We start from the raw sequence: 111,773 nt of genomic DNA, 5'->3' as shown, positions 1-111,773 counted from the left end.
GGTAGTCCGTTATCATGGAATCGGTGTATTCTCTCCTGTCCTACATTATTATGATATCCATCTGTTTCTCTCGCCGTAGCATAGCATGTAGTCCACAACATAAACATACGACAATTAAGGTCGTTGGCCGTTATAAAAACAGATTCAGATTTTTATCACAATGTGTTTTTATTGTATGCTGTTATTTACAAAACGAACATGAAAAGATATGGTCACGGAACAATCTTTCGCGTAAAAAAATGCTAAAAAAACATAAAAAGGCGATATTTAAGCCATTTAACATTTCTATGGGGCAACAAATCTGAGATTATCGTTCGGTTTAGTGAAAACCTGGTATGCTGTATAAGATATGGGTAATTCAGATTGTCACGAAATATTAAATATTAGAAGTTTCTGGAGAATGTCATTTATTTTCCATGAAATAATGCGTTTACATTTTGTCACGATTTTCGCAAAACCGTGATTTCGTTGTACCGGGTAAAAACACTCAATCATGTATTAAAATCTATAATTAAAAAAAGCACTTTATAAAACAAAGTATTGTGATAAAATTTTCGCTATTTTTTATACCAAAATATTCATGAAAAACTCAACATACATGCCTGACTAAACTGCATGTTATGACAGGATTTATTGAATAAATCAGATTTTTCATCAGACGTAATTCCGTCATTGTTTTCTCCAAAAGAATTCACGTAATAGGAACTGACAGTAAATGCAACATTGAATGCAATAAGTTCACTCGTGTAGCAGCTTGTACTTGAGTATAAGCAGACTTATATTGACTGTCAGGTACTATTTGAACTGCAGTGTAAGTATCGATAAGGTCTGGTTCGATGATATGGTACGTTCTTTTGTATACTGTACAAGTATCATGAATGCTACACCGCCGTGCAATTGATACTGCTCATGTTTCCCACATGTAAAAGTTTGTTTGCGGTGAATGTTATCGCCTTTGCCAACATAGCATTTTACTTGCCGAGCTCCAGTTTTGTAACACATAATAAATATTTAATGTAGGTATTATTGTAACTAATTGATATGGATTAGGGGGACATGTCCAGATAATAGAAAACATTCCTTCATCACAAAAAGACGCATTGAAACGTGCAGCCTGATAACAGCTCAGTCACCATGTGCGATGAGTGACGTACATACAGACAATAGAAGTGAAAATGAATTAAAAAATCATGTAAATGAGATTTCTGTGTTCAATTGCATGTTAGGTTGGATTAAGTTGTCAATCAATATTCGCAGAGTGGTGTGCTAAATACCGAGATTTTTTGACATTTGACTGATGTTCTGTTTCTCTTACGAATGACAGATCGTTCATGTTGTGGACCGACAAAAAACTATTTTATTTTCTAGAAATTTATTGTAAAACAATAACTCCAATCATGAATTATATATGATATGCCAACTGTCTTTCTCAAGTGTGCGTGTTTTATTTCAATAAATATTATTTCTCTTTTTGTTTCGAGATCAACGATCTTTTAAAATTTTAAACAGTCAACTCCACACGGGATAAATATTGCCGACTGACCAGCAAACGCTTTAATTATTCGTAGTTTGTAATTGATAGTCGTTAATTTCACGGATTCGTTCTATTGGTTGGCAAAAACGTAATGATTTTTTATGATATAGTAGACAATATTTTGAAGTCGTTGTTCTGAGGAACTATTCAAAATTTCTGGACGTATCGAGCAATGGCTCTTCATCAATAGCATAGAAGGAAACGTGTAATTGGTAAGAATCAAAACACACAAAAGGGCAAATGATGCGTTATACGATACGTATAGAAATTATTCTCGATTCGTTTAAAATGGCGCGATTGGGTATGGAGTCTGGTTACCCTATGATTTCGATAATATTTCGATGAACATTATGATTTTCATATTCACACTAAAACACGATTGTTTCCACACAGTACATTTTAAAAATCAAAATTCGTTTCGTGGCCCGTGTAATTTTAGATTGACTGGACCACATAAATGATTGCAGCTGTCACAGATGGACTAATTGATTTTCTACACACGTTACTGACTACTTGAAATGAATACCATCACGATGCGTTGACATCCTTGATTGACATAATTAAAGCTGATACTGCTTTGCTGATATTTCTAATAGGTGATTTTCCGTACAATTGCGAGATCTCGCGAGATGCATGAAAGACGCGCGTCGAACGTCTGCCGCAAAAATCGAACGATTTGATTTTGAACTCGAATTTCTTTATTTCGTAGCTCACATCGACCGGCCGATCTTCGACAGAGGAATATTGCTTCCGAATACCCTTACTTAATCGAAATTGCCTATCATCAAATGTGGACAGCACATTATAAGCATGGAAATGTCTCCCAAAATACTTTCGCGTTTGTCGAATCCCACGCGATGTTTGACGCCACTACGACGCTATGACCTTTGTTTGTCCTGTTTTTACGTTCGATTTCACGCATAACGCGTGATTCTCGCAGTGAACGGAAAATGGTCTATTCGGCATTTTCAGTTGGGTCGACCAATAGATAATGGTGTGTTAAATTTACAATTAAAATATTCATCACAATTATTATCGAACTCCCAAAATATTTGTTTTCCCTTTCACAGGCATTGACAGTAATATTTGAAATCAGTATGAAATGAAACTTGAAAAATAATATCCCCGTAGGAAGGTATCGATTCTTCCACAAATTAATCTGTTGTTGTTTGACTGTCATGCTGTTGCTCACTAACGTGAACAAAGGAGAGATTTATCTTTATATTGATGTCACTATGTACGCCATATTGTGGTTGGTCGTATCATTATTTATGTATGTCATTGTGGTGGGTTGTATCATTATTTATGTATGTCACTGTGGTGGGTTGCATCATTACTTATGTATGTCATTGTGGTGGGTTGTATCATTATTTATGTATGTCATTGTGGTGGGTTGTATCATTATTTATGTATGTCATTGTGGTGGGTTGTATCAGTATTTATGTATGTCATTGTGGTGGGTTGCATCATTATTTATGTATGTCATTGTGGTGGGTCGGATCATTATTTATGTATGCCATATCATTATTAGTCCCCGTTCGTACGTAGTCCGAAAACGGGGACTTATGTTTTGCCCTGTGTGCTACCGTGCGTCCGTGATCACCTGTATTTTGAACATGCATGGACCGATTAAGTTCAAACTTCACTCATACATCACACATTATATGGGACATATGCACATGCATTTTTTTCATGAGCGGATTAACGATAGCCGAATAGCGGCCATTTTAAGGCCGAAAATGCATCAAAATCGCACATTTTCACCATTCCGTTCCCGGATCTCAGTTATGCATGGACGGATTTTGTTCAAATTTGGTACATACATTAAACAAATATGTATGTGCATTTGTTTCATGATCTCATTAATGATAGCCAAATGGCGGCCGCTCTAAGGCCGAAAATGCATTGAAATCGCACATTTTCACCATTCCGGACCCGGATCTCAGTTATGCATGGACGGATTTTGTTCAAATTTGGTACATACATTAAACATAATAGGACCTTGATGCACGTCATTTTTTTTTCGGATCAAGTTTGAAATGGGTGACTGGCGGCCATTTTGTTTTAAAGAATTCAGTTCTGGATCCGTGTCCGAGACATGTCTGGATTGATCAAGTTCAAACTTAACACACACATGGTACATTATGTCACAAATAGATATGTGCATTTGTTTCATGATCCGCTTAACAATAGCTGAATGATGGCCATTTTAAGGCCGAAAATGCATCAAAATCACATATTTTCACAATTCCGGAACCGCATCTCAGTCATGCATGGATGGATTTTGTTCAGATTTAGTACAATGTGTTGTATATATGCAGGTGCATTTCGAATCAGGCCACTAAAAGTGGTCTGAGATTTCCGTCATGATCTGCTTTGAATGTATATGTCACTCAAATATGAACGGAACGTGGACGAGTAATTGACAATAACTTGTTTATATGTCATTGTGGTGGGTCGGATCATTACTTATGTATGTCACTGTGTTGGGTCGCATCATTACTTATGTATGTCACTGTGGTGGGTTGCATCATTATTTATGCATGTCACTGTGGTGGGTTGTATCATTACTTATGTATGTCATTGTGGTGGGTCGTATCATTATTTATGTATGTCATTGTGGTGGGTTGCATCATTATTTATGTATGTCATTGTGGTGGGTTGCATCATTATTTATGTATTTCATTGTGGTGGGTTGCATCATTATTTATGTATGTCATTGTGGTGGGTCGGATCATTATTTATGTATATCATTGTGGTGGGTCGTATCATTATTTATGTATGTCATTGTGGTGGGTCGGATCATTATTTATGTATGTCATTGTGGTGGGTTGCATCATTATTTATGTATGTCATTGTGGTGGGTCGGATCATTATTTATGTATGTCATTGTGGTGGGTTGCATCATTATTTATGTATGTCACTGTGGTGGGTCGGATCATTATTTATGTATGTCATTGTGGTGGGTTGCATCATTATTTATGTATGTTATTGTGGTGGGTTGCATCATTATTTATGTATGTCATTGTGGTGGGTCGTATCATTATTTATGTATGTCATTGTGATGGGTCGTATCATTATGTATGTCATTGTGGTGGGTTGCATCATTACTTATGTATGTCATTGTGGTGGGTTGCATCATTACTTATGTATGTCACTGTTGGGTTGCATCATTATTTATGTATGTCATTGTGGTGGGTCGTATCATTACTTATGTATGTCATTGTGGTGGGTCGTATCATTATTTATGTATGTCATTGTGGTGGGTTGCATCATTATTTATGTATGTCCTTGTGGTGGGTTGCATCATTATTTATGTATGTCATTGTGGTGGGTCGGATCATTATTTATGTATATCATTGTGGTGGGTCGTATCATTATTTATGTATGTCATTGTGGTGGGACGGATCATTATTTATGTATGTCATTGTGGTGGGTTGCATCATTATTTATGTATGTCATTGTGGTGGGTCGGATCATTATTTATGTATGTCATTGTGGTGGGTTGCATCATTATTTATGTATGTCACTGTGGTGGGTCGGATCATTATTTATGTATGTCATTGTGGTGGGTTGCATCATTATTTATGTATGTCATTGTGGTGGGTCGGATCATTATTTATGTATGTCATTGTGGTGGGTTGCATCATTATTTATGTATGTCACTGTGGTGGGTTGCATCATTATTTATGTATGTCATTGTGGTGAGTTGCATCATTACTTATGTATGTCACTGTGGCGGGTTGCATCATTATTTATGTATGTCACTGGCGGGTTGCATCATTATTTATGTATGTCATTGTGGTGGGTTGCATCATTATTTATGTATGTCATTGTGGTGGGTTGCATCATTATTTATGTATGTCATTGTGGTGGGTTGCATCATTATTTATGTATGTCATTGTGGTGGGTTGCATCATTATTTATGTATGTCATTGTGGTGGGTTGCATCATTATTTATGTATGTCATTGTGGTGGGTTGCATCATTATTTATGTATATCATTGTGGTGGGTCGTATCATTATTTATGTATGTCATTGTGGTGGGTCGGATCATTATTTATGTATGTCATTGTGGTGGGTTGCATCATTATTTATGTATGTCATTGTGGTGGGTCGGATCATTATTTATGTATGTCATTGTGGTGGGTCGTATCATTATTTTGTGTATGTCATTGTGGTGGGTTGTATCAGTATTTATGTATGTCATTGTGGTGGGTTGTATCAGTATTTATGTATGTCATTGTGGTGGGTCGTATCATTATTTATGTATGTCATTGTGGTGGGTCGTATCATTATTTATGTATGTCATTGTGGTGGGTCGTATCATTATTTATGTATGCCATTGTGGTGTGTTGTATCATTACTTATGTATTTCACTGGTGGGTTGCATAATTACTTATGTATGTCACTGGTGGGTTGCATCATTACTTATGTATGTCACTGTGGTGGGTCGTATCATTACTTATGTATGTCATTGTGGTGGGTCGTATCATTATTTATGTATGTCACTGTGGTGGGTTGCATCATTACTTATGTATGTCACTGGTGGGTTGCATCAATACTTATGTATGTCACTGTGGTGGGTCGTATCATTACTTATGTATGTCATTGTGGTGGGTCGTATCATTATTTATGTATGTCATTGTGGTGGGTCGTATCATTATTTATGTATGTCATTGTGGTGGGTCGTATCATTATTTATGTAAGTCATTGTGGTGGGTTGCATCATTATTTATGTATGTCATTGTGGTGGGTCGGATCATTATTTATGTATGTCATTGTGGTGGGTTGCATCATTATTTATGTATGTCACTGTGGTGGGTCGGATCATTATTTATGTATGTCATTGTGGTGGGTTGCATCATTATTTATGTATGTCATTGTGGTGGGTCGGATCATTATTTATGTATGTCATTGTGGTGGGTTGCATCATTATTTATGTATGTCACTGTGGTGGGTTGCATCATTATTTATGTATGTCACTGTGGTGAGTTGCATCATTACTTATGTATGTCACTGTGGCGGGTTGCATCATTATTTATGTATGTCACTGGCGGGTTGCGTCATTATTTATGTATGTCACTGGCGGGTTGCGTCATTATTTATGTATGTCATTGTGGTGGGTTGCATCATTATTTATGTATGTCATTGTGGTGGGTTGCATCATTATTTATGTATGTCATTGTGGTGGGTTGCATCATTATTTATGTATGTCATTGTGGTGGGTTGCATCATTATTTATGTATGTCATTGTGGTGGGTTGCATCATTATTTATGTATGTCATTGTGGTGGGTTGCATCATTATTTATGTATATCATTGTGGTGGGTCGTATCATTATTTATGTATGTCATTGTGGTGGGTCAGATCATTATTTATGTATGTCATTGTGGTGGGTTGCATCATTATTTATGTATGTCATTGTGGTGGGTCGGATCATTATTTATGTATGTCATTGTGGTGGGTCGTATCATTATTTTGTGTATGTCATTGTGGTGGGTCGTATCATTATTTATGTATGTCACTGTGGTGGGTCGTATCATTATTTATGTATGTCATTGTGGTGGGTCGTATCATTACTTATATAAGTCACTGGTGGGTTGCATCATTACTTACGTATGTCACTGTGGCGGGTTGCATCATTATTTATGTATGTCATTGTGGTGGGTTGTATCAGTATTTATGTATGTCATTGTGGTGGGTTGTATCAGTATTTATGTATGTCATTGTGGTGGGTCGTATCATTATTTATGTATGTCATTGTGGTGGGTCGTATCATTATTTATGTATGTCATTGTGGTGGGTCGTATCATTATTTATGTATGCCATTGTGGTGTGTTGTATCATTACTTATGTATGTCACTGTGGTGGGTTGCATCAGTATTTATGTATGTCATTGTGGTGTGTTGTATCATTACTTATGTATTTCACTGGTGGGTTGCATAATTACTTATGTATGTCACTGGTGGGTTGCATCATTACTTATGTATGTCACTGTGGTGGGTCGTATCATTACTTATGTATGTCATTGTGGTGGGTCGTATCATTATTTATGTATGTCACTGTGGTGGGTTGCATCATTACTTATGTATGTCACTGGTGGGTTGCATCAATACTTATGTATGTCACTGTGGTGGGTCGTATCATTACTTATGTATGTCATTGTGGTGGGTCGTATCATTATTTATGTAAGTCATTGTGGTGGGTTGCATCATTATTTATGTAAGTCATTGTGGTGGGTTGCATCATTATTTATGTATGTCATTGTGGTGGGTTGCATCATTATTTATGTATGTCATTGTGGTGGGTCGGATCATTATTTATGTATGTCATTGTGGTGGGTTGCATCATTATTTATGTATGTCATTGTGGTGGGTCGGATCATTATTTATGTATGTCACTGTGGTGGGTTGCATCATTATTTATGTATGTCATTGTGGTGGGTTGCATCATTATTTATGTATGTCATTGTGGTGGGTTGCATCATTATTTATGTATGTCATTGTGGTGGGTTGCATCATTATTTATGTATGTCATTGTGGTGGGTTGCATCATTATTTATGTATGTCATTGTGGTGGGTTGCATCATTACTTATGTATGTCACTGTGGTGGGTTGCATCATTACTTATGTATGTCACTGTGGTCGGTTGCATCATTAATAGTTCCCCCAAGAATGTCTGTTAGTTCATAACGTTTCCGTAATGTTGCTGACTGCTTTTGAAATGTATGTATGTGTTTTGTACAAAGCACAAAAGTAGTATGACTAGTATGTAATATTGGCACATAAGGACAACTCATGACCTGGTTATATTTTCTCGTCAAATGTCAATATTTACGTATTTCATCGTGTTACATCGTGTCATACATGTATATCATTACGGTCGATCAAATCTTTTTATAATGGAATGTTGTACACGTAAAGTGAAATGTAATCACACTCATGTGAAAGTAGAAAATACTGTTAAATGACAGTGGTCGTCTATTTCGATCTCGCACAACACAACACAAAGCATCGTATAAATGGATTGTGTATTTTTGCACAAAACGCGAACGCATTCGAATGCAAGCGCCAAAAGCGGCCTTTAATTTAAGATAAAGGATATTTTTTTTAAATCTTCCGATTATATGTTTGTACTGCCATACACACTTTATACCTACATGCACACACGCCAAATTGAACTGCGTTGGGAATATCTTCCATGCTTCGTACACGGGTTTCATATGTTAATAAGAAAACGGTAAAATATAAAATTATATCTTTACTCCAAATCTCTCGTTATCGTGTGAGATGAACAACATATCAGAAAATAGTTCAACTTTAATCACTGTCGGCTTTACTCAAATTTTAGCCAGCTTTGTCCCGGGCGTGATGTACTTCGGTTTCAAGAAGCTTCCCTCAACGGTATGTTTTTCGAACGTTCACGGGATCGGCTCACCGTGCTATAATGAACTTCTTGTTTTACCTAGACTTTTTCTTTGCGATATTATTTCTCTCGTAAAATGCGTTGCGGACGAATACATGGAAATAGTGTCTAGCTAAAATTGGCTTGACCTGCGAAGCCCTGTTGTTGCTAACATATCCCAATCATATACTGTGAGTAATCCGACATCAGTGCCGATGGCTTGTTACGATCAGTCAGCTTGCGTAACAGTTGCCATATAATAATATGAGAAACAATAAATGTGACAAATTTAACGACAGTTTATTTAAGAGGCAGCCGTATTGAAAATTAAAACGCAAAATATGAAGCACAATTTCCCGATACTGGTCGAACAGTGGCAAAATTCAAAACTGTCTCTGCATGCAAAGTAGGTCGCCGCTATGGAAATGTTCTCCTCCGGTTGGGTTCACACAATCCCACATAAAGTTCTGGGTTTTGTCACAAGACAAATTTAGCGGAAGAATATATTTAACAAAGCTGATCATTTGTGAATCAATTAATTTGCTATTTGAAAGAATCGGAAAATGTATTTCACAGCGTGTTTTATGCGGTGATACTATATGTTACCATATGGAAACTTCATTTGTTGCATTTGTCATAAATTGGTTGTATTTGTTATATTACCACTTATACACCAGCTGGTTATGATCACTTCCACTTCTGGGGTTCTCATAATGCTTGCAAACAGAATCATCCGTATTTCCCACTTCTGCGTTCAACCATACAAATACAAGTTTAAGACTCCGCATACGCCGTATGCCCAATTTGGCTATAATACTGGTGTCCACAATTGTCGGCGGATATGAAGACAGACGTACGCGATGATACAAGAACGGATCACCTTTGCTCTATGGGCGAGAAATGCAAAATGTTTTACCTCTCTCGTTTGATTATTTCAAGGGTACTATCGCCGGTATTTTTTGATGGGGTGTCCACTTATCACAGATGATGATACACAAACATATCCGAAGCAGACTGTCAGTCTTATTTGAGGTCATGTTACTGCAATATATGCCACTGTTGCATTTAACAACAATTGTAAGTACCACAGTCCGCTGGCGTACATGTGACAATAAAACGAATGAGAGTTATTTACACGAAAGCAAATCAGTTGATAATTTTGGTTTTAAATACCCGGGAAAGTTCGGCACCCTATATCCACATTTCCACACAGAAACGTCAAAAGGTTGAATCTCTTTAGTGAATGGCTTGAAGTTACCCCTAACAGATAGTTTAGCTGTGAATGTTTGATATTGAAAAATTATTACAATGTTTTTTGTACCGAAAAAAAAACATAAGCGATATGAAAACAAAGAGGTACCGGCTCGTAAAGTTATGCCAATACAGAAAATCAGTAACCTTCATAATATATCGATCGACAACGTTTTACTCCTTCGCGTGACACACTTGTACAAAATAAATAGAGGCATATTACAAGCTATTTAAAAAATCCACGCGGGGTTAATAAACAGTTGATACCCCTCTCACACGAATATTGAAAATGCCTAGTCGTGATTGGCTTATACGAGATTTGAACGAGATTTATATGGGCATTGGGCCAAATACATGTTAGCTTTAGCGATCATTAAAACTGCTAGCAAATTTATAATAAATCGATGTGAGAAAATGTACAATAAAAATAAATATTTGTGCACATAATAAATAAATAAATAAAGCCCCAATTAAGATTTTATTTTAGTTTGATTGTTACTGATGTTCGGGTTTATTTTGAACTATAATGAGGAGGACGAATTCTGGCAACCGTGCGTTATATGGATGCTAGCACTCTTTTATATTGCAGACTATTTCAACAAAAACAGCTTTCCACCGTAAAAACTGTAAAATGTAAAATAATAGATTACTGAGTGAAAAGCGAAAACATAACAGAATGCATGTTTGTGTCACACGCAACGTAATATTACCGTAATTGGTATAGTACAGGTGTGATGGTTCAAATACCAAAATGGCAACAGTAACAGAAAGACTTCCCTGGCGGCGATGATAAAATACGAACACGGAGCCAACAGATGAGGTTTCAACTGGTACTGGTATTATTATACTCTGCAAACATCAAGTACAATAACGCGGTAAAACTCCACTACTCCAATAACTAGATACTTAAACTCATATACAATTCAACGAGATCCCCGATCTGAACTCAGTGCTGAACAAGTCCCCTATATATACCCACACTGTCTATAAATACACCATTACATCAGCATACATAATGAGTCTTGAACTTACTACAAATTTCTAGAATGTTCCATTACCTTCCATTGCCTCCTACAGTGTTCTATTACCTATTCAACCAGTTTCTAAAAATATATAGAATATTTCACCCAGACACAGTACGGTTCTAGAACATTCTCAGTGACACGGAAGTGGTAAATAAGTCGTATGCGACAGTTTGTCATTCACGGAAATGGCAGCCAATAGCCGTCACTACAATAATAATTATGAACACAAAACGTGTCCCAGATTTTTCAATCCAATGTTATGAAACTGAGTGAAACCGATAGATTAAAATACATATTTAACACGCTGGGATCCTTAAAACCCGATTAAAAATACGAGCGTCTCCTACTTACAGCGACCAATTGTTTGTTTCTGAGCCTCACGATGCCGCCTCGTTATCGAAGCAGAATGGTACAACCAAACAGCCGTACTAATTCAATGCGCCATAATGCACGAACGCGAAATGGTCAATACGACAATCTCAAGTGAAAATGCAAAAAACGAAGAATCGCCGCGTCCTGTTCGATGTGGGACTCATATCGACGTATACAACGCGTGTAAAATACATTGTTTATTTACATGAAATTCCAACACGCGCTGCACGACGACCACCGCGCTTTAAACACAGAATGGGGACTTGCATACCTCTCCGTATTCTACATAATTGTTGCCAATCTGCTATAATGGCGACTACATGTATGGTACTCAACCCATCCAACAGAACAGCATAAACAAAATATGTCGCACATATCTTTAATTACTGGCAATGTAATTATCTTGTCAATTTTAGTCAATATCATCAGGTCGTAGTAAATCGTGAATAAAAACATTGTTCTTCTGTGCTATAAATAACAAACCATTGTTCGAAACGTCTAGCTATTTTGAATAGTCTGGGGCGTCGATCCATTCTGAAAAGTGAATGGGACACTTTTGTGTCCGCGTAAGCGGCCAATGTCCGCGCTTGCGCGAACAAGGGGTGTCTGAGAAGGGGGGACTGCCCTATGTTCCGACATCTCTATGTTTCGACACCCCTATGTTCTGACACACAGTATACTTGTGTCAAACTTAATCTGACTAGCCGTGCGTGACCTTTTACTCCCTTGATATATAACCAGGATGTCCTCTGGGTTAATACTGGAAATTCAACTGTAGTGTAGTCCGGCCATGAGGCTCGAACGTCCGCGAAGGCGGGAGATTGCATAATGTTATCAGATAATTATCAAAGAAAGATGTTACCCATTGTATCATTCTAATACTTCGACAATTATTTGACAATATCCGTGTCTGTTGGATGTGGTTCCAACCTTAAATCCTCCGATTGCCTAACTATCGAAGTTTTAGATCGATAATTATCGGAGAATTATTTTACCTTTTTTAAGAAAGATGTACTTCGATATTCATCAGTCGCGGAATTGCAAGGTTGCCGTTTACATCCGGTAGCACCTTTCCAAGTTTATCTACATATTGATTAAAATCATTTATTTATTTATTTATTTATTTATTTATTTATTATGCGAGAGATGAATAGGCACTGCATTTAGCATACCGTAGTGTTTGCATAAGTTTTTGAGATTGCCAAAAAATACAAAGGTTTCACACTATCTCTTTCCATTCTTATATTGTATGTTTTCGGCCAACATTCCTTGTTTACCTCGACACGTTATACGTGTTCCTATCAATCTAAGACATTAGATAGGTCTCAGAAAATTCCATGTTTAAAAAAATTAAACCACCACCCAGCTGTAGACCCTGTCTAATATCAATCTAAAACATCGAGAATTATCAGATATTTATCCGATTAATTCAAATGTACAATAGGCCGGCTTCCACTAATGCGAGGATATTGCACAAGTTTATACTATCATATTAGATAGATTTCCTTAAGGAAGTCAGAAAGCACTATTCTATTCTATTCGTCGTTGTTCCATTGCATTGTTCTGATATTCCTCTTTATTCTGAAAATATTCCCATATGTTACACTCATAAATTACAGTTGGTATAATACACAATTTAAATACTTATCCTTGTATCTGCCAAAACATGTATATACCGTATTTATACTTTACATTATTTCTTTGTCAATATCCTTCGTGTTCTGCAGATGTATTTGAAACTGCCTATTCGCTCCGAGAATGTGTATCCAATTTTGGCTTCCGACCACTAGCGTACATATTTTCAATAAAATATGGCACATTCTGGCCGGCTCAGAATTTATTGGATGATCGTCGAACATAAAAGTACTAAACAATGTAATTTAGGTCTCCCCGAGTACAAGTTGTCAGGGGCCCACATGAAGACTGTCAGGTACATAGTTTATTGTTGATCTGAACGTTTGGCAATAATAAAAAAAAAATATTTTGCGTCTGAAGTTTGATAGGATACATCGCGTCTGAGAATATTGCCGACGATGATCACAAAAACACCTCCACGAAAGCCCATGGCCAGAAGAGTGGCAAGTATTATAATCCGGCAGTTATTTTTTAATGTAAAGAAATATAACATTGTGTTACAAAAGGTGAGCGTAGAATAATATTTGAAGAAGAATAATGATAATGATAAAAACGCAGTGAAATGTCAAAAACGTTTCTAAAATTTCGTAGGTGTCAGAACCTATTAGCATCTCAACGTAGGGTTGTCGGAATATAGGAATGTCGGAACATAGGTGTGCAACCCCGAGGAGGGATGTGCCCCCCTCAGAAGGTAGACATTTTTGAAAAATGCAACCAAAATGAAGTCATTTGGTGCATACTTGGGGATTTTCATTCTTGATCATTAAGAATACAGTACATGTACACAGAACCAAAAGTCTTACACAAACGCAGGCTTTGATATAAGCCTATTATTGATATTTGGGTAAGTCTAGAAAGTGGAGGGGACAGTCGATATTGTGTCCCCCACCCTTCAGAAAGTGGGGGGCGTGTCCCCCTGTCCCCCCATGATCGACGCTTCTGTGAATAGTTACCTAGTACAACGATTACCAAATATTAGTATACTTGTCACAGTGTAAGGCTTGCTTATTGCTATTGGGAACAGAACTCACATTGGACAGGGGGGGGGGTTCTTTCACTACCGGAATTTGGTAGGCAAGACAATCGTACTAGAAATAATATACACATACACCAAACTATCAAATTAAAGCTCCTGGCTTTAATACCTCTCAAAATAATTACAAGAAACAAAGCACAGAACCGTACAAAAATACAATACAATGAATGAACTCACTAAAATAGGGAATCGCCAAGGGAAGTGTGCATTGGTGATAACACACAGTTCAAGGATGTATAATGGCTGACATTCAATGGCTGACATCCAATGGCTTCTGCAACACAACGACGAAGAAATACAAGAGTCTTGCTTGCAGAGGAACGCTGGTATTCTGGAGGGTACCGCTGAAAGCAGGAGATCGATTGCAGAGCAGTTTATACAAGTCTCACAGAACAATGATTGAAGCCTCTGTCAGTTGTCTCATCACAATATCGCAGCAGCACAGAGTGCACAGTAGAAATGATGGGCCCGAACCATCCTCAGTCTAGCCTATTTATAGGCAAATTTCAGGTACACCACCTGGGTTTCCACGTCAACCAATCAGAATGTGGTCTTGCTAGCAGCTGTCTCGCGTATGCAAGTCAGTAGATCATAAACATCTTCTGTTATGTAAATCACAAGCACATCTGGTAGATTCCAATTGTCCTTCCAAAGTTGTAAACATCCTTTGTTATGGAAATCACAAGCACACCTGGTAGATTCCAATTGTCCTTATAAAGTTGTAAACATCCTTTGTTATGGAAATCACAAGCACACCTGGTAGATTCCAATTGTCCTTCCAAAGTTGTAAACATCCTTTGTTATGGAAATCACAAGCACACCTTGTACATTAAAAATTGTCCTTTCAGAGTGGTAAACAAGTATGACCTGCCAATCACTTTTATGACAGCTATCACACGGCAATGCACACTGTTCTTCCCATGATTCCATGCACACTTCTATTTACAAGGCTTGAGGTTACATGACAAAAACATAGGGTGAAAGATGGTGACATGACTATATATTGTAGTAATCCTGATCGCGATCTGCATAGTTCCAGAACTCGGCGAGCGTTCGCCCCTTTTGGTCGCGCGTGTTTTCAACATTCTATAAGGAGACTAGGTATGACACAACGTATTATATTTTTGTTATATTTCGCGTACTTCATGGGTTATACGCAAATTATATTTATGACAGACAGAGAATGTTCTGTTATTGATGCAGCATGAAGGTTTGAACTCATTTAATTCAAGTAAAACAACTCTGATTTACAACGAGTGAAACTGACAGTAATGGCTGCCGCCAACAACTACCTGGGTCATTGGTCATAACAGATATAGTAATCTCTGTCAAGAAAGGGCGCACTGCTACAGTTACTATACATGTGTGATACCATATCAGAGAAGGGTCAAAGACCAAATAAATTGGCCTCGCCCAGTCGAAAACTAGTGCTTCGCTATGTTAGTCATTTTCAAATACTGTTTGTCACGTCAATCGACATGTTGGAAACATTGCTTGATCGAGCGTAAGTCCGCCATAGTTGTTGAGTGTAGAATTAACATTAGATATACATAATAATGTATGTGTATGCCGCCTCTAGCGGTGTGCTATCGATATTCTTTTGTCTGTAAAGTCATGTTAATAAGGTCGCCATTTTGGATAAACCACATGTTGAATCTAATCTGTCTAGCTCTTTTATTACTGAATAAAATTGCAGTACATGAACCACAAGCAACTGGAGCATTTAACTCAGTAACTTGTGACCTGCATGGTGTAAACAGGACAGTACACTGCATGCCATGGGAGAATGATGATGATGTGAAAAAGGGTCTCAATGATTACTATGAATTTTGTCGCAACATAATTGTGGAGCAAGATTGATTCAACAAACGCAACCAAATGACAGGGGAACCATTGGATGTCTTCATACAAAACTGAAAGATGGTCGACAGGCAGAAGCAAGAAAAAAAAGCCAATAAATAGTTCCTGGAGATTCTGAGCTTAGTACTGTTGATTTTTGGAAAACGCACATACCCAAAGAATAACCAAAAATACAAATCAAAATAAAAGAAAATTCAGAAGCAAGGTTACAACCATACCAGTACCCAAAGACACGGTAGCTGTAACTGGTGTAGTGGACAGCGTCACAAGCGTCAAATATATCTTGCCAGAGAAGCAACATGTCACAAATCACTTTCAAAAGAGTTATCACAGTACTAGTCAAGGCAGCAAATGGAATCGTTTACATTATTAAGAACCAATTGTATTTACTGCTCAGTGGAAAATATGTTACAAGTTACCACCTCCAGAGCAGAATTTCTAGCTTTGTTCAAATGACTAGGCAAATTAAAAACTGAATATTACATTCATTTGGTTCAGCACCTGATATTTCAACACACTCTTTCTGGTGTTCTAGGTATGGTTAACCAATGCGGTGAATTTATACCAGGGCTTGCTGATCAAAGCAAGGCGTTACATGCACTACTCTTTACGGACAATGATTGGATATGGGAAGAAGCCCAATTAAAAAGTTGTTACTCTCAAAAACGATTCTTGCCTATTCACACAGATACCTAAAATCTAATCGTGAAGCCGAACGAGCAGTTTACACTGTCAAAGATCTGCTTAGAAAAAATGAAGATCCTTATCCTCACATACCGACCGAAACCTGTACAAAATAATGTAACCCTTAGTGAGCTGTTGATGAGAAAACTAGCACACAATGACAAGTACTTTCACGTTCTCTTCAAAGATTATCTACAGATCAAATCAGAAATGCAATTTAGACCAGCGACACAGAACGAATGAACTTTTTTCTGTACTTCAACGCGGTGCTAAAGTGTGGATCCGAGATCAAGAACGCTATGGGGAAATTGACAAAACTCACCCCTGATTTTACTTACGTTGTTAAAACCGAAAAACTGAAACAGTAAAGCACTGGTTTATAAAGCAATTGAAACAGAATCTCAGTAATTTAAACCACAATTATATGCAGATAAATGCACACCAGAGTCTACTAATCAGTCTCCGCCAAATACATCCGCTCCAACAAACACTCAATTAAACCAATCTTTCATCTGATATCGTGCATACCCGATCTTGAAGAATTATTATAGTGGCAGAACGTTTAGATTAATAGTCATTTACATAAATTACACATAACTAGTTTAGTTGTTAGTTCAGTTCTTAGAAACTATCGTGTTAGATAAGGTGTTAGCTGATTCTTCATATTCATATCTTGTAATCAGGGAAAACAGCCGTGGACTCGTGAACAATAGTAAGATGCGCACTGATACAGAACTTAGACTTTGTACTACTTTCAACTTACTTTAAGAGAGGTGTACGATTAGCATTAGATATACATAATAATATGAGGTTATTACGAGGATACATCAAAGTATGCACAAAGACAGTACAGTGGAAGTATCGACCGACGCACAGCGGAGGTCGATGCGACGGCGTACTGTCTGAGTGCATACTTTGAGGTATCCTCGTAATAACCTTATTATTATACATCTTTTCCTTCCAAGGATAGATACATCATGGGAATGACGAAATCCAATAAGTTCAGAGCAAAATCAGCGAACTTGTGTGGAATCCGGTAAAACCCTGGTGGCATCCATGTTTTTGTTCATATTAGAGGACGCTTACGCACGTAATGATCCCATATTTGATATTCTTTTGTAAGGTCGCAATCTTGGATTACATGTTAAGAATTATAGCCGTAGTTTAGCTCTTTTATCACCAAATCCTACATTAAATTTAACACCTCGCTGATGAAAATGACACTTTTAGTGATTACACAGCAGACAGTTAAGATGACCAAATAAACAAGAAAGTTAATTATTGCTGATGTTTTTATTTTATTTCGTATTTTGCTGTTTATAACACATTTGTATTCCAAATATATCGTTATTAAACAGGAAATTGTACTTGTTTAAATCACGTATAAATGAATGTAACATTTGTGGCGTTCAGAGGAACTGTGTTGGTGCTGTCAAAACGTTTGTATTATTCCGTTAGAGAGATAATGAAAAAATGTCTTAAATTGGGTTGTCAGATGGCTGGCTAAATACCACAATTGTGAAGGAATTCTTGTTGTGTTTGCTGGATTTTGTGTTAGACTGTTAGAATAACACTTTGGGCGAATCGAATTTTGTTGAAAATAAATACACGGTGGCTGTTTATATTCGAAGTTTCGTACCTTGCCCAAACTTGTTTTTTCTATACGCCAAGTGTGGCGTGCTATGTGTGTACTATGCTATGAAGGGTAAGGTAGGCGTCAAAAATCGTATGCACATTTAACGAAAAAATGTGCTACATGGCGAATACCTATTGGTCAGTATACCGTTGTGTCCCCAGGATATACTGTCTCAGCACAGGCAGAGGAAGATAGGATTTGACCATTGTACGCTGTAGGTTAATTTCATTCTCCCTCCCAGAGTTCTTTGCGATTAGAACATCAAAAGCATTAGCCTCTGGTCTTCAGTCGAACGGATCACGGTGAAACGCCACACAAATTTTACTACGCTTATTCTTGTCGTGTTGTTAGAGGGTACTCGTGTTGATTTTTACTGATAAACAAATTTTGAAATATGTCATCGATAGCTGATAACGATTTTTTGTAGACGCAAAGGAAATAAGGAGAATCATTTCATCGTGGAATAATGCGGTTAAGCTAAGGTGTAACTCGTTCTGCTACCACCCAGTTTGTGCTATGGAAAGTCAAAATGAGCTTCTCAATTTGAAAACAGTCAGAATATACGCCTCGCGTATGTCGAAGTGCTTTTGTTTTTATATGTTTATTTCAGGATTTCGGAATCACGCAACCAATGGCAGTAATGAGTCGAGACTTTGAGGATGGTCGGCGTCCTGACCTCTCCACAGACTCAACGGCACTCGACGTATTCTAAAATTACTGGTCTAGCAATTCGCAAAAAACAATCAAAATCTGAACATTTCAAACAGCACTGTGCATGGTACTTATTTTTTTATTTCCGGCTGCAAAGTTACTAATACCATATTTAGCCAAGAACTTATTTTTCATCGCTAGTATTGTGCTGACTCAATACTTTTTGTCTGCCACCCTCTATAGAACGCTTTAGAATCAACGCCACATTGGTACCAAATTCGCGGTGGCCCTTAAAGAGCGATAGTCGCTGTGTGGAGAAATATTGTGTTCTGCAGGTCGCCTTCTAATTTAGTAAAAACTAATTTTGTACTAGTACTATTACTGAAAATTTTAAATTCGATGTTTAGATTACCTATGTAGACTGTTGTACATCGCAGAAATCTGGCCAGGGTCCAGTAGGCCCAATAAATACTTTATATATTTTCGTTCTTCCCATGCTTATGTGTAAGTTATACACTGAATTAGCAAAGTCACCAAATCTCACGATACTTACGATTGGCATCCACCTAGCATATTTACATAAGTTCGCACAAGACGCTGATTGGGCGAGGGCGTTTGTCACGTGGCGACCATAATTTGCATTTTTGAACTTGGCGTCTGAGGCAATAAGTAAATAACAACTAATTACAGTATTCTAGTATATTGTGAACGACGTTTTTATTTCCAGTCGGGGAAATGAAAGATACAAATGATTATATTTTTCATAATAAAAAAAACTAAATTGTAGAGCGACTGCATTTACTCTGAGACTTGAGCCTTAACATCATTCTACTTCAAGCTGACCTTCCCACTTATACATTTACTTCTACGATATATTCGATCTATAAATACTGTAATATATGTACTTTAATTGTATTGCATTATAGGTAGTATTTTAACCAACTTCAACTCAGCATATACCTCTTAAACTGATTCTGATATAAAATTAATAGTGAAACTGAACACGCAGAGATGTTATATATATGACGAGTAACGATACATATAGATTTATTTCTCATGACAGCAAAATATAACATATTACCCACAATGCAATAAAGTACCTATAGCGAAACATATTACCCACAGTGCAACACATTGTCTCCAAGGCAACGTACTATATATGTTTAGCAATTCTCTTATTATTCCCATCTCATCGCTATACTAGTACTTGATAAACGACATATGACTTAAAGCGGGGGAGTCGTCACCGGCGCATGCGTCAGATGGCCATAGCGTGTAATTGTTTACAAACAAGCGTCTACCCATGCGTCTTTGCGTTTTTAGTGTGTGTTGTTATCGTCGCTTGGGACTCAATTCCCACGCGTGCGCAGGTGACGACCCTCCCGCTTTAATGTTTATTGTGCGTATTATTGTATTCGCTCTCTCTCTCCATCTCGCGCGTCACGAGATGTGTGATTCATCACAGAAATCATTATGCATGAATAAAATAGCGTTCAAAGTAAATCTTATATTCTCTATCTCATTGTTACGTGGCAATCGGTTATTGGAATATTTCTCCAGCATCAGCTATCGATTAATTGTACATGTGAAATGAGGATCGATTCTTTGAACAATTCTCTCACAGTTGATCTCCAAGGCAACGGACTTAGTTGTATTCTGCATGATGGCTCTAAAGTAAATCGACTCATGTTACACGTATTCGATCATTTGCATACAGTTTTGAGAACGAGGCCATCACAATCACTTCATAAGTTAGTGATATCCAGTATCTCAGACGTCACTCTTTATCACGAATTATTGGAGTTCAGTCTTGTCTTCGAGCTTCTGAACGAAAGGAATTCTTTAACCGCTCTCCTCATCTGTGCGGAGGTCGAACTGCCTTTTCTGGCAGTTTCAAGTTTTTTATTACGCAATTCCCGCACCAAGTTTCTAAAAAGTTCCGCAACTAGCGGGATTTGTTGGCCGTCTAAAGCAGAGACTTCGTAAAACTGACATCCCATGAATTCGGCCAACTTGTCGCCGTCATTTGTGGGCACCTGGCGATAATGTTTCAAATCGTTCTTGTTGCCAACTAACAAGGCGGCCACGATCTGTGGAGACTTTTGTGACTTTAAATCCGTCCATATTTGTTTGACCTGCTCAAAACTGCTTCTGTCTGTGATGGAGTAAACAAACATGAAGGCTTCTCCCCAAGATGTGTGACCGTCACGGAATATGTTGTTTTCAAGCTGATTGAAGAAGAAGAAAAATTGTGGTTAGTTATGCTCGTAACACGAAATAAAAATGATTTTAAATTAATTATATAGTTTGGAATGGCACAATCCAATATCTGACGTAGTCACGCCACAAATGACGTCAGCAATGACGTAGTACACAATTATACTTACAGCACCTGCTGTATCCAAAATCTCCATGCTGAACTCTTCGTCATCGATTGTAGTTTTGGATCTGTATGTATTCTCTGAAACAGTAGATTTAAAATTGGTTATCGTCACTGAATATGTGGTAAAAGTATGGCATAGTTTGTTTCCGCTTAAGACTCAGACTATTATATAAATCAAAATAATGAAATATACTACTATAAATTTGCTTATTATGTATTCATAATTTCTGGTTAGATCTAAAAGTATGCGCATGTGCGTTTGGCACGAGAATGACATAACGAAAACACACGATGCAGGTAAATGCGAGTGCGTTCGGAAATCTTCGGGTTAACCTTAAACTCTGCGAACGAACGTGTGACAATAAACATCAAGTAAAGTCTGCTGTCTAGGTTGTTACAGTAGAATGCTTAGTAACTTTAGAAAATTGTTGCATCGTGGATCATTTTTACCACGTTTTACCCCAGGCTTAATCAACAGTGAAGCATGACTATATAAATGTCGAATATGTGTGATTCAACGTCAAAACGGACGCACCTGATCCAATGGAAGACAAATATGAACTTATGAGCATGGCTGCTACTAGTAACCGTGATATAAGTTAGTAGCGTAAATAGTGATCGCATGATTAACATTTTCTCGACATAAGTAAATATTTCTAATGAGTGGTGCCCTCTAGCGGCGACCCAGCATTTCTTTCAATATTCTACCCCTGCACTTTCTACAACTTTCAACTTTATTAGAAAATACGAAGAAGTCCTCATTGTATTTCTCAGGAATGCTCCCTTAAATTTCTTCAAATTTATTTGTAGCATTCGTTTCTCGGTGATTTTCATTCTAATATGAAGCCTAAAAATATATAATTTTTCCGAGAATATAGCATGTGACCTAATCGGATAGAAGGGAGGCCTTTCAAAACCACGTTTCTATTTGCTGACGTCTATCATGTCTTGAGTGATTAACAACGCCCGCACGTACAAATAGGAGCGTGTCATCGTAAGAAGGTGCGAGTCTCTAGACAGGTGTTAAAAGTTCATATTTATAGAAAACCAACATAGTTGGGAATTGATGTTAAGAGTAGATAAGATTTTACTTTACCTAAAGTAGGATGATATTCGCCAATAAATCGTCTGGTTAAATATCGAACAGTTAAGGCTGTGGAAATCAAAAAAATACACACTGTAAACCATGGTAACGTTGTGTCGTTATGACACATCGGATTTAATTTTGTCGCGAACCATTTGTTTATTCGGTTTATTGTTTTAAATGTTTGATAGTTACATAATAATTATTTTTACGATATAACTTGGATTACCCAAACTAAACAAAATAGACACGTGGAGTCGAACTAGAGAGGGCGATGTTTCATACCTGACTTGCCGACACCAGAGGCGCCGAGTACGACCATCTTCACAGCGTTCATGGTTCCTGATGTACTGCCGCGTCTCTCAAGGCGATACCTTTGTGGTAAACTGACCAATGTTGAATCAGATCTGGCATGACGTAACGACCCAGACATACCCAAACAGACGTCTTAAGATGGAACAAACACCGTATTCTTTGAATAACGACTACGATAGAAAAAAAACAATGCATATGATATAGTTGTATTTATCATCAATTCGTATACGCTTAAGCTTCTAGTAATGTTCCAACATATTCATGACAATTTCAAAGTTGCGATTATAAATATAGTTGTTAGAGTTGAACGTGTCAATCATGTCTTCAACACGGATGTGCGATTCCGTACAAAACAGCTATGTAACAATGCAGCTTCCAGGCTGCTACGTTATTTGGTGCGCTCCCACAACAGGATGGGACGAGAGTGTTACGGCCGGTCAGAAAGCCCGCTTGCCTCGTTAGACGTTCTTGTATGTTGACCTCGGAAATATCTTACAAAGTTACGTGCAGATACCAAGATGTTATAAATTATATTCTGTCTAATTTCATTGTGTGTCTATGAATGTAAAACACGTATTTTACGAATATTTCGTGATATGTAATGAACAAAACTGTTCGAGCTGAATCTGGTTCATTGAAATGCCTGCTTAGTAATACGTCGTATGTTTGCTGACCGGAAGTTAAACTACGTCAAGGTAGCTACGCAACCAGGAGCCAGAAACTCGTTACATTCTGTACTCTTTCTAATCTTGTAAATAAGATAATTCTCGTGACCAGACCTGAGAACAGTAATCCAAGAAACTACCAACACATGTAGTATATAAAGGTTTAAAAATACTTTTATTTTAAATAACCCGGCATTTTCAAAGCACGCCGATCAATTGCGATTAATTGCACAGCGGAGTAAGTTTATACCCAGATCTTTGACAGAGATTACTTTTTTCCGCTCACTAACTGTCTACCAATTGTATATACACGCGTGATTAGTGATTTATTATATGTAAATGTATTATAATTTTATCAAGATTGGATTAATTTTCCAACTTATCTAACACCATTTAATGGTATTGGTCAAGTCTATTTAAAATTGTCTGCAGTTGTCTAATGAATTGGTAGTATGGAATAATATCCGCATACATTAACATGTCTGAATATTTAGAGTTAACAATATCAATAATGTACATTATAAATACCCCGGATGTCGCTATGCACCACCTGGAGGTCGACCAGTTGATAATCACCCTTTGTTTTATGTTACTAATATAAGATTTACACCAGTGATACAATGACACAGTACTGTAAAAGGGTTAATTATTCACTGGATTTTAATTTTGCTTATTTCGCAGACTGGAAAATGCGCTAAATTAAAACTCAGTGAATATGTAAAATTGAGCATGGAACACATTATCTAAATGATAAAACCGTGAATTTAAAACTCACTGAATATGCCTGAAATGCTAAATCAGTGAAATTTAAACCCAGTGAAAATTTAGTCATTTTACAGTAAAAATAAGGTTTGTGTGATAAAAGTGCACGACTCACAGAATTCTTTTCGAAAATCTAAGTAAATAAAGTCAACTTGATTGCCAGCATTTATTTCAAAATTGCTTATAATAATTTTTTTATAATGGACCGACCAGCAAGGGCCCAGGTAATCAGTGATGATGTCTTTAATGTATAAGTATTATTACCTCCATGAGTCTAGCATATCCATGGAGGTAATATTAAATGATGGTATACCCCTCTAAAATACCTTACGACTAAATAACTTCAGAAGCGATATTAGTCGGTAAGTTTTAGCATGCGACCGATCACCGGGTTTATGTACAAGAGTTATATTTGCAGAGTGAAGAGCCACGGCGGCTGACGCCGTCCCATGGCAACCGGAATGCGTCCCGTCACAATGGTGAATTATTATAACATTTATAGTTGATTCAGGGGGCTTTAGTAGAGTGTCTCGGAATGTGCTAATTGTTTGAAATAATTGGGTCGAGGGCTGTAGAATGTTACGACTTAAGGTCAACTTGAAGGCAGCGGAAACGGGATGAATCGACAATAGTTCAAACCAGTGACGTACGCAGAGTGAACCAAATATCGCTGCTCTAGTATGATTAGAAGTACATTTATCCAAATAAAGCGATAGCCCAACTCCACTGCCCCTTACGTCATATCTATGTATCACATGACTATGGTGCATATCTTTAAGAGTTGTGACTTTTAGTGGGAAATATTATTAGGGGGGCAAGGGTTATTTTCGTTCAACGTAATTACAATATAATTTTGTTCGTACAACGTAAATTGAAAAAATAAATTCCGTAATTCTGTAATCACAGGCTAGACGTACAACGTAATCGATCAAATATTTTTTTCGTACACTGTAAAAATGTGTCATTTTTCTCGGTACGTACAAGAATTTTCTAGGTTTTCTTTTTTTAATATTCCGTAAAATGTAAAATAACCTTTATTTTCTCTGTAAACTGTAAACATTCAATTTTCACTGTAAACTGTAAAAACGTCTTTTTTTCTTGTAAATAGTAAAAAGCCCTATTCATTTCCCGTAAAACTGTACCAGCTACCCCCCCTTGCCGCCCCTCTATTAGCGGTATGGAACTGTACACGTCACAACAATTACGAAAAACGTCATTACGCTGTGCGTATTCGAACATTATGCGGAGAATGACAAAGTGTTTTAAATGCAGCGATACTAGCATATTACACTGAATAATAACAATGACACGAATGATGCAATGATACTAGCTTATTTGAAAAGGCTGCCGAAAAAAACATTGATTTTCACCAATTATCGAGAACCGACGGCGGCCGTAGCGTGCTAGATCTCACGTCTTATTAGCATAAATTAGCATATTATTCGTGAGCGCACTTATGTAAAATTACTACTTCTTTTTGGCAACCGGGGTTGGTCATGTGAATATCACCTGCTCCCGCTTATTCATAGGGCTAGTTGATATTTTATTCGGTTCTTGGGTAATAATAGACGATTGCGTCACTCGTATCAAATAGCTCTACGTGTCATCACGTCATAACCGCATGCTATCCTCTGTGGTACAAGGCAGCAAGCCCCCCCCCCCCCCCACGGCCCTACAATACCCGCACAGCACACATGGTAGTTTGCCGTATCACGTTCTTATACTCATTGAGCACTGAGTATAGAATTAATTGTATATTGGGATAGTGATTTACAAGTGGTTTATAGGGTCGTTGACTTGGGGTGACTGGTACCGTCGACTTTTATAGGTCTCATTAAGATGTTCCAGAATTTGACAGTTCCTCTATTAGAATACCTCTACTGCTTGTTGCCGCTACTATGCCCTTAGCGCACTACTTATTACGACGGATTCTACTTCAGTGCGATTTCCCTGTGGTCTAACTATGAACTATTGAACTTAACGCAAAGCAAAAACCACCGCTCAGTCTAGTTGACTGTCTAGTTGACTGCTTTTCGAAAACAGTGGGTACTTATTCTCACTAACTAGGCCAGCGATCGACGTTGGCCTGACTGTCCGTTGGCATCGCCTAAACTGCCACAAAAATTACCGGTGTGACCCAATAAGGTGACATGGCCGATCTGTACACATCTTTCTTTGTACCCCAACCTACACTGCCCGGTAATTGCTACACGCACGTTGGGCATGTTTAAGAATATAACTGATAGCCTCGATTAATGCAATCGTTGTCGTCGGAAAATATAAATATATTTATCGCGAGAAAGGATTATATATTTGACATTATTTGAATATATTTTTCGACAGACAAGATCCCATAGATCTAGCAAAGAATTGTCAACGAATAAGTATAACATACATTTCTGATAGTAGGCAGACACCGTTTGACATAGTCTGACATTTTGTAGGACTTACCGTCTCCAATACGAACCTATGTCAGTGCTGGAGGTAGATTTAAGTATTCCAAATTTGAGAATTACAAAGCCACCGTCGGAACGAGACTTAAAGCATGTCCCAATAAGGTCTTTGTAATGTTCCACTTAAAATAACTTTCGTCAGATTGTTGTCGTATATCCTGTTCCCCACTTTTAAATAGTTTGTTACGTACTGGCCCTGGAAGAGTTTTGTTCAAATTTCGATCAGCCGAATTCCATTTTGGTGTTTGTAGACAGTCTTTTAGTGTAGTTAGCTATCTAGCGTAGTTTACTAAGTAAGGATATTGTAATAATACAAGACATGTATGTCAACGCGACAGTATATTGCTCGTGCAATTTAGTATATCAATAGACTTAGCATAAACAAGGCTACACTCTTCAACTTGTCAGCATAATCTTACTTGGTTTGTGTTTTGTTATTATACATCAATCTTGCGATGATGCGACTCGCACTGCTATTGATATAGTGGTCAGTTGCTTAGCATCCGTCAGGTGAATTCATTGTCAACATCACTAGAGTTCTACTGAAGTGCGGAATTCCACGCCACTCTTCACACAGAATGCAGACTTAATCGCCAATGAATACGAGACGACTAACGCCATGCCACTCGACAACTCGAACCAAGCGGAACCAATCTATTCATGACTTCTGTTCCAATCCCGATAACTCTTTTCATTTTCCAACTACTTCGCAACATTGGGTATATTTTAAGTGTGTGCTTAATCGTTGACATTCACGAGACTTTACACGATTCCTAATTTTAGCTAATATCAACCATATGATTACTACATGAAGTGGATAACTAGATAATCACATTAGCTAGTTTATATATCTGCATTATCACTGTCTTATAAAGACTGGATACCAGATGTGAAGCATGTTGGAAGAAGTCACACATGTTCTATCAGTGATATTTGAAAAGATGGAACTCAAAACGCCTCTACAATTTCGTCAACACTTGACTCTGTTCACTACCAATACACCGACACAATTCATAAAGTAAGGCAGTACAATCATTGATGCCATAAATAGTTCACGGTATCGTGAAGTCACTACTACTCAAACAATGATGTCAACACTGTTGAAAGATCACGTGACACATTTACTCAGCTAGGCACACACGAGTATATATCTGCCACATTAAATCACAAAGACGACTCGAGGATTAATCGCTCACGTCATACTAACACTTTTTATAAGTCGGATTGTCTCGAGTGGTTCAAATGAATGGATGGTTTAAAAATAGCAGCATTCCTACGTTATGTCCTATCTGTATAAACCGTCTATGCCTATTGAATCCTGAGTGTATTCTGTACCACCTCAACGAAATATGGAATATGTCTGTACAGTGGAAAAAGAACTAATTGAAACAGCCATATGTGATACATATTTCAGTTGCACCAAAGAAATAACTTCACATAAACTCGTGAAGTATCCACTACAGAAACATGAGATTTTGCTCTGTGTTAGAACAGTAAATGAGACAAATAATATATCTATCGCACAATAGTTAAAGCAATGGTGCCTGATCATGAAAATGTAACACCCGGGAAGGGGGACCAATTAATTGGTACAATTAAACCACCTCATTTGGAGAGCGTAGTTTGTATATGATCACAGTAAATTGAATCACTTGCGCCATTTGCTTACAACTGGTCACAGGAATGAATGTTTAATAAGTTATGACTGAACAGTAAGAGATGAAATGGAATAATGAACGATAGGGGAATGCATGAGCCGGTCTTGAGTACAGTATTGGTTCAAAACTTGTATACGTTCATTGCGGGAGTCGTGTAATACGATATACAGTATACGATGTATACTGCCTAAATACAAAGTTAAAACATTTTATTCCAAGACTATACTTCCTCGTGACAAACAAGACAAAGGACATTTACTGAGGACATTGTTCAATTGCATTAATACGTTGTAGATCCACACTGTACCCTCTGACGGTATTGTTGTGCGATGACGTTAATATTATTGTCCGACACTTATTATTTGGGTTTGAGATAATTACAGAGAACTACGATGACCAACAACACTTTTCAATAAATTCCAGCAACTATTACTTATTTTTTATGACATAAAGGATCAAACACATGGGCCAGACATACTAGACGATTGTTTGACGAATGAACGTGTAATTACATGGTTACGGACAGACATCCTTTGTTGAACACACACATGTCAAAGGTACCAGACACAGCTGCAGTAATACACGCCTTATATAATACCCAAATACTACAGTAGTAACTGGACATATATATATTGTGAAAATACGAGTTTGTTGTACATAAACACCAAACCACTTGACAAGACCAAGCTGTTAATGTTAATGTGCTCTCGTGGAGGTACAATACAAATGTCATATAATATTAAACACTTTAGGTATTGTGGCGATTATGAAACTTGAGAAAAACAATTGTTGGGTACGCGGACACGCCCAATAAGTAATCTTGCATATACGCTGGCCGTGTTTACGCATTCTTTGATATATCAACATATCGTAGAATACAGCTGGGATCTTTACTGAAGATGTTAACCTTTTCAACACCTGACATTCTCGTCCATTTTTTCCGCACCTTTTTTTTCTATTCCTCAATTTCTGGAAATAAACCCTAATTTGGAAGCCAGCAGACACAATTTGAGTCAATTTTCAGTTTTTAACTAAATATATTCGGCTATTTTTGCCCCAATCTCCTGAAGAAAAGTGCAGACTATGATCGGGACTATTTTTTGAATTTGCGATGAAAAAGGGGAACTGGTGGTGAGAAGGTTAAATTCGTCAGGGGGAAATCACGTATGTTTGCCAGCTTGGCAACAATAAACTGCCTCTCACACTTGTTAATATGTGTACCCAGATGTTGTCTGTACATTCCTTGGAGGTATTTTAAAACGAATGTGCTTGCCATCTGTCACATATATAAATGTATGTGTCAATGTGTTGTTACAGTATAAACTAACTATACGCACATTGGTTACGTTTTCACTCTCCAGATTTTTCAACAGTGTACAATGTATCTATTATTTGTGTTTCATAAAAGACGCCTTTATGGTAGTAAAATTGTGAATTGTTCTAAAGATACATCTCTTTAGGATTGCTTATATCAATTATTGCTCAAATTCTTTTATGACATTAATTTAATAAATGATGTCACTCAGAAACATTATCTCTTTCGTACAGGCGATATACAAGAGATTCAAGCACAGGCACACACATTAGGATTCATTTTCTTCGACTTGTGTCATAGTCACTGTAGCAAGTAGCAGGCGGCTTCCTTGTGAAATTAACGTATTGGTATACTGCTTGGAAAGTTCAACCCTTTGTAAAACATAATCATTGTTCTCTATGATCATTGAATCTAATATCAGCTAAAGTTAGCTAATTATGACACCCAGTGAATTCGCTGTGATAGTGTGCACCCAATTACTGCTAATGACCACGTGGATATGACGTGGACCTTTCGGGTATTGATTTGGCTCATCGAGTACTGAGATTCAAACAAAGCTTATCTCTGATGTATGTGTGAACGCAAAGTAGTTGAATTTGAATGTTATTTTTAAACGAAAATGATGATTAAATGTAAGAAATCACGTTACTCATCCCCGTCAATGTAAAAAAGACAAAACCTGCATTATCGGCTTACTCTATCTGCAAACATGTTGTTGTTAATTTTCACATTCTTTGCCCACTTGTAGCACTCGCTTGTTCAAATAACATAAATCACTGCCAAGATCGGAAAATACTTCATCCGTTAATTCACATGGACTGCCTTCTACTCACCACAGACATATTATAATGTAATGTGACGAACTACTGGCACGTAAACTCTCCAAATTACCAGGTATTGACATGTTATCACCGACTAATCACCTACTAATGGAGTGTACAATCAATGATATCAGAAAACGAGGTGTTGTAAACCAATTATTGAGATCATTATTAAGAGGTAAATGAATGGTAATTTCAGAGTTCTATAAATAGCAGGATATTATACTTGAAAACAACTCCAATCATCACGCACTGTTATGTGATCCTAATGACTAATGTATCACCCGAGTACTGTAATTCAACAGCAATGCATCTACCAATGACATCGGCATCTAATCGTAATTTCTTTGTGGCACACCTACAAAACTACAAATCCTTGAGTCTAACTAATCCTACAATATTTCATGGTTTAAGCCAAGCTCACATAATCCGAGCTAACCTTATAGTTAAAGCAACCATATAAAAGTGACATATTCAAACGTTAGTTCGGTTTTTGTTTACTCACATGAGAACGTTCATCTGCCCTGTGGTGACATATCTGATGTTGTGATGAAATTTAAAACTAGAATAACTGAAGCATTATTGAATGACACTTCAGTCATTCTAATGCTGGTATAACCATAATAATAATAATAGTAATAATAATAATGTACAATAAATACCTATTTAATTAAGGTTCTTTTTGTGAATAGTTCTGATCACTAAGATATAATTTGTTTACTCCTGTACCAGGTTGGACAGCGTTAGAAAATTATATTTTATTTATAATTGTAATGTGCTTGCGCAGGCTGGTCCCAATGCAATAACATTGCCGTCGTTCTCGTATACTTGGAGCAAGTATGTATTTTCGACATGTGCGACGTTGGCCGTCATTGTAACAAAGATCATGAACTAACTTGAGGATAATAGTGCATTTTGACATTGATTACAAATGTACTAATTTCACTAGTGACGTATTTATTTGTATTCGCACTGTGCGATCAAAGAGACTGAGTGAATACAGAACGCTCTAGGTATGATAACAATGTGTTATTTTGATATTAATAAAAATGCGTTACGTTGTTATTGTATCAATGGCTCTTGTGAGAGATACGCCTACTTATTGATTATTGTCGGCTGACTTATTTTTAAATAAACCAATTTAAAGCCACGTCATTTTAACATGATCAAAACAGTCTAGTGACAGTCTAGTCAAAAATAAATCCCAAATTTCAGTTTACATCCGCAACTGTTATTACTGAAAACAAAACTTGTTATCAAAACAAGCGGGTAGAGGATTCAGAGAAAAATAACGAGAAATAGCTTATTTTCAAAAAATAACTTATACAGCTGATATTGAGATAACATTACAACATTTTTATATTGATTTCCTATTATTGAGTATTGGTGAATATCTTTGTTTTTGTGTGTCTGCAGATTCAAATTGCGATAACTCCGGGGAAGGCAACTCAGAGGAATACCTGGTACCCATGTTTGAGAATGAGATTTTGAAAAAAGTCCCTAAACACGTTTTACGGTCCAAAATAGTAAACCCTATTTCATTATTTGTTTAAAAAATACCCTAAGTGCTGTGAACGCACATACAAACAAAACGAACGATATGTGATGGTCAATCCCTTGTAACAAGGTGAATTTCATATGTGATGATTTTGATCGTTTTGAGCACCGTGACTGTTTTAAAAAGATTGAAAAGATTACCCCTCCCCGGGGAGAAATAGTATTTGAACAACTCGTCCAGTGTGATACAAATGTGCTGTGTGTAGTCGCAAAACAACGCGCGATGTATGATGGGTAACACGTAGAATACATGGCTCCCATTGCGTAACTTACATGTCTTCGGCCTAACGGAGTAATTTTATTTGCTGAACAACAAAAGTGATATATTAGTCTACGTAAACACGACGTTTACTAAGCATAAATTAAAAGTTCGCAGATACTTGGAGAGACATTAGTATAGACAATGACAATAGACACGATGCCGTTGGGAGATCTACCCATAAACGGTAAAGGCGGGACTACGGGACAGACTGCCACCTTTAACGTGTGAATTGCTTAGTAACATTGTATTCAAAAAAAATGACAGATCACGATGCTGAATGTTACCACACTACGAGTGGGCAACTCTTCTTTACACGTATTTTTACGAGGGACACAAATGTTACAGGGTTGAACATTATTTCGAAGGGAGGGGGCTTTGCACTTGCTTTTGTTCGGTTTATGTTTTCAGACAGGTTTGCGTTCTAGATTATATATATATTTTCCTTCAAGTATAATATTGTTTTAATATTGATGCTTGTTTTGATTCCCACGCTAGCCGTCCCATCATAAATAAAGTTCCACCCTTTGACTTGTGAAACAATTGCAACTAACTACACGATTAGCGGACATGTATTCACGTAACTACAACATATCCGTGACATTGCCAATATAAACTGGCCTTGGTCGTGCACGCTGTTATCACAGAAACACGCGGAATATAGGTTACTGCGTATATATTAATCTATTATTGAGTGTCTCTTTCAAGGGCGCCCACGACATTGGGACGGAAACAGACTTTCGAGTAAAATTACACCTCCCTGCCATACAAATTGCGTGTTGTGTCACGGTCCTTTGAATCCCAAACTACGGTCCGATTGAATCGCTGTATAAAACGGAAACATTTTCTAAAACGTTGCGATTGTTTTTTTGTTTGTTGTTTTGTTTAGAATATCCCGCTACTGTGACCGCTGCCTAAATGTGTACGCAGCTGGGAACAGTAAACGCGAAGCCTGGGAACTGTCCTCCCGTATAAATATATACACGGACCAGCGAGTATGCCATAGTGACAAACTGTAAATCAACCCCTTACGTTACCGAACCATACTAACTGTGAACAGGTTTACGTGGTATGGATATATTTCACCCCACTTAAGTCGAGGTAGCTTAAGGGATCAAGACGCATAAAAGAATGTCTTGTCTTTTGTAAAGTGGAACGGAAACAACAGGTAAAGTAACAGAGTGACCGCCAGACCAACCCGTGACCTCGACGTCTTTTCGCAGCTGGGGATTTGAGAAGATAAAGCCGTTCTGGTCGCTAATCGCCAACTACCTGTTGACGCAAATAGTATTGATATCTGTCAATGTTTCGAAGATTAAATAGATGGACAATTGATTTTAACCTAGACAGAGATTTTAATGTTTTTGTTTTTTTATTGTCGGATGGTTGATCATTTTTAAAACAGAGAATGTGTTTAGTAACTTATCGTCTGTGCGACAAACAAGCGGAGTTAGCCATGGGAGGGGGGGGGGGTCTTCAAACGCGGCGGCTGAAATATAGTGTTGCCCCACAATTAATAAGTTAGTTACAGAATAGAAGTTACTCACACACATACGCCGACTGGTTCTTCAACCGGTACCTGTCACTTCCAACCGTCTTTGTATTCCTTGAAAACTTCGGGTGAATTCCAACGCGTTAGATGCAGGGTCTCAATTGCAATGCACGTCTGAGTCAGTGTCGATTTAAAGCGCTACCGCCGACTACCGTCAATTAGCAAACATACGCGTTATCGTTGACCCCGTCAGCCTTGGGGGTCAATCGACCTATATGCACCATCTAGCTGTCGACATTACTCGGTTGTTAATAGAGGCGGGCCATCGTCCCATGCAGTGAGCGGCTCTCGTCGCGATACTTGAATGGGCCATTTGTCACGTGCCACCTCGCCAGAAATCATTTACATGTACATGGATAGTAGACAGTTATACGAGTACATGTTTTATTATACTTCCGCGGCAACGGTAAAAACGAAAGTATTCGGTATATCCGATGGAAAGTTTAAAAAAACATTAAAATTAAGCTAATAAACACAGGGGTGCGTTGGAAACGATCACGATCAATAAGTCGTCTGCCGAAGATGACAAATATTGGGCAGTAGTTTTCAACCGATGTACTTTGTCGTTGCATTGATAACCGCCGTAACAACGGGCTGTCTACTTGTATACAGTTCGAGTGTGTGGGAAAAGCTGTCCAGGAAAGAAAATGTTCGTACTAATTGTCACGGATCTTTTAACAGTTCCTTGAGAAAACATCGGTCCGAAGTCTTGCGTGTTGATAAAATTGTCACAGAATGTGGTGTGGCTGCTGCAAACATGTTAAACTGGTTGGTTTTGTCCCCGGGTGTACTAAAAAATTGACGGACACGTCATTCATCTCAAAATACCGTCATTTACTTTTTTTCGAAATTTGACCTGTGTCCAGTGTACAACTATACTGTAAAATGACTAATTTTCACTGGGTTTAAATGTCACTGATTAAGCATTTCAGGCATATGGTTTTTAATTCACGGTATTATCATTTAGATAATGTGTTCTATGCTTAATTTTACATATTCAATGGGTTTTAGTTTAGGATCTTTTTCAGTCGGCGAAATAAGCAAATTTAAAACCCAGTGAATAATTAATCTTTTTACGGTATCCAGGGAATGTTTGGAGTGATCGGGATTTGCCTGCAACGGCTTTGTTATTTTTGTCCACCGTGACGAAGAAATCTTGGTTTACATTTTATGCCTAGTATGATGTTGCGGAGTAAAGTAATACAAAGTCACGATAGATATTTTTTAGTAATGTTCTTATTAGCAAATACTTAGCCTATGTTATTATATATAGCGATAACATTTAGGATTTTTATATTACAAGAGTTTTAATGTTTGTTTTTATTAGGTTCTGGACACACGAGACCCCAATACGGCATGGAAAACACGTCATACTCTACCAACGCGTTATCGAACAATGTCCAGTTACGATATGGCGGGAAATGACGGAGATAACGTATCGTACACGGCTAGGAAACATGGCACCGATGCTGTCGGTATTGACCCAATAAACGTGCTGTGGTGAAGTTTTGTTGACTTCATTTGGGGAACTAAGTATATTTTGTAGGCGGAAAGCACCGAATCAAAGTGTTAGGTGGACGGGACTCTTGAGTTGTTTCGACTGAAAAGAACCCTTGTCTGGGAGACATAGTTTGTCAACAACTGTGGTTAACGGTCACATGCTAACGAGGAATGCATTTCAGCGTACGGCGAGGTTGCCTATGTTCAGTTTAGATTGGAAGTTCGCATTCACCCCATAGCGTTAAATCTCGAGAAAAGGTCATTTCAAATTTACGCACCAGAGTCATTTTCGTTATGTGTCCCATGCTTCCTTGCGGAATTTCATATGAATATGGAAGTTTTTGTTGTTGTAGTCGGTTTATTTGTAATTACAAAATTATAGTGAGTATGTTCTTCTGAGTACCGTGACGAATTTGCTTGAACACTGTGAACTAATTAAAATGTAAAGCAGCCTGGCCCGACAATGAACACCACGGAAATGATACATGATCACGTACGATTGAAAAAAAAACAAGTCTAAACAAAATACTAGAAGCTTGAATTCAGTAAAGTCGTGTGGTAAAGCTCACACCAGTTTATAGAACTGCGAATAGGTAAATATTTATGATTTCCGCAATGAAAAATACCACATCCCCGCTAACGTATGACTTCAAAGTCCCGACTAGCCCCAGTCAGCAGTGGAACCTTGAGGAAAACGACAGTTCCTTTCATGTCATAATCAAAGTATTGGCAGTGACCATGATTGAGACGATTGGGGCAATTAAGTTTATGTTCTAACCACAACAATGCATGGGTTGGTTTAAATCACGTCCCATGATGCATTGCGTTACACCTCTCATTTCTGACCCAAGTATTCTCAATCTCACATTGATTTTATTAGTACGCGAGTGTTGTTTTCTTTAATATGCATCAACGTGCAAATATATGAAGGCATTTAGTGATGAGGGCTCTACGTGATGTGGGTGGGTATGTGTGTGTGTGGGGGGGGGGTGTGAAAGTCGATTCGGCTTCCTATAGTTGACTGTTTTGAGATTTACAGTTACACACTGAACTCTTGTTAGGGGGCAAGGGGGTAGCTGGTACAGTTTTACGGGAAATAAAAAGGGCTTTTTACAATTTAAAAGGAAAAAAGACGTTTTGACAATTTACAGTGAAAATTGAGTGTTTACAGTTTACAGAGAAAATAAAGGTTATTTTACATTTTACGGAAAATTAAAAAAAGAAAACCTAGAAAATTTTTGTACGTACCTGAAAAAATCATATATTTTCACAGTGTAAGAACAAAATATTTGATTGATTACGTTGTACGTCTAGCCTGTGATTACAGAATTACGGAATTTATTTTTTCAATTTACGTTGTACGAACAACAAAATATTGCAATTACGTTGAACGAAAATAACCCTTGCCCCCTCTCTTGTCAGTTACTGGTACTCAAAAGACACTTCATACTAGTATTGTTTACGTTCGAACTTGAGGGATAGGGACAAAATCCCAGGGGACACAATTCCAGTAGAACAAAGGTATTCATTATATCTGGTTAGGAGATTCTACAACCAAATCAGTGACGTATATAGTGTACATGTTGTACATGCGTTAATTTTGAAACTTTGAATATATCAAGTCAATTAATTCTCACCTGAATACTACATCGTTGATTGCGAGTTATTTGTGTGTGGAAAGACCGTACATGTAGTTTTATTGTCATAATGGATAATAAATTAGTATTGATTTAAAAATCCTCGACAGCAATTTATTACGATTTATATCCCCCGAATTCTGTCCACAAATATTTTGTTCCCTGGTGTTTTGTACTTTGGGTTTGTCCCCGCGAATTTGTCATCAGGATTTTGCCCCTCGGAAATCTGTCTTACATTCGCGAACTTGATATTCGCCCAAGAGAAGATGTATCTTGGCAACATCATGAACTTGTGGGTGCCTGTAAGAACATCTTGACTGGAGTGTAGGACAATGTGGTCGTATTTTATCGCCTGTCGACCCTGAAATACGACATTCATCAATGACACGTTTCAAAATTTAATGTGACCATGGAAAATCAATGGCAACGATGGGACAAACACACAGCGTGGGCATGTCACTGTCAATATAGCTCAGATCAGATAACAGAGTTGAACTTGTTCGTCCTTTATTATCGTTAAGTAAATTTACATGTTTTTTATCTTCAGATGTAAAGATGTAAAAAAATCGATGAATTACTTCGATTGGATGTTTTCATGATTATTGAAAATGTTGATATAATGATTTGACCACCATTCATGCTTACAACAACAAACAGAGCGTTCGTCTGTTACGAGTATTTTTCTAAATAGCGCTGAAACAACATTGATTGCTAATTACAGCTGTGAAGTTTGACTAGTTGTGTTTCCATTTGAATTAAAAATGTGAATTGAGAGGTTATCAAATTTCTGGGTCAACATTGACCAGGAAATCGTTGAAGGGCTTGATGATTTTCTTGAGATTTCCAAAATATCCGGATATATAACTTAACGTAATCCCCGGTTGTAATATTGTTTTTACGAGATACACGTGTGTAACTCAGTGTTGCCAAGCAGTGCGTATGCAACAGGTAGTCGTGTACTATATGACGGGCCGGTGATTACAAGCCAGCATTCCATGTATCCACCACGCAAACTATGTCAGCGCGTGCGAGCAATGTAAGCCATGGGGACGGGGTATTCAATACATAATGACACTCAGAACTGCGGTTTTAATTTCCTCTCGACAAACCCTGTTTTTCAAATAATTGGAGATACCATATCGGAATGGTCACGATTTAGAGCGTTTTACTCAGAGAGCTGGATTGGTACTACGTTGATACGATATCTCGCTTAGAACGTATATACAACACAATGTAAAAGCCGACAAAAAACACACAATTACACTAAAGTCAACTAAGGCATTATTTTTAACCCAAACAGCAGTTACGCATTGTAGAAGCCCGAACAGTGACGTAGCTTTATATTGGGAAGCGTCTGCCTGGCTAATCAAATCGTTTTAATTTCTCACCTAATTTGGTGAGCAAAATATTGCATAAGCGCGCAGTTTAGTATTTGGAAATAGTAAGTCCTCATTGCCTCATTTCCCCGACATGCTGCAATGTGGATATTACCCATTTCTAACCAAAGAAGGAACAATTTCACCATAAAAGTTACCACTCGTAGTAATCGACTATAAATTGGCTCACGACATATGCAGTTTGGCATTCAAGCAATTACTAGTATATTCCGCTGTTACTGAGACATGTTATCGATTTTTGTTAGTTTGACCTATGACCTATCACTACAGATATTCTCGTGGTACAGGTGTGTATTAACATCACTCACTCACACATGTGAACGAGGATGTATCTAAAGTACACAGAAGCTATTGTTCCTGTACACACCCAATAAATCAACTGTCTTAACATGGACCCACACTAAGAAAAAAAAATATGTTACGACGTAACACCTGCATTAGTAGCTACGAACAATAATAAATTAGGATAAAGTTGAACATTTAATGGGGATTTTATATTCCTCAAAATGTGCCAGGTCGTAAAGTCCTAGTGCTTGTACAAATAATATGTCAGCATCTCTGATTCACTCGGTTCCGTTCAATAATAGGTCATGATTCCTACATGCTTTCGTAGCGGGACAGCCGTTAAAGCGGGGGAGTCGTCACCTACGCATGTATTAGGTGGCCATAGCGTGTCATTGAGTTCTTAGCGTGTGTTGTTATCATCGCTTGGGACTCAATTCCCGCGCGTGCGCAGGTGACGACCCCCCCCTGCTTTAACGCAACACAGCATAGCAGAACACTACACATGTAATGGTCCTGGCTCACGTTGGTTAGAATTATAGTTTGAATATATTTAAATCCTAAAGTACAAATAAGCTGTAATCACATTCACGTAACTGCATATTCAAATAAGGAACAAACTTTTACGCGTGTTGATCTTGCGCAGTACATTTAAAGTGATGCGAAAACTTGGTATGAGCATTGCACCAGAATACTGATATATAATAATAGAAAACAATCAAGAAAGTTGATAAGTAAATTCAAATTTGCCAAATTTATTGTTTCAAAATTATTTCATTTAAATATTTATTTTCTCACTTACTCTTATTTGACAGTTAATTATTATCCCTTCATTTCATCTTTATTACTACTAGTATATAATTTGTTTATTATATATCAGACTGTAGTATAAATATATTACACGACTGTTAGACTGGATTTAACAAATGAACATTGCGGAATTTGTGGCCATAACCTGGTTACGTCATCGTGGTTATGAGACAAAATAACGACAACTATGTCACAAACTGGCTACACACCAACAGTGATTGGCGGGAACCAATTTGAGACAACCGAGATTACAATTTGATGAATCGTGGTCACGTGACGATTAAGGTAATTATCCACATGAACTTATGCCACGAAGGATGAAGTGCGACACGTGATCGGAGAGGCAAATTACGCACAGATTTATGCAGTGTCGAAATGCAAAGTTATCAACAAATGCAATGAAAAGTGGAAGATAATAATATCGATGTTATTCCAAGGCATATAAGTAAATAATCGGCAGCTGTATATGAATGATTTATAACATTGACTGCAATGACCAACTCATTGAAGGGCGCCATCATGTGACAATAGCGCTTCAAAAGAGGTGTCATCTATTACAAAACGGTGATTCACAATGCGAACTAACGATCATGAGGTTGAATTTATGATTTTCAAGTCATAGTGGTAAACATAAATGTTCTGTTTTTTTTTTTTTTTTTTATTTAAGATCTCAACATCAGCCAGGTAAGTTCGCCACTTATCGTATGACACAGGCAACACCATGACAACGAGGGGACATGCGAGTAAATATTGAGTCCATCATGTAATACAGTGCGCTCAAGGAGGCTGTCATGTATGACTGATTGAGTCGGTGTTAGATAACCTGAGCTCACAGGATCACTGGAGACAGTCGATATACATTCGCAGTTTACATAATTGCAAACAATAAATCAAAGTTAAAACCTGGGAGGCTAAGACCTGGGATAACACATGGTACCGCGAGGCTAATACCTGGGACAACGCGTGGTAGCGCGAGACTAATACCTGAGATAACGCGTGGTACCGCGGCGCTAAGACCGGGGATAACGCATGGTTCCGCAAGGCTAAGACCTGGAATAACGCTTGGTGCCGCGAGGCTAAGGCCCGGGACAACGCGTGGTAGCGCGAGGCTAATATATAATACCTGCGATAATGCGTGGTACCGCGGCGCTAAGACCTGGGATAACGCTTGGTACCGCGAGGCTAATTCCTGAGATAACCCGTGGTACCGCGGCGCTAAGACCTGGGATAACGCATGGTTCCGCGAGGCTAAGACCTGGGATAACGCGTGGTACTGGGAAGCTAAGACCTGGGATAACGCATGGTTCCGCGAGGCTAAGACCTGGGATAACGCGTGGTACTGGGAAGCTAAGACCTGGGACAACGCGTGGTACCGCGAGGCTAATACCTGGGACAACGCGTGGTAGCGCGAGGCTAATACCTGAGATAACGCGTGGTTCCGCAAGGCTGAGATCTCGGACAACGCGTGGTACCGCGAGGCTAAGACCTGGAACAACGTTTGGTACTGCGAGGCTAAGACCTGGGATAACGCATGGTTCCAAAAGGCTAAGACCTGGGATAACGCATGGTTCCGCAAAGCTGAGACCTGGGATAACGCGTGGTAATGGGAAGCTAAGACCTGGGACAACGCGTCGTACCGCGAGGCTAAGACCTATGACAATGCGTGGTACTGCGGCGCTAACCCCTGGGAAAACGCGTGGTATTGTGAGGCTAAGACCTGGGACAACGTTTGGTACTGCGAGGCTAAGACCTGGGATAACGCATGGTTCCAAAAGGCTAAGACCTGGGATAACGCATGGTTCCGCAAGGCTGAGACCTGGGATAACGCGTGGTAATGGGAAGCTAAGACCTGGGACAACGCGTCGTACCGCGAGGCTAAGGCCTAGGAAAACGCGTGGTACTGCGGCGCTAACCCCTGGGAAAACGCGTGGTATTGTGAGGCTAAGACCTGGGACAACGCGTGGTATCGCGAGGCTAAGACCTTAGACAACGCGTGGTAATGCAAGGCTAAGATCTGGGACAACGCGTGGTACCGTGAGGCTAAGACCTTGGACAACGCTTGGTACTGCGAGGCTAAAACCTGGAATAACGCGTGTTACCGTGGGGCTAAGACCAGGGACAACGCTTGGTACCGACTACGATCATATCATGGAGGTAACTCCATGGTCATATTATTGGCGTTTCAGTTTGGTGAGCCCCGGCGGGCATCGGCTGTTGATCAAAAGCGTCCTGAGCCTCTAAATATATGCGAACGCATGGGGCTATATACACTACACTAGCCATGGAAAATCAGAAGGCTGCCAGCTACAATATACATTGCTAAATATCCCATGATCGTATATATACATTTGAAAAAAAAAATCTAAAGTACCAGCTTCTATTCGCTTCAGTCATTCATTGAAACTATTTAAATTGTTAGTAATAGCAGTGTTTTACAACTATGAGCTGGCCGGTTTTGATAAACAAGGTATGCAAGACAATGTGGCCATTGTTCCTGAAGTTGTAAATATAATGGGCTTAACTCAACTGCAAACTGCCTAAATATAAGTCACGTATTAGTTTTGTAAACTACAGATACTATTTCTCTATAAGATTCCCTGTCTAGAGAGTACACGACTATCAGTTGTTCGAGTACATCTATCCCCTAACAGTACAGACTACTTGGTAAAACTCGTCAATGGAGATTCTGTATGTGAATTCTCGCATGATGAGTGAGTACCTTCCCAGGGGTTCCCCACTGATACACTGTATCGAATTCGAATTGAATCAAATTAGCTCCATCTCAGCGCCATTTATTCAAACACACTCCATTCTCGCATACATGTATGTGATCTGTAAATCGAATTTGCTATGCTGTAAAAGGTACCCGGGGTCGAATGGTGAACTCATCTTTCTGACCACTGGAAAATGGTACCATCGGCACACTTATGCTGTCTGACAGTTCCGTATGGTATTCAAAATTAGACACTCCATCTAGAAACCCTACGTACGTGTCCGCTTATTACTTTCAATATCTAGACTTCAACAAATATCTGCTGTCTGCATGTAAAACCAAAAAACTGAAGTTTCAAGAACGCGTTCTTGCGATATACAAACGTTCAATGGCAGCCGTGAATAAAGACGGGTATATGGTTCAATTTAAACGCAAGTACGCATGCGCCTCTGAATTAGATGTACGTACAGATAATTTGAATTGCATGCAAATTCAAAAAATAAAATTTTAAAAAATGTATAGAACAAGACACCGCGAACAAAATGCACTGGTCACACTCGGGATCTTTCAGCCTCCCCTATGAAATGGCTGACTCTTTAATCAGCAGAGATTAGTATCTTATAACCGGCTGATTGTGTTGCTGAAAGTCTGTGTGTCAATTCTATCGATTTTTTTTTAAATAGATGACCTGACTGGAGACTGCATCCACTCGATCCTCGACCAAAAAGGAACACAATGAGCTCGAGACCACTCTACGTAACACGTCTCAAGAGTGGACATCAAGTTGTTGACATGTAGTTGTATCTACTCTTGCTCGGGGCGAAGCAATCTACTTATTGCATGTTTGTTTTATACATTTTAACCAGAGTCGCACGTTTTATTCGTTGCTTTGACAATTACTTTTTTTCGAAATAGCGAGAGTTTCGTTTGTATCTGTTTGAAAACGACTACTCTGCACAAATGAGACTGGAATCCGTTGTCCAGGCAAGCTAGTAGATTTAAAAAATACAAATTCCGAGTTTATTGACCTTGGTACAACCACGAAAACTCACAGCCTATATACATGCAATATGTTTGGTTTGTTCTTCCATTCCTGCCATCAATACTCGATGTATGTAACAGGTAGAAATGGTGTGACAACTATACAAAGAAATCATTAAAACACGTTAAAAGTAAAATAAATGCCTACCTCCATGAAGACCTGTGTTCCCTTGCGAAATCCAACACCACCTTCAACACCCAGACCCTTTATGAAGGGAAGGCTTACTCAGGCCTGCCAAAGGTCTTTGCTTTCACCGATAATTTGTTTATTTTCAATAGGTTGCCAAGACACTCAATAATTCCCCGGTAAGCCAACACTACTATTTACGACACACGGCAAGGCAAATGAAGGTAGGCATATCGGTGGTAATACAAGTGTTGCATTGTGTTCTAACACAGTCGACAATGTTTGGTGTATTAAGCTGTTAGTGAGCGTGTTATGTTAATGGAATTGACCCATGTCAATCGACAGAATAGAAATTAGTTTTAATCGCAAAGGTCTTGACAGAACACATCGTATTCGATTTCGACCAATGTGAGCACATTGACTCAAAGAGAAGGGAACTTCTAATCGCATCCGTCAGTACACTAGTGTAGGCGATCACGACGACGCGGTACCTAAACGTCATTAATTCATTCTGAATATATTATGACGTGGACATACAAGCGCGTATATATGCAAGACATTTGGCGTTAACGTGGAACAGTTTTGTAGCGCGCGTTCTAATTCCGTGTAAACATTGTCGTTACACGCGTAGTACACGTCGCCTGGGACCCCTGTCACTTGCGTACATCAACGGATTTTCATAACAAAAATAACGCGTTATTATTACATCAAGTTATCGGAAGTCGTGTGAAGTAAATCAATAAAAAAATCAATATATTATTTATGTCAACCACGTGATGTTGATCCATGATTTATGGAAGAGCGTAAAAATCACCGTATCGATTAGAAGTGGGTCAGATGAAGGTCGGAGCCTGAGATCTGGGTCTGGTAGGAATATGCAGGTGATCCACTTCACTAGTAATAAAGTGAGATATATTCCATTCTTTGCCGCCCGCGTCTATTGTTCTAAGCATGGTGTTAACTCGTGGTGGTGAACAGTTTTCGTCAAGCATTTTTTGCCAGCATTTACTCGGAAAGTACTCTTTTTCTAAACAGTGCGCGTTTACCAGTTTCTTTCTCATAACAAATCCAGTTTACTATGACTGCTTCTTTGACCGTTTTGAAATAGTTTGTTCTCGTGGAGAGTACAACTTGCCTCTCACTATTTAAAAATAGAAAATATTTGATCAGCAACATCATGGATGTCTGTAGGTGATTTGCGATGAAATGCAACATATAGTTCACTATGGTCAGTCAGGTGCGATTGCTGCGGGTGGTTCACCTTTGACCTCATATGCAAGGGTTACGTAACACACGTACGCCGTGACAACACACAACCCGTGACATACCAAAAACACACCAAATTCGAACTCAGTTAATGTTTGTTGAAGTATTCATGTATGTTGAACGGAATCTATGCAAAGTTACTCGAAGTTTCTATTTGGCTGATGGAATAATATTGAAACGTTCTCATGTGAAGTCATTGCGCACTGCGCTAGTTCAAGATGATTGTTTGGTCGAATTCAACTGTCATTCAAATTTATTTATATTTATACAAAGCAGAGGAATTGGATTGTGGTCACGGTGGTATATACACAGAGCTACACAACGAAAACAGTGCTATGATATGTCATTAGAAACAACCTTGTGGGATAAACACTTTGCATTCGAATACACGATGGGGTATTACGCAGTACTCGCAACGGCCGTACGGTGTTCGAGTTGTTCTAACCTCAATACTACATACTATATAAACGAGCAAATATGTAATTAACAAATACTTAAATGCATCCCACCTGTTTTTTCAAGAGATGTTTGTTCGATTTAATGAGGGGTTTCACACCAACGACATTCGTGACTTTTTCTCTTAATCACACGGTAACCAAATCAACGCAACTATTGTGCGTGTTCTTGTCAGATACGTTACTCCATTAACGATTCGGACTTGACGCCCGCCTCATTAGTGTCAGGCCGGGTGTCAGAAAAAGATAACTTGAGAGTGTCTCTGTAATCCGGGGATTATCTTGTAAATTACCTTGGATCAGAGTTATTTAATTTGCAGAGTGTTCTGTTGGTTTTGCAGGTAATTACGCATGGGGTGCACTTCTTTGATGTGCCTGTCTATGGCCGAGAGAGGGCGTTGATACTGACAAGGAAACAATGAATCGGTTGTTTTTCGCCGCGTCTCGCTCAGTGTCAAAACAACACTTATCATTTAATGAGATGTTTATTAACTAGAATATTCGGCAATCATTCAAAGGTTTGAAAAATGCCCAGATAAAAAAACCTCAATAAGGAAAGACATTTTTCGCAAGGTTAATCATTGATGTCTAGTGAACACACTTGATTCAGGTGCGCGTCTTACACGCGCGTATGCGTGGCAACATTTTAAAATAAACATCGCCTTAAAGGTAGGAGACAATTTTTGAAAGATTTGCGTCCGAGCACATCACACAGTTTCTAGTACGTCCATGTTCAAAGCGAATCGTGTAATAAGCTAAATCGCCCTACAATTATAAAACTACCACATCACTGCATGGCGGGTAAATGTTTGTTTTGAAACACAGCAATATCCGTTCTATACTTTACCTCGTCAGATGAACAGTTGGAACATGGACGTCCAGGTACTTAAGGCCGGGTTGGGGTATTGCTGTTACGGGATTCGTTTTATTTCAAAACGGATATATTTTTTCTTCAGTTTTCAACCTCAAAGGGGTTCTGCATTCAGTCCTATTTCCGAGCACCAAGTAAGTGCGCCTAGACAGTTCCTGTCACAGGTGAATTTGAATGGCTTTGCATTCTTATCGTACACGTACAGTGAATGCTTGGACATTTCTAGTGATACTAAAAACACTAGATAATATTATGTGGATCGATTGCGATAGATTTCGACAGCATTCCCAGGGAATACTTAGGTTAAGTAACCCAATTGGGCGGCACATCACGCGTACTTTTCCGATGTCCATATTATGGTAATATGAGTATTTGGATGTAAAATCTCGCCTGTCATACTGGTTCTGAACTCTTTAAGCCCGCCACTAGCGGCAGTAATCAGTCGAAGTTTGAAGAATACATTTAGAACTCGAACTGAATAATCCTTGAAAATCTTATAGGACGTGACCCCGGGCAAAGCGCACAATGATATGCTATTCACCCAAGCTACACAAATTGAGTGGTAGAACATACCATTCCCTGTGCTAGGCTTGTCAAAAGGGGCCCCGGGGTCCGACTTGTGGAAATACCTGGAACCCATGCCTGTGAAAGGGGTTTTCAAAGTGACCCCAAACACGTTTTAAAAGGTCAAAATGTCGTTCCCTTTTCACTGTTAGAAAGCTAAAAGACCACGCATCTTGAACTCGCGCCTGATCTCGCGATCTCGCACGGGTTGGTCATATGCCGTGATCGCCCGTGATCGAGTGTCGTTAACCAGGGGGGCCGGACGTTTTCCTCGTTTTTGCGATTATTGAATTCCTTAAAGTAATAAAAAAAACAATAATCTAATTTAAAAAAATACCACCTTTATCACGTTGGCAGTACCGGAAAAGACACCCTTTTTATTTATTTTGACTGAAATGGTAACCTTAAACGCGTAACGCGCGTTAACATTTAAAGCGTTTTCTTTCACAGTCATGCGTACCAGATTATTCTGTAAGTCGGACCCTCGGGAGAGGGGGCATGCGTGGTGAGGGTCTGTGAAGATCCTCGTCGCGCCACTATTGCTGCACAATGAGAAATGTTAATACTCAACCGATTAGAACTCTCAGGGTAGATTTATTTTTCAAATTCACACAGAGAAAATCGTTAAAACAGTCAGCCCTAGGTCGTCCAAACACTGTAAAGTAGTCGCCGTGATTATTGTTTTTTATCATGATAGATCACAAGGCCGCGGTGAACGACTTGAGACTGTCACCTTGTTATATATAGTGATCACGTGATGGCTGACTGAGGATTTACAACTTGTAGTCTATTAATAAAGTCATCATCGTTGATAAAAAGCACCTTGTTTGCGTAAGGTGAAGGTTGGTACATTGACCAATGTGATATCTTCCCCATTACAAATATAAAGTTTACCCGGTTCTATATATTGGACCATGAAGGTATATGTAACCGAGGTTTATTTCTACGTGCATGGTTATATCAGGCAACATAGCATGAGAACAAGTTTTATTGACAGTCGGTCATGTATGGGACAGACTTCCTCATCAATGGGTATTTTACATTTTCTGTTTTCATCACCCCTGGCTAGTTGACAATTTCTGATTCCCCCACCGACGGGTAATTGACAATTTTTTTTTATTTCTCCAACCCTCGGGTATTTGACAGTTTCTGAGTACCCCACCCTCGGGTATTTGACTTTCTCTGATTTCCTCGCCCCTGGGTATATGACTTCCTGTGATTCATCCCACCGTCAAAAAGCTGACATTTTCTGATTATCCCACACTGGGGTATCTGGCATTTTATGTGGGTATTTGAATTACCTCTGATTTGCTCATCCTCGGGTATTTGACATTTTCTGATTTACCCATGGGATGGAATTTGATACTAGTATCTCTGGAAACAAAAATAATGGCTGAATCTTCGAATTATTCACGTGACGTATAGACTGACACAGTGAGTGACCCCCCTCCGCCAACGCAGATCGGTTGGGTCTGTCGACCGAGGGCGCCACTCACGCCACCGTACTACGTGACGTATTACAAACACCGAACATTTGTATGTTGTTGCATATTTCGGAAAATATACGCGTGGTCCTCAATGCATGCACGTTTTTATCTGGCAAGCTACCATCTCAAATAATTTCGCAATACATGATTTCTCCGCGAACAGCGCCCCCGTCGAACATTTAGATGGACACTGTATATTCAGAACTTCGCATGTGCACAGTTTCTTGTTGGCCCACTCCCCACGCAAGATGGCGCTTCTTCAAAGTCTGCGCTAAGAGCCCTGGGAAGGAAAATGTGGTTGGTATTTAACTACATCGCACTACGCAATACGTTCATAGTAAATACAGCTGAAATTGATCAATCGTTCAAATTTTAATACGTACATTCACAGTTACCATGACAGCGACAGTTGTACAGTTCTATCTACTATTATAATACATCACTCGTTAATACTGTACTGTAATTGGTCAAAACAGGATCACGTGTTATCGGCTAAATTACCATAGTAGCGTCACTCGTCATCTGATCGAGTTTTTTCCAATATGTCGTCTGCTAGTTCGGTCGCTGATATCAATGGTCCGCCTCGATTTAGCTTCAGTTCAGAAAAAAGAACTTGACACACTAGTAGAAAATAAAGATGCACCGAAGACGAAGGACGCAATCAGGTTTTCTAGAAGCGTCTTTACATCGTTTTGTGAAGAAATCGGGACACCGCTAGCAGACGTCGAGAAGAACTTCTTGGACGGCAGACGATCTATGCACGTTCCTAGTATGAACGTGTAATGTCTTATAAAACACATATTGCATGGCCTAATATGTGCTTACAAGTATATGCTCCTTACACGTAGCATAACATACTGCATTCTTTTGTTTCATTTTCGCCTATAGTTAAATTTATAGCCAGTGAATAATCTAACAACAATAGAATTTATTGTGTCCAGTGAATTTGAAACGTAGTAAATATCCTGTCAATATCTAATCGTAAACTAATGTCCCATTTCGAGTCCAAAAAACGCCCCTTTTAGCCAAAACCACCCTAAAAGTCGGTATGTTTGGGTAAATTTTCAACGAACTGGCTGCGAGCACTCCTACATGTACCTGAAACGAAGGCGTGTTCCACTGGGACTATTAATAACAGGTTCTTGGGTGCCAATCGCCGAAGCCTTATTAATTTCCTGGTGTGAGAAAGCATGAAACTGTACTGAGCAACCTTGGCCGCGGGCTTGCCCAAAGAATGTTGAATATCAGGATCATTCACAGGTGCGTTAAAGCATGGTTAAAGTTGCGAAGCACGGTTCAAAACAAAAGGTGTCTTCTCATTGGTTGACAGCTTACAATTCACGCTGCTCATTGGCATCACAGTCTCTCTATCACTATGTTGGCATATTTACCACTTCCCAAACGCCGTGACAATTATAGAGGGCGCGTCAGAACAGTTTAAGCGTGGACATTTCGCGTCAACCCCAGACATTTACAAATTCGTTCCTCGAAGCAATTATCATGTACAAGACAATACAAAAATCCATGACTGGGCCAATCTAGGGTTCTGGCTGCCATATCGCGACATTTGGGTTCCATCTACCATGTCGCAACGCTGGGGCTCGAGCTGACAAGTCGCCACATTTGGGTACAACCTGCTATGTTGGGTTTCTAGCTGCCAAGTCGCTACATTGGGTTTCTAACTGCCATGTCGCTACATTGGGGTTCTAACTGCCATGTCGCTACATTGGGTTTCTAACTGCCATGTCGTTACATTGGGTTTCTAACTGCCATGTCGATACATTGGGTTTCTAACTGCCATGTCGGTACATTGAGGTTCTAACTGCCATGTCGCTACATTGAGGTTCTAACTGCCATGTTGCTACATTGGGTTTCCAACTGCCATGTCGATACATTGGGTTTCTAACTGCCATGTCGATACATTGGGTTTCTAACTGCCATGTCGATACATCGGGTTTCTAACTGCCATGTCGATACACTGGGTTTCTAACTGCCATGTCGCTGCATTGGGTTTCTAACTGCCATGTCGCTGCATTGGGTTTCTAACTGCCATGTCGCTACATTGGGTTTCTAACTGCCATGTCGCTACATTGGGTTTCCAAATGCCATGTTGATACATTGGGTTTCCAGCTGCCATGTCGATACATTGAGGTTCTAACTGCCATGTCGCTACATTGAGGTTCTAACTGCCATGTCGCTACATTGGGTATCTAACTGCCATGTCGATACATTGGGTTTCTAACTGCCATGTCGATACATTGGGTTTCTAACTGCCATGTCGATACATTGGGTTTCTAACTGCCATGTCGCTACATTGGGTTTCTAACTGCCATGTCGCTACATTGGGTTTCTAACTGCCATGTCGATACATTGGGTTTCTAACTGCCATGTCGATACATTGGGTTTCTAACTGCCATGCCGATACATTGGGTTTCTAGCTGCCATGTCGATACATTGGGTTTCTAACTGCCATGTCGATACATTGGGGTTCTAACTGCCATGTCGATACATTGGGTTTCTAACTGCCATGTCGATACATTGGGTTTCTAACTGCCATGTCGATACATTGGGTTTCTAACTGCCATGTCGATACATTGGGTTTCTAACTGCCATGTCGATACATTGGGTTTCTAACTGCCATGTCGATACATCGGGTTTCTAACTGCCATGTCGATACACTGGGTTTCTAACTGCCATGTCGATACATTGGGTTTCTAACTGCCATATCGCTACATCGGGTTTCTAACTGCCATGTCGATACACTGGGTTTCTAACTGTCATGTCGATACATTGGGTTTCTAACTGCCATGTCGATACATTGGGTTTCTAACTGCCATGTCGATACATTGGGTTTCTAACTGCCATGTCGATACATTGGGTTTCTAACTGCCATGTCGCTACATTGGGTTTCCAAATGCCATGTCGATACATTGGGTTTCTAGCTGCCATGTCGATACATTGAGGTTCTAACTGCCATGTCGCTACATTGAAGTTCTAACTGCCATGTCGCTACATTGGGTTTCTAACTGCCATGTCGATACATTGGGTTTCTCACTGCCATGTCACTACATTGGGTTTCTAGCTGCCATGTCGATACATTGAGGTTCTAACTGCCATGTCGCTACATTGAGGTTCTAACTGCCATGTCGTTACATTGGGTTTCTAACTGCCATGTCGCTACGTTGGGTTTCTAGCTGCCATGTCGATACATTGAGGTTCTAACTGCCATGTCGCTACATTGGGTTTCTAGCTGCCATGTCGATACATTGAGGTTCTAACTGCCATGTCGATACATTGGGTTTCTAACTGCCATGTCGATACATTGGGGTTCTAACTGCCATGTCGATACATTGGGTTTCTAACTGCCATGTCGCTACATTGGGTTTCTAACTGCCATGTCGCTACATTGGGTTTCTAACTGCCATGTCGATCATACATTGGGTTTCTCACTGCCATGTCGCTACATTGGGTTTCTAGCTGCCATGTCGATACATTGAGGTTCTAACTGCCATGTCGCTGCATTGGGTTTCTAACTGCCATGTCGCTACATTGGGTTTCTAACTGCCATGTCGCTACATTGGGTTTCTAACTGCCATGTCGCTACATTGGGTTTCCAAATGCCATGTCGATACATTGGGTTTCCAGCTGCCATGTCGATACATTGAGGTTCTAACTGCCATGTCGCTACATTGAGGTTCTAACTGCCATGTCGCTACATTGAGGTTCTAACTGCCATGTCGTTACATTGGGTTTCCAAATGCCATGTCGATACATTGGGTTTCTAACTGCCATGTCGATACATTGGGTTTCTAACTGCCATGTCGATACATTGGGTTTCTAACTGCCATGTCGATACATTGGGTTTCTAACTGCCATGTCGATACATTGGGTTTCTAACTGCCATGTCGCTACATTGGGTTTCTAACTGCCATGTCGCTACATTGGGTTTCTAACTGCCATGTCGATACATTGGGTTTCTAACTGCTATGTCGATACATTGGGTTTCTAACTGCTATGTCGATACATTGGGTTTCTAACTGCCATGCCGATACATTGGGTTTCTAACTGCCATGTCGATACATTGGGTTTCTAACTGCCATGTCGATACATTGGGTTTCTAACTGCCATGTCGATACATTGGGTTTCTAACTGCCATGTCGATACATTGGGTTTCTAACTGCCATGTCGATACATTGGGTTTCTAACTGCCATGTCGATACATTGGGTTTCTAACTGCCATGTCGATACATCGGGTTTCTAACTGCCATGTCGATACACTGGGTTTCTAACTGCCATGTCGATACATTGGGTTTCTAACTGCCATGTCGCTACATCGGGTTTCTAACTGCCATATCGATACATTGGGTTTCTAACTGCCATGTCGATACATTGGGTTTCTAACTGCCATGTCGATACATTGGGTTTCTAACTGCCATGTCGATACATTGGGTTTCTAACTGCCATGTCGATACATTGGGTTTCTAACTGCCATGTCGCTACATTGGGTTTCTAGCTGCCATGTCGATACATTGAGGTTCTAACTGCCATGTCGATACATTGAGGTTCTAACTGCCATGTCGCTACATTGAGGTTCTAACTGCCATGTCGCTACATTGGGTTTCTAACTGCCATGTCGATACATTGGGTTTCTCACTGCCATGTCGCTACATTGGGTTTCTAGCTGCCATGTCGATACATTGAGGTTCTAACTGCCATGTCGCTACATTGAGGTTCTAACTGCCATGTCGTTACATTGGGTTTCTAACTGCCATGTCGCTACGTTGGGTTTCTAGCTGCCATGTCGATACATTGAGGTTCTAACTGCCATGTCGCTACATTGGGGTTCTAACTGCCATGTCGATACATTGGGTTTCTAACTGCCATGTCGCTACATTGGGTTTCTAACTGCCATGTCGCTACATTGGGTTTCTAACTGCCATGTCGATACATTGGGTTTCTCACTGCCATGTCGCTACATTGGGTTTCTAGCTGCCATGTCGATACATTGAGGTTCTAACTGCCATGTCGATACATTGAGGTTCTAACTGCCATGTCGCTACATTGAGGTTCTAACTGCCATGTCGTTACATTGGGTTTCCAAATGCCATGTCGATACATTGGGTTTCTAGCTGCCATGTCGATACATTGAGGTTCTAACTGCCATGTCGCTACATTGAGGTTCTAACTGCCATGTCGTTACATTGGGTTTCCAAATGCCATGTCGATACATTGGGTTTCTAGCTGCCATGTCGATACATTGAGGTTCTAACTGCCATGTCGCTACATCGAGGTTCTAACTGCCATGTCGCTACATTAGGTTTCTAACTGCCATGTCGATACATTGGGTTTCTCACTGCCATGTCGCTACATTGGGTTTCTAGCTGCTATGTCGATACATTGAGGTTCTAACTGCCATGTCGCTACATTGAGGTTCTAACTGCCATGTCGTTACATTGGGTTTCTAACTGCCATGTCGCTACATTGGGTTTCTAGCTGCCATGTCGATACATTGAGGTTCTAGCTGCCATGTCGATACATTGAGGTTCTAACTGCCATGTAGCTACATTGAGGTTCTAACTGCCATGTCGTTACATTGGGTTTCTAACTGCCATGTCGCTACATTGGGTTTCTAACTGCCATGTCGATACACTGAGGTTCTAACTGCCATGTCGATACATTGGGGTTCTAACTGCCATGTCGCTACATTGGGTTTCTAGCTGCCATGTCGATACATTGAGGTTCTAGCTGCCATGTCGATACATTGAGGTTCTAACTGCCATGTAGCTACATTGAGGTTCTAACTGCCATGTCGTTACATTGGGTTTCTAACTGCCATGTCGCTACATTGGGTTTCTAGCTGCCATGTCGATACATTGAGGTTCTAACTGCCATGTCGCTACATTGGGTTTCTAGCTGCCATGTCGATACATTGAGGTTCTAACTGCCATGTCGATACATTGGGTTTCTAACTGCCATGTCGATACATTGGGGTTCTAACTGCCATGTCGATACATTGGGTTTCTAACTGCCATGTCGCTACATTGGGTTTCTAACTGCCATGTCGATACATTGGGTTTCTAACTGCCATGTCGATACATCGGGTTTCTAACTGCCATGTCGATACATTGGGTTTCTAACTGCCATGTCGATACATTGGGTTTCTAACTGCCATGTCGATACATTGGGTTTCTAACTGCCATGTCGCTACATTGGGTTTCTAACTGCCATGTCGCCACATTGGGTTTCTCACTGCCATGTCGCTACATTGGGTTTCTAACTGCCATGTCGCTACATTGGGTTTCTAACTGCCATGTCGCTACATTGGGTTTCTCACTGCCATGTCGCTACTTTGGGGTTCTAGCCAATAATTTAACTTTAAAATGGCACACCCAATCCCTAATCGCACCCAATGTAAACGAGCATTAATCATAGTGAGTTGATGTCTCTCACCTGTTTCTTTTACATGTTTATTTGTCTGCTCGATTTAATGAGAATCTGTGAAGCAATCCGTGACATCATGCGCTGATGATACAGTAACCACGCCAACAGAACAATGACATTTGTCTTGTCTGAGTTTAAGCTTTATTAAACGGTTTATGGCCTCCTCCGTGTAGAGATAATAAGGATAAATTAACTTAAATGGATTGCGGTAATCCGTGCGATTATCGAACGAGTGGCATTGGATTAGAATTATTTATGTTTTCTATCCTGTGATACTCGGTGGATATTCCAAGATTTAGAGATAAATAACATTTAAGCACAAAGAGTTCCTTTATATCAGATTGTGCCTCACAGTCAGGAAGGCGCGACATTGTACAAATATTTAATATCTGGTAAATATCTTCTGATGCTAATTTTTGATTTGTCAGGAAAAAAACACATCGTTTTAAGTAGATGCTAACATCGAATTTTTGTTTAGAAATATAGACACCTTTACGCTGTTGCTGAAATTATACTGAGATTGCCGGCGGTGTAAAAAGGGAAACTCTTCGCACGGTTGTATACGAATGTGAGCGTTTTGTAAACCCGGAATAACATAGCTGTATACATGTGTGCTGCAGCAAGCGGAGGTTTCCTCTTTTGAGCCAAAGTATTTAAAATAGGTCAATAAACCCAGGAATCGCTTAAATGTGGATTTTATACTAGAAAAATAGTTAAATTGGGAAGAAAGGAATTCATCGTACATGTATATGTTTTTAGATAAATCTGAATATGGGAAGGTTTGCATTTTTTCAAATTTGGGCAGCCATGAACGGGGGGGGGGGGGGTAGGTGTCTGAAGGTACTGCTCGTACATTGCTGACAGCCGAGCGACTGCACATCAGCCATGTGTGGATGCACGTCTGCCTCGAATCATTCCAGGCTCCCGATGTCATCGCTATCTCTCACGAGTATGCAAGAGCATCGAGACGAATGCTAGTCTGGGGGTAATGCACGTCTGACAAGATATCACAAACTTATTATGTGTACACGAGTCTCGTAAACTAAAGATTTTGCGGTAATAACATAATAAAACTATGTCAAAGATCAGACATAATCTATCAATACCAGAGTTTTAAATTGGTGCGCTAGTTATATAGACCATAAACGAGACAAATAAAATCGATATGCTATCATTTGAATCGTTATTGTGGCACTGGACCCCGACTCAGAGACTCCGCGTACAACCCATCACCGTCCCTCATTTGAGGGACGGTGAACCCATGTACCTCCTCCTTCCCGAAATGATCATTCAATTGCACATTTAATGTTTGATCTCAAATGACCCAGTTCAGACTTCTCGTAGAAATTATCGAACCTGGACTACCTGTAGTGTACTATTGGAATGCATTTCGTGTTTCCTTTCTGTATAAAATTGTGATCACCATGTGTTTATTTACCACTGATCTCACCGGACCATTAGTAACAATGGCCACAGTGTTATAGTTCCATACACAATAATCCCAACAGTTTCCAGAGCCCCACAGTACATCAGATGTGCATATCTGACGTCTCTATTGGCGGCTCTGAATTTCGCATGGCTCTATCTATTTTTTGCCGCGCGTTAAAGTAACGTCAACTTCAAATGCGGCCTGTTTGTCAACGACTAGAAGTTGCACGGCAGAGCGTCAGTTGACAGAGGACACCTACTTACAACGCCTGTGTTGCGTAATGACATACGGGTGCCGCTCCATTGCGCGCGATGTTGAGTTGAAAACGAAAAACCAACAAAGTTAGTTAATCCCTACTAACCACCAGGGGATTTGTCAAAAAATTAAGTATCGTTTTCATGAGGATATTTATTGCGTATATCACGACCGGACGTAATACTTTGATCAGAAAGCGTAACATTCAGCAGTACAGAGAATAAAAACAATATCATAAACTGCATGGCAACTTTGCGGCATCATGCTTAGTAGTACATACATCATGGAGAGTCCCCCTGAATACGTAATACTAGTATTTCTCCCATGGGTCACACGTATAATTGTGCAGAACACGTCCCGGCCCCCGATCTGATTAAGAACATCAACGCTTAAATGTTCGTACTCACCGTTTAGTTGTACTCCATCAGTAAGAGGTGATTTGTAAGCGTAGCTACGTACGGCGAGATAGGGACTTGTGTTTAAATACCGGTCATACAAGAATGTATATCGCTTTAATCGTTGTCTCTGCCGGCCTCAGTAGACAGCGACGTTCGTTGCGTGGTGTTGACGCCGATAGTATTGACTGGCGATGTGTGGGCAGGTAGGTCTATCTGCATCACAAAATCTAATCACAGTCGTTCAATTTGCTAATACAATAATAATGTAATTTATCACTGTTGTATCAATATAGCTGACTTTATGTGTGTTATTTCTGTGTAACTGACAGCGCAAAGATGACCTTTCCATGTCGAGTATCAACTCTGTGATGTTAGTTCAATCGCAGTACGTGACGAAACCATGTACAGAACGTCACAATCGGGCGGCAAACGCTAACTGTAGTGTTAAAAGCACATGTTATTTTCCCTGGGTCCTAATATAATCCCCGTCTACAGCGTATGTAGTTCTTTACGTAAAATGGAGGGCAAGACGACTTTTTTACCCCAAGATTTGTTGAAAATGAAAAAAATATTACCGTGACTATGCTATACGAAAGACAGAAGAAAAATTTCGAGGGAACCAGAGTACCCGACTGGATCTGTTTTTGAATCACGAACATATAGATAGAGTTTTTGCCTAAAAAATGCGACTACGATGGGGATGCCACGATAAGTAGATTCATACTGCTTTTGCAAAAACAAAAACAAAGTCCTGGAAGACAATTTTACTTAGTGTCCATAAATGTCGCCTGGCTCTACATTATTAATGACACATACAAAACTGTGGAGTTGATTTGAATTAAGTTTATTTAAAAATCACATAGCAATTTCTCTTAAACAAAACAATGTATATTACGCGTGCTGTTTACGTAGCACGGGTCCCACGTCTAACACGACGTTGTGTGACGACGGTAGAGTTTAAATCACAAAACTTGATTACATACAAGTGTGAGTACATTTTCCAATTAATAATAAAGACATGAAGAGAAACATGTTTCTAAACCCAGCTCTCTGTTGGTGAATTCTGCTCTCCGACAGTGATATACAGAGCCGATCCGGAAGTTGAGTTGTTATTCATGTAAATATAGGGTCCACGTTATAAATACAACCCGGTGGGTCACCACGGGGTCCGACTGTTAGGTAACAGTATTGGGTAGCCAATCTGGCACAATCTCAGTAAGTAGCTTTGTATTGACTCCGAATGTACCCCCCCCCCACACACAATGTTTGCAAAGAATGGCATGCTTGTATTTCAAACTATTTTATTTAATATGATAGCAACTTTGAAATCACTAAGCCAATTTTATGAAAAATCAACTCGTGTCGAAATGGCGGATTGACACATTTAGATGAGGAACACAGTTGGGTCAAGTTTCACAACATTACTAATACTACTGCTGTTATATTGGTAATACTTTCAACCCCAAATGAGATAGTGCACGACTCATTGGCTTTGTACATTACTGTCTGGTTAGTGAAATTTGCAGTATGAGACATGTTACCGTGACTATGCTATACGAAATACAGAAGAAAAATTTCGAGGGAACCAGAGTACCCGACTGGATCTGTTTTTGAATCACGATTTCAGTTAAACATACTTAACCTACTTAGCGTAAACTTGACGTTTTTTAAAATTCCTTGAAAGTCTACTCCATTATTAAGTAGTAAGGTTCTTACAAATACACTGCCATTCTCCACCGATAATTCAGTTATTGACAGCTGCCAGCTAGTATTATGCAACACTACGATATATGTGAACGATGGTTTTGAGGTTAAAGTGGGAGGGTCGTCACTTGCGCTTGCACTGGAATTGAGTCTCAAGCGACGATAACAATACACGATAAAAACACAAAGGCTCATTGTTTGTAAACAATGACACGCTATGTCCATCTGACGCATGCGCAGGTGACGACTCCCCCGCTTTAATAACGGCAGCATTACCTTTGTTTTTATCGTAGTTTCAGTTCACAGGAGCGCGTCATAGATGGGGGCGCTATTTACAGGAACAGTCACTGATCTCGCCGTCCAGGAGTTATTCAGGGATTTACTTTTACATTGGAGACCAATGGAAGGAGAGGTTTTGGGATAGAAAACACTTTTGGCCACATGACCCATTTTCCACAGCTATTTAAACCGGCCACACGTTTTCTATTCTGTAAAATACTTTACTTTCATTTGGATTTTTTGGCTATTACTGTAATAAACATAATCACAAAGCAGCCAGTCTCTTCAGCAAAATGTAATTTCTGCTAAAATATTTAACAGTATTAAATTAAAAGCTGTTACCATTGCAATTTTTAGTTTCACTCTTATCAATAGATTAGACTGGGCCATTCAGTTATGACAAAATGTCATTATTCTGATTATATTCTGATTATATTCTAACCACAAAGTTGGCTCATTACGAGTAGCTACACCCTGACATCCATATTTAGTTGACGCAACAAGACATAGCTTCATTGTCAGTCATTTGACGGTGTGCATTGGGTAATGGATTATAACAAAGGTTGCATACCCATAATGCATGTCCCTGCAACACTATCACAAGGCGTTTCTAATACACAGTGTATATCAAAGTCATGACCATGAATATCAGATGTAACAATGGTAGCAACTTTGAATTTAAAGCGAGAGGGTGTCACCTGTATACACGCGGGAATTGAGTGTCAAGCGATAACAACATACGCTAAGAACACAATGGCTCATGGGTAGATGCTTGTTTGTAAACAATGACACGCTATGGCCACCCGACGCATGCGTAGGTGACGACTCTCGCTTTAAATTACGAGCATACATAATCATCATTTATTCATTTTAAAGCAAGCCATACAGCTTAAGTATATGGTGCTATTAAGTACATGTCACATGACCTGTGTATGTTATGTTTATGCATACTCTGAAATAAACTTAGCGAAAAACTAGTCTGATCACTATACTCGAAATGTCAATCAATATCACCGATAAGTTATAACATAAATCATTCAAACATAAGCCAAGTCAACTCCAGATGCATCAATAATTTTATTTTCATACTTGAGTAAAAAATACTTTTATTAAACAGATGTTTCTTTAACATTGTCAATAATTTCTTGCGTATGTATTCTCATGGAGGTATTATACCAACATTGTATTCTTGATTAACAACAAGAAATGTGAATCTTGGTAAACACAACCAAATTGAATATTGTCCCAATAGTCTTAATTAAACCTTTTAGGAGAAAATCTGCCATAAAAACCAAAATAATTATGTCTGTTAGTATTTCCCCCCACCTTATTAGTCACATGACTGTGTAATGTAACATTCAATTTATAGAACATGTGCACATGTAAGCGATGTGTTCTCACTTGAGTTTTACCACAACTTGATTAAAGGGCGGCAGACGTCATGCCGCATTCTATTCGATATGGGACTCATAGCAATGTATACAATGCATGTAAAATACATGGTTTAATTAGATGAAATTAGAACACGCCCTGTGCGACGACCACCACGCTTTAATCTTTACTAAGTCATCATAAAACCCATTCTAATTCAGTGCAGTGATTTGACATGTGTTGAATAGATTGTGTGACACCCACATATGAGATAACAGATCACTGACTATCGTATTCAAGGCACCACACTATGTTTACAATGATCTCATGTGACATGTACAGTCACAGCAAGATCTAATGTTTATAACTTATACAAATTATATTGACTTTGATGTACATTTTAAAACTAGTCATGCATTCTATTCAGAGTGTCGTAATATAAGTTTAACGTAACACATCAAGTATAAAAAGTATTGCTGCCAGTCGGCCATTTCAATTGTAACACAAACCAAATTTCGTTCATGACAGACGTCTGGTGGAATTAGAAAGCTACCCATAAAGCTAAATAATTTAATAAAAAGTGAATAAAAAAAAATTATTCCCTTCAAAATGAACAGAATTTGAGACAAAACGAATTTGAGCAATCAATAATTCTAATAGCATTTAAAGACAAAATCAGCTGTCTAGTGAGTTGTCGGAAATAATTCTTGTAGCTTTACTGGGATCTTTAGACTTGTGTGAAATATTTATATGCAAATTATGGTACATATTCACGTATGCTTTAAATTACTGAATGCATAGAACATTATGAATTCAACTCAAAAGTGAATTACGACATTCAGGTGTGGAAAATATAGAAAACTTACAACAAATTTTTCCCATAAAGGTTTAGAAAATGATATAAAAAGTGGTGTTTTCTGTAATTAAATGATATCGCTTTTTTATATATTGGTATTCCAGGTTTTATCCATTGGAATTTTAATAAGGTTCAGTGATCATTGTTATATTTTATTGGTTTTGTGATTGGATAACTTTAAAAGACACAAGTCTCAAAAAAGTACACATGTGTTGTTGTGATGATGGAATCATGGAATATTTTAATTTTATATCATATGCAACAAGGTTTATTTTACAGACATTTCAATGTAGATGAGACAGTGCAACACTTCGTTACATGTTCCAAGAATACTCAGCAATCAATACGTTTTGGACAAGAAACATGTAATATTCTACATTCATGTATATGTTGAACAGACAGAGTTGCACATATGATAGCGAGTCCAGAAATCTAGGTTTGTTTGTGGGTTATTGTTAACCTTTTCACCATCAGTTTTCTATTTTTGTCACAAATTCACAAAATAGTCCTGTTTATAGTCTGCAAATAGCCACATTTTTGGAGTAAAAACTGAAAATTGACTTAAATTTTGTCTGTTGGCAACAAAATTAGGGTTTATTTCCAAAAGTAGTGAAGAATATAAAAAAAAGTGCAGAAAAATTGTGGCGAGAAAGTCTGCCGGTGAAAAGCTTAAGTGTTACTGAGACAGGATGGGTTGGTATGGTCAAGTAGTCAGTGACATTGATTCAGTAATAAACACTAGCAACATACTCCCGAGCAAAGAAAACTGTACACTTTCTCAAAAGCCAGCTGACTGTTCAGACTAAAAACATTCACATGGCTTTTGCAGAATTGGGAGACTACTGAAACAAGCAGACTGGTGTACACACTATTCAGTTTTAAATAATTACCTCAGACATCTCTGCATTCAAAGCATCCCAACATCTTTTGTGGACCATAAAAAAAAATAAAGACAATTTAATAAGACACCGGGCAATTCAAATAAAATGGTTATTTTTGTAACTTTATTTTCTGCATGATTAGTCAATTTGAAAAAAAAAGATCTTGGCCACAAGAGGGCGTTCTAATAACTATAGAGGGCGCTTCACTATCTTACCCTATTTTGCTATACCTGATGACATTGAATGACCATTGAGTAGAATTCAGACCTCAAAAATATGAAGTGTTAAATTATGTAATCTACAAAGAGCTAGATCTAGTTATTTACAAAAAAAAAGTTATTTCATCTTGTTGTTATTTTAGTAGTACTGTGCTGGTGATCGGTAAGGTCTCCAGAATAAACTTGAACCACGCTTCAATTGACCCTGAAAAACAAAGAAAGATGCTCATTATTTTATATTGAACCCAGAAGCTATCTGATAACCCGTAATTTACATTCTCCTCCCCAGGCTTATACACGGGAGTGGACATACATGTATGTACAACATCTATATGTACATTCCATCCATTCATTGAAACAGTAAACAGTAAAAAGTTGACACGAACAAAGACAGACAATCACTCATATGATAAGCTTCGCTTGACAAAGTCGAAAGCAGAGCTAAAAATACAGTATCATTTAATTTGAACGCATTATTCACTGGTTTTTAGTTTTGTTGATAAGTAAAGTTCCCTAATATAAATCCATGTGAACATGTAGATTAACAATGGAACTCAATGTTTTTGAAATTAAAACTTTGTATAATTCCTCAATACTTCAAAATAGTGAAATTAAATGCCAGATAAAATAAATGGTGTATTTAACGCATGACTGACTCACCTCTTTACTCAGCCACCTCCAACATTCTCTCCAGTCAGCATATACCAAAGTCTTAGGTGGCTCACCAGCAGCAAGGCTGAAGAAATAATAAAGCAGATGTGTGTATAGTAGGACATTCATCAATCCGATACCATCAAAAAATCTGTGATGCATGCAAGAGATGTTTCCCGGTACAACTATTCAGTTTTTTTCCTTCTTAATTATTTATGTTCGGGAGATTCCTACATATAGGCAAGTTAAATATACACTCTAGCAGCAAATGTACAAATGTATCCAACAGCATACTTGACAAGCAGTGTGCCCTCCAAGCCGATATGCCATGTTACAGGTTTGCTGTGATACAATTAGTTGTGATGCAACTAGTTGTGCTAATTAACTGAAGCATTAATGACACAACATAAAATCATATATTGATATAGTCAGCTTGAAAAACATCTTACTATGGTTATGAAATTTGGTAGCCATATTGAACCCTACACTGGTAGCCATTTTGAACCCTCCACTGGTGGCCATTTTGAACCTTCCACTGGTGGCCATTTTGAACCCTACACTGGTGGCCATTTTGAACCCTACACTTGTGCCATTTTAAACCCTACACTGGTGGCCATTTTGAACCCTACACTGGTGGCCATTTTGAACCCTACACTGGTGGCCATTTTGAACCCTACACTGGCGGCCATTTTGAACCCTACACTGGTAGCCATTTTGAATAAGTGAAAATGAAATCCACATTTTATCATTTTTTTTTTAAACCGGGGAACAGTGGTGCAGCGCCCTGATACTCTCGGCTGGCGCTCTTTTATCGAATTGCCTCAAATATATTTTTCTCCATGAAAACTTTCCAACAATGCCAGATGACAATGTGTCTGTACACCGAATACACTGAAATTACTCCAAAATATTTCGGTGGCGATAGATACACCGTTAAAACGGCATAGAAACCTTCCGATATGGCGTTTCCAGGTTGATCCGCCCTTCCACACCTATTCCCCCTAGCTTAGTCGCTCCACTCCCTGGCCTGTGTGTGTGTCGCTTGCTCATTTTTTTTTAGAAAAAACCCTGCTTTATAAAGAAAATATGACGGGAATGAGGGGCTACAACATTTTTTGTGTGACTCACCTATACAATTTTTTAGCTCCCCAGCAGTCAACAAGCTAACTCGGGATTGCCCTCAAAACCAGTCTTGCAGGAAAGCACACTGTTGACGAGCACTGAGTCTGGTCCATAGCCCATTTTACTTAAAATATTCAAGGCTTTTAATTAGAAAAATACCTACATACACTCCTAATGTCTACTGAATACTTACCCACAATTGTTAATAGCCATTATATTGCCCACCAGTGCAAATGGATAACATATCATATTAGAGAAAAACTGAAAATAAAATAAAAATCAGCATATCAATCTATTGGTCATTATCAAACAGGTGGAAAATGCAGCTGTTGTAGGATTAGCATTACAGCAAAAATCAGTGCAGTACAACAATCTGATAATGACAACATTAGTATTTTTAACTAAATGTGCAAAGGAAATGTAATCGATAATAAATATGAACATTTTTGACGTTGATTACTCTAAATGCAAAAAGTCGCATTAGTTGTCACCCAAAGTTAACAAATATACGCCAACTGTATGACAATGGGTCCAAATTGACACAAAGTCATACAGGTGGTACCTTTGATAAACTTCAAATATTGTCTCAGTAAACGCAAATCCCACACACATTTTTGATGCCATGACTTTTATTTATCCTGTTTTTACAATCGATATCATGCATAAAGCGTTGTCTTGCAGTGAACAGAATATCACCTATTATTCAAACTGTTAGTTATCTGGTGACAGTGGGAGATCCAGCTTTGTAAATACTCACCCCAGTGACTGCCATTGAATAACTTCTGAGTTCATTTACATTGGACATCTAAGCAGAAAGATAAATGCATGATATGGACTATTCGACAAGCTAGTTTATGTAAGACTTTCATGAAACCTGTCAGATTTCTGCGTATGTATTTCACATGAGCACACTGAATATAACTGAAGTAATATGACTAAGTGGTCAAAACCAACCAAATGGCTACATTAAAAAACATTGGATTTTTTTGACATTTTATACTGTTGTTCACAAAACCCAGATGAAAAAAACATATTGTTGCAAAACTACATTGCACACAAAAATGGCCATTTTGAACCCTACACTGATGGCCATTTTGAACCCTTCCCCGGAAGCCATTTTGAACCGTACACTGGAAGCCATTTTGAACCCTACACTGGAAGCCATTTTGAACCCTACACTAGAAGCCATTTTGAACCCTACACTGGAAGCCATTTTGAACCCTACACTGGAAGCCATTTTGAACCCCACACTGGTGGCCATTTTGAACCCTACACTGGTGGCCATTTTGAGCCCTACACTGGTGGCCATTTTGAACCCTACACTGGTGGCCATTTTGAACCCTACACTGGTGGCCAATTTGAACCCTACACTGGTGGCCATTTTGAATCCTACACTGGTAGCCATCTTGAACCCTACACTGGCAGCCATTTTGAACCCTACACTGGTGGCCATTTTGAACCCTACACTGGTAGCCATTTTGAACCCTACACTGGTAGCCATTTTGAACCCTACACTGGTGGCCATTTTGAACCCTACACTGGTGGCCAATTTGAACCGTACACTGGTGGCCATTTTGAACCCTACATTGGTGGCCAATTTGAACCCTACACTGGTGGCCATTTTGAATCCTACACTGGTGGCCATTTTGAATCCTACACTGGTAGCCATCTTGAACCCTACACTGGCGGCCATTTTGAACCCTACACTGGTGGCCATTTTAAACCCTACACTGGTAGCCATTGTGAATTGAAAATAAGTGAAAATACATACAACTGAGATACAGAATATTTCAAAAAACTAGTCAGGGTACCACCAAGTGTTTTCTTTTTTTCCCTTCAAATTTGGTAAAAGTAATAGTTGAGCAAAGTTTCAGTAATGTACAATGCCACAAATGAGGCCAGTCAAATTCATCGCTAATCAGAGAATACTTTCACACAGAAATAGAGGATCTCCAATGAGTGGCCGTGTAATATCGGATTTATTCGATATTACACGGCCACTCATTGGAGATCCTATTTATCACATGTATTCTTTTTTGTTGTAATTCAAAGCCAAATGTTTCCACTGTCGTTGGCAGCCGAAATCGACAACGCAAACACTGGGCGCATTGATTCGGTCAAACAAGTAAAAGTCAAGAGTCATTGAAGAGACAAAAGCGATCAAAAAGAACTTTAACAAGTCATTGTCAATGACACGTCCCCGTTCCGTTCATATTTGAGTGACATATACATTCAAAGCAGATCATGACCGAAATGCACCTGCATATGTACAACACATTGTGCTAAATCTGAACAAAATCCATCCATGCATGACTGAGATCCGGTTCTGGAATTGTGAAAATACGTGATTTTGATGCATTTTCGATCAATCCAGACATGTCTTGGATACGGATCCAGAACTGAATTATTTAACAAAATGGCCGCCAGTCGGCCATTTCGAACTTGATACGAAAAAAAAAAAGACGTGCATCAAGGTCCTATTATGTTTAATGTATGTACCAAATTTGAACAAAATCCATCCATGCATAACTGAGATACGGGTCCGGAATGGTGAAAATGTGCGATTTCAATGCATTTTCGGCCTTAAAGTGGCCGCCATTTGGCTATCGTTAATGAGATCATGAAACAAATGCACATACATATTTGTGACATGATGTACCTTGTGTGTGTGAAGTTTGAACTCTATCAATCCAAGCATGTCTCGGATACGGATCCAGAACTGAATTCTTTAAAACAAAATGGCCGCCAGTCGGCTATTTCGAACTTGATCCGAAAAAAAAAATGACGTGCATCAAGGTCCTATTATGTTTAATGTATGTACCAAATTTGAATGAAATCCGTCCATGCATAACTGAGATCCGGGTCCGGAATGGTGAAAATGTGCGATTTCAATGCATTTTCGGCCTTAAAGCGGCCGCTATTTGGCTATCGTTAATGAGATCATGAAACAAATGCACATACATATTTGTGACATGATGTACCTTGTGTGTGTGAAGTTTGAACTCGATCAATCCAAGCATGTCTCAGATACGGATACAGAACTGAATTCTTTAAAACAAAATGGCCGCCAGTCGGCCATTTCGAACCCGATCCAAAAAAAAAATGACGTGCATCAAGGTCCTATTATGTTTAATGTATGTACCAAATTTGAACAAAATCCGTCCATGCATAACTGAGATCCGGGTCCGGAATGGTGAAAATGTGTGATTTTGATGCATTTTCGGCCTTAAAATGGCCGCTATTCGGCTATCGTTAATCGGATCATGAAAAAAATGCATGTGCATATGTCCCATATAATGTGTGATGTATGAGTGAAGTTTGAACTTAATCGGTCCATGCATGTTCGAGATACAGGTGATCACGGACGCACGGACGCACACAGGGCAAAACATAAGTCCCCGTTTTCGGACTGCGTCCGAACGGGGACTAATAAAGGTCCAAACACCAAACTAGTTAGAATACAAATAAACAAATTACATTATTTTTAACTTAAACACTTAAAGCGAAAAACGAAAGCAGTAAAAACTATTAAATACATCAAAAAGCTGTAGGAACTACAAGTATTTATCGGGGGTTTCCCCGTCACTCCATGACGTCATTGACATGGTCCACGAGATCAAACATGGAAGTCAACGCTGCGTCGATTGAAAGTTATTATTTAGTTCTCATCTGATGACTGAGAGGAATCAAACACATATATCCGACGTCTTTTCGGGGGAATTGTTGAACTATCAGTGTTGGCAATGTTGTAATGTACGTGTACATTAAATACTCCGCCGAAAATGGGGCCTCCAAATATCGGTGTGGATTGTGAACTCAAGGTCGAGGCATGATGGCTGATATTGGTTGATGTCAACTGGGACGCGATGTTACCTTGTGGTTGAGGTTGCATAACAGAAGGTATTGATGTTTAGCACGGGTTTGATGTGCTATAGTTAGGGGTGGCTACTTGATTATTCAAAATGCCAGAAATTTCTCTGTGTTGGTTTTCTGATATAGTGCTGTAGGCATTGACAGACTGAATGTTACGATGACCGGAGATCTGCATTATTTGAGTCGGTGGTATATTTTGGTCACTTAATTTCTGGATGAGATGCTTTCTGGCACTATGATTTGTGAGGCGTTTGTTTGGGGGTAAATTTGCTGCAGTTGCCATATTTTTCATCAGGGAACCTATTTTATTAATCCCGATAGGCTGGTGAAGGAACCACTGCTCACCCGGTCTGGGAAGTTCGCGAGAATGCGTGGCGATGTAGTATGGGTCGTCACTATTCGTGTAACTAGCTGGTCGTAAACTGAGGTATTTTTTGAAAATAGCAACTGGACATCTTCTGGGATTCGCAGGGACATCCCACATCTTTGGCTTCACTTTTCTGGTATCCCTTGGATTTTCTCCAGTCCGAGTTTTAGTTTGCCGTTAAGAGAACTCAAGATATTCACGACCGCTACTATCAGTACATAGGCTCACATCTCCCCAACACATGTTACGGTGCTCGGTATTACCCCTCAGACCAAAATGTACTGTGTTATAAAACCACATAGTATTTATTATGGCTTCAGGACTGTTGGACCCAAACTGTCCGGATTCCCACAGAATTTCGATTTCCTCATCTGTAGCCGCCTCAGCTGTTTGCGGTAGGTTGCCCTTACCATCTTTCTTTAATTTCTTCTGTTTTGCTTTTATTGTTTCCCGCACCTCATTAAACTCAATACTACTGATCAGTGAATACATGTATTTGTGTCGTTTCATGTGACATTCAAAGCTAGAAAAAATAGATCTTAAGGAAGTAGGCTCATAGTCATCACCGCTTGGTTTACGGACACTGATAAAGAATTTGCATAGAATTGTTCCCAGTTCTTTTGGAGGGATTTCGTGGATTTCTCTAGCTTCTTTTATTTCTGGTGTCTTCAAAAACTTGCCCAGTAATCTCATATCATAAAAAGTTTTCTTGGCTGTGTTTTTGTTTTGTTGAGTTTCGATTGTTCTTCTGACATCATCATCGGTGACTGGCACAAATCTACATGGTCGTGAAGGCCCGGCCTCAGCGCCGTCGCTGTCAGTGGTCTGTGCTGTCGCTTCACCCAAGGAAGCATTTTCTGTGACGAAAAGAAATGTTACATTTGTTATTATAAATATAAAAATAAATTCATGTTGTGGAATCATTTTAGTTAGTACTCGCAGTATTGTGATGTATTTTTATCCAATGCATTATGCGATCATACAATACGCCGAGTGATCATGATCTCAGTATATCAGTTCTGACGAAAGAAAAAAAACGTAAACGTACCTTCACTTGGTCTTTCTTGCTCATCATTCATAAATTCTGTCACGTCTATATCAAAAGTATTGACTAAGTCGCCCATATGTATCATGATTTCGAACGTTCGATCAGCTGAAGGTTTGTTTACTTTGAGATGCAAATTTGTACGATTGACAGCAGACGAAACATTGTCATGCCCGAACTATTTTCGGGTTGGGAGAATTGAGACTGTGATTAATATCTTTAATATTTTGTTTATTTAACAGCAATAAAATCAGAGATTATATAGCATCTAAAAATCTAATAAGTATAATATGTAATAATTTCTACATAATTTGTCATTAAAATCTGCCTCATCATAAGTGTTGCATAATTCAGTACTAACTTTGCTGATTAGGTCAAAGGTGAAATTAGCTGTATTGGCCAATCACATCACAGACTCAAAGTGTGTAATACCAAAAATATCACACGGGTGTTATTACACCGAAAGTGCATGATACATGTGATAAAGTGTTTTTATGCTCAATCAAGAGAATATCTCTTACCTCCTCATCCAAAATGTAAGCATTAATTATATACATTAATGTATTAGCCAACCACAGTGAAGCAACTTCACCCAACAATCTAGGTATTAGACCTCTGAAATAACAAAATACAAGCAAATATTACAATATGATATACAGCACAAAATATACACATTCGAATTTTATGGTTTTATTAATCTGGTCAGTGCAGAGAAAGAAATGTTTAGTTGCATCTACATTGTATAATATATATAAAAAAAATAAGCTTCTAAATTAGTTAACACATCACTTGCTAATAATTTGTTTAAATAATAGAAGAGGTTCAACCCTACACTAGTGGGCATTTTGAATTGAAAATAAGTGAAAATACAGTAAACCGTCAATTATCCGAACCTCTCAGGGGGGAAATGCTTTTTGTTTGGTTATTCAAACATTTAGGTTATTCAAATTCAGGGTTCAAACTCACACACTCCCATAAAACCCTCTAAAACAGTTAAAAATCATACAGTTTGAATGTACATGTATACATTTCTTCGTGTACTCAGAATCTATGTTTTTTATTCCTTTCACAGATAACACAGAGAATTAAATACAAGTGCATGTTTTTTTTACTGTCAAAATTAAAAACTGAAGGAAATGGGTTACAATGTACATGTACATATGATTGAAGTTCATGAAATTTAAAAGAAAAGTCTGGGTACAACCCCAATCAAAAAAGTGCTTGTTTTTTCCAAATTCAGTTAAAAACCAATTACTCAAGGTGTTTGAACATACAAGTTTCAAACAGAAATGGTAGGTTTGAAAACCTTGCAAAAATTACAGTGAAGTTTCAGGGGGAATTTTCCATTCTCATTAATTGTGCAAGGATACAACATCACTGGTAATTTGATATAACGTACATTGTACTTACGCAAAAAATCCCAGAATTCCCTCCTCATTGTATATTTCTCTAATAGACCCAAATAAGGAACTGCAACAAACAACACAAATACAGAGAATGAATACAAAGTGGTCAATCTGCAGAGATGTAGAACACTAAACAGAAAAAATAACAATAGGTACAATAGAATAGGTACAAGTTAATGATTTTCACAAAGTACAGAGAAAACTGTCTGAAAAAATGCAATCAAAGTTAAACTCTTGAAAGTTCTTGCGTGAATGAATTACAAAACATATGCAATCATAGTTGTTTTATAAAAAAATATCTCGGAAATGGCGTTAGGTTAGAATCATCAACCAGCAGACATTGAGGACAAAAGTAAATTGATGTTGAAACCAGTACATGAACATTTTCATTTGAAACTCGTAGCACAACATTAAATAATATTATTATGCAAGCAAAGATCTTTCCAAATTTGAACAAAGTTCACATTTACATACCCAGAGTGGATTACGTCAACAGAAGTCTTAATTTCTATAGTTCTAGCTATCAAAATATACACATGATGAATTATAACCAAACTAATCAATGAATCACAAGATATATGCATAACAAATTTTGTTAAAATTCATTAAATGGCTCTCAGTTGTCCGTAATAAGAAAGATAAAATATTATTTGCAAGGCAAACCTAATTAAGAGGGATAGCTGAGTGATTCAGGACATGATGTAAATTTCTTAAAGTTGTTTAATCTGGGCAAGATTTCCCCTTGATCAATACTTGAGCAAACACATACTGGTTTCACTACAGCTTTAAGCCATTCAAAGGTACTTAAGTATCAAATTCGATCAAATCTGCTGAAAAGTTTGTGAGATTTTGCTTACACAGGCTGATAAGGAGATAATTAATATGTAAATTAACTACTTAATATGCATCAACATGACCCCCAAAACTAATCATGTCTGCGCATTATTCCAAGCTACCTATGTAACAACTAATAAAGTACTCAAGTATCAAGTTTAATCAAAATCTGCTGAAAAGTTTGTGATATTTTGCTTACACAGGCTGAAAGACTTAATTAATATGTAAATTAACCACTTAATCTGCATCAACATGACCCACAAAACTAAACATGTCTGCGCATTGTTCCAAGGGTACCTTATGCAACCACAGACAAGGTACCCAAGTATCAAATTCGGTCAAAATTTGCTGAAAAGTTTGTGAGATTTTGCTTACACAGGCTGAAAGAGTTAATTAATATGTAAATTAACCACTTAATATGCATCAACATGACCCCCAAAACTAAACATGTCTGCGCATTGTTCCAAGGGTACCTATGCAACCACAGACAAGGTACCCAAGTATCAAATTCGGTCAAAATTTGCTGAAAAGTTTGTGAGATTTTGCTTACACAGGCTGAAAGAGTTAATTAATATGTAAATTAACCACTTAATATGCATCAACATGACCCCCAAAACTAAACATGTCTGCGCATTGTTCCAAGGTACCTATGTAACCAGACAGATTGACAAACACACCAAATTTATTATCTCCCTTGTGTGCATCAGTCAAACAGTAGATAAAATTTACATTTTGGAACAATCTCCATGTAAATAAATGTTGAAGCATCATTTGTCAGAATTGTCTAATAATTCATAACTACATGTACCTATCTTTTCACCAAATGTAACTGAAAAAAAGATTGAGATATGGTGAGACTTTTTCACCAGAAAAACCAACAAGAACTGGCCTATAAATTACTACATGTATTTTTGTGTTAAAAGTAGTCCAGTGACCATATACATTTTATTTGAATTTTGTGAATTATGGTAAAAAGAAATTTAAATGTATGTTTTAATGGTACACCAACACTGCATAACTTTTCTAATGAAGAAACTACTGTAAAATACTTTATTTTAGCTGGAATTAATTTTCACTGAAAACACATTTTAGATGTTTTGTATGGAGTTTATTTTCTAACTATTTCTATAATAATGAAAGTGAGCTTAAACTGCCGAATTGACTCAATATTCATTTTGGTTGTATGTACTCAGTTCTATTGACTATTTCGAATGTTTGTGCCCGCAATTCAGAATGTAAAGATGATGATGTTGCTGATTGAAAATGGCTACTGTATGAGTATAAATTAAATTACTGTAAATACTTTATTTTAGCTGGAATTAATTTTCACTGAAAGGACTTTTCAGGTGTTTTGTATAGAATTTATTTTCGCTGATTTTTGACAAGTTGAATGTAAAGTATAGGGAAAAAGGTATATTCGCTGGATTTTATTTTCACTGAATCATCCCTTCAGCGAAAATAGTGAAAATTAATTCCAAGCGAAAATAAAGTATTCTACAGTACTAGTATGTTGATTAGTTACCATTACTCGAGTGACACATAATTGTCACATGAATGATAATCAGGTGACTTACTTGTATTTAGTTTCTCTACCAACAAACTGTACCATACACCGGACTGTGATTACATGAAATGGTTGGCTGGCAAGTATCGCTGCAAAACGAGCAGCAGTGTCTTTGGCAGACTGTACAAGGAAGACAGATCAAAGAATCATATGCCTTTCACACTTGTGTAGTATATATGATTACTTGACAGCAGTGTGTCCATGGCAACAGAACTCCTTTCATTTGCTTTTGTTTCTTAGTTACTCCATTGAAATCAATTCTCAAAGATCGTACTACAACAATGATAAATCACTTGTGTGATATGTTCGTCATAAATGTACATTAGAACCAAATGAAGGTCTTTCATTCTCATTTGACTTCTATATTAGAATAATGATGGCAATATTTTTAATATCTTGCAATCTCTTTCACGTATTTAGTCTATATTTGATTGAAATAGTGATGAAAAAAATATGCTAAAAGACTGCTCAGCAAAAAATAGGACCCTTCCACACCCAGGGCGACAAACAAATGACATACCTGTTCCATCATTGCTTGCAGTGATTTATTTTTAAATTTATTCTTCTTAGTGGAATCATCCTCATTTGGATCACTAAGTTGCTACAAATAAAAACAAATATTATAAGGTTATTATGTAGTGGAGGTCGATGCATTTCCGTACTGCTTGATTGCATGCAATATAACCTTGTGATTTTTCCAGAGACGAAACATACCAAATATCATAAGCAATTACAATTTTTGACCCAAAATAATGTTCTTAAAAAATGGACAACTATGGAACACTATAATAAAAATTTCAGAAATGCAATTGAGATTAAACACTATTTGTAAAAATTGTGTGTCTAAAGAGAGGAACTCTTGCTGTTCTGCAAGACTTAATATTACTCTTGTCGATACCAGTGAGAATTTCTTCACTACTCAAAGTTGAGAATCCAAAGTTTCTTTCTTAATTGACAAGAAGATAAATTTTTGAATTTTTGGCAAGCCTTTTTGAACAAATAAGAATTTTGGATTTGCACCCTTAAATTCTTATTGATATTGATGAAAGTAATATCAAATCACTTTGACCTGTGAGAAAGTATCTGTTTCTCACTTTAGTTTCACACATTGCTTTTCGGTAATCTGGCGGTGAATTACTTACTTCCTGAACATGTGAGGACACAAGACTACCAGTGAGTCCACTGCACAGCCTGGGAAAGAAGCCTCGATACAAACCAAGGAATCCATCCACAGATTTGATATGTTTAACTGTGATAAAAATGAAACAAGTAAATCACATTATGCATCGAAAAATTAGATTAAAATCAAATTGTGAATGTCTGTGTACTTAGCAGGTGACAAGTTAAGGTTTCAGGCAATCTATATAATATTATCAAAGATATTATTTGTCAATAACTATATTTCGGTAAAAAAATGTACATTCAATAAGAAGTTTGATTTTAATTTAAATATACAGGTAGTGCGAGAAAGAGCCAGTCGCAGATAGACACACTAAAAGGAAGGGTGTTGCATTTTTGAGGTATGTTTTATGACAATAAGCAGCTAGATATTCTAAATTTATTAACCTCTATGCAGTAGAATACTGTCAATTGTGAATGTTACTGGTAGTTTGGTGCCCCATAGTTTAGCATTTCCAATGAATATTTGTTTCAAGCGATTTTGCTAAATAGTAAATAAAAATACCCTGGAGTGTGAAATACAGTGGCAGGAATGAGCAGGACACACCACACCTGCTTTACTTTTATCCAATTTACAAAGTGAAACCAAATAGCCACCGAGTTGATAGAACCATTGCACTATATCATGAGTACAACCATATTGGTGACTAGATGGACTTTTTCAAAAAAAAAAAGAGGTGATCAGCGCAAAAATAATGGTTATGCACTAGCCAATCAATCTCTGAGCACCCCCCCCCCCTTAGGGTATGTGGGGACAAAAAAATTCTTACTAGAGTTGCTAAATTAATTACGCCCACACTCAGGAAAAGACAAAAATGCCTACCCTATTTTCAAACTATTGTGTTGTGGTTTTTGTTATATTGGTGGGTAATTTGCATAACAATTTGCATATTTTATTTATAGTTTGTACATTTTTCTCTTTTTACAAACGGCTTATGCACTGTATTACTTTTAGTTGTATTATTAAAATAGCCAAAATAGTAATTTATAATGAAATTGTGGCAGCCTTGTGTGTTACCTCAATCAATACAGAAATACCCAAAATGCAGTATTTCAGTTATGATCACAGCACATGTACTGCAGTCCTGTGAATAAGGTAGGTCAAACAAGTCAGCCATAATGGAAAGCAAGTTGAACTTTTTGACATTTAATTTCTTTGGCCTTACGTAAAGCCTGCAATTGTTTTTTGATTTTAATCAAAAGTTGGAATCAGCATTTCTCCAATTTATTTTTCAAATCTGACATTAGTCAGGTATGCAACAGACTAATTTATACAAGAACATTTGGGATGTTTTACTAACTCAAATGAACCAGCAATGATAGAAAATCATGTTGAACAATTTGACATTGAATTTTTAATTTCATTTAAATTTTTATTTTCGACATTGGAAAAATAATATTTAATTGGTTAATGTTTATGACTAAAAAACAGCATTGAGATTGTTGGAGCTGTGTTCGAACATGGTATGATTCGGTAAAATCTATACCACAACTCTCTATGATTTAGAATTGCGATATGGTTTAATTATGTGTCACCCTTCACACACATGCAAGTGAATAACAACTCCTACGAGTACTAGCCAGTTTAGAAAATAGAATATAACGAACTGACATCTATTTTGTTTCTCAAAAGAATAGCATTGAATAAAGAATATTTAACACTCAGTGATTCAGATGCTTTACAGACATCAGCAATTCGCTGTTACTTTTTCAAAATGTCTTAATTTCAGACAGTGGGCCTAAGTGTTTTTAGTTAAATTTACAGATTTACACCCAAAATACTGTAAAATGACTAATTTTCACGGGGTTTAAATTTCACTGATTTAACATTTCAGGCATATTCAGTGGGTTTTAAATTCACGGTTTTATCATTTAGATAATGTATTCTATGCTAAATTTTACATATTCAATGGGTTTTAATTTAGCGCATTTTCCAGTCAGCGAAATAAGCGAAATTAAAACCCAGTGAATAATTAATCCTTTTACAGTAATAAGAAATGTCCCATGATGCCAATTGCCATTACGTCAAAATGTCCTAATCTAATTTTGAAACTACTGAACCCCTGTCTATACTACACTGTACTTACTGTAAGCAAATAGTCCAGGTAACTGCATCTGCGAGCGTCCAAAGATATTTCTCCCTATCTGGGGTGGGAGTGGCTCATGACCACACTGTAAAAGACAGCAAGATTTATTATACATCTATCGTCATACTCCCAGAACTCACAGCTCCTACATGCAATCACTGATCACTTCCAACAAATGGCAAACCCTCATGATCACGAACAAAAGTTCATACAAGTATCATCATGCAGGTCAACGAACCTATCGACTCATTCACACCGGTCACTCCAGCGGTGTTTTTATTTGTTTTCATCGGGTGACTGATTATTTTCTCGGTTTGAGAGTTGCAGACTCAACTTGGTTTTAATATGCATACCTGTATGAGAACTTTAACGTATCCCATAGGGTGGGACGCCGCTGTGACTCCCACACCGATCAGCAAAGGTGTCATTTCAGCCATTTTGATTTGGATCTTGCTCCCGTTTCGTCACGCGAGATTTTATATTTTGGGTCGCAGAGGGCGTACTACATCGAGCCGAGTTTCGTCACGTCTGGGTCAGTGCTTTGGTGTCATTAACCTTTTCACCACCAGTTTCCTCTTTTCATCACAAATTCACAAAATAGTCCCGTTTATAGTCTACACTTTTCTTCGGAAGATTAGGGCAAAAATCATTACAAACTAAAAATTAACTGAAATTTTATTTTTTCCTTACCTTAATTTCTACTCAGTTTGCATATTTTAGTGAATTTCTAAAATAGAACTAACATAGATGTGAGACATCTCAACCATGCTTGTTGTTATTGTTCAAAAGAGGCGATAATCGATTTGGTTTAGCCTTGAATTAGTAGGGCGCTGGTTGATAGTATGTGCCAGACGTTGATATTTATGCCACGATCTCTCTAAGAATACAGGAACTTAGAAAATTAATACACAAAACCAAATTGGCTGCTGTGATATTGTGATATCGCTATTGCGCCACCACAGTCGAGCTCTTATATGGAATCAGCGCTGTTCACTAAACTTCGGATAGAGCGCAAGTACATGTCAACCAACAGATGATTATTAAAACAAATAAATAATCCAATTCTTCTTTTTCAAATAAATGTATAGATATATATCGTCACATGCACTTCAAATTGAAATGGGTAGGGCCAGTTGTACTCCACGTAACCAGAGGTTGTGTCCTTTTGGCTGTAGTGTAATTGAGAACGAATACCACTTTACATTAGTATGTCCTAAATATAACTCCCTAAGGTTGAAGTTTATTGCACAGTATTACTCCTCCCCACCACAGTCAGCTGGCGCACACGTGATAATAAAATAAATACGATATTTACTATATTGGGGCCGCCATCTTGAATGACGCATAAAACTAAATAAGAAACAAGTTGTGAAACGCGTTTTTCAGATTCCTACAAATCAGGACAAAAATACCAATCTTTCACAAAAATACGGTCCGTTGGGGTCATATTAAGCCAACCGATAAAAAAATTCTGCCTAATTCGTCGTTTTTGTGTGGAAAAATCCCTTGCATACGAACACCTAATTACGCGAAGAACCGAGAACACTTTCCTGGGGGTATTTAAAACTAAAAATTGGCATTCCAGCTCAGCAGCCAATCAGCGACGGCCTAACGCTTAGATGACAATTTCGGTTTCAAATACCCCGGCTTAGTGTTCTAGGTTCTTCGCGTAATTAGGTGTTCGTATGCAAGGGATTTTTCCACACAAAAACGACGAATCAGGCCGAGTTTTGTTATCGGTTGGCTTAATATAACCCCAACGGACCGTATTTTTGTGAAAGATTGATATTTTTGTCCTGATTTGTAGAAATCTGAAAAACGCGTTTCACAACTTGTCTCTTATTTAGTTCTATGCGTCATTCAAGATGGCGGGCCCCATATAATAAATATCGTATTTATTTTATTATCACGTGTGCGGCAGCTGACTGTGCTCCCCACCTACAGAGATAAAGTTTATTTCATTATTTCAGAATCAAACCCCATATGTACAATTGAATCTTGGAAAATTTATATTTTATAGTTTTCAAGTACGACAACTTATGCTTGGAGAGAACACTTAATTATTCAAATTTTATGTATTATGATTTTATATTTCTTTTTCTTTACTTATTTCTGTGACCACTCCAATCTAATTTATTATGTATTTATTTGTATCTGTACATAAGGCCAATGGTCACAGTACGAGATAAAGATATTATTATTATATATACGTTGGATACCGACCACCAATATATACAACTATGTTGCATGTACCGAACGGGCGGATATCAGAATTCATCAACACATAATAACTATGCATGGAATTTATGACAAAACTTTAAAAAAAAAATCCCCTCAAATAATCCAGCCCTTTGTCACAATAGTCAGGAGAACGCGGGTGAATATATTAATCAAAAATAAATTGGGCTGCGTACAACCCTGTACACTTGATCTATAACTGAACCACGCTTCAGTGATGTAAACAAATGTAAAATTCGTCATTAGCAGTTGTCATTAGTTGTTGTCGTTCAATATAAATATTGCTTTATTTTCGAGATAATCTGAATTAGGAATTACGAAACAACAAGAATTAATTTGAATGACATTCCTTACACCAATTGGACGTCACAAAATCGCTTCGTCACTAGAGCTTATTAAACCTATTAAAAAGTGTATTTTATGAATAAACTCTCGTATTTTAATACTATGCTATTACTAGACGAAATTTGTGTTCCCTAATTGAAGCGTTAATGAGTGTGCGAGGTGTCAATTTTGAAACCAGCAATTCATGACATCTGAGTTCATTTGCTTCTAATTTTTACAAGGTAAATTTGCAATTTTGACTTCAGTAAGTTATTAAACACCACATAGAGCCACGAACAATGCCATTGATGAATAGTTTGGAAACCCTGAACATCACTTTAAAAAACAGAAACATAATTTCATAGAAATTCTGCAATGGTGGTTGTGAAATCGACCATGATAACAATTTAGTTTCACAAGACAAATGATTGCACTATGACGCCTTCTGTGGGGGGAATTGAGAATAAGGTTTCACACTTATCCCAATCCTAACGAGCGTAAAGTTCAAGGCGCGTAAAACAAGGGAATGTCGACCAAAGGAACAGGAAACAAATAAACGATATGAAGAAACTACTTTTATTACTTGTCACTGGAAAAGGTTACATTTACTCGCGCGCTAGAACAAGTATCCAGGCTCTTTATAGCCTTGGTAGGATCAGCCTCCGTAACAACTTTTAGCGGGCTTGGTGCTGATTGGTTCATAGTGCTATGAGCTATGATTGGCTAATAAATGAATAGCATTTGAAATGGCGTCTGCTATCGTTATTTGTGCTACTTCTCTTCGAGTTAAACATGTACTAAAGACAATTGAATTGAATAACAATATAAGAAAGCACTGAAACACAATTGAATAATATTGAATCAATAATGAAAACGAATATCATAGTAATAATTAGGAAATAATAGTGGATTATTCTCCTTCTCATAGACACCTTCAATCATCTGTACTGCATATAATCACATTACAGTTCATAAACGTGATCGCTAAACAGACAGCATATGGTAACATTCTACCATCATCACTACCTACCAATTCTGAAGTATAGGGTTCCACGCCTATAACGTGCCCCTAAGTATAGATACAAGTGAAGCCTTCAGACTCCTTCTAACCCAGTGATAGTTACAGTTTATTCGACGGGATCGTAAATAACCACTTGGCATTTTGACAATACAAGGTGCATCCTCCAAAATTTAGATCATTCTCCACAACACACCCTCTATGTCCATTATTCAATAAAGTACAATAAACCGGGTATTGATAAGTGTTCTTTATAATTGAATGGGGTGATATGTTTTACAAGGATGGAAATGGAAGAAATGAAAAAAAGGAGCAGAATGTTGAGTCGGTACGAAGCTACCAACAAGATTGTACCCGATTGGCTATCTAATCCCAACACTCAGACGAATCACAAAGCAGTTTGTTTGTTGATCGGTCTTTATGACGCATCACATTCTTTCTTGCATAATTATAAGCTTTGAATCAACAGAAAATATTAGACAAACCCACTATCAGTGAACCATGGTTGTCAGATAAGATCACATCTACTGATGAGTCCAAATCAATCATCATTTAATACTCACACATGACATTTATGGTAGAATAACATTAGAATAACATATTATCACCACTGGGTAAAATGCCATTGTAGCTTGACAAAAAGACCAATATATATATATTGCTGTCTTGTGCATTGTTTCGGCTGTGTTCTAGCCCGAAACTGCAAATATATTAAACTCACAATAAACTGGGCAACACCACACCAAACTCTATATATTTGATTCGCTTGGAAATTCAATTTTGTCTCTTCTGGTACATATGTATATGGTGATTGTTTCTTGCACAAATTGATAATAGGGCACTCAAGCCCAATGACCAGAATACATCACAATGTTACCTGAATATAGCAACAACGCAATTCTTGAAAATGTAAGTTGACCTCATGTTAAAGCGCTATTAAAGCGCTTTCGATATTAATAGATTCACAATTTGTTGCTAAGAACGATATATGAACGTTGATTTGTTATTTCTTCCAAATTATGATATCTTCGTCAATATAATCAAATAATACGTCGTCGCCTTTTTCGTAACAACATTGCTCCCTGAAAAATTTCAAACATTTCTCAACCTCGTCTGGTGGGCGCGAATGCCGAACATCCACTATTTGGTTCATGAAATCCAAAATGTTATTGCCATATATTGAATCTTTGTCAAAACACCTGGTAACATTAACAGTGGTGGCGCCGGTTATCACGTCGATTTTAGTAGCAGGCATATGGAGTTGTATTAGTCGTTTGATCTCTTTCCCTGGAATGAAATACAATGGAATATCTAGCTGCTCACTGTGTTCAAAGTACACTTCTAATCCGCCATCTATGTGGAACAATAAGAATTATTGGAATAAGTAAAATGAGTGAATGATAAAATTAAAAATCCTTTGACATTTATTTTGGTCAATGAAACAATATTCATAAATATTTTGGCAAATACATTACAAATAATGTTTGCGTATTTTTTTTATTTTGCAAACAATTATCGACCCAAATATTTAACAATAAAACAATATTAACGAACGTATATAATGCCAATAACACATTTATCTGTATTTTGTTATACATTGAAGTGACTGAACTATATATTTATGTTCCACTTAATATCGTTATCTCCGCGGAAAAGTAATAGATTTTGTGATACTACAATGATTATTATTCAAACAGTTGAACTGCTGTAATACTATAATTCTGCCAATGGTTAGTATCTAGGCACATCTGTCACATCGATAAAGTAGAAATACATTCAGAATTACACTAACCTGTCTCAATTCTTATGAAAAGCATACCATTCTGTGGAAGCATATCATATAAACAACACAGTGTATTCACAACATCATGGAAATGGTAAGCAGAATGACAGGCAAGTATGACGTCATATTTATCAGATGTACCACCTCCTTCAAGATACTCATTTATCCCTTGTACATGGAAACTAAATTTTACTCCACTCCACCTTTCTTGATTGGATTCGATTAGCCTCTTGAAATCGTCTAATGGACCAGTTGCTGGTTCTACCACGGTATAATGTATTGCAGTATATTTGTCCACCAATGCATTAATGAAGTGTTGATCGGCATCACCTAGAGGTCAAAATACATTTACGTCATTGCACAACTCTTCTGGAATATACAATTCGACCCTATAGCAAATGTAACGGCCGCTTATATCGAGGGTAGTCTTTACATCCCGGAAGAGCCCGACTAGAATAAAAAAACTCGCTCTCTTCATATTTTAAAAGGCATTCAGTGAGTCCTGTAAACTATTTTGCACGAAATACATAATGGAAAGAGAGACCATACCCCGATTTTCAAATGAATACACAGTACACGTGTGCGTGAGCGTTAACCTCACGGAATTTGTGGATACATGATTCCGACTCAAGGTCATGGCAATCGCCTCACCACTGCAGACAGGCGAACTAACTATCACTCCCCACAAAATACTAACTAATTTACATTGACTAACTTTCTTAAAATATCTTCGATATGAACAAGATATGTAAATACATTACATGTATGAAAATGGTGACAAGGTCGTCTGTTTTTTTGTTGTTGTTAATGTGAATCATGTATAGGACCTATCATTGTATTGACGTTATATTATATATTGCATGAGTGTGGAAACATACCATTGCTAGCTCCAATAGAAAGAATATATATTTCGTTGTATGATGCAAGTTGTAACTTGTCTATTGTTTTTTTAGCATCTTCCTTGTAACGAAGCTCTCTTCCTTTCATACCATAGTTCATGAAAGTTCTAAAAGCCTTGTGATACTTACTTATCTGGATAAATGCATAAACTCTCTGAACGCTCTGAAGCCATTAAATTTACTTGCTATAATTGCTATAATCTATTCTTGTCGGAAAATCTATAATTAATATCATATTAATGATGACAGTTATGATATTATTACAAAAACAAAACATTGTGTAAATATATTACATATGACTTGGACATTGACTGATAGGTATTCGTCATATCTAGTGTATTATATTTGAAACAATTTGTTCAGTGAAATCTACAATTTTGCAGCAGAATCACCAGGCGGCATAATGTATTAAGCAGTGCGCAAACCAGCTAACCATTCAACTGTATAAGTTTTTTTTATTAACCGGATCATACCATTATCGAAAGGGTGGAAGTTGGGAAACAAACGCGAAAACATGAACAGTTTTGTGATTTACATATACAAATTTTTACACATATTTTAAATTTATTATGTGACTTAGTTAATATATAATACATTAATGAATGGTTTTCCGCTTATCCGGGCACCTTAACTGTGAAACACGCAGAAATGGTTTATAATATATGCATGACGCTAAGATATGCCAGTTTCAGGTAATATATCACAGTAAACGGGATCGGATAATCTTATTATCGAATTTGAATTTGACACGGGCGACCTGTATTGCTGTCGCTCTTTAGAAGTTTCTGGAGCGGAATAAAAGAGAATAATGATAGAGACACTGGAAGATAACTCCCCAGCAAACTACAAAGAATTCAAATGTCCCGGAGAAAATACCTGGCAAGCGTACGTCCCGGTTGGCACATTCATTTTGTTCACTACATACTTCACCATTATAATTAACAACACCGTATAACAAAAAGTAGAGTTGACAGAGCCATCTCGATGCTGGGAAAATAAGAGTTTTAAAGGTGTGTTTTGGAGCAATGAATTGGCGAACAGACAGAAAAGCAATTTCAAAGACTTTGACTTTGCTTTAATGAAAACTTGAAGTATACATGACGGTACGTATTATTTATTCATTTTGGAAACTCAATTTTTAACCGAAAGAATTGAACTAAATTAAATAATCATGTTAGAAATGACTATTGTTCAACTCCGGACTAGTCGTTTAATTGTACTTAGCGTATGTTGCTATGACAATCAACCAATTCGAGAAAAAACAGTCGACAATGACTAAATGCATGGTCACAGCCAAATCGCTGTTTAATTGAAATAAAAAAAAATCAAAGAAAACTGAGAACTCTAAGACGGAAAGAGAAACACGAGCGATGTAGTCGAACAGGCATTACGGACACCATGTTTTTTTCACCTCAATCAATATAGTTTTACTAACGATGCACTATTCCCATTCCCAAGTTCATAGCCAAGCGTACTGCGGTCAAGAACAAGGTAAGAAATTACGTGACGAGACCATCCCGATTTGCCGTCGATTTCCGGGTTCGGGTGCGTTCCATACAAGAAGATCGATACGAACTACACCGCCGAGTGTGGTAGACATAGTCCCGATGACAATAGAAAGTTCGAAAGAAGCTAACACAGTTGATTTATAACAGACGAAGTAAATGGAAATCACTTTTCAGTCCTCGTTGAGGAACAAACGTATTTAAATGAGAGACGATGGCAACCCCACGTTGTGGCAGATTTAATACACACTACTACAGTTCGACTACAGTTTACAAACACCACGGTCAGTCACACAAAGCCCCCCAAATTCAAAAGGGATTTTTAAATGCACCGGGAAACAAGAGACGAACAATTGTGCAAGAGAGCAACAAAACTCAAGTTGTACAAATCATTGGTATTGTCAGTGCTGTTATATGGATCTGAAACCTGGAAGATGACAAAAGGCGACGAAAGAAAATTCAATACTTTTCAAACAAAGTGTTTAAGGAGGATAATGAAGATAAAATGGCAAGAACAAGTTAGGAATGAAGAACTGCTAGCCAGGACTGGGATGGAGAAATTGAGCACTACAGTAATGAAGAGGAGATGGAAATTTATTGGGCACACCTTAAGGGAGGAACCCACAAGCATCTGTAACACAGCATTGACATGGGCACCAGAAGGGAAAAGGAAACGGGGTAGACCCAAAACAACTTGGCGACGCACTGTAGAAAAGGAAAGCAACAAGGCTGGATGGAAGTCATGGGCGGAAGCCAGAGTTGCAGCAGCTGATAGGACAGAATGGAGACGTTCGGTGGAGGCCCTATGTGCCACTAGGCATCTGGAGGATAGATGAGATGAGATGAGATGACGACTCCACGCTAAACGCAGCGTGAAAATGGCAATTTAAACTTTCCGGACAGCTTTACATAATACTACAGTTCGATAACATGGCCAGTCACATAAAATCCATCAAAAGGGAGCTGCAAGTCGTATAATGTCAAAACAGTACCATGATTTCACAACTTTCGAAATACGTTCGCTTTTATCGATGTCCACTGTTCAACAGTTTAATGTCTTCCGGCTCACAAGAACACAACGCCTAAACTATCAGAAATTCCTAACACATAATTCGAGTGATGGTATAACAAAATAACTCATCATTTATAAATTCAATCCATCGAAAAAGTATAAAGAACATTTTTATAAACAACTTTTAATTATATAAATACACTTTGAAAAGAAACAAGATTTATAAACATAAATCTATTTAAATACGTTCTCACTACAAATTACACAATACCTATTTTCTAACGGAGTTTCTTCACAGCACAAACTATTGGAATCATGCACACATGTGAGTACTTCAGTGACACATTTTATAGCTACGTTCAAAATAGTCCATCATTTATTACGTAACTGTGACCACATGACATCATTCTGTTAACATCCACACATTTTCATAAAATCTCCATGCACTTTTTGATCTTTCATAAGTACAATACACTACAATTTACTCCAGAAAAACAATTTTCTTGGTACATTCCTACAGTCTTGCATACTAATGAGGGATTCAGACACATTCCAAGCTGAACAATTTTCTCGGACTAACAACAAAGCTGGTTAATCCTTTCCCAGCAATAATGAGAGAATAATTTTACGGTATTATGCCCCTGAAAACAACTGACTTTGCTAAATACCACCTCAGTGAAAATAGTATGACCCGTCGCCTTGAAACCTGACACCAAGGTTGAAAGTTCACTCAGTTTAACAGTTAACTGTTTTGCAATGTACGTTTACGACACAATATGACACCCGTTGTAAACCTTGTCATTAAAGCTGATTGTTTGCATTCAATTTATTTTATTCTGTACCAATGTGAGATTACCAAACGTTATAAGGTATGATGAAAACTTTTTTTCGATAACCAATTTATCAACAATTCCAATAACCCTGACTCATTATGTGTGCAAACATTAACTATTTTGTTATTGTGGACTTGTGAACAATAAACAGCTGATCTTATATACAGTCAAAGACAGCAGTTACAATGGCTGAGGACAGACGTTTTATGATAAACACCTCATTACACTAACTATATATAGAATTTGTATAGGTCAGTTGTATCGGTCAGTGATCTAATTTATATTCTATTTCAATTCAATGAAGGCTTGCCTACTAGTTTTGAGATCTATGTCTGGTCGACAACAAAAAGCCACAGATTGTCATTCCATACTATCAGTCGTCATCACGCTTTTACACACCTTGCGAAGTACAAAGATACATGCCCTGATCGTTGTCGGTGTTTGGTCATGTATGTCAAAGGTGTCCAATTATGTGTTTAACTCTAGAGGGCGATAACTGATTTGCATTAGGATATCAATGTGAGGGCGTTGTTTCATCTATCCTGTCATGCCTGTATTAATATGCGAGCAACTGCTAATTTTTCAAAACCTGGAAAATAACTGCGTTAGTTTCGTGTACTGAGTGATTGCTGAGATTGTGTTATTTTTGAATCGATGGAATATGCAAAAATATTATATGTAGGACTTCGTTTCACAGAAACTGGTGGAATATAAATAAATAAATAAATAAATAAATAAATAAATAAATAAATAAATAAATAAATAAATAAATAAATAAATAAATAAATAAATAAAGGTTCATCTGCAGCAGAACATTTATTATCGTTATTGATTTAATCAGTTCACATATTATAATTTAATCATTTTTAAATTATATTTTTGTCACTGGCAAATACAACTATTTAGAATGGTCGTAATTACAATTGACAAATAGTAAGAATGTCAAGTCTTGCATATAAATTTATTTTGGCAAATTGATTAGACACAAGTTTTTTTATAATAATCACGTGACAATCGACATTGGTATTTGAAAATCACAAGACACAATACTATATTATAACTCATATCTTCTGCATTGATATAACATGGCACTGCATGAGCTTTTGAAAAATATTAATCAACAAATCTCTTATTTGAATTTGAAAGGGAGAAACATACATACTATGAAATCTATCATTTCAAATATGTCTTCTCAGCTGCTTAGAAACTCATTCTGGTTATATGGATACTGAATATCACGGGATAACAATCAATGCAGTGAAATGAAATGATATTTCAATAATATTACTTACATGTATATTACATTTAATGCGCTATATCGATTTGCATATGGCCGTTATTAGACCTTAGTGCGTTAAATTCAAACTGCCACAATGGCATAAGTTCATTGATAGGAAACAATTCTGAAAGATTAATGCTCATGCACACGAGCACTGCAGTCACACAATGACTTGTGTCGCATATTCAGTTTAACAATGGGAGCATGATATCTTTTGCCATCACAAATATCAACCAGAACAGTTGACCAACTTTATACATTGTTCTGTTGTGTGACAATCCATGCTTTGTAACGAAGACAATTATTACCCCATGTATATGTATATATAGCCTGCATAGAAATGTATATTGGTTAGGATTGGGCCACAGACTAGATTAGTTCGGATGAACTACCTCTGTGGTCCACACCAAGAAATTATTATTATTATTATTATTATTATTATTATTATTATTATTATTATTATTATTATTATTATTATTATTATTAATTATTATTATTATTATTATTATTATTATTATTATTATTATTATTATTATTATTATTATTATTATTATTATTATTTTTATAAGATTACTAGAATTGTTATTATTATTGGTGAAATAAATCATAAATAAATAAACAAAACAACTTGAAAAATGTCATTTCTCGATAAGAGCAAATGTTGCGCGTTCACCCATACTACGACTGGAACCTTCATGGTTTGTTTGTAGAATATTGAGCGACAAAACGTAATGTCTGGAAATGCTTGATTTAAGTTGCAGAACTTTCGTCTTATAGAATCATATTCATAATGGAGTACATTTTTACATGAACATAACAACTTTGACGTTTTGGCCGAAAGTTTTTAACAAGTGCGAATAATGAACTTTAGCCATGATTAAATTAAAGACGAATACATTTCGACATGACTGCACTTGAGAGAAAGTGTGTATTTTTACGTAATTCATACTTCAAGTATTAAAGTACGGCATATTGATTGACAATATTTGATAGTTAGTTTAAACTACCTATTTGTAAATGCAATATTGATTTTAATGTTGAAGTAATATTCCCGAAATTTTCCCATATTCACTTTATATAATTTTGGCAGTTCGTGCTCACAGTGAGACTGTGATTTTAAACGAATACGCATATTTTTAGTAACACCAGAAATAACAACGGTCGTGGTTTAATGAGTATTTTAGTCTTCATTTCTTCCAAATGATGATGTCTTCTTCAACTACATCAAGCAATATATCACCACCTTTTACGTAACAACACTCATTCTTCAAATATCTCAAACACTCCTCAACTTCTCCTGGTGGGCGTGATTTACGAAAATTTACAACGTGGTTTATGAAATCCAACATTAAACTACCATCCACTGAATCGCCGTCAAAACACTTTGTAACATTAACCACAGTGGTGTCACGTGTCACGTCGATGTTTGCAGCAGGGATATAGAGATTTATAAGATGTTTGATCTCTTCTGTTAATATAAAATACGGGGACAGACGCAGGTTCTTCCTATTTTTGTAATACGTTACCATTCCTCCGTCTATGTGGAATAATTACGAATGGATGAGTGATTATCAATTTGTAATTACAATGTAATGATATAATTATTAGTGCTTCTTTTTTTGGCAATTAACAACGATGCTCTACATTTAACATCACAAGTCTAACGTCCAGTTTACTTTTGTCATGATTATAAAGTATGTGTCACACGCAACGTAATATTACCGTAATTGGTATACTACAGGTGTGATGGTTCAAATACCAAAATGGCAACAGTAACAGAAGACTTCCCTGGCGGCGATGATAAAACACGCACACGGAGCCAACATTTGAGGTTTCAACTGGTACTGGTATTATTATACTCTGCAAACATCAAGTACAATAACGCGGTAAAACTCCACTACTCCAATGACTAGATACTTAAACTCCAATACAATTCAACGAGATCTCCGATCTGATCTCAGTGCTGAACAACTCCCCTATATATACCCACACTGTCTATAAATAGACCATTACATCAGCATACATAATGAGTCTGGAACTTACTACAAATTTCTAGAATGTTCCATTACCTTGTATTGCCTCCTACAGTGTTCTATTACCTATTCAATCAGTTTCTAAAAATTCCACCCAGACACAGTACGGTTTTAGAACATTCTCAGTCACACGGAAGTGGTAAACAAGTCGTATGCGACAGTATGCTAATATATAGGTCGATATTAAACAAAATACAGGTGTATTTTCTTTTGCGCAATAACAAAATAATGCTCAATATGACAACACATCTTTTTTACCAATTCAATGCTGCAGTAAACACAAACATAAGATTTGGAATAATACTAACCTGTCACTATCCCTAAGAGAAGCACACCATCGAGACAAACCATGTCGTACAAACAACACAATGTGTTTCCAGCATCACGAACATAATATTAGGAATGACAGGCATGTATGACGTCATATTTATCAGAGGTAACACCTCCTTCAAAATACTCATTTATCTCCTGTACATGGAAACTAAATTTTACTCCACTCCACCCATCTTGATTGGATTCAATTAAGCTTTTAAATTCATCTAATGGACCAGCTGCAGGGAATTGACAAACAGTACACTGGTTTAAAAAATAATGCAACACATGAATGGTAATTGTCATAATATTATTAAAAAAATAAAATAAAACATAATGCATATCACTTACACACTAGCGGTTACGTATTTGTTAAATCTAGCGCCTTATATGATTATATTCAAAACCATTTGATTTGAAATATTATCTGCTACATGTGAATCAAGTTGTGTTCACGCTTTTCAAAACGACTATATATAATGCGGGTACATATATTTATTTTACAGAGATGACTATGTCGTGTAGTTTACATTTTAGTTGTTTGTTCTTGTAGGATTGTTTGTCAATTATTGTCAGTCGTCTGTGTTATGTTCTCAGACGTCTTGATTCAACAGATCTTCAGTTCACTACGATTCAGGGGCAATAATTTATTAGCAGTTAAGCCATCATCCGAATCGCACGGTTTCGCACGCAAAAACACTACCTCACGCACATATCTTATCAACATGGCCAGTAAAGCATGCCCCAACCAGAGATGGGATAGCATTTGACAATTGAACATAAATAAATGTAGCATTGTGTTACATACTATCACTGATATGCAGCAGTATGTAAAATTATTGTTTTGAATCTTATTCACAGCTGACATCCCAGAGACTCAGCGTAAATACAGTTGATACTGAACGTGCGACATTTGGAATTCTATGTTCATATTATTGTGAGCATAAGAACTTTCAATCTCTGCTGTGTTTCATTAACGTATGTATATGATATGATATGATATGATATGCTAAATTATTTAGATGTTCAGATCTCATCGTGGCTATTTTGTCAGTGGTACAGATGTAACGATAAGCGAATGATTGGCCAATACGTTAAAGGAATTATATATCGTTTTGCGAAAGATGACGTATAATCCGTCGCATCTGTTCTTCTGTTATAAAACTTATGTGCAGGCGTAGTTGTTCCCTTTTTGCATAGTATTTTACCAATCCTCCATCTACATTGAACAACGAGAATAATTTTACAATTTCGTATGGGTAAAAGTAAAAGTAAAACAGTGTGTAGATTAAGTTAAAAAAATTATTTATTTCACAAAAATTCTATTTAGTCAATATTACGCTTCTAACGCGAAAGAACATAACAGTACACTGAACATCACTAAAATTACTTTCGATTTTCACAAAATAACCAATATACTGGTCAGCACAATGAAATTTGCTAATAAAACATTAGTAACCAATAAAGACAGCACTTAATACAGGAAGGCACATAGAGAAGTTTCCAGAAACAGTTGATGCACTAACACCATGTTAAGCATAATATATATTATATCAGCTTACTGCACGTATAATTATTTACTGTGAAATACTTTATTATCGCGTGGAATTAATTTTCGCTATTTTCGCTGAAGGAATGATTCAGTGAAAATAAAATCCAGCGAATATACCTTTTTTCCTATATTTTACATTCAACTTGTCAAAAATCAGCGAAAATAAATTCTATACAAAACACCTGAAAAGTCCTTTCAGTTAAAATTAATTGCAGCTAAAATAAAGTATTTACAGTAATTTAATTTATACTCATACAGTAGCCATTTTCAATCAGCAACATCATCATCTTTACATTCTGAATTGCGTGCACAAACATTCAAAATAGTCAATAGAACTGAGTACATACAACCAAAATAAAAAATGAAAATTGAGTCAAATCGGCAGTTTAAGCTCACTTTCATTATTATAGAAATAGTTAGATTAATTAGTAAAAGAATAAATTGTTGAATGAGTAAAATTATACTAGACGAACCTGCCTCCAGCCTAATAAGAAGAACACCATCTGGTCGTATCATGTCATACAAACAACGTAATCCATGTTCAGTGTCATGGAAATAATAAAAGGAATGACAGGCAAGTATGACGTCGTATTTATCACATGTACCACCTTCTTCAATATACTCATTTATTCCTTGCGTGCGAAAATCGAATTTCACTCCATTCCACTTATCTTTGTGGCACTCAATTAGGCTCTTAAATTCATCTATTTGATCAGTTGCTGGTTCTACCACGGTGTAATGTATTGCAGTATATTTGTCCACCAAGGCATTAATGAAGTGCAGATCAACATCACCTGCAGGTATGAATATATTACGTTATCCAATCAAAATATTACTTAACAAAAATAAAACAAACCAAAACATGATAATCATTGTAAGAAATATTTCTCACCAATTTTTAGTTTTGTTGATTTACTTTATTAATATAATTATATATTAAGTATCTGCAAGATGCCACTTGTTTGCTCTTTGCGGTCTTGATATAAGCAAACAAATCTATCAGAGCCAATCTTTGTATTAAAGTTATCTGATACATTGCATGAGTGTGGAAACATACCACTGCCAGCTCCAATAGAAAGAATACATATTTTGTTGGATGATGAAAGCTGTAACTGCTCTATCAGTTTCCGTGCATCGTCCTTGTAGCGAAACTCTCTTGATTTCAAACCGTGGTCCATCATACTTTTAAATGCCTGGTGATATTTTTGTGGATATTTAGTTAAATCACGTGATGTATCTGCCATTGTACTTAAGGAGTTGGTGTAATTTATTCCGGTCTTTGAAAATCTATAAATAAAAACATATCAATGGTGACTGTCATAATATTATTCAGAAGAAGAAAAAACACATTGTGAAAATGTAAATTACACGTCACTTGGGGATTGTATGTCATGTATGATTATATTTGAAACATTTTGACAGGAATATGTATTTAATGTATTATTGAATAAATAAATGTTTGTAATTATTGTATTTTTTTGCCCACTCCACATGACAATTTGATGCTGTACATGGCATTCTCAATTTTAGTGAAAAGCGCCATCATCAGTCTGTTTGGTTACACAGTTAGGCCGCAGTAAATCCTGATTACCTTGGCAGTGTGGAACGTTCCAAAACTTGGCGAGCGTTCGCGTTTTCGACCACGCGTTGTTTTATAAAGATACGGGATTTACCATTTCTGTTCAAAACGTTTACGATCTAAATTGTATGCAAGCATTATTTATGACAATCATAGGAAAGGGTCGAGCACCAAATAGCGTTGCCTTCATTGTACAATAGAATCAAATTGTTTTCTATTCTTGAAAATTATTGTTGAAATACAAAGATAAATAATGTTTCATTGACATATTTGAAACATTACATTGGGTTTGGGTTCAGTGAGGGATGCAATGATTTTCATGGTCATTAATATTTCACCAATCAGCGTTAAGGTCAAAATTAAGGATCCCGGACCGTTGTTTGATCGCCAGGGTCTCCGGGGGATAAATGGGGACTTTGAACCTCGGGTTGATCTGTAATTCTCTGACATGTTCCGAATACTCTGAAGTCTGAAGAGCAAACACGTCTTTTGCATTTCAGGCCATTTTGACAATTGCGATTCGACGGATAGTTGGTGCACAATATTAAAAATATCGCCGCACTAGTATTTTCTTAATTAAATAAAAACATTATTTTGAATGTTGTAGTAACTATAATTTTTAATACATGAAATGCACAACATTTTATTGAATTCACAAAACGTGACAAGAGCGGAGAACAGAGATGTTGAAGAGGACAATGTTGTTTAAGGAAAAGAAAAACCTGAGACCAAAACAATGTGCTGATGTAAATAAAAAAAATATAAAAAAAACTGAAAGAAACACTTTGGTTTTTGTGTTTAATATCTAGCATGCGTTTGATTGATTCCCATATACCTCGGCTATCCGACCAACCGACCCAATTTTTCAATTTTCCGACTTGAGGGAAACATAAGTTTTTTTTTGGTTTTGTTGTATGAAAAATTTAGCCTGACAAGTTGGCATACCCGTCTGTTTGCCATCACGAACAGACAATTGTTAACCGCTATACTGCGAAACGCGGTTAACAATATTTCACAGCAGTCCAGAGCGCCCCCTACGTCAACTTGTCAGGCTATGAAAAATTAACCTTAAGGAGAAGTTGAGCTATTGAAGGAGAATAAATCTACAGTTTGCTGAATCCGTGTGTATCACATACAACATAAAAGGGAATACTTATTAACCCCTATTTTAATTACATATTCTCCAAAACAATCTTAACAACTTTGGCACACATATTACCATATGATTCACGAGACCTAGTCGTATGACCATTGTTACAATTCTGGGGCAATGGTCAACGACAAAATATAAGTTTATATAATTTTGAAATATAACAGAGAGCTATTGTCTTTAAACTTAGCACAAATACTTAGTTAGGTTTTAGTGTCAAAGATCAACTTCACATTTCATATGTATATTTATTCACAATACAGTTCCGACCCTTTTAAAGTTACACGTAACACGTATGTTAAACACAAGACCATTTCTATTCCCAGATCAAAAGGTAAACAGGATAAAAGGTCACAGTATATGTGTATGTTCACATTATATAACTACAAGGAAAAGAGAGGAATTGTCTTTAAAACGTGGTACACATGTTTCTTATGGGTTTCAATTCTCACATTTTCAGGTCAAAAGTTAAAAGTAACAGTATGTAAATAATTACACTACAACATATGATGACAAACATGTTAACTCAGATACCCACAATTTATCTTTTATGGTGCTATGTATGCCTGAACGATTAACATTACCATAAATCATGTGTCAGCATATACATAACAATTGAATCTACATAGCAGGACAAGCTGAAAGAACCACTGACCTACATAGCAAGTCAAGCTGAAAGAACCACTGACCCCTCTAGTTACTTATAGTACATCTCGAATACCTCAGCATATGTTACTGGTCAAATGTGGGCGTTTGCGCCGAGTGCTGGGGATTCTTTTCACCTACTACCTATATATATTACTTTCCAAATCAACTACATATATCAACTGTCCCACTGTCAATCAAACACTCGGTTTTTCCAATAGGGAATGTGACATATACTTGCGCTAGTTTTAAAGTAATATTACCTTACTTTGAGCAAACCACTTTTGATAATCTCAGTACAGACACTGCTCCACTCTCCAGGTTGGACAGCGTGCGTAGCTTATATAAATACCTCTCGACAACCTATTGACTTTGAATGTACATGTATTCAAATTACATTGTATAGAATAAGGATTTGACCATTATTTTGCGGGGTGGGCAAATTAAGTGGCCGCAAAGCTTTTAATTTTGTACTACAAACATGAACCCCCATTTTTTTTCGGTTTTTTGTACAATTTGGACTGTAATTTGCCCATTGAATGTACAGTTGTGAAATAAACCGGTTTTGTGACTCACCATACTACTTGTAACTGTGGATATAGTCTAGTAGGAAATAGGGGTCCCCATGCACCCCAATGATATATTTTTTTAACTTATATTTTTTGAATCCTCAGGATGTCTAGTACATGAATTTTGATGTTCCCATTGCCAAATTGTGTCCCATGACGTCACTAGGTGGCCATTTTGAAGGCCATCTTGGATTTTTACAGAAAACAATAATCGGTTCAACTATTGAACTAGTCATCCTACAGAAACAAACAATTTAATTTGGACATGGGGAATTCAATGAGAAAATTATTTGTATGATTTAAAATATAAATAAAACCATTTAAACCTGCAATAACTATTTGAAACTGTGTATAATTTTCAATTAAAGTCCGCATCGAAACATATATTCAACCTGACCAGTAACAATGATAAAGATGTCATTTAAGTATATGCATATCCGATTCACACATTTCACTGTCACGCAATCTAACGCGATGCCAGGCTGTAAGATGATGATTTTGTGCGTCCAAAGTTCGGTGAGCTTTTGTTGAAATAGGCCATGTTTGTGTTTTCAGTACATTAGTTTTCCAATTTTGGCGTAATAAACCATTCCATTTATGTAAAGTGGTATAATTTGGCATTGTCAACCAAAGCGATCATAGCCTCTTTCATTGGGTCAACAAAACTGAATAGTCACCTCTATTGCAGTAACCATGTGTATATCCAATTTGTTTCTGTAATACAGAGGATATTTTTTTAGGATTCACACTACCTATTAATCCACAGGCACACAACAAGTCTGGTGCTGGTTGTGATAAAATCAGGTAATATATATAGATGGGATTGTATAACCAAATTAGTAACATTTATACCAAATTGCATGGTATTTCAAAGCAATATTTTTTTTCTGTCTTCAGAGTTTGGTGTGGTGTAAAACATATAGTAATCGGTGGTGGTGCTTGTGAACTAAACAATCTTGGCTAGTATAGAACAATAGTGTAGTGGTAGACAAACATGCCTGAATCAAGTATGCATAAGAGAGTAGTGGTAGTGTGTCTAAAGATGTACACAAGCGTCCTCATGTAAGATGCATTTTGCATTTCATCATGGATATTTCACACCATTTAGTAAAATCAAAGGATCTGCAACAGACAAGCTAGCTCAGCTGCATGATATTCGTGACAAACGACTTTGTGAATCCAGAGATTCAAGAAATAGAATGGATGATATATGCAGTAACATTCCAAAAAGTCTTGTTGGTGTTAATTTAGACCAAATTGGCTATCGCAGAGGCGGCTACCAAAACTTCACTAAAAACAAAGACCATCTGAAGAGTTCTAATATGCCATCTAATGAGGCGTCAACATCACGTTCTCCCCGAAATGTATCTCCAGAATGTATCTTTTGTGGAAAGCAGAAAGTTAAAGTATCAGGAAAAACTGAGCGGTGTAGTAAATTTCCTGTATTTAAGGACAATAGTGGAACCCTCTATGAACCAACCTGGAAACAGATAGAGTCTAGAGCACAACTAGAAGTGGGGAATATCCGTCTCCATCGGATGGTGCAAGGTGATGACTTGTTCGCACGAGGCAAATTCCCACCAGTCATGTCGCAAGTCATTCAATTTGAAGTATGTTAATCACATGCGTGATAAATCCCAATCCTATGTGTACAACGCAGAGCAAGGTCGCATCGCTGATGCTCATCTCAAGTCTTTCAATACTGTACTTGATTTCATCAAGGACTGTGTAATAGGACAAACGGAGGTTGTGCAGCTAACATCACTGCGTCTTCTTTACATACAAGAGTTGGAAAGACATGGGTTTGCTAATCCAGCTTACAGGAGTGAGAAGCTAAAGGCTTGTCTTGAGAACCATGACATTCATAAATCAATCGCCTTTGCAAAGGTCAATCCAGACAAAGGCTGTATCACCTATAACCTGGTGTACAGTACGAACATGTCTGTTGCAGATGCAGTGACATATGCATATAACCTTGGATCAAAAGACAAGTACCATGAAGTGGCCGAGCTTCTTCGTACTAAAATCAATCCTACAGCAGATGATCTTGAGTTGCACTCACCAGACGCACTTCTTCTCGCTGAGTTAGTCAAGTTTCTTAATATCATGATCTCTGGTGATGCTGACATGGGTATATGTGAGAAGACTAGACGTATAGTGCTTTCAATTGGCCAGGTATGTAATATTAAGTCTGACACGTCTTAGTAATAATGTTCTCCATAATTTTAAAATAGTTTTGTGTCAATCCAGTTTCTCTTATTTTTGTTTTCTTTTTGAAGGATATCTGTCGAGCTGTAACAAAAGGAGAGTGGAAGTTATCAAAACACATCCTTCTGGGCACCATCATACGACGCATGTACCACAGTAGACAGCTCACTACTATTCTCAACAGACTAGGTCACTGTGAGACATATGACTTCAGCTTGGAACTTGAGACTGCACTAACTCATGCTATTGATGAGGTTTCCACTTCGCTCACTCCAAAAATAATCACTGGTGAAGGGAATGATATGTTTCATCTTGAGTGGAACAACATGAACAAAATAACAACAAACATGCATGGCCCTAATGTCGTAAACAGTGCTGGTGGAATCATGATACAGGAGGTGAAACCAGGATTAGATGTAACCAGCCAAGATCGAATACTTCCTCTACTTCAATGAAGCAAGATACGCTCACTGAACGTTGACACTCCTGAAATACTGGTACCAATCTACATCTATAGTCGAGTGAGACCGAAATTTCCTGATGGAGCTGTGTTTACTCAACACATGGTAAATAAAAAAAAGTGTACTTGAAGTGTATTCAAGAGTATCAAACCTGGTTATTTGCACGGGTGGTTGGAAGCAGTGGAGAAAAACAACTCATTCCAGGATTTGGTGGTTTTATATCAGCAACTGGTGTCAAGCCTTCCAAAAAGTCAACCATCGATTACTTCACCCCAATTAATCAACCCTTCACCGAGTACTCTGTCATTAAGGAACTGCTAAAGAGGTCTGAGGAGGCTACCATGGAGGTGGAACAGGAGTATGTCTTCAACACATTCGACCTTGGAGGTTGCATGAAGGCACTACCACTAATTTGGAAGTTTCCAGATGAATACAAGAAACACATTGTCACAATAGGGCCGTTCCACACTGGGATGAATTACATGGGCATGGTAACTGGTCGCAAGTGTAGAGGCTCAGGATACTCTGAAATACTAATTGAGGCTGAACTCATCACAAGTGGCTGCCTAGTTAGTGTGTTGAAAGGGAAGGCATACGCTAAAGCTCTCTTTTGTCTGAAAACTATCAGTGAAGTCATGGAATGATTGTTGAGTGAGAAATTCCTGCAGCTCTACTCAATATTGTCCAGTCATGTAGTCATGAGACCCCCAACCTTGCTTTGCAGGACCCCTTCCACTTACACCGTTTTTGAAAAGTATGTTGCCTATGAAGACAAAGTACGTACAGACCACCTTGGCAAGATAGCAATCTTTTGGCTTAGTGTGATAGACCATGCACGTCTTATTCTAATGCTGCAGTATTCTGTGAAAACTAACAACTTGGCTCTCTCTGGTAGGGGAGGATGAAAATGAGGATGAAAAGCTTACAAAAAAAATCAAAAGTGGATCTTTCCAGTAGGGAAAATCCTGTTCCACATGTTGCATGTGTAAATTATCGGCTTGCCATCTTCAAGTGAGCTGACAAGTCTTTCTACTGGTCCCCCAAACCATATGATCCAGGACAGGACTGGGCGAATAATGAGAAAGGTATCTTGAAGCCATTGTGGTCATGTGGTCCGATCCTCCCTTCTTCTCTAATTGACTTGCTGGAGAAAACTGTAGATGACGATCAGGAAGAAGAAGAAGAGGAGCAAGAGATTGATTATGAAGATTTTTTAAGTGATGACGACTAAATGATGACATTACCAAAACCTGTAGCGAAAAAAAATATATAATTTTCTGTCAACTTTTATGTCAACTGAACTACGCTTTTGTGCTTTTCACTAACTTTAGTTTACAGATATATTGGTGAATAAATATTGTTTTGTATGCATAATATGGCGTACTTTTTTTTACTACTTATTGCTAATTGACCAAAAAAGATATTTTGGCTTTTGGCTATACTGCTTCAATATTAAAAATGACATTCTCATTGAACTCCCCATGTTCGAATTATATAGATAAATGCATTTGTTTGTCTCTCTGGGATGTTTGTGTTGTTCATCAAATAGATCGCTGTATTTGGTTATGTGTAGCCGTTCATCGTGTGTAATAAAGTCAAATTACTCGAAAAACATAATCCTCATTGATGAAAAACTACAGATCGAAGCGACGATTGTGACATACTTTGTGTTACTTATATATTTCGTATGAGCGCTTTGACCTAATGTATTGCATTTGTTTTGATATGGATGTGACTGATTAGTGGAACACATTTGAACTTGAGGCAAACAGTTGTTTATACAAGCGTTATGTGACAGACTAATTGCTGGATATACACCCAAATACAATTACACGGTGCAAATTTGTATTCTCTCAGGTACCGGCCAGTATGTTACGTACTTTGGAAATGTGATCAAATTGTCGAGCCAAGTTGATCTACAATTGTTTTCGAATGTTCCCTTTCACTTTTATTAGTGACATATATTTCCGGCTTGTATAAGCCTGTTATTGTGAAATGGGAGGGGATATGGTGGCCCACAGGGGCTACTATACTATATGCATAGAATCTTTATTAGTGACCCATTTGATCACGTAATATAGTGCAGACTTGTGTGTAGCAATCTGAGATATGCTGAATAGTTAATGAAATGCTCTTACGAGGAGCATACTTTGTTGTTCACCACCCAATATGGAGGCCACGTCCGTGAGTGTATGGACGATCTTCTATGATGTCACCCTACTTACGATGATCTATCTTAGTTTCTGTTGTTTTCCGACCGTTCTAATGCGTCTTTGGAAGAAATGCATATTTTGCAGCTTGGATTTACAGCAAAAGGGGCTTGGAGAAATTAGGAAATAAATATGCCAATAACTCACAGCAATGCCAAAAGTACGTTGCTGTCATTATCATTTTAGTAAATTAATCAAAGCCTGGTACAAAATAATCTTATATGAGTACAGAGGTAACCTTTATTGGTCTTTGGGGCTAGACTTCCCAGCCTAACTATTTTGATTACAGAGTGTCCTCCACAATGTTCTGTTTCAATGTTACGTCCAAAATAGACCGACAATTGTGATCAATATACAAGCAAATGTATGGAATATATGACATTGATGTTTCCCATACAGATCTAAAATGGGTGTGTCACGGTGTAAGGCCTGCTTATCGCAATTTTGAGGGCCACCCACAGAACTCACACTGAACTTTACTGCTAGAATGGGGTAGACAAGACAATAGTACTGGAAATGAAATACACATACACCGAAATATCAGGTCAAAACATGTTTAATTCAAAAACAAATTAGCTTATTTTCAATGATTGAAATGAGTATGGTTGAAGTTCAGTTTGGAATGATGCTTCTTTTAGTGTATCATCAGCTAAGCTGGCATTGGTTGTTTCAAGTACACAGGACAATAAATCAATACTCACTACTAATTTGTTTCTAGTCAGCAATGTTTTCAATTGTGGTTCTTTGGTTTTGTTAATATGGTTATTTCTCACTTAATACTATTACTACATTGAATACATGGTTTCAAATTACGTACATCAACACAGGATAATCTGAAACGCTAACAGATATAATCATTTCTAGTCATGTGTATGAAACTAAGTGTGTCCATTCTTCCAAATTATGATGTCTTCTTCAACCACATCAATCAATATTTCGTCTGCTTTTACATAACAACATTCATCCCTGAAATATCTCAAGCACTCCTCTACTTCGTCTGGTGGCCGTGCATTCCTAAAATTGAAAACTTCGGTAAAGAAATCAAGCATTCTATTCCCATTCTTTGAATCTTTATCGAAGCACTTAGTAACAGTGACAACATTTGTGTTACGTAATATCTCAATGGAGCCATGCGGAAACTGGAGATAAGTTAGTTTTTTAGCTTCTACTCCTGATATGTGCTTCCTGGACAATTGGAACTTGTTTCTGTAATTAAGATACTTCAACCATCCTCCATCTGTACAGTACATTAATAAGAGTATGAATTGTGTTATAAGTTCTGAATCATATACTGGGATCAAGCAGTTTTAACTATTATTTTAAATATATAGTAATGTATTATTATACATCTTTCACCGTAACGCCATAAGTTACAGCGTGCCGTAAATCTGACGTATTTTACGGGGTATATTCATCTTACCATATCAGAAAATGCGAATTCCAAATATGTAATGATTACGCGCGTAAGCGTTTTCTAATTATGAAAACCAAACATGGCTGCAACCACGGTTTGACCGAACTTCACACAAAGAAGTTCGCTGAATCTGTTCTAAAAATTGTGGATTCCGGCATTCCCAGGATGTATCCTTGGGAGGGAAAGATGTATAATAATAAGGTAATTACGAGGATACCTCAAAGTATGCACGCAGACAGTACTCCCGCTGTACTGTCTTTGTGCACACTTAGAAGTATCCTCGTAATAACCTCACAGTATAAAATGAAGACAATTGAGATAAAATTTTCTTTCACAGAAATTGCAGTGCATGACACAAATCAATCGTTAAATGTAATGCATACAGGAATGTAGGCAGTCAGGCAAAGCAATACATAAAATGAAGGAAACTGATATACACAAATATATGCCAATATATGAATGTAGACAATGTTGTTTTTACCGGTCAAGTTGATTGCACCTTAATATGCCGATGTGTTTAACATAGTCCGATTAATGTTATTGTGAATTATATTGATTTCTAAAATGATTATGAATACTAACCTGTGTCAACCCTTATGAGAAGCATTCCATCCTTAGAAAGCATGTCGTATAAATAACGCAGTGTATTTCCGGCATTACGAAAACAATAAAATGAATGACAGGCAAGTATGACGTCATATTTGTCAGATGTACCACCTCCTTCAAGATACTCGTTTATTCCTTGTACATGGAAACTAAATTTTACTCCTCTCCACCTTTCTTGATTGGATTCGATTAGCCTCTTAAATTCATCTAATGGACCAGTTGCTGGTTCTACCACGGTATAATGTATTGCTGTATATTTGTACACCAAGGCATTAATGAAATGAAGATCAACGTCACCTGATAATAAAAAAAGTATTTACAAAGATGTTGATTATTGTTATTTTAGGCCTATGGAGACTTTAATGGGAAATAAAGTCCAACCGCAGATAAAACATTTTGCCATAGGGAAGGACTATTTATCAAGCAGAGTCCGAGTTTGAGAACTCTGACTTAAATCCCACCACGCTAACCATCTATAGATATTTTTTGTGGATGGATTCTCATCATGTTGAAGCCATTTAGTGAATCCTACCAACAATTCTGCAAAAAAATGTATTGGAAAAGGGCCCAAGCTCCTTTATTCTTAAAAAATATGCTATAAAATTTCGACAATGTTTATCATGCACACATTCATAATAAAATGTGTAAACTGAATTCGTTTAAGGTTGACCTACATGTTAGATTTGCTCGATAATCAACTTATGCTATTTATTGTTTCTATTGTGCAGAATCAAATGACTGACATCGTGGTCAGGTAGGTTTATATGCAGCGCTTCATTCACTCGCCCAATGTATGAGGTAAGCATTTTATCTAGCCCTTGCAGTTTCTTCACATCAAAGTTAGCGTTGCATCATTGATGTCACGTGTTCTGTATAAAAGTCCTAAGAAAATTCACGAGAAACAAGCATATACAAATGCTTACACCTATATCATATACAAATCCTACGGATATTGAGGAAAACAACAATAATTGACTTGCGAAAACGATGCGGACCTGGAAATATGGAAGTCCTGCAACAGGTTTTTCTCATTAAAAACCAAGCGTCCCGAACCATCTTTTTAAATTCCGGAATTGTGCAACAATCATATAAGCATACCTTTTCCGGATCCAATAGAGAGAACACGTACTTCGTCGATACATGATTCCAGTCGTAACTTGTGAACCGTTTTTATCGCATCTTCTTTGTAACGAAGCTCTCTTGATTTCAAACCATAATTCAACACAGTTTGAAAACTCTTGTGATATTCCTTCATATGGTTAAGTAAATCGTCTGAAGTTGTTGCCATGTTTTTCGGAGATAACAGTGGTATTGATATCCCACAATATCAAGAATTCAATGCTGTAAATGATATACAATATAGAAAAATCACAACATACTGAGATTTCTACAAACTAGTTATTTAGCTCACATATTAGAATCTTAATGTAGATTAGTACAGAAAGATATAACTTCAATGACAGTGATGGTGTTGTGTTATTCAATAGTGCTACGCATAGGCAGTCATTTATTTATATTCAACGTTGTATGTAATAAATATGATTGCACTACTTTTACATACTCACAGAAAAGAAAATACCAGTAAAATTCTAAGCTAAGATTAACACAAAAAGTAGTCAGGACTGCTGGTTTTAATATATGTGTCTCAATAAATTCCACAATTACTGATAATATTAATTAGTCTTCAATACTTCTAATGTATATATCTCAGCAATGTAAATGGTTTATTGATCTTTGAATTTATTTCTATATTTATCAATGTTTGGGTTTTGCCCTGTATATTGTATACATATTAGTAAAACCAAAATGTAACTAGTTTGAGATTTCATAGTAGCTGATCTGAAACGATCATATATACATTGTTTGCTTGGCTCATCCAAATGTCAGTGTTAACAGACCATTGCAACACTGTATCCAAGAGTGTTAAATGCGAACAACCTACGTGTCCATGTTCTCCAATGTCATCTATACGATACATCTGCGAGCAAGATTGCACAATGTGGCGTCGGCCACAGCCGTGGGTTCATATGTCCAATACGTGCCCACTTCCTATTCCTGATGCATATATGATGACTTTTTTGTCATTCTTGGTGGTCTTATATGGCCTTGGTCAAGTTGTTCTAGTCAATAAAATAGTGGAGCAGGTGTAACACTCCCAAGATTGGTGTGTCAACCCCTCCACTGTATTCCAATTCCATGTCCCGGCAGACCAAACATCGTGTCAAGTCTAGATGTAATTTTTAGAATGCACATTGCACATGGAAATTAGATCGCTTGTTTGGTCTACATTTTGAACAAACAATCATCAAGATAACGACTGGTATGAATTTCCGGGCTGTGCAGTGTAGCCAATACTAGCCATAATAAATCGTTGGTGTGGATGAAAGTGGGTAAGGAACATATTACTCCTGAACTACAAATCTTGGTAGATGATGGGTTGAAAATCTTAAGATGCACTTTACTTGTCTTTACCTAAGAAACACAGTACTAAACCAAGAGGACTTCTTGCCATTATAATGGACTACATGCACTTTGTCATAACATGGCAACTTGTGATATTACCAAGTGATACCCCCCCCCCCCACACCAACTTGATTTATCACTTTCAACGTACACTTCCATTGATAAATGCATGGAATATTTTACATATTTTCTTGATGACTATTTACTGATGATTATATTGGGTCAGTTATAGATCGGGTAGCTTGTTCTTGGTGCTTTTAGGTTCTGCCTGAAAACCACGTACAGATGAGTCAGAATGTTGGCTCTTGAATTAAATTAGCCACATCATGTGCCTGTCTTTTTCTATGAACACAAACCTGACTTTCTATTGCTATTACTTATACTACCCTGGTATTGCACAATACTGACAGAGGTGTCAAGGCTGCTACCCCGTCCCCAGCCATTGTGTTTTTCAGAATGAGGCAAGTATTCAAGGATACATTAAATTGTATCTTGACATTTTGCGTGCAAATTATGTCACTGAATACCAAAGTTTCTTTACACACGTATCATCTGACTGGCACACTACCCATAGACTGTGATGGGCTAAGTACATGTGGAAACAAGCAGCATGGTAAAATTGCATAACATGTTTCATTGACTTCAGTGGTGCTGCTGTTTCTTCGAAGTGTTCTCTGCATTCTTTTGTGGAGTGTTAGGAGTATTATAAAATAGGTAGGAGGCATACTTCTGCTACACTAGTCACATAGTTGATACAACAAAATACACCATTCACTTCAAAGTTCACTCAGACAGGAGCGAGCATTGGAATTATATTACCCAATATCTTCAATAGTGTAAGGACAGATCAATTATAGCCTTCTTGCCTTTCCTTGTAATCTAATCTGATGCAATTAAATTTAAGAATTGCAGTTATTTGAATTGGTGAGTAACCTATTTCAGTGTAGAGTAAATGTCAGCAGCCACTTCCTCATTGGGCTGTTTGCTTGGTAAATGTTATGGCTACAGGACAAGGGGAAAGATATTTTGCAACACCATGCCCTGTTAACTTTATTCTTTTTGGCGCGATGAAGAAGAAGAACAACATGGTCAAATGGAGTACTGCGTTAACTTTGACCTCTCCACTCACAACTCGTTGCACAGTGTATATTCAGTAACATGGATATAACTGTGACATTGATTGTGCGAACAATGACCTGTTGAACAGATACACGTTATATTATTTGAACTTTTTGTGCGATTTGTAAAACCATGAAACCTCATAGTACAGCAAAAGCTATTCCAACATTCATGAACAAAGGTCATAATTTTCCCTTGTTCCCTGCACTGAGATCAATGTCCTTGCAACCAAATTATTTGCGAATATTAGTAACATGAATAACGGTTTAAAAATAAAAAAAATATTGAGGCAAATAATGCAAGATTATTTAAATTGATTGTACTTACACGTGGATACATACAAACGAACCTCTAGGCATAGTGTGAAAATACAGATAGCAGAAAATATTACAGACTATTTTTACCGTATAGAACCAGCATATTCATATTGTCAGAGGTGTGGGCGGAGGATTATAAAACAATGGAGGTTAAGGGTTAAGGGTATATTCATTTACATAAGTCGAGAGGTCTCACAGTCACCTGTGGGAAGGCATGTTTTAGGTGTATAAATGCATTGAAAACCGTCTTCCAAAAGTAAGGAACACATTATATTTCTTAAGTTACCTAATTTACAAAATTTCGCCTAAGTAAACATTCATTTGCCATACGGGAAAAGCACTTTAATAAACTGAAGAAACACAATTCTATTTGTTGTGTTTGGTTGAAGCATAAGTGCTCTGTTATCTGTATTTGAAAGAGCTTTGGTGAAGATTTTGTAATCTGCACAGAGTAAACTGACTGGTCTCCAGTTGCTAAGAAGGTTAGTATTATAATTTTTGGGTAAAAGTGTAATAAGAGCGCGTCTACATGATGTTGGTAGGACCCTGTCAATTTAACACTTCAAACAAGTCCGGTCCCAGGACAGGCCAGAATTGTTTGTAGAACGTCCCTGGTAGACCGTCGATACCAGGGGATTTACCATTGGCTAACAGTTTCACAGTTTTGGACAGTTCTTCAAAGGTCACTGGCTTGTTGCAAATGTCGTTATGGGATTCAGTCAGCTTAGGTAACCCTTCAAGAGTACGATTCTGGTAGTCGTCGGAGACTGGGCTTGGTGCAAACAGGTCCGCGTAAAATTCTTTTTTCATGCGACGGATGGTTGACTGGTCGTTAGTTACACCGCCATTACGCGTCTCAGGGTGAGAAATGGTCTTTTTACTACCCTTGTATTTTTCCAATTGAAAGAAAAAGTGGGTCGGCGCGTCGCTCTCGTTCAGTACTTTGTACCGAGATCGAATGGCAGCTCCGCGCGTTTCAGTTCGTACAAGGTGCTCAAGTTGTGTTTTTTTTCGGAGAGTGTTCTGTTCCCTGAAAGGCGTGTTTCGGGGTCGTTTTCTAGTTTTTGTATTTCTTCAACAAGCATTTGTTTTTCGTTGCGATAGTTAGTAGCGATTTTCGAGGTGTATTGTTTAGTCAGATGTTTGATATTGAATTTTCCCATATCCCACCACAGTTGTACGGATTTGAAGCGTGTTTTTTGTTGCGCCAAGCCATCCAGTATTCATTGAAAATATTGCAATAGTCTTGGTCGCCAAGGAGTGTTTTGTTGAACGACCAGGTGGGACTGCGATGAGAAATGTTTTCGAGTGACAATAACATGGTAACGGGCGAGTGATCAGAAAAATTGTAGTTATTTTGTATACGGGACTGTTTGATGCGTGAAGTGGCTGATTTAGAAATAAAGAATGTATCAATGCGAGAATGGGAGGTATTGCGAGACCAAGTGGATCCGCTGCAATTAGTATTTAAGTGGCGTTAGGCATCGATCAACTTAAATCTCCTAATAATATTTAAAAGTAAAGCAGACGAGGGTAGATGCGGTTCAGGGTGGTTGGCTGTGTCCATGTTGGGATTAACAGTGCAATTGAAATCACCACCCATGACAAGTAAATCATCATTCAGGTTGTTTAACAGCGACTTTAGTTTAGAAAAGCATTTTACACGTTCTGTTCCATGAGTTGGCGCATGAAAGTTAATAAGAGAGAGAGAGCAATGCCGTCCAAAACCAAGCGAACATGGAGTAGGTGACCAGAAATAATGTCGTTGACGGACAAGACATTCACATCAAGTCCGTCACGGCCGCCCCTTATATTCCAGGTAGTAGCTGTTAGTTTATTCAAGCAAGCCATGGATATAAGAATAAAGGCGAAAAGGTAAGCACTGTAATTAAACTGTAGGCTGAACCGAGAGAGGCCGACGCGAATTAAAAGCGTCTGTTCTCGCATCAGTGGATTCGGTGGTGGGTTTTTCCTCGACTTTCCGGAGTCTGCACATGTTTCAATATTCTTCCAGTGAGTCTTTGCACCCGAAATTTCTCCTTGGCAGGCAAATCCGTGCACTTTCTGTAATCATTTAGTGAACGGACAAGTAATTTCAAATTAGGGCATTATTTTCTCGAATCTCTAACGATACGCGTGGAATTAAAGGTGCCCTCCAGGAATTTATGTATTTTGGCGTTGTTTAAAAGGGTGGTGTTGCTGTCGTCGTCTAATAATGTATCATCTTTTATTTTCTGTGATAAGTCCGACACGTCGGACATGACATATTCCATGTCTTCTTTATCTACCTGTATGGGGTTGTGATTAAAGACATCGATGGGAGAATTGTCCGGAAATGGAAAAGTAGAAGAAAAAGTGGAAGAGGGGGGAGTTGAGGGGTGGGTTCGTACCACCTCCTCATCAGCTGCGATCACATTAACTTCAGTTTGGGATATTTCCATGTCATTATCATTGTCATTGTTCCCAGCAACTGTTGTCTTTGTATCCGTAGCGACGCCCTTGTCAATGGGAAAGCTATGCACAGGTGTATCTTCTGTGACCTCGTTTTTTCAGCGTCATTTTCTTTTTGTGTTTCATCGTTTTCATTATTAATATCATTGATTAGTTGTTCAGTGTTAACCGTTTGATTATCATTTTCAACATTTTTATCATGTGTATTTCTTTTTAAGTCAGTTGTGTCGTTAGCCGTGATTAGTGATTCAATTTCGTTTCCATTCGTCGTTGTTTTATCGTTTGTGTGTGTAGTAGTGCGTGTAGTGTTTATAGAATCGATTGAGACTACATAGTTGCTTTGAATGTGGCCTCTTTGATGACATCGGTGACATACAGGCTCCTCAGTAGATAAATAAATTTTATATGTACGATCATCATGTACAACTTGGATGGTGCCATCAAGTTTATCGTGTTCAGTTATCATATAAACTTGCCGTCTGAATGACAAAACGTGCCGCAATTCAGGGTTCTTACATCCTAGGGAAATCATCCGTACATTACTTATGATGTTTCCATACTGTTTAAGGTGATTCGCCAAAACTGTGTTGGAAATAAACGGTGGCACCCCAGACAGTACCACCTTAGTCGCAGGTTTGTTGAGCGGTTCCATGTGAATATTAATGTGTCATCAATTTCAATGCCGTTTGTACACACCTGTTCGACTGATGAAAACTAAAACACTACCATTAGCACGCGAAGCTGCAATTACTCGTTGTGCACCAAGAATATGTACAATGGCATTAACGTAGATTTCAATTGGTAGACCATAAACTGATTCACATTTCAAACCGTGTTTCCTAGTTAAACTCAGAAAAGGCGTGGCCGGCATGCGGGCAGCCATCTTGGATGCCGGCGTGGCAGACCACAGCACCGAGTACAGAAAGCAATTAACAAAAATACAGGGCAGATTTATGCCAAAACGATCCAAAAAACCTTCAAATTAAAGCACTATGTATTTACAAAAACGTATATGAACAGTATTTTGTAAAGCAATGCACAAAAAGGCAGTTTTTTACCGTATCATCCGGAGCTATGTGGAGAGACGTCCGCACATGCGTAGATAGATAGATAGATAGATAAATAAATAAATAAATAAAACAACATCCTGTTATTTATTAATAACGTGTCTTCTTTTGTTATATCTATATAATATTGACAAATATTTTCATGACATCATGTTATTTATATATACTATATTCGGGGCAGAATTGATAAATGATCGTGTAGACGGTAATAATGTTGTGGATTGTGAGAAAGCAAACATTATCATAATATCATGCTGTTTGTTGGAGGGTTGGACTGGGCTGTGGCTGGGCTTCTTTTCTGTCTTTTCTTTTTTTGTTTGTTTTTGTATACACATACTTTGTGATACACTTGTGGGAACTAAATACATGTATATGTAACTTGTTTATTGCCCCATATGGACCAACAAATTAATATTGCCTCGTTTAATACTAGGGGTCTTGCGCTCAGAAATAAACAAAGAGGACAAATAACTGTTACAGTGGAAGCTCAGGTATATTTTTCGAAAAAGATGTCGATTATATAGTGCATACGACACTTCTAAATGTTGGGGTTAACTATGTTTTCTTAGATTTAACTTTACAAGGTTTTCGCTTGACACTAGGTGTTTTGTATGGCCCAAATAAGAAAATTTAAGAAAAGAGAAAATATTATAAATGAGTTTCAGAACTTGAGTATTAGTTTATGTGGAGACTGGAATATCATTCCAGATATGAAAGTTGACGCAAAATGAATAAGCAAGTACACAATCAAAAAGCAAAATTAATTGTTTTGGCTATAGATCAGATCATTCATTGGTGTCCTTGCATTGCAACTTTTTGCAAACAAGTAGAGGCAAGGGTTTAAGGGAAATTGAACACCTTCTTGGACGTGGAATATGTCACAATTGTGAAAGAATGTATAAATAATACTGTAGATCAATATACTTTGGCAGGTAGTAAAACTTCTAGGGCGGAATAATCCAAAAATCTTAGTATTGATGCAATTCTGTTTTTTGAGATGTTAAAATTAGAGATAAGACAGGTTACTATTTCTTACAGCATTAACAAAAAGAAAAAAAGAAGGAAATAGAGAAAACGAACTAGAATTTATTATAAATAACTTGGAAAATAGATATACTCTCAATAATAATAACTTGTGTGAAGAACTGGAACAAAAGAAATGATTTGGAAATAATTAGATTACAAAAAAGGTGGTTGCTGTGAGGGCCCGTTCAATATGGAAGAAGAGAAATGTAGAGAGTTATTTACTAAATTTGGAAAAACAAAACTCTGTTGCTAAACTTATCTCTACTTTAAAAGTCAATAGGAATGGTGTAAATGATATCTGACCCGGTCAAAATTCTAAATGAAGTTAGATCTTTTTACAAAACATTGTACACCTCTAACCAAAAGCAAACTCATAATAGATTCACCAACATATTTTGGAAGATTTACCAAAACTGAAGAATTGAAACAGAACTGTGAAGGTGAAATAACAGAAAGTGAATGTTTGGCATGTTAAATGGATAATAACAGGTCGCCAGGGGTAGATGGCTTTCCAACTGAATTCTATAAAGTTTTCTGGGTTAATTTAAAACATTATTTAGTAATGTCCTTAAATTTATCTTATAGGCGTGGAGAACTGTCTACGACACACAGACTGGATATGTTTAAGATAGGTTTATTGGTGATAATCTTCGCTTAGTTTACGATCGACTGCATTATACAAAATCTAAGAATATCCTATGATTATTAGTTATGAATGATTTCGCAAAAGCTTTTGATTCACTAGAATGGTCCTTCATCGAGAAAGTGCTGAAAGCATTTACTTATGGGAACAGTATATGCAAATGGGTGAGAACATTCTATAAAAATATATCAAGTTGTGAATAAATAATGAGCACTTTTCTAATTTGTTGTAGTATATTTCCAGGGGGGTGAGACAGGGGGACCCATTCTCCCCATACCTTTTTAGAAACTCTTGCAAAACATCTAAAAGAAAAATATTAATTTGAATAGTATTAAGAGTGGTAAACAAGATTTATTGTTGGGACAGTATGCTGATGACACGTTTTTGACCTTAGATGGCACAGAATAATCTCCAATTTTTCTTTAGGGCATCAAGCTTGAGAGTACATTGACAAGACGAAAGCAATTTGGATCGGGTCTATAGAAAACTCAAATGAAAAATTATGTGATGACTTGAGTATTATTTGGCTGCAGGATAGCTTTGACTTGTTGGGAATTATTTCTTTTTGGATTTAGAAAAAAATGTTTGTTATAATTTCAAGAAAGAATTAAAAGAACTAGAACATTTATTCTCTCAATGGAAAAGGCAAAGGTTATTACTGATGGGAAAAATTACAGTGGTCAAATCTTTAGTTTTATCAAAATTTACTTACCTTCTTGCATCACTCCCAGATCCTCCATTACATATGATTAATGAAATTAATAGAGTAATGTTTGGTTTTGTTTGGAATAGTAGGACGATAAGGTCAAACGAAATATTTTAGTTGGTGATGTAAGTATTGGAGACCTAAAGATGATATATTTTGGATCTTTTATTCAATCCCTTAAATGTACATGGATTAAACGTAGTATTTCTGAAATTGGAATGCCCCCATGGAAAATTGTATTCAATGCAAATATGGCAAAATTTTGAAACAAATATATTTCGAGTATTAACCACAGTTATAAATAAATTGTTAATACTGGATCCTTTTT

General features: G+C 37.5%; 7 protein-coding genes across 8 annotated transcripts; 1 reads left to right on the top strand and 6 right to left on the bottom strand.

Moving 5' to 3' along the window:
• Nucleotides 1–19,789: 19,789 nt before the first annotated feature.
• LOC100377544 (ras-related and estrogen-regulated growth inhibitor-like) lies at nt 19,790–43,515 on the bottom strand. 2 transcript variants are annotated; one of them, XM_085506207.1, is made up of 5 exons: nt 43,442–43,515; nt 22,842–23,041; nt 22,569–22,625; nt 21,477–21,550; nt 19,790–21,317 (listed from the first exon to the last, which is right to left on the bottom strand). In XM_085506207.1, the coding sequence occupies exons 2-5, from the start codon at nt 22,987–22,989 to the stop codon at nt 20,877–20,879; spliced, it is 720 nt and encodes a 239-aa protein (XP_085362333.1). In that variant the 5' UTR covers nt 22,990–23,041; nt 43,442–43,515; the 3' UTR covers nt 19,790–20,876. The 2 variants fall into 2 exon arrangements, with proteins under 2 accessions (XP_085362333.1, XP_085362334.1); XM_085506208.1 differs by lacking the exon at nt 43,442–43,515 and adding an exon at nt 33,911–34,150.
• Nucleotides 43,516–61,778: 18,263 nt separating this feature from the next.
• LOC100377398 (mitochondrial carrier homolog 2-like) lies at nt 61,779–76,492 on the bottom strand. Its single transcript, XM_002740458.3, has 11 exons — nt 76,377–76,492; nt 76,024–76,108; nt 73,900–74,006; nt 73,278–73,358; nt 72,768–72,877; nt 70,364–70,423; nt 69,475–69,568; nt 64,426–64,473; nt 63,862–63,929; nt 62,556–62,631; nt 61,779–62,100 (listed from the first exon to the last, which is right to left on the bottom strand). The coding sequence occupies exons 1-11, from the start codon at nt 76,458–76,460 to the stop codon at nt 62,035–62,037; spliced, it is 879 nt and encodes a 292-aa protein (XP_002740504.1). The 5' UTR covers nt 76,461–76,492; the 3' UTR covers nt 61,779–62,034.
• LOC146735669 (uncharacterized protein KIAA1958-like) lies at nt 68,086–69,409 on the bottom strand. Its single transcript, XM_085506269.1, has 2 exons — nt 68,957–69,409; nt 68,086–68,765 (listed from the first exon to the last, which is right to left on the bottom strand). The coding sequence occupies exons 1-2, from the start codon at nt 69,039–69,041 to the stop codon at nt 68,086–68,088; spliced, it is 765 nt and encodes a 254-aa protein (XP_085362395.1). The 5' UTR covers nt 69,042–69,409.
• Nucleotides 76,493–80,606: 4,114 nt separating the features above from the next.
• On the bottom strand, nt 80,607–82,385 carry LOC144363565 (histamine N-methyltransferase-like). The gene is made up of 3 exons (XM_078014175.1): nt 82,265–82,385; nt 81,396–81,716; nt 80,607–80,956 (listed from the first exon to the last, which is right to left on the bottom strand). Exons 1-3 carry the CDS (start codon nt 82,383–82,385, stop codon nt 80,607–80,609), a joined length of 792 nt encoding a protein of 263 aa, XP_077870301.1.
• Nucleotides 82,386–84,116: 1,731 nt separating this feature from the next.
• Nucleotides 84,117–84,626, top strand: LOC144363564 (uncharacterized). Its single transcript, XM_078014174.2, has one exon. It carries the CDS (start codon nt 84,117–84,119, stop codon nt 84,624–84,626), a length of 510 nt encoding a protein of 169 aa, XP_077870300.2.
• Nucleotides 84,627–89,343: 4,717 nt separating this feature from the next.
• On the bottom strand, nt 89,344–92,055 carry LOC100377097 (histamine N-methyltransferase-like). The gene is made up of 3 exons (XM_006823730.1): nt 91,869–92,055; nt 91,285–91,605; nt 89,344–89,498 (listed from the first exon to the last, which is right to left on the bottom strand). The coding sequence occupies exons 1-3, from the start codon at nt 92,053–92,055 to the stop codon at nt 89,344–89,346; spliced, it is 663 nt and encodes a 220-aa protein (XP_006823793.1).
• Nucleotides 92,056–100,173: 8,118 nt separating this feature from the next.
• Nucleotides 100,174–109,095, bottom strand: LOC100376946 (histamine N-methyltransferase-like). The gene is made up of 4 exons (XM_002740455.2): nt 109,062–109,095; nt 102,752–102,994; nt 101,630–101,950; nt 100,174–100,870 (listed from the first exon to the last, which is right to left on the bottom strand). The coding sequence occupies exons 2-4, from the start codon at nt 102,939–102,941 to the stop codon at nt 100,512–100,514; spliced, it is 870 nt and encodes a 289-aa protein (XP_002740501.1). The 5' UTR covers nt 102,942–102,994; nt 109,062–109,095; the 3' UTR covers nt 100,174–100,511.
• Between the last annotated feature and the right edge of the window lie 2,678 nt (nt 109,096–111,773).

This window comes from Saccoglossus kowalevskii, chromosome 12, assembly GCF_978046115.1.
Source record: "Saccoglossus kowalevskii chromosome 12, keSacKowa6.1, whole genome shotgun sequence".
NCBI classification, from domain to species: domain Eukaryota; kingdom Metazoa; phylum Hemichordata; class Enteropneusta; family Harrimaniidae; genus Saccoglossus; species Saccoglossus kowalevskii.
The sequence above is the reverse complement of the archived record's forward strand: the minus strand, read 5'-3'. Positions and strand labels throughout refer to the sequence as shown.

What these genes read in the sequence shown, in the direction of transcription:
- LOC100377544 (XM_085506207.1), bottom strand. Translation starts at nt 22,989, where the DNA reads ATGTCTGGGTCGTTACGTCATGCCAGATCTGATTCAACATTGGTCAGT. An exon ending in CGAATATCATCCTACTTTAG is followed by an intron (nt 21,551 to 22,568) that starts GTAAAGTAAAAT and finishes CTACTGTTTCAG; the next exon opens with AGAATACATACAGATCCAAA. An exon ending in TTTTGGATACAGCAGGTGCT is followed by an intron (nt 21,318 to 21,476) that starts GTAAGTATAATT and finishes TTCTTCAATCAG; the next exon opens with CTTGAAAACAACATATTCCG.
- LOC146735669 (XM_085506269.1), bottom strand. Translation starts at nt 69,041, where the DNA reads ATGATACATATGGGCGACTTAGTCAATACTTTTGATATAGACGTGACA. An exon ending in GCAAGAAAGACCAAGTGAAG is followed by an intron (nt 68,766 to 68,956) that starts GTACGTTTACGT and finishes TTTTCGTCACAG; the next exon opens with AAAATGCTTCCTTGGGTGAA.
- LOC100377398 (XM_002740458.3), bottom strand. Translation starts at nt 76,460, where the DNA reads ATGGCTGAAATGACACCTTTGCTGATCGGTGTGGGAGTCACAGCGGCG. An exon ending in CTTACATTTTGGATGAGGAG is followed by an intron (nt 64,474 to 69,474) that starts GTAAGAGATATT and finishes CTTTCTGCTTAG; the next exon opens with ATGTCCAATGTAAATGAACT. An exon ending in GGAGGTGGCTGAGTAAAGAG is followed by an intron (nt 62,101 to 62,555) that starts GTGAGTCAGTCA and finishes TTTGTTTTTCAG; the next exon opens with GGTCAATTGAAGCGTGGTTC.
- LOC144363565 (XM_078014175.1), bottom strand. Translation starts at nt 82,385, where the DNA reads ATGAACTATGGTATGAAAGGAAGAGAGCTTCGTTACAAGGAAGATGCT. An exon ending in TTCTATTGGAGCTAGCAATG is followed by an intron (nt 81,717 to 82,264) that starts GTATGTTTCCAC and finishes TTTGACCTCTAG; the next exon opens with GTGATGCCGATCAACACTTC. An exon ending in TTTCATAAGAATTGAGACAG is followed by an intron (nt 80,957 to 81,395) that starts GTTAGTGTAATT and finishes TGTTCCACATAG; the next exon opens with ATGGCGGATTAGAAGTGTAC.
- LOC144363564 (XM_078014174.2), top strand. Translation starts at nt 84,117, where the DNA reads ATGCACCGGGAAACAAGAGACGAACAATTGTGCAAGAGAGCAACAAAA.
- LOC100377097 (XM_006823730.1), bottom strand. Translation starts at nt 92,055, where the DNA reads ATGGCAGATACATCACGTGATTTAACTAAATATCCACAAAAATATCAC. An exon ending in TTCTATTGGAGCTGGCAGTG is followed by an intron (nt 91,606 to 91,868) that starts GTATGTTTCCAC and finishes TCATACCTGCAG; the next exon opens with GTGATGTTGATCTGCACTTC. An exon ending in TCTTATTAGGCTGGAGGCAG is followed by an intron (nt 89,499 to 91,284) that starts GTTCGTCTAGTA and finishes AATTCCCTGCAG; the next exon opens with CTGGTCCATTAGATGAATTT.
- LOC100376946 (XM_002740455.2), bottom strand. Translation starts at nt 102,941, where the DNA reads ATGGCAACAACTTCAGACGATTTACTTAACCATATGAAGGAATATCAC. An exon ending in CTCTATTGGATCCGGAAAAG is followed by an intron (nt 101,951 to 102,751) that starts GTATGCTTATAT and finishes TTTTATTATCAG; the next exon opens with GTGACGTTGATCTTCATTTC. An exon ending in TCTCATAAGGGTTGACACAG is followed by an intron (nt 100,871 to 101,629) that starts GTTAGTATTCAT and finishes TGTACTGTACAG; the next exon opens with ATGGAGGATGGTTGAAGTAT.